At 47.7% G+C, this 144,179-nt stretch overlaps 1 protein-coding gene across 1 annotated transcript; it reads left to right on the plus strand.

Moving 5' to 3' along the window:
- Positions 1 to 8,077: 8,077 nt before the first annotated feature.
- Positions 8,078 to 115,787, plus strand: TNFRSF13C (TNF receptor superfamily member 13C). Its single transcript, XM_069654399.1, has 3 exons — positions 8,078 to 8,718; positions 97,074 to 97,469; positions 114,323 to 115,787. Exons 1-3 carry the CDS (start codon positions 8,640 to 8,642, stop codon positions 114,604 to 114,606), a joined length of 759 nt encoding a protein of 252 aa, XP_069510500.1. The 5' UTR covers positions 8,078 to 8,639; the 3' UTR covers positions 114,607 to 115,787.
- The last annotated feature ends 28,392 nt before the right edge of the window (positions 115,788 to 144,179 follow it).

Below are 144,179 nucleotides of genomic sequence, written 5' to 3' on the forward strand. Positions count from 1 at the left end.
GAATTTACCTGTGAACCTGGGAAAGGGGGTTCACTCAGGTTGCCAAGAGAGACTGTGAATATCATCATTAATGTTACTATAAATTGCCATATATTTCATTATGTATTTAATGTTTAAGTCTGAGGGCCAGATATGCTGTGTTAGTGTTTTCCTATAGTTTTGATAGGCAGGGAAATCCTTGTCAGAGTAGCGATAGTGAGGCGTTAAAGAGGTGTCCGCCTCACACTTCTGACATCTCACACCCTGCCCTGAAAGGTCAAGGTCTGGATGACCAGGAACCCAGATACAACCTCTGGCCACAATAAAGGTATTGCGCCAGAGACCCTGACCCTGCTCTGAAAGATTGAACTGTCCTCTGAACTTAAAATGTCCTGACACTGAAACAGCTCTGAAAAGTGACCTGTGCTGTGGTGACCCTGCACAGGTCCTGTCTGAAGTTGCTCTGAAAATTCTCTGAATTTGAAATTGTCCTGAATCCACAGTTGAACTTGCCCCGGATCTGCAGTCGCTTTGACCAAGTATACTTGCTCTGAAAGTGAACATTGTTCTGAGGAATTGAATGGTGCCCTGCACCCACATTTGTCATGAAAGGAATTGCTCTGAATCTGAAACCGCTCTGAAACTGGAGAATCCTTAACTTAATATTGGACTCTGAAAGCAACTGGTTCTGAATTTTGAATAGTAGGAAGAATTGGAAGAATAAAATAAAACAAAAAAATATATACTGTCAAGAGAGATTTGTGCCACCACACCTCTGAAAGAAGCTCTGCCGCAACAGTAATACTGCAGAACTGAGAGTGCCAGTGCACCACTGCAGGCAAAGAGGGAAGAATGTCTGCTCAACACACAGGCTTGCTCGCCCTGTGCCTGGCCATCACCCTAACGCTGAAGGTATCTGCCAGCTACCACAAGAACACATTTGTGCAAATTTCTCAAATTGCTGCACAAGAACTGAACCAGACTAACTGCTGGGCGTGCGTGAACATGCTGACCCACCATGGGGGGGAATTCCAGTTCCAGCTGGTGCCCACCAATGTGTCACTGCTCATACAATCTTCCATTGAACCTCTGCCTGCCAGCCAAGGCACTGCTGCCATGAACGTGTGGCACCTCGCCTCATTCCCATTATGTTTTGCCCAGCAAGGAGAGGAAGGTGCCGAGAACATTGGCACCACCAGGCAGTGCTACACCACTGGGCACTGGTCCTAGGACCACTCTCTATGATTCTGAGGGGGACTGCAGGAAAGGATTGCTGGGAATGGCAGTCCAAGGCCACACTGTCCGAGCAAGACTTTCCCGATGACAGCCCACTGTCACCAGCAACCCCCTGTACCCGCCTTGTGAGTTTGTCTACTCTGCATCAGCAACCGCCAACAGCACTAAGACTCTGGACGTCCTACTGCTGACCATGTACTGCAGTTTCTCGTGACTGCCTGGGCATGGATGCCAGACAGTCGGTACGTGGCTAGCCCAAGAAAGACTCTAATGGATATGTGGCAACACTGTCTCCAAACAATTACCCAAAATCTGGACTGGAGTCTGCGCCCTTGGCCATGCCATCTCTGCCATCAGGATGACAAAGGGGATACCGCTTGGCTGCATCAGGAACTCGAGAGATCTGGCCCAGTCCATGGACATTGTGAACACTTAGATGCCTTTGGCCAATGGTGAGCTGCACAGTAGTGCTGCTGTGTTCCCCCAGGGGCGAGTTGTCCAAGTAGGCTGGGCAGTCTACAGACTGCAAACCCTCATAGATCTACTGGCTAATGAGACTGCTGTCACCTTCAAGTCCCTGGCCACTGAGCAACGCTAGCTAAGAAAGTTGGCTCTGCATATCTGCCTCACATTGGACATGTTGCTCGCCTCAAACAGAGGTGCGTGTGCCCTGATAGGAAACTAATGCTGCACATTGGAACCAGACATTTACGATTCCACATTCACTCATGCCTCCTTTATTGCCTCCTTTGGCTCTGTCCCTCCAGACAAGTCCATGTCCTGGATCCTGACTGTCAGAGACTTCTTGTGATCTGTGGGATGGAATATAGTATCATATATAATGTGAGGTGTGTTAACTTGGGTGGTGGGCTTGGTAGCTTGTAGAATTAGCATGTGTATTATTATTAGATGCTGCCGGCCAAAGAATATATCTCTGATCATGAATCACCCCCCCCCCCCCCCCCACACCACCCCAACAGCCAGGAGCTGCACCTCTTCCACCGACAGCAGCCTGGATGTTGAATCTTAACTTCAGAGACTTAACCACATAGACCTCTAGTATGGTCCATCTTAGGACCAGAGGGGGGATTGTAGAAATGTCAGCTGTCATCCTGTGCCTGCACGTGTATTCGCCTGTAGCTCAGTATGCATAATGTTTGGGACTGGTAGTATGGAATATTCCTGTTTATTTGTCATTCTTATGGATTGTGTATATTGTTATGATAGTCTGTATAACGATATGATTTATGTACAGTATGGCATGCTCGTACCACCCCTGCCCCGCCCACCAGTCTGGTGGCTGGCCCCTGTGCACTTGGACAGCCACCCTTCCCCAGCAAAGCTCAGGCCTCTGTGCATACATCTTTTCATGTTTCAGCCATGTGTTCCCTTCCACATCTTCAGTAACGATCCCAGAGCCCCCTCCCTGTGAACCAGTGTTTCTGGAATGTCCACCACACCTGCTTCCTACCCAAACATCTGCACAGGTCCTGGTCGGAGATCCTGGGCGGGGGCTGCTCTTTGATTTTATGGCCTTGGCACCCCTTGTAAAAGGTTATATGGCTAATCAAGGGTCAATTTGACTGTAGCAATAAGAACCACTCCCAAGGCGACACCCCACCTGGAAAGGGACTGCCAGCAGTGGGTGCATGGTGGAAGGGGGATAAATAAGGCCCCTCAGCCCGTGGTCGGGGGAAGGTTGCTGGGTCATGCTGATGAGGAAAAGATGTGCTGGATCTTAGTCCCATTCTTCTCCTCCTGTCTGGTCTCTGTGTTTCACCCTTCCGGCTCTCCTGCTCGCTCAAGAACTCTGTCTCTCCTCCCTTTTTCTGTGTGTTCTGGTTCCCTGTCTCCACTCTCCTCCCAAGCGCTCTCATGCAATGACTCTCTTGGCCTCTCCCTGCACCCTCTCGCGCTGTCTCTCTCTTCTCTGGGTACTCTCAGACTCTGTGCCTTAGCCAGTCGCGCCCCCACCCCCTCTGAGCTCCGCTGTCCCGCTCCTCATTTTCTCCTGTGCTCGTTCTCTTCTCTTCCCCAAGCACTCTCAGGCGCGGACTCTCCTGGCCTCTCCCCGTGCCCTCTTGCGCTCTCTCTCCTTCTCTAAGCGCTCTCGAAATATGTGCCTTCATCAGTATGTCTCTCTCTCTCTCTCCCCCCCACTCTCTTTTTCACTTCCACAACTCCAGCGAACACCTCAGCCTTACCTCTCCGCTGGTACCCTGAGACCCCATTCCCCACCCCCATCTGAGCTCCCGAACTAGCCTGAGACCTTGAGTAATCCCTCAGACCCTGTACATCCGAGGAGCCCAGAGGCTCTCTGAGCATCCCAGCGCACCCTGAGAATACTGACGCTCCTTGAGACCTCAGAGGACTCTGAGGCCTTGCGCACCCTGTCCGTTCTGAGATCCGGCATACCCTGAGAAGCTGGTTACCCTGAAATCTCCTGTTTGTAACCTGTGAGCACCTGTAACGCTGAGATCACCTGAATAACCCTGAGACTGTAACTGAACCATAAACAAAGACTCATGCATGCTCGCTAGAGGGCGGGAGACTGTGGGACACCGCAAGAGAGTACGCTCTGTGGCTAGGCTACTGTGGCACGGCCGCCCTCTCCTGGCGTAATCCAAGCCCACACTACCCAAAACTGAATGATTGTACACGTGCATGTGATCTCCATGCTGTTGTACATATATTGGTTACCCATGGATTCTGCACGGTTTTGACAGATATGAAAAAGTGGTGGATTCCACAGGACTGCGTGGTAATTGGATACCACCATTATAACCTAGTGGGATGCAGTTGTGCTTCTTGCTGCTATGAACCTGATGCACTTGAACCTGTGTCTGCCTGGGTTAGAGTGGACTGTTGACATTTCAAAGTGGCAGCAAAGAGCAATGCACAGAGGGGAATGTAAGTGCATAGATTGCCAGTTGCCTCCATGAAATGTGTACATTGGGCCCAGAGGCTGCCAGCTGGTTCTTGCATGTGACTGCTCATCCACCAGGCACATGGCAATAACCGGGACTACTCTCTGCTGGTGGAGTCATACCACACAGTCAGTCACACTCTGGTTAGTTGTTGGCTCAATTTCCTTGGGGAATTGTATAATGGTGTTGGCCAGCGGGAAACATTGGCTAAAGTGATTGGCCCCTTACTTGCGTTGATTTGACACCATTTGTATTTCCGTTATGCACCAGGCAATCGGTTTGGAAATAAGTAGTTGCCAGGCTTGCCCATTCACCTGTTTGCCAGCATGTGCTCTTCATATGCCCATGTGCACAAACCAAGTGAGGAAGGGTGTTATCTTCTAAGCTTGGGGGGCATTTGTGGCAGGGACAAAAGGCCTGGTCTACGCACATAACTTGCCAATCACATGCTTACTGTTTCTCGGGCATTCACGCAGTGTACTCACCTTCAGCCAAAGTCTGCACTCATCCAATTTTGTGAGGTGGCAAACAATGATGGGCAGTACCTGTGTTTATAAATAAGACTTGTTGGGCTCAGATCATCCATACACAGACCAGCTGTTGGGCCATATAGTATTGTCCAGGTCAGCTTTATTGTACATATTTATAGTTGTACAGGAACCAGTTTCTTTTCATATGTACAGTACCATCACTGGTAGTCACGGTGGACATCACAGGTACATAGACAGGTAAGTACAAGGATATAGAGGACAGAGAGACCCACCGGCCACCCTTACACACCCAGCTCAGGCCCCCAACTGACATACTTAGAACACTCACTCTCAGACCCACTCAACATTCTCCTGAGCTGGCCATCATTCATGCATCAACATTCCAATGGCATGCACTCCTGGCCAGTGACAATACAAGACTTACATTATAACAACCTGCCTCTCCCACGACCACAGGCCCAGAGTTGACGGTGGTGGGGCATCGCCTGTGGCCAGGCGTTCCCTTCTGTGTCTTGTTCCCAGCTTCGGTACGCTGGTCAGAGTGGGTCACTGGTTGTGGCCTGGCCGCAGAAGCAGGTGATTTCAAGATGGACGAGGGGCTTCAGGGAGGAAGATGGGGATGAGGTAACTCTGGGGCAACTGAGGAAGGTTAGAGGCACCGTTTCTGAATGATGGTAGCAGGAGCAGTGGGGTGGGAAGCAGAAGGGTGTGCACGTGCAGAGCAGAGGGGGCACAGCAGTCATGGGAGGCACAGAGAGGGTGTAACCAATCCGCGAGGGCACTGAGGGGCCAGAGAGGCTCAGTCAGTGAGGCTGCAGGGGTGGTAAAGAGAGGGTGATACCATTTTGGGGCGCAATGGGCAGATGGGAGTATTACGACATGATGGGCAAAAAGGGGATCGAGTAGGTGCCACCAGTCAGGGGAACAAAGTGGCTGGAAGTGGGCGTCACCAGTTAGGGGGGAAGCCAGGGCAGGGATTGGGTGTCACCACTTGGGAGAAAAAGGAAAAGCAATGGTCAGGGTGGCAGAGAGGCTTTTGTGGGCAAAGGGTTTACTGAAAACAAGGTAAACACCTTTTTTCGGTATGGTGGTCATGTGGTGTTGGAGGCGGGCGGTTGTGGTTGCTGAGGCAGTGCGCATTTTTTTAAATCCTGGAATGGACAGCAAACGCTCCCTCCAGGTCTCGCTGCACTGGACTTGGCCTTGATTTTGCACTGGGCCGGAGTGGGAAATGACCTGAAGCGTTGTATTCCTGCGGCGTAGACGGGAGGCGTGTATGCATCTTGCGTTTCTGCTTTGGAATGCTGCGTCAGGCGTAAAAGATTGATCCGCGCCTACGCCTCACGTTTACACAGGCATACACATGAATTGCTATTGCTCAGGATTATGGCATCCTTGTGCAATACTCAGCTGTGGAGAGGCATTTAAGGAGCTAATTTTCTATGAGCTGTAAAGAAAACAACACACGTAAAAGTCCTGCATAATTATGCGTGCGATTTACTTCACAGCTCATTTTCAACCATTTGTATGGCGGAGAGGAGGGTCAGAACGCAATGCACATGGCCCAGCATGTGCGCTGGCATGCCCTTTCCAGTAGCCAGTAAGATAGCTCATCGGGTTGAGCATTTGCTGCTGCAATCTGTGTCTGATCTGCAGATTGCATCTTTGAATCTCAGCAAGGGCAACTCAGCCTTTCCTGCTTCCAGGTCGATACATGAGTACCAACTTTGGTTGGGTGTTATTGTATGTAAATATGTTCTATATAAACATGTGTATTGTATGTAAATATGTGCTTTGGCGAAAGTGCTATATAAAAAAACACATTCATGATCATGCAGGTGCAAATGCGGGGGATGCATGTGGAGCCTGTTTGCTTTATGCAACAGCATGAAGCAGGTGCACTCCCTAGGCATCCGTTCTCGACAAGGCCTCATTACACGGAAGGCACGGAAGGCGCTAACCTTGGCGCTAGTACCGACCCCATAGCGCTCAATGGGCATGGGGAAGGCGGCAATTACGGTACTGCAAATTGCTGTACCGTAATTGCCTCCAAGGTCCCTTTGCGGGTTCATCCTTAACGGCTGGTAAAACCAGCCGTTAAGGAAGGACCCACTAAGGGACCTCTAGTAGGGCGGTAAGGGATTACTGGCACCGGTGCCCTTACCGGTGCCAGTAATCCCTTACTGCCATCCGTGTAATGAGACGAACGCTGCTTGACTTTCACCCATGGCGGCAGCGTTGACTTCATTTGCACGGCGGCTGCATCGTACAAATGACCAAAATTCGGCGGCGAGGAACAGCCTACTTGTATGTCTAAAGATGAGCTCCTCACACTTGTTTCCAAGACGCAGTGCAAAAGAAAGTTATAGCGGCAATTTCGTTTGTTTAAAATTGCATGGGTGGGGAGGGGGGGTGTTGTGCACTGAATTGCAAATGCAAGGGGTCCTCTTGGTGCAATTTACTCATTAAACTAAAATGACCTCCCGCATCTCCTCGGGTGGGTGCAGAGTCTGGGTGAGGTGGGGAATTTGGTAGCGCGGGATGGTGAATGCAACACAGTGAAGTTTCACGTAACATAGTGCAGTGGTATACATTTTCCTCTCTGCTGGTAGGAGTTTTTCTTCGGGCCAGGAGTGCACTGACGCGCAGAGCCTGCCACTGTGACCTCATTTTTTCCTACACGTGCGCTGTAAAAATGAGTGAGTTTCACTTCTCTCTTCAGCCCACCTGACGGGTCTCTGATCAGCAAGATTCAGTCCCCCTCTTCTGCCCCCCACGTCTCATCATTATATTTACAGCTCTATCATCAAGGCACCTGGGATCTCTCATGCACCCCCCCCCCCACCCCTCTCATCTCAATTCTGACTTTTGCAGCACCCTCACAGACACTGCCAAAGCATTTTATTCGCAGCCTGCATCGCTCTGAAATGGAGCAGCCCCTCGCCCCCCCCCCCCGCCAATGCAACTCTGCCCTGACATGAACTAACTAACCTCTTTGATCCCCGGATGGCAACCCACAGGCACCCTGCCAGCCTACTTCTCGCTGCAACATATGCCAGTACTGAGGCCGGCACACAACCCGCTCTAATGAGCTCAGTTACGGGCAGGAGCATTTTGCATGTTTCCAGTACCAGGTCAACACACAGCTCTCGGGTAGTGCACAGCACCTCGCTCTTTGCCCACAGCACCCCTAGTTATGCCAGCAAGTGGCGCCACGCACAGCTCTCCCAGTACACCCACGCGTCACTGGCAGGCACACAACTTATAGAATGCACCTTACTCCCTGTCCCGCGGCACCCCGGCTGTTTCTGTAATGAGGGCAACGCAACTAACAGGACCTCACCCCTGAGAACCTTTCTCTCCCTGTCCCTGGGTCTGCGGGTGGGGGGAGGAGGAAGAGGGTGAAAAGGGGCGGCACTAGACCACTTTCCGCACCTCCACGTGTGAGATAAAGTTGACATCTGTGCCAAGGAGAGAAAGACCACCTAACAGTCTCGGCGAGACCGCATTGGGGAGAACAACGGCGGAGAGAGACCCCGCGTGCATGGGGGACAGACCGACGTCACTGAAAAATATAGCGTTGGTGAGACAGACTGACAACTTCAGCGAGACAGATGCTCTCCATTAGAAAGACAGTCTGATCTCCCTGGGGGGCCGAGAGACAGGAGACGGACAGACTGCATCGGAGAAAAAGAGTGACGGCCCCAGAGAGACGGCGGGAAAAGACACGCGAGAGAGAACAGGCTGTTACAGAGAGGCACACGGACACCCCGCATTTCATAGACTGGCGGCACGTGGAAAGGAGAGACTGGCGTGTACGGCGAGTGAGAGTGGCAGCACGCGGAAAGGTACTGAGAGAGTGGCCGCCCGAGACAGACTGAGAAGGGTGGGCATACAGAGGAACACCCTGACAGGACTCTGCATTTGAGAGACAGACTGACGGTCGGCAGTTCACCTCCCTCCACGAGACAGGCGAGAATAGTTCGCTGTCGGGATCCCAGCGTCCATGGCGCAGAGCTGCAAGGACTCCTCTCAGCACTACGACGAACTCATCAAGGCGTGCGTGCCTGACGACATAGACGCAGGTAGGTGATATGATATGGTCGGTTATTTATAAGGCGCTTAATACCCAGAGGTATCTAAGCGCGGACCCAGGGCGAGCACGTTGCCCCTGAGCTATCCTCCGAGCCTCGTAGGCACCAATGCCGTGCTGAACCTTACTATTTGGCGGTGGCTACATGTGCACACGATTCCTTTACAACCAACCACCATATTCATGCAAATACTGTAATATACAGAATGATCCACTATTTGCCCCACAGCGATCGATAGGTTTAATCAACTGCCCCTGTGTTGTTGGCATTCATTTAAGTACTGAATTGTGAACTGTATAGTGCGTGCAATAGCCCGAGAATAGAGACGTTCTCAAGCCCAGTTAGCTACTCTTTAATCCTGCTTTATCAGACAGTTACTGCCCCCTCTTGCCAGTCAGCATCCAAAGTTATTGTGCCAGTGATCACACCAACAGCACACAGATATTGCCAGTAATCACGCACAGTAGCCTGGCTGGTGTGCAGGGCCCTTATGCATCCTCGGGGCCTTGACCTCCCACATCTTTCCTCCCAGCTGCTGTCTATCCCCTGCACTTGCCTCGGCTCTCCCTCCACCACGGGAGGTTGCAGTTACACTTCCTCATATCACTTCTCCTGCTGCTCTCCATGAGCACCACAGCACCTATCCCGTACCCTCTGCTCCCTGCACTTGCACGTTCAGAACACTCACAAGGCATAGTAGGTCCTCTTCCCCTCCCCATAGTCTCTTCTTCTTGTTGTATTGAATTATTTAACATTGTTGCAATTACTTTGTCTATCATCCCCTGTCCTCTCCCTGTTGCCCTGTGGGTGCTTTGAAACAGTATTTGCTTCCTGTGGAGGCGCCTAACAAGTGCACAATAAATACATAAATAATTGGCTGCAGGGCTAGTCTCTGCACAGCAGTTGTGCCAGCAGCAATGACCGCTCAGATATGCATTGTGCCACGCTGACAATTTCAGGCCTTACAGCGACCGTGTCCCCATCAGAGGGTTGTGTGGTATCATTTAGCAGGACACCGCCCTTAGTTACTGGATCAGCCACACTGCTTTACCAGACGATCACTGAAGCAGTGACTCCTTGATCAGCATAAACCCATTGTGCAAACCCCCTCCCTCTTCCATCACCTGTTTCTGTACCAGCAATTATGACCCCCATTAAAGGGGCACTCTGCTGGTAATTGTGCCTCATCGGGCAATTGTTACTCCTCTAGCCAGGCCTCGCCAGACAACGGATGTGCCAGAAATCACGCTCCCACCAGACCCAGCTTGTGCTGCCAGTAACAGTGCCCCGTCAGTTATGCCATCATTTGGATCTCTCACCCAGTGATTGCGCCAGTAATACTGCTGCAGCCACACCCGCCATGCCCACGTCTCATTGCCCCAGCAAGGGTCCACCATTACATTAGACACTCAGTCAGTGTTGTGGGGCTCTTGACGCATTGTTCAGGCATTGTGCCGGAGCCATGGTCTATCTGGCAGTATTTGGTCAGCAGCCGTCATTCCTAATCCGCCACACACAAATCATGCAAGTAGCCGTGCCAGTGACCCTGACACATCACACAATTATTCTGCTAGTAAGAGCTCCCCCACCCCTGGCTCATCAGACTGATACTGTGTCTGTAATAGTGCCGATTCTCTCTCTATTGGCCAGTCTGCATGCTAGAAGCCGTATTCCATAAGAAAGCTATCGTGCCAGTAACCATTCCCCCATCAGACAATGATTGCACCAGCAATTCCAACCATGTGGGCACACATAGGGTTTGTGGTCTGTCAGAGAGGCAATAAAGAAGCCCCAGGTCATATAATGGACCAGCCCTGGCCATTCCAGGCACATTTTGTACCAGTAATGATGCAACCATCAGACGGTTAACACCCTTAGTATTCACACCCATTTGGGAAGGTACTCTGCAGTACTTAAGGTCCTTTCGACAGTTTTGTTGTGTTATCACTCTCAAATCTTGAGTTATTTTGCCGCTAATTTTGGCTGATCAGACATGTATTGTGTATGTAATTGGTCGTTTTTGGACCGTTATTGTGCCTGTAATCCCACACGCATTAGACAGTTATTGTGCCTATAAGCAAGCCTCATTGGGTGGGGATTGTGCCTGTAATGAAGGCCAATTAGACAGATAATGTGGCAGCGGCCATGCCCGCGTCCACTAGTATTGTGCCATTATTAATGTGCCATTAGATGCCACACAGGGGGCGCTGGCAAAGGCAAATGTGCTGGCCATCCCCCTGTCTTAAGGACCAGATCAAGAGGCAGCTGATGCTCTGGCCATACATCTCTACTCTAGCATTGCATAAGATCTGAGGGATTGCTAGGCACCTGGTGTGAGGCCCAATCATGATCTGAGGGATTGCTAGGCACCTGGTGTGAGGCCCAATCATGATCTGAGGGATTGCTAGGCACCTGGTGTGAGGCCCAATCATGATCTGAGGGATTACCGGATGCCTGGTGTGAGGCCCAATCATGATCTGAGGGATTGCTAGGCACCTGGTGTGAGGCCCAATCATGATCTGAGGGATTGCTAGGCACCTGGTGTGAGACCCAATCATGATCTGAGGGATTGCTAGGCACCTGGTGTGAGGCCCAATCATGATCCGAGGGATTGCTAGGCACCTGGTGTGAGGCCCAATCATGATCTGAGGGATTGCTAGGCACCTGGTGTGAGACCCAATCATGATCTGAGGGATTGCTAGGCACCTGGTGTGAGGCCCAATCATGATCCGAGGGATTGCTAGGCACCTGGTGTGAGGCCCAATCATGATCTGAGGGATTGCTAGGCACCTGGTGTGAGGCCCAATCATGATCTGAGGGATTACCGGATGCCTGGTGTGAGGCCCAATCATGATCTGAGGGATTACCAGATGCCTGATGTGAGGCCCAATCATGATCTGAGGGATTGCTAGGCACCTGGTGTGAGGCCCAATCATGATCCGAGGGATTGCTAGGCACCTGGTGTGAGGCCCAATCATGATCTGAGGGATTACTAGACACCTGGTGTGAGGCACAATCATGATCTGAGTGATTACTAGACGCCTGCTGTGAGGCCCAATCATGATCTGAGGGATTGCTAGGCACCTGGTGTGAGGCCCAATCATGATCTGAGGGATTGCTAGGCACCTGGTGGGAGGCCCAATCATGATCTGAGGGATTACCCGATGCCTGGTGTGAGGCCCAATCATGATCTGAGGGATTGCCAGGCACCTGGTGTGAGGTCCAATCATGATCTGAGGGATCACCAGATGCCTGGTGTGAGGCCCAATCATGATCTGAGGGATTGCCAGGCACCTGGTGTGAGGTCCAATCATGATCTGAGGGATTACTAGACGCCTGGTGTGAGGCCCAATCATGATCTGAGTGATTACTAGACGCCTGGGTGATGCCCAATCATGATCTGAGTGAGTACTAGACGCCTGGTGTGATGCCCAATCATGATCTGAGTGATTACTAGACGCCTAGTGTGAGGCCCCATCATGATCTGAGGGATTACTAGACACCTGGTGTGAGGCCCAATCATGATCTGAGTGATTACTAGACACCTGGTGTGAGGCCCAATCATGATCCGAGGGATTACTAGACACCTGGTGGGACATTCTAAATTGTATATATTCCAGATTGGAGACATGACTTAAATAAAGCGTGTATGTGTGTAAATGTGTGCGTTCATACACATGGAGTTGGAGCAGTGTATGTGCAAAAACAGAGGCAGATCACAACCGAAGCCCTGGTGAACGGTGAGATTGCATTGGCGTGGAGTTGCACAGAAGTAAACGTCAAGTGACCTAAGATGGAGTCCAGTTTTGTACATTGACTCTGGATATGTGTCAACCGGGAGGATTAGTGCACAGATCATCATCCGTGTACATGCCCAATGCTGAGTCACTGATCCGTAGCATTCTTCCTGTCTTTGCCTTACTTAATGAAATGGGCTTAGAACACTCATTGCCTTGCAAGGCAGGAATCCCACATTTTGCAGAGAAGAAGAATTCTTCACAGTGGACCCAGGGTGAGGGCAGGGTCTCATCAAGGTCGGGCAACCCCCCCTTTTTTTTTAGCACTTCTTAGCACCAGATGTCCAGTAGAGTCTTTCCATTTGCCTCCCTTTTATGCTAAAACCCTTGCAACCTTGTTCCCAACCCATGGGTTAATGGAACCCATGGGTTAGCGGACACCCAGAACGATTTGAGTGCCGTTTCCGTACAGATTCCATGGTGCATATCCAACATTGATGCAAGGATGATCCATAACTGAGTAAACCTCAATGGAAGCAAGAACATTGTTGCCAGTTTTGGCTCATCTCTGTGTGCAGCCACATTGCTCAAGTGAAGTCATTAAACGTTTAGGTTTTCATCTCGTTTAGATCTGCTACTTGTCCTCCAGGTTTCTTCTGTGGATGCTTCCTATTTATTCCAATTTTGGATCTTAATAAAAGATCTCTCCTTTCCTCCCAGCGTCCACATAAAAGTCAGTGGTAACTGCCGCATTTACGTAGTCACCATGTATGGTTCAGAAGGATGCTGCCAGTCTGTTCATTGTGGTGTGTAGGAGACCACACCACCCCACATTTAACATTGGCTGCCTGTTTAATAGAGTAACCTTTAACAAAAACATACAGATAAAAGCATAACATTATTATATTACATTGCATTACATTGATATCTTAATTTGTAACATTACACACAAAAAAGCATAAAAAAGATACCATAACTAAAAACTGAAAACTGGACTAAACAGCAGTGTAAACATTTCAGTGAAATGTCAGCAAATCAAATTACAGTTCACTGGGGTGCATCATTTCCGTTAAAAAGTGAATAGTGGCAACCATGCACTTTTTATGAGCATGAGAATGCAAGATCAACTGCCACACACTTCCAGTATGGGTCTGGGCGTAAGGCTGAATAAGGTTGCCAAAGTAAAACATACGCCTTTCCTCTAAGACTCTACAGTGGAGCAGTATATGACGCAAAGTTTCAACCTCTTCCGCCGTTGAACAGAAGCAACATAATCTCGAGGTTCTAGGAACTTTGTTCCTGGAACGCAAAATCTCTTTTGTGTGAAACAAATTTAACTGCAGCCTCATAACCCTGGACTGCCATGCCCTGCTGGGTGACTTAATCAGATATTCTGAGAAGATCCCAAGTGACCTGACATCCATCAGCAGGTCAGCATATAGACGATATGTTCTGACCTTACTGATTGTGTCAATCCAGTCCCATTCTCTGAGTCTCCTTTTTAGTAGAATTGGATTCTGGCATATTGTTTCTTTCGATATTCCATACCTTTCACAAATCAAGTAGAATTCCATTTCCCGCGTGTTTAAAGCAGACCAGGACTTCCTGTGCAGCAATTGCTTTAACAGCCACGATATAGATCCTTCTGTAGCACAGAGAACATTTCTCAATTGAGACAAATTCTTCCAAATGAAATGTAACTGTATCAAAGAAAGGGCTAACTCATAATGTATAACTGCCGCAGGAACAGCATTGGGCAGGCGTAATACCTTCCTTCACAACATACCCTCCACCGCATCACAATCCAATGAAGTTGGAAGACCCAAATTCTCACCCCCATATGTAATGAATGGTAACACCTTAGCTTTATAGAATTTCAATACTGGGCTCATGTAGAAATGGCCAAACTTCTGGTTGACTGCGCAAGCTTGAGTATCAAGACTCAGCATTTTGGATTGATGGTATTTTTGGAACTCAATTTTGTTCTGTAGCTCCTGTAGTCTACAACCCAGATAACAGAAGTTCAACACCTTTTCTAAGACTGTACTGCTGATACTCCAGCAAACGTTGTTCTATTTCTTCTTCATCCCTGGTCCGAATGTCAATATTTCTGTTTATATTTCTTTTTTATTTTCATACTTAGATGGTTCAAATAAGCATACTTAGCCAGGGCATCAAGCTTATTGCAACCCTGTTGGGGTATAATCAAACAGAACTAAATCGTTTGCATAAAGTAGATAGTCCAAACTAGTATCCACCAAGCTTGGCGAGAAGCTATGGATCCCTTGAAAAATCTCAGCAAGATCTGAAAATGAAGAGGCTAAAGAGTAAAGGGGCCAATGCACAGCCTTGCTTCAGTCCACACCTAGTCATAATCAGTACTGACAATTTACCCTGGAAATTAAGGCGTACTCTAATAGTAGTATTAGAGAGTAAAGCAATAAGAATCACCAATAAATGTGCAGGACAGCCCCATTTCCTGAGTGTTGACCATGAACATGATCCATTTATGGGATCCGTTAGTTGAGGCAAATTGCAGTCCAAGGTCAATCATATGGCAAGTCCAAACTATTCAATTGGTAGATAGTTGTCTGCTAAGTGAATGGCCCTATATTGTGGCCGGCCAATATGATATAAATAATGTTACTTGGTTAGGTCATCCAAAATGTGGCAACTATAGGTCTAATGAATAAAGCTCACGCAGACTTTTAGGGTGTTTGAAGACAATTTTATTTGGCTTGTCTTGGAAAATCAAAGAGTGGCTCAATAGTCAAAAGCTCCTTTGGTTTCCAAACATCATCTGTATTCTGTACAGTAATTGAGTTCAATTTGATATTTTCTGAAATTGTTCTTGAGTAGCCTCTCTCTCCTTAGAGTGGTTCTTAATGGTTAGGGATTCTTTTAGATTCTGATGTCACTTTAATGTAGTGATTTTGATTTGGTTGAGTTATTTCTTACTTTTAGCCCTTTCTAATTCCATAAATAATTCTCATGGACATTGTGTTCAAACTTCTTTTATCAAAAATTCCTCTATTTTTATCAACCTCGACACATGTTTCCCCACTTTGTCTAAAGCAGATCATCTGCAGGATTTGTTGAGGATTTCTAAAGTGAAAAGAAAAATGGTATAGTTTTAATAGTGATGGGCCAATTTGTAAGTTCCTTAATAGAGTTGAAAAAAAAATGATGTTGCTTGTTTCTAAATTACTGCATCCAATATGTATCTGTTGAAGATCAGGAACAGATACATAATAAATACAGCTATTACATTTAAAGATGGTCTTCATCAACGTCCCCAATCCAAAATGGCCAACTTGCGACAAAACATGATAACATCATCATGCACCGTAACGTGATGGCATCACTGCGCTGTTTATTTAAATACAATGGCCCTTTTGGAACGCTCAATCCAGAACGCGGATCACACGTTTTTACAACTTGGACAATTGAATACAAAACGCTATTTCTCCATAAAGGTAAGAAAAAAAAAACGTTTCCCTTCACTCTTTACCCATGCAATTTACCAGCAAGAAATATGCATCCCTTGCAGATTGAAAACCCCAATATTTAAGATACATTTTCTTGCTTACAGGACTAACCTCTTCAAAAGCCAGTAACTTGGAAACAAGCAACATCATTTTTTTTCAACTCTATAAGGAACTTACAAATGGGGTGAGTGTTCCTTTGCTTTGTTTTCCAAAATTTTGCTTAATGCTTTGCATAACAGTGAATACGTAGCAATATACCCTTGTTATTACTATTATTCCAGTAGTACCATCACTATTAAAATCAGACCATTTTTCTTTTCACTTTAGAAATCCCGAACAAATCTTCCTGATGATCCACTTTAGACGTACTGGGGAAACACGTGTCGAGGTTGATACAAATAGAGGAATTTGTGATACAAGAAGTTTGAACACAACATCCATGAGAATTAGTTATGGGATTACAAAGGACGAAAAGTGAGAAATAACTCAACCAAATCAAAATCACTGCATTAAAGTGACATCAGAGTCTAAAAGAATCCCTAACCACTGAGAACCACTCTAAGGAGAGAGAGGCTACTCAAGAACAATTTGAGAAAATATCAAATTGAACTCAATTACTGTACAGAATACAGATGATGTTTTGAAACTAAAGCAACTTTTGACTACTGAGCCACTCTGATTTTCCAAGACAAGCCAAATAAAATTGTCTTCAAACACCCTAAAAGTCTGCATGAGCTTTATTCATTAGACACATAGTTGGCACATTTTGGATGACCTAACCAAGTAACATTATCAGTTCATGCTATCGAAAGCCATGGCAAAGTTGATAAACGCCATATAGACGGGTTTCGACTTCGTCATTGCTTCTTTTTTAAGCATTCCCAGGATAAAGGTGTTGGCGTTCGTGCCTGTCCCCTTTCTAAAGCCTGTTTGAAACGGGTCTAATCTACCTGCACCAGACACCCAGACTGATAACTTGCTCAACACTATACTTGCATAGATCTTAGTTGGAATATCTGACAGCGGGCAAGTGCAATGGGCCTATAGTTAGCAGGGAGCCATCGTTGCCCCTTCTTAAAAATCGGGACAATAATGGATTGAGTCCATGTTTCGGGCATGGTCGCTGCCGAGGTAATGGTTTTAAAATTGACACCCAATATATGTGCCCAGAGGTTTGGCTCAAGTTACATGACTTAATTTGAGAGGCCATCAGGCCCAGGTGCACAAGAATTCTTACTGTGCTTGATTAAATCGACTATATGCTCCACTGAAAAAGACAGATGCCATGGGCCTGCTACTGGTTCAGGAAAGCAGCCTTCCTCCCCCTTGTCCCCTGTATATATTTTTATAAAATGGTCAATCCATCCTTTTTCCCCCAATAGGGTTAATCAGAGTTAGATCTTGGTGACACCAGATTATTAATTGATCGCCAAAAGAAGGACACATCTCTAGCACTAGCCAATTGCAGCATCTTTTGGGCATCATTTAGCAAAATTTCATATTTATGAAATCTGAGCCATTGCTTATAGTTGGACTTCAATCTTTTTCTTTGAGCCCCTTCAAGTGGCTGACAAAGACAAAGGGCCTGTCTCAAATGTTCACCTGTATGTTATTTATTTATTGATTTATTTATGGCATTTATTGTACCCCAAACCCTTAGGTATCACGGCATAGGTTACAGAAGACTTTACATTTCTGTTTACAGTGGAGGCAATGTTACAGTAGAGGCAAAGTTACAAGAGTACAGTGGAGGCAATGTTACAGTAGAGGCAAAGTTACAAGAGTACAGTGGAGGCAATGTTACAGTAGAGGCAAAGTTACAAGAGTACAGTGGAGGCAATGTTACAGTAGAGGCAAAGTTACAAGAGTACAGTGGAGGCAATGTTACAGTAGAGGCAAAGTTACAAGAGTACAGTGGAGGCAATGTTACAGGGTTAGAGGCAACTAGCATAAGTCTGAAATTACAAATCAAGTTACTGTCTGGGCAGAGTTACATGGATAATAGACAAAGCGTTGATCTCGGAGGACAGTTCTTATTGAAATCAAACAGCAAGAGTTGGTTACACAGGATTGTCTAAGTATTGGTTTCTGGTATGGGGAGCGGTTCTACCCTAGTCCCTGTTAAAGAGCCAAGTCTTTAATGATTTTTTGAAACTGGAGTGAGCAAGTTCTCCTCTGAAGGTCACCGGGAGGGAGTTCCATGTTTTAGGTGCTAGAACCTGGAAGCTAGTTCCTCCTGCTCTCGATAATTTGTAACGTGTGACTTGGAGTTGGGAACTGTAGTTAGATCTTAGTGTTCTTGTCGAAGTCTTGGTCGTTACTGTGTTCGTGAGGTAGATGGGGGCGGTCTTTATCAAGCATTTATGTGTGATGCACATCGTTTTGAATAGGATTCTTGATTATCCAGTAGCCAGTGAGCGTCCTTTCTGATCTTTGAGATGTGGTCATATTTTTTGATGCCAAGGGCTGCTCTTAGTGCTTTATTTTGTAGAAGTTGTAATTTGTCAAGATTGGCATTAGACACGCCTAGGAGTAGCACATTGCAATAATCTAGTTTGGACAGTATTAGTGCAAGGGCAAGGGTGATGCAGTTTTGCAGTGTCAGAAATTGCTGACTGAGTGAGATAAGCTTGGCTGTGTATGCAGTCGCCGAGGAGAGTGAGTTGATGTGCTTAGTCATGGTTAGGTTAGAGTCAAGGTGCACACCCAGAGTTTTGGTCTGGTTAAGAATGGGGATAGGAGTGCCATCAATGGTGATTGTGGAGCAGTCGGCGTGGAGCGCATTGATTTTAGAGGGAGCGCCAACAATGAGGATCTCCGTCTTTTCATCATTGAGGCATTGACTGTTGACTGCCATCCAGTTCTGTATTATGGCGTAGATTTTGTTTATTAGGACTGTGTATTGCTCGTGGTTCCCTGAGATAGGTATCAGGATCTACGTGTCATCAGCAAAGTTTGTGTAGATGACACCCAGAGCATCCAGGGCAGTGAAGAGGATCTTAGTGTACGCGTTGTATAAGGTAGGTGACAGGCAAGAACCTTGTGGTACTCTGATGGGTACTGGAATAGGATCTTCTGAGACATTGCCTAATGTAACTCCGGATGTTCTGTCTGCTAAGAAAGATTTCACCCATGACGTGGCAGCTTGGGAAAGATTAAAGTTTTCTGGCAGTGTAGTACATAGCTTATTGTGGTCCACCAAATAAAAGGCAGCCGATATATCTACTAGGAGTAGAATACAGAGGTTGCCCGAATCTCTAATGGAATCCATTTGGATTTTAAGATCCAGTAGCGCTGTTTCCGTACTGTGATTCGGCCGGAAACCAGATTGTCTGGTTCCAAGTAAGTTATTGGCTTCAAGATGTGCTTGGATTTGGGAGTTTGCGATTTTATCTATTATTTTTAAAAGGAAGGGCACTGTAGTAATGGGGCGGTAGTTGGTGGGTACAGAATGATCTAGCGCTGGATTTTTAGAAGTGGCGTGACCCATGCTTTCTTAATGCTGGTGGGGACCGTATTTGCTCTGAAGGAAGCATTAACAAAGTTAGTGATGATGGGGGAGATCGAGTGGGCACACTGTATGATTAGTTTAGCTGGAAAGCAGTCTCCTTTACAGTTTGAAGGTTTGAGCCCTGCTATAACATCCTGGACATGTTCTTGGTTGACTTGTGCGAAGTTGAATTGAAGTTCAGGTTTGCCTGTCTTAGAGTCCTGAGGTAGTTTTGTGGATCTATTGTTAGCTAGTATTTTTTGTTTGGCTAGAATTTTATCTTGTAACTTAGATATTTTGGCAGCAAGTGCCTTCTGAATGGTTTCACACCAATATTTGGTGGCTGGCATAGTATTAGTGGTGGGAATTTCCAATTTGCGTAGTATCAAGAAGAGTTCTTTCGAGTTGGAGGCTGCATTATTAATGCAAGAGTTCAGGTCATTGGCTTTGTGTTCAATGACAGATTGGGGTCAAAGGCTTGATTTCTTACAATTTACTCTTCAGTACTAGGGGAAGGCATCACTTTATAAACTTGTTCCAGGATATCTTTATATGGAATATCAGAGAGCACCCGCTCCAATTTAGCTGGAGGAAAAAGATGATGCAAGATGTCATGAAACTTAACCACATTCAACTTATTCCAACAGACCCTATTCTCACCCTGGGTAGCCACAAGTTCCTGATCGTAGGAGTGGCTAGGCAGTTCCCCTTTCACCACCTTCAACCCCAAAACCAGGTGGTGGTGGTCACTGAGGTCAGATTTTATTATTGTTATTGATTCCACATTCTGGAGTATTTCACCTGAGACAAAGAAGTAGTCCAAAATACTATTGGACGTACCTCGGTGCCAAGTTGGATTAGGGGGAATGTCCCCTGCCACCATACCATTCAACATATTCCAGTCCCAAGCACTAGCTAGCTCTAACCAGGAATTTCCCACTGCCTTGCCATAACACTACTACCAGACATACTTCGATCACTAGACTCCAAACATACAGCATTAAGATCACGACATAGTAAAATAGAGTTACCGTTTGTAGCTGCTTGCCATTCATACAATAAATCTTCAATTGCACCAAGAAAGCTTTCTTTGGTTATTGCATTGGGGTTCCAATATAAATTGATTATCAGGCTCAAAGACATTTCACTATACAGTGCATTTTCCCAAACCAGTTCCACTGCCTGAATAAACGTGTTTGGGACAGCATACGTAGTTGCAGTTATTCCAATATCACTCCAAATGCCGAACAACAATCTGGATGCTGGTCTTCCTTTAGCCCCTTTGTATGCCAGATTCAGCAAGCAGTGGTATCAATCCACACTAAGAGTTGCACAAGAGGCACTTAATAGTTGTAAAAGAAGCAGCCCTAAATAATTCAAGTAGCTAATGGGTACGCGTATTCAAGCAGGCCGCTATCCAATTCCATACACCACATTGCCCATTATATGTCTTGTTGTGTGTCTACCAGCCCGCTCATCCCCAGAACAGGTTATGGTTAGGATAGGCAGGGACTGGGGGGCTCTTCTAACCTCTGATTGAGTATTGGGCTCGAAGTTAAGTGTCAAGATATGGGGATTAGAGCTTTGGGCTGCACTTTCATAGGGACAGATAGAAAAGCCCCAAGCCTCCAGTTGGGCAGAAGCTGTCAAAACCGAGTCCACAACCAACTAGGAAGCAAAGTAGAGAATGACTTTTTCTAGTCTCAGATTGTTCCAAAACTCCACCTGCTTGATGTCCGCTGAACTCAAATGGGATAGTGTAGACACACTGGTGAGCAATTTCAGTACCGCCGCTCTATTCATGATCAGTTGGACACAGTCCTTCAACTCCAAAGCCAAGAGTAGCAGTACATTTGAGGAATCTCGTTTGGGTAGGACTGATAGCTCAATTGGGTCCTTAATAACAAGTTTGGAATGACGTTCCTCCAATGTTAGAAAGGAGGACGTTCTCCCATTGCCTGAATGCTCTGCTCATCAAGGGGCTCCTGAGGACTCAGTCGTCTTTCTTCTTTCTTCCTGGGCAATGAGAGGGTTTGAATTAATATCCGTAGCTAGCAGGCATTGAGGTGTCATTCAATTGAACTATTGGCTCATTGTTCTTGTTTCATTGAGGGCATTTTACAAAAAAAGTCTGTATAAAAGAAATGATTAACTTCACCCATTGTGTTTCTTTATATTATGAAAATAAAATATAACTACTACTGCTAAACAACAAAAAGTCTGATTAAGAGGGGGAGAGTCAACAATTACTAAATATACCCCCCAGAACATCCTAAATGATATGCTATCATATTTGATTTATATGACCTACAATTAACATCAACATATGACCTACAATTACCAAATATATTCCCAAGAACATCCTAAAAGATATATCATATTTCATTTCTAATGCACCTGTACACAAGTGTTTCTACACACAGCAAGATTCATTGATCAGTCACCCTTGCTGTGTGTACAAACACTTGTGTACAGGTGCATTATAAATTAAATATGATACCATATCATTTAGGATGACCTTGGGAATATATTTGGCAATTGTAGGTCATATGTTGATTCTCCCTCTCTTAATTAGATTTGCTCCATCACACTCACTGTTACTTGCACTGCAACTTCAGCACTCCACTTCAAGCCCGCTCTAATTCATGAACACTTCAGTCCTTCCCTTGTCACTCTGTATGTTTAAGTTACCAAGGAGACACAGTTTGATGCCGTTGTGTATCAGAATAGAATAGTGAAATGTGCCAGTAAACCTATTGTATATATCAGAGTAGCACAACCCTTGGCAGTGCACAGAGAACAAGTGACTTTAGAATTACAGTTACAGCCCATAAGCTTGTAATTAGTCAATATAGCCTGAAAAATTGACTAATCAATAAAGAGCCTGGTACCCAGTGAGAGTGTAAAAATAGCTAAACAACCAGTTGCTACAGCATAACGTTAAGTCAGTTACGTCAACAGGGGAAGGACAAAGAGAAAGCACAAGAGAAAAGGAATGTTTTGAGCTGCTTCTAAAATTTCAAGTGGTCCAGCTCAAGTTTAAGAGAGGCACAGTATACATTGCAGAAAGATACCCCATCTACAACTCAACTGTAATTGCTTAACTATTGTGTAATACAACTAAACAGCTCATGTACCATAGATAATTCACAAAAAGTAGAATATCATTAACTGACCATTAAGTTTGCCAAGTTGTAATATATCTTACCTTGGGACCATACATTGTTCAATAATAAACCTAAATAAAAACTGAGCAAATCTTTCAGAGCACACTACCCATTTCTTACATAACATAACAATTCATAATGTACTATCAAACCATACAACCTTACACAATTGTAACACAGTACAAAATTGCCAATACAGATAACTTGTTCTTACTACTTATGTGCTTTTTCATAAATGTGTGCTACGAAAATAACCTTCAAAATAACTTTTTACAATGTATAAAATCATTACCTGAAAATGTTTGGCTGCCTTAGCCTTTGATAGTGTGCAGGAGACGGGAGTTCACTAGTAGGGAACTTATCTTTTTTCAACATCATCATTTGTACCAACAATCCACATGAATGAAAAAAACACCAGTTGGTGCTTCTTCAAAGTCAAGAAACACTGTGCAAAAAGGAGGCAGAGGAGGTACTCTTCACCTTCTACAAGAAAACTGGGAACCGTGCACCTTCTAAGGGCACAGTTTAGTTTCCATGTGCGCTGGCATTCCTCAGTAGGGGGAAATATCTTCCTCACAGTACACTGAGGAGTGACCAGAAAGCATTGTATTGCTGATTGTAGCCCCACCTACTTAGGTAATTAGTCATCTACCATAATATGGCCAAATTACTGCAGTGTGGCCCATTCAAATGCATATAAAAAGTATTTTCCATGTCAATTTGTTGAACTGATCTAATCATCAAGGAGAACAGCTTGATCAAAAGCTGGAACCATTTCTTTGGAGGCATTGAATGTGAGATAGAAAATATCCTGTCCGGCTGATATTACTGCTTGTAACTGCTAGCAATTTAGGGAGGAACTCTCTAAAGTTGGCATTTTGGCCTTCATTGGGGACATATACTTTAGCTATAGCTACCTCAGAGACAGCCACCCACCTTTCAGGGAGACATGGCAGCCTTCCCTGTCACTGAGTTCTTCTACAAAGTCAGACCACAAATTACCTCTCAGCATTATCCCATCTCATCTCTTCCTGCCCTCACCCCTCGAAATGTGGTGAAATATTGATATGGAAAATATTTGGAGTGCACTATTTCAGTTTCGGATTTCAGGACATATATCTCTTGAATGAACTAAAAATCAAGCTTATGGTACCTCATCATATGTAGAAAGCAAACTCTCTTTTTGGGAACGTCCCTGTAAATTAAAGGATGCTACCTTAGATCCATCCTGGTAAAGGAAAACCTCAAATGTGACATGCCCCAATGCTTATCCAGAGAGTCCTCAGTGATTCTGTGCAACAAATAGCTAGTGTGCTACCACTACCCGCTCCTCTATCCCCTCTTGTACAGACTAGACTGAGTGCTACTTCACCTTACTTCCCCTGATTTAAGTAAGAAACTCATGCCAAATGTAGAGGTGCAACTCTGGTTGCTAGCGTTAGGGGGGATCTCATCCACTCAAAGCACTGCAACGTTGCCTTCCTAAATACTGTCCCTCAGGAGCCCTTTGCTCATCTACCTCCAACCTTCTGCGAGTGAGCTGGTTCTCGAAGCAGAGATTTGGAGGGAGATACTTGTCCTCAGCAGGTGCCTCCCTGCCGCCCTGCGTCTTGAGCCTGATCTTCTTAGGTTCTGGAAACTCCTCAAGACCTTCCTCCTCTCCTCTTCCTTCTCTCTCCCTCTACCATGCTAACCTAGTTCTCTGCTCTTTTCCTCCTCTTCCTTACAGCTTGCTGACTGGCCGCCTGGTGTACCCCAGAGTCTCACAGGTCCCTGGCACCCTCGCCAGTCCTCTCTCGCACTTGCCTCTGGGCCCTACATCTCATCCACACTCACTGCTCTTGAGAAATAACCCTAGAGAGTGGGTCTCTCTGCACTTCCCCCATTCTCCACCAACCGGGTGCACTTGGACCTCCCCCTCCCTGTGACTATCTGTGCACTTGTACGATCTGTACACACTGCACCTGAATATCACCTGTCTGTTCTCCCTTGTCTTCACCCCTCCATTGCACTGGTAAAACTGCAGAATTGCCGTCAGGCCTATTTGCTGTATCTCAAACTGTTAAATGTATTTTACGGACTTACTCTGCCTGTGCAGGCATTACTGTCTTAGAATTTCATGGGCTCTGAGCGACTGTTGTTTTCACCCATTTTTTCCCACCCTCCTTTAGCAATTTGAAACACTGCCTGTCTATAGGCGCTTTATAAATAAACAATACAATACAATACTCATGTTGCACACCTATGGATAGGGCCTCCAACGCACCCAGCTACCAACATGATTCTCAAGAAATAATTGTACATAACTAGATTATCTTGACATTATGAAATGCCTCCATGCATGAAGTAGGAATAACAAACAGCTCTTTTCAACAGCTAATACCAATGCAGACATGGAGGAAAGATATTACATAGTCAACAAATAACTTTGCTTTTGACTGTTTGGTTTAATACATTGCTGGGTTTATGCTCTGCTAGATGGCTCAAGTTCCCTTCCCATGTATGTCAATAGAGGACTGTAAAGACTGGGGGGGTGTCTGTACTCCTGCTCTCTATATGGCAGAGGAGAGGCACAGAGGACCCCAGCCAAGATTCTCTATAGGGTAGCGCTGGTCGAACATTCAAGGCCTAGCTTCTCAGGAGGTGATGCAGGCTGGTTCTTAAGTAGAGTGTAGTCCCCAAGCCCCCACAAAGGAATGTCCGCACACTGTGTGAGTTAAAACACAGTCTTTATTTAATTAATATTCAAGGATATGTACACTATCACAATAACTCACTTTGTGTTCAGAAAATGTACAATGGCAAATATATACAGTTCTAAAGTCGTACCACAATTATTATCAGCTCTCATTAAAGTGCATCAACTATACTCTGGTCAAATGTCACAAAGATCAAGCAATAAAAGTAACCAACAACAGATATAGGAGGAAAGCAGTTGGTTAGAACAATTGGCAGAATATTGACCCCTATCAACTAGGCACAATTCTTTGTGGAGATCCCCCCACCTTGGCAACCTGTAAATAAAGATATATCGTACAAGCCCAGTCCATATATTGTTCAAAAGTGTCTTATTTCCTTCTAAAATAGTTCTACAACCCCAATGTACCTGGAATAGCAGAGTTCGTCGTCGGGTTGTCAACGGATCCTTCTTGAGCGACTCCCTTTAGGGCAGGAGCCAAGGATCATCAAGATCCCACAAGGAAAAAGGGGTGAATGATGACGTCGAGGCGGCAGCTTCGTTCCTAGTGGTGCTTGGCAACGACGGAGCGTTGGCGTCCTGCAAGGAAGAGGCGTGCGGGGTACCTCGATGATGATAGTTCAGGTCCGCAAAGAGATTGTGAAGAACTGTGGCCCAGCAAGGGCGTCGAGTCGTCCGGCGTCTCTACGGTCGTCAGGTGGCGGGAAACCCACCGGCAGATGCTCCTCGGCGCGTCAGCAGCCTCGACTTTCTCCGGCCGGACAAAGCGTTCGACGGTACAGGCGAGAGCGTCCTTGGATCAAATGTTACTTAGGCCAAGGGAGCACAGCGGTGTCACGACCCTCGCCCAAAACCCCCTCTGGCAAACCCATTGGCCAGGTGGAGTCAGGACCCGGGCCTCTAGAGCCTGGCATCCTCTTCAAAAGCCCTCAGGCCAGGTGGAGTCAGGACCCGGGCCTCTAGAGCCTGGCATCCTCTTCAAAAGCCCTCATGGGGCCAGGCTCATACACCATGAAAAAATAATGTGCTTGGGAACTACTTTATTGTATTGTCAGCCAACATGGAGGCATCCACATAGCTTGGTTCCTAAGAACCAAGCTATGCGGTCTAGTGTTTCGGGTGTGGTAGCCTAGGGACTACCTTACCTGGACTATTTTGTTGGGGCTATTTAAACCACACCCGAGCAAGACAACATGCTTCGCGTTACTTTACAGCTTGCAACGTGATGCTCACCGTGTCCAGCTATTCCCTCGAACCTCGGAGAAGCAGAACCTGAAAGGAGACAAACGGAACATCATTAGCAGCAGCATCTTAACTGCAGTCTTCATCTTTAAACACTTGCAGCTACTGAGAACAGCTTCCTCGAATCTGCACGCCTCCCGGACAGAACGACCTGAAAGAGGAAGATAGAGGCAACATTAAAGAAAGCAGTAGAGACACTTACAAATTACGAACTGCTCAAAAGGCTTACCTGACTGGTCGCCTCTCGGCTGGCACCACTCCGGACAAGCCACTCGCGCTGAAGATCACCGCCACCTACAAGGAAGGAAAACACAGGTTAGCAAAGGCAAGACTTCGCAGCGCTGCGCATAGCGCTTACTTACCGCATCATAGTGCTCTTAATGTGCCATCATTTACCAGCGGGGCTCAACCAAGCCAGTTCGCCGCGCTGAAGCTCCGTATACCTAAGGGAGAAAAAAGAGACATTTTAAACAAAGAAAGGCATGCAGTATAGCAACAAAACTAAAGAACAGCAATAAGACCTACCTGAACAATATCAAACGGGCCGGCGTCAGTGAAGTAACTGGACCGCACTCGCCCATGAAAGACAACGCGCCCCTGCAAAGGAGGCAGGACGGAGAGCATGCCTAATTCAACCACAAGGTGAGGAGAGGGCGCCAGAGGGACTGAATCATACGGGGGTGGAGGGAGGATACTTCCCCCAGTCGGTCAGTCTTGAACACAGTCCTCCTGTATTTTCAGGCAGAACCTTCCCCGCAGACCACATCAGGGCAAAGCTGAGAAGCATACCAGCGAGTAACCCGGCTGGGCGGCGTCCCTGTAGATACCAGTTGAGCATAACAGGCGGCTCCGGTCGGCGACAGCGGTCATCGACGGCGGTTGTTGACGATGATGAACAACAGTGTCCAGGCGCTTCTCCTTGTGATTTCGCAGCAGTCACACTCAGCAGCCAATCACACAGAAGGGCATTCATGCAGTCAGTCCGCCAATTAGGCATACAGTGCATTCAGGCCATACTCCTCCCTCTCAGACACTCACAACAAGGAATGTGTATTGGGACAAGTACCCAGCCATTCAACACTACACACTGCATTCATACCAGTTTCGGGCAGGGCTGTCTCAGTAATTGTGTCAAACACCAGAAACCAGACATCCACAACAAGAAGTGCATATTGGTTACACACTCCATTCACCCAGGTCCCACCCACAGGGTGTACCCACAACATACAGTCACTGAAAAGGCTCCAGCCAGTCTGACCTGGACTTCACAACAACACCATATATGGAACTTCCACCCAGTCAGGGGGAAGGGACAGAGTCAGGGCTTCCCAGGACTTTGGGAAAACAAGGTAACAGGCAATACAAAGCAAGAGGCCACAGGGGCCATCTTGTTTCCTATCAGAAATCAACTGATTCCAATGGCAGGGCCTGGGTATCCCAAAATGGAGGATACCCAGAGCACCTGTCAAATTCAGCATGGAGCTGCCACCAACCCATACCCTGCTCTGAGGGCCACACACAGGTGCCCGAAAACATACACTAGGGGCATAGGGTTGTACCCCCACCCATGGGTCTGTACACCAAAAAAAAAACAGGAAGAGCTGCACTGCCAGGAGTCCCACATGGACTCCTGGGCAGAAAACAATACAAAACACAAATGAAAAAGGACTACAGGACAAGGTCAGGGAGGCTCTGTCCCTCCAATGCTTTTCCAGCATCACAAGGACACCCAGGATTTCACTCTCAAGTGCACCAACGAGTTACGTCACCCAGCTCGTTCATCCAACTCATTATTCCCTGGTCTTCTCTTTCGGTTTCGATGCCTGTGGGGATTCGCACTGCTCCACCTGGAAGAAGTCCAAGATTTAACCACTATGTCCTCTGGGTGAAGTTCCAAGTTACAGACTGCTTCATGCACCTTTATCGCTCCAAAGGTTTTGTCCTTCTATGTAAACACAAGCCTCAAAGGGAAAGTCCCCCCATATTTTAAATGGTCATGTCTAAGCTTCTCCTCAACCTGCCCATATGTGGGACTCTTTGTTAAGGTAACTGAAGCCAGATCATGGAACAAAGCAAGAAATTGACCCTCGAAGCAAATTAAGCCAATTGACCTAGTTAAGAGGGAGTAAATGTTCTCCACAGTGTCTCTAGGTCCAGGACCCTCTTTCTTCACAGAGGTCCCACTCTATATATCCTGTCAATAATAATTCCAATTGTATGTATATCTGGTAAAATGTACTGAAATATCCCTCCTGGTCAGATTCCTCTATTCCTCCTGTTAGAAAGGAAATTTAAGAAATGGCTATCTAACCATAAATTGTTATGTGGAGCCCGATTATGGCAACAGATAGCTGAGAAGGCAAGGTCGAATGACTCTGTTGGCATATGGCAACTCCTCCATCATGCAAAACAACGTCCATTATCTATTAATTGTATATCGGAAGAACAATGGCAATGTCATATAGCCAAAACCCTAGGTAGGGTGATCCCTCATGTTACGGTTTTGGCTATCCCTGGCGAACCTTGGGTATGTAATGCAAGTATATTGGATATAATGTTGATTATATCTAAGCTTAAAAATTCCAGAGCTGCAGGGCCCGATGGGGTATGCAATATATTGTTAAAACAACAGCCTGAGCTTTGGGCCATGGCATTACACCGCCTATTTACCCAAATAGGTGTGTCAGGTGTAGTGCCTCAGTCATGGCAGACAAGTCATATATTGACTATCCATAGGAAAGGGGCATGGGACTGCCCAAGCAATTTTAGGATGCTCGCAATGCTTGATACGTCTTCAAAAATATTTGCAAAGGTTATTCTGCAAGAATTGACTGTGTGGATTGCGGAATGTAATATCCTTCCACCCAATCAAATTGGATTTCGAGCTAAGTCGGGCACCTTGCACGGGCAGTTGTTGCTAACTACCGCAGTTGAACATTCATGGAGTCGTCGCAACCTTGACGTATATTGTGTATTTATTGATTTTTCTGCTGCGTTCGATACGGTGCTGAGAAATAGACTGTGGAAAAAGCTGTCTGATTGGGGCATTCCACCTGGCCTCTTGAGGATGCTAATGTTGTTGCATTCTGACACTTCAGTGCGTATTCGTTTGAATGCAGCAGGGAAATTGTCAGCTTCTATGATGACTTTTAGCGGTGTCAAACAAGGGTGTATGGTCGCAGCGACACTGTTTAATTTGTATCTTGCAGACATGGGAAAAGCTTTCTGTATAGCAGCAGCTAACCCAGTGAAGATCACTGAGGTGATTCTTGGATGGTTGGCATATGCCGACGACCTAATTCTGCTTGATTATACACCGGCTGGTCTTCAGTTGATGCTAGATGCTCTAAGCAGCTATTGTATCGACAACGGCTTACAGATCAATCTAGACAAAAGTAAAGTGATGGTCTTCACAAAAAAAAGATGTCCTAAAAAATATGTGTGGTCACTGAATGGTGAAATCTTAGAACAAGTAAATACCTATAAATATCTTGGCATCACTGTAGATGACCGCTTAACTTGGAAGGCACATTGGTCTATGCTTCAAGCTCGGTGCATGGTATCTACCAATGCGCTGAGCATTTTCATCGGAAGTAATAGTGGTTATTCAGTATCTGCAGTACTGACAATTTATATTGCAAAGATAAGAGCAGTCCTATTGTATGCTATTGTTATATGGGGCCATAATTTAATCAAACTTGTTGAAAAATTCGAAGTTTGTTTGCTTAGGAAGCTGCTTCGATTACCCAAATGTGTAAGTGCGGAACACATATACCTTGAACTTGATCTGGTGGCAATCTCCTATGTATTTGTTAACCATTGCGTTATTAACTTTGAGAAGCTGAAACGTCTCCAGATAGACACAATCATTGGTGCATATATGGTTGCCTACTTGCGCCTAGTGCAGAACTCTAAATTTGGAATAATGGGCAAACTACAAAAACTTCATAGCAAATGGGATTGCCAGAATTCCCCATATAGATTGATGAGTATGCCCCTCATGAAGTTAAAATTAAAGCATGTACTGAAGGAAGTCTGCTATGAACAGCAGATGATAAACCTATCCACAAAAACATTTAGTGGAATCTATTATAATGAGCGCTTATCACGTTGCAAACTCCCTAGTTATATTAATGCATACCCGAGCCCTCAAACGGTGCGGCAATATTTGTTACTAAAATTTAATATTTCTGAGGCATTGGAAACACATGGAACACAAATGGGTATTCCTCGTGACATGCGTTTCTGTCGACTGTGCGGCCATAATGTCACAGAGACACTACACCATTTGCTAATTGTATGTGATAGTCTGTATGCACTGCGATACAAACATATGAAGTCATATAATAATACCATTAATCCTGACGAAATTGAGACACTGTGGCCATTGTTTATGAGTGGTAATGACATTAATCTAATTTATTTTATGGTGACATTTTATAAGAAAATTGTACTGATATTACATTGTATTGTATAATTATGTAGGGTACCTCAAGACTGTCGTATGAAATCAAATGTGTTTTTAATGTGAGTTATTAGTAAATTGGTATATAATCTTGTATTTTAATACTGTAATAATGTGTAATCTCGGTATATAAAACATTTGTTTTGTTATATGTATACCTAATAAACTAAACTAAACTCTATTCCTCCTGTTAGGCCTTTTATGTAGCCTCTAACCAGAGGCAATTTTCACTGCCTCAATCGATGTCTGTGACCATAGCCAACGTTTGTTTTGAAAGCAGAACACGTCTGATCTAGGACTTGCTGCAAGGCTTATTTTGCTCCTTCATTGTCATCTATCCTCTTATACATAGACATCATTTTGTGCTTAGTATCACTAAGGGTCCTGTATAGTTATGTGGTTGCAGACTGAATGCAACCTTTATATTCTAGTTCATATCATCTTTCAGGGGTGCACTCAAGCAAGACTGTTGTAACTTAAAGATGATTGATGTGCTCCAGACATAAACCAGTTGTGACTGGTCTAGGAGGTTCACCGTCACATAAACGAGGAACAAGCCGGGGCACAGCAATTAGCAAAGACAACTTTTTTTGCCAATGAATTCAGACAGTTAAATTAAACTATTTGTGTTAATTAAAGTCAAGAAATACAATTCATTTCATTGTAATTCTTAAGTGTATTTTCTGTGGTCGTACACCTATATTAATCATAAATAATTTTTCTGAAACAATCAAACTATATACCTTAAGCACAAGCTTACACACTTACAATGTTCAATTTTAGGTAAGCAAAGAGTTCTGCCAACATATTAACCGTTTAAGTGCCATGGGTATTTCCCCCCAGTGCCAAGGACTTTTTTGGTGATTTCGGTATGTGGCCATTGAATGCTTTGTAACTTTTTTGTTACATGAGATATTGCGGCCAAATTTGGCTCCTTTTTTTCCCACATGTAGGTGGTCGTCCTAGGTTGCTGTAGGGGGGTGAGAGAAAATAACCAAAAAGGGCAACCATTTTGTGTTTTTTCAAACAATGCGACTAAAATTATGAACAAAGAAGCCTGTGGTTTTTTTCCTTGTAAGAACTAGGAACAAATGGTTTGCTGTGCTGAATTCCCCAATTTCCTGGCTTTCAAGAACAGGTTGAGTGGAAACGAAAAAACATAATTTTAATGTGGTTATCAACCGTTTTGTGAGAGGTAGGTGATTTTGGCCATTTTGGCTAATTGGACATGCATGGACGGAATGGAAGAAAAGGGTAGGAAAGCCGAATTGGAGGACAGAAAGGCATATATCTCTTAAAAGTATACACAATTCTAAGTTTAGGAAGGGGTGATTTGCATAGGTTGGGCAACAACTAGGTAGGGGAAAATGCCATAGATTGGGGGAAAAGCGGGAAAATGACCAAAAAAAAAGGTATGTGTTGGACATGGTTGGCTTGGTACGGCAATGGCTTCTATGAATTTTGAGAAAAGCAATGCTCTGCTACATTCCCCGACTCTTGCAGTTAGGAAAGCACACATTTATTGTAGTGTTTTACAAAACAAGCAATACCACAAGCCAAACACTGAGCCATGGTACACAGGAGTTTTATGCTCATGGCCTGAACAGACGCACTTAGCATGTGTAAATCGGGGTAAATCGGGAAAACCAATGTGGTGAGGAATGGCAAGCATACATTTTCTGAAAGAGCACACGCAGACCTTTTCAAGGGTAGGTGACTTGTGCAGGTTACAAAAGTGTATGGTGCCTAAAGCAGAGACTAAATGTAGGTCACATTTGGGAAATTAAAGGGTTGTGTGACAAGGGGCACCAGCAAATGGGTCAAAGCGTTATGAAAACCACACAAACACAATAAATGTTATACCTTCCTGAGCTCCCACATGTGTACCGATAAAAACGGTACCTCACATGTGTGTGTGCACCTACCTGGGTGCCAAGGGGAAAGCTGAACACACCCCTAACCCCAAGTCTTTTCAGACATCTGAATTTCACGATTTTTCCAGACCGGCACACCATACAGATATGGGACTAGGATGTCCAAGCCACCAAGGAAAACAGGGAACCCCATGCATTTCCGAAAAGAGGACACCTGTGGGAATCCGCAGAGGTATGATTTGCGCACATCGGGCCAGAATTTATTACCCAGACACCCCCGCAAAGTCCGAAATGTGGAAAAAAAAACATTTTCCACACATGTCAATCGGCTCACCCATTGAAACACGCCCCCAACAACACATGGCCTACCATCCCACATTCCCACAGGTGTCCTGATGAAAATGGTACCCCGCATGTGTGGGTGCACCTACCTGGGCACCAAGGGCAAAGCCTAAAAGACAGGTAACCCCAAGTCTGTTTTGACACCTGAATTTCACACCTTCTCCAGACGGGCACACCATACAGATATGGGCCTCGGGTGTCCAAGCCACCAAGGAAAACAGGGAACCCCATGCATTTCCGAAAACAGGACACCCGTGGGAATCTGCAGAGGTATGATATGCGCAAATCGGCCCAGAATGGTTACACAGACACCCCCGCAAAGTCCGAAATGTGGGAAAAAAACGCATTTTACGCACATTTCACTCTGCTCACCCATCGAAACACGTCCCCAACAACACGTGGCCTACCGTCCCGCGTTTCCACAGGTGTCCTGATGAAAACGGTACCTCGCATGTGTGGGTGCACCTACCTGGGCACCAAGGGGAAAGCCTAAAACACAGGTAACCCCAAGTCTGTTTTGACACCTGAATTTCACACTTTCTCCAGACGGGCACACCATACAGATATGGGCCTCGGGTGTCTAAGCCACCAAGGAAAACAGGGAACCCCATGCATTTCCAAAAAGAGGACAACTGTGGGAATGCACAGAGGTATGATTTGCGCACATCGGGACAGAATTTATTATCCAGACACCCCCCGCAAAGTCCGAAATGTGGGAAAAAAACACATTTTCCGCACATTTCACTCAGCTCACCCATCAAAACACACCCCCAACAACACACGGCCTACCGTCCCACGTTCAGACTGGTGTCCCGATGAAAACGGTACCTCAGATGTGTGGATGCACCTACCTGGGTGCCAAGGGGAAAGCCTAAAACACAGATAACTCCAAGTCTGTTTTGACACCTGAATTTCACACTTTCTCCAGACGGGCACACCATACAGATATGGGCCTCGGGTGTCTAAGCCACCAAGGAAAACAGGGAACCCCATGCATTTACGAAAAGAGGACACCCGTGGGAATGCACAGAGGTATAATTTGCACAAATCATCCCAGAATTTATTACCCAGACACCCCTGCAAAATCCGAAATGTGGGGAAAAAAACGCATTTTCTGCACATTATGCTCGGCTCACCCATCGAAACACGCCCCCAACAACACATGGCCTACCATCCCGTGTTCCCACAGGTGTCCCGATGAAAACAGTACCTCACATGTGTGGGTGCACCTACCGGGGCGCCAAGGGGAAAGCCTAAAACACAGGTAACCCCGTCTTTTTTGACATCTGAATTTCACACTTTCACCAGACGGGTACACCATACAGATATGGGCCTCGGGTGTCCAAGCCACCAAGGAAAACAGGGAACCCCATGCATTTCCGAAAACAGGACACCCGTGGGAATCTGCAGAGGTATGATATGCACAAATCAGCCCAGAATGGTTACACAGACACCCCCGCAAAGTCCGAAATGTGGGAAAAAAACACATTTTACGCACATTTCACTCTGCTCACCCATCGAAACACGTCCCCAACAACACATGGCCTACCGTCCCGCATTCCCACAGATGCCCCAATGAAAATGGTACCTCACCTCACATGTGTGGGTGCAGCTACCTGGGCGCCAAGGGGAAACCCTAAAACACAGGTAACCCCAAGTCGTTTGTGACACCTGAATTTCACACTTTCTCCAGACGGGCACACCATACAGATATGGGCGTCGGGTGTCCAAGCCACCAAGGAAAACAGGGAACCCCATGCATTTCCGGAATGAGGACACGCGTGGGCATCTGCAGAGGTATGATTTGTGCAAATCGGCCCAGAATTTATTACCCAGACACCCCCGCAAAGTCCGAAATGTGGGGGAAAAAAACACATTTTCCGCACATTTCACTCGGCTCACCCATCGAAACACACCCCCAACAACACATGGCCTACTGTCCCGCATTCCCACAGGTGTCCCGATGAAAATGGTACCTCACATGTGTGGGTGCAACTACCTGGGCGCCAATGTGAAAGCCTAAAGCACAGGTAACCCCAAGTCTGTTTTGACACCTGAATTTCACACTTTCTCCAGACGGGCACACCATACAGATATGGGTCTCGGGTGTCCAAGCCACCAAGGAAAACAGAGAACCCCATACATTTCCGAAAAGAGGACACCCGTGGGATCTGCAGAGGTATGATTTGTGCAAATCGGCCCAGAATATTTTACCCAGACACCACCGCAAAGTCCGAAATGTGGGAAAAAAAATGCATTTTCCGCACATTTCACTCGGCTCACCCATCGAAACACGCCCGACAACACATGGCCTACCGTCCCGCGTTCTCACAGGTGTCCTGATGAAAACTGTACCTCACATGTGGGTGCAGCTACCTGGGCGCCAAGGGGAAAGCCTAAAACACAGGTAACCCCAAGTCTGAATTTCACACTTTCTCCAGACGGGCACACCATACAGATATGGGTCTCGGGTGTCCAAGCCACCAAGGAAAACAGAGAACCCCATACATTTCCGAAAAGAGGACACCCGTGGGAATCCGCAGAGGTATGATTTGCGTAAATCGGCCCAGAATGTATTACCCAGACACCCCCGCAAAGTCCGAAATGTGGGAAAATAAACGCATTTTCCGCACATTTTACTCTGCTCGCCCATGGAAACACACCGCCAACAACATATGGCCTACCGGCCCGCGTTCCCACAGGTGTCCCAATGAAAATGGTACCTCACATGTGTGGGTGCACCTACCTGGGGGCAAAGGGGAAAGCCAAAAACGCTGCTAATCCCAAGTCATTTCAGACAGCAGAAAATGTTGAATTTCGCTCAAGCCCATACCATACACATTTGGGCCTAGGGTTTCCAAGCCACCAAGGAAAACTGGGAACCCCATGCATTTCCGAAAAGAGGATACACGTGGGAATCCGCAGAGGGCTGACTTGCGCAAATCGGCCCAGAATGTATTAACCAGAAGCCCCGGCAAAGTCTGAAATGTGCTGAAAAAACCCACATTTTTCACTTTGTCGGGGGTTCTGGTTAAAACATTCTTGTCCGCTTCGCGCAAGTTGGACCTCTGTGGATTCCCACTGGTGCCCTCTTTTCAGAAATGCATGGGGTTCTCAGTTTTCCTTGGTGGCTTGGACACCATAGGCCCAAATCTGTAGGTTATCTCCCCAAACCCTTTTGTGGTTACCAGTGGGTTAGCCTTTTCGCTTTGCGGGTCGATTGTTGGACCCACACATGTGAGGTACCGTTTTCGTTGGGATACCTGTGTGAATGCGGGAAGGTATGACATCTGTTGTTGGCGCCGTGTTTCGGTGGGTGAGCAGAGCGAAATGTCTGGAAATTGTGTTTTTTTACCCCCAAATTTGGACTTTGCCGGGGGTTCTGGGTAGTAGATTCTGGGCCGATTTGCGCAAGTCAGACCTCTGTGGTTCCCACTGGTGTCCTATTTTCAGAAATGCATGGGGTTCCCTGTTTTCCTTGCTGGCTTTGACACCCTAGACTCAAATCTGTAGGTTGCCCACATGAACAAAATGTGCTGTGGCGAAAGGCTTGGGGTTACCAGCGGGTAACCCTTTTCCTTTTGCGCCCCCGGTAGGTGCACCCACACATGTGAGGTACTGTTTTCATCGGGACACCTTTTGGAACGTGAGAAGGTATGACATCTGTTGTTGGCGACGTGTTTTGGTGAGTGGACACAGGGAAATGTCTCTGAAATTGGCTGGAAATGAAGACAATTCTCAGACATTTCGCTCTGGCCACCCACCGAAACACACCCCCAACAACACATGGCCTATCTTCCCGCGTCCCCACACGTGTTCCAATGAAAATGGTACCTCACATGTGTGGGTGCACCTACCGGGTGCGCAAATGGAAAAGGGTAGCCCACTGGTAATCCCAAGTCTTTCGGCACAGCCCATTTTGTTCATGTGGGTAACCTACAGATTTGGGCCTAGGGTGTCGAAGACAGCAAGGAAAACAGGGAATCCCATGCATTTCCCAAAAGAGGACACCCGTGGGAATCCACAGAGGTCTGCCTTGCGCAAATTGCCCCAGTTTTTATTAGCCACTATCCCCGACAAAGGTGATATATGGTGGGGAAAAAACACAATGTTCACTTTGTCTGGGGTTCTGGGTAATAAATTCTGGGCCGCTTTGCGCAAGTCAGACCTCTGTGGATTCCCACGGGTGGCCACTTTTGGGAAATGCATGGGGTTCCATGTTTTCCTTGCTGGCTTTGACACTCTAGGCCCAAATCTGTAGGTTGCCCACATGAAAAAAATATGCTGTGGCAAAAGGCTTGGGGTTACCAGTGGGTTACCCTTTTCCTTTTACACCTCCGGTAGGTGCACCCACACATGTGAGGTACCGTTTTTGTCGGGACATCTGTGGGAACACGAGAAGGTATGACATCTGTTGTTGGCGAAATGTTTCGGTGAGTGGACACAGGGAAATGTCTCTGAAATTGGCTGGAAATGAAGACAATTCTCAGACATTTTGCTCTGGCCACCCACCGAAACACACCGCCAACAACTCATGGCCTACCTCCCCGCATCCCCACACGTGTCCCGATGAAAACAGTAACTCACATGTGTGGGTGAACCTACCGGGGACGCAAAAGGAAAAGTGTAACCCACTGGTAACCCCAAGCTTTTCAGCACAGCCCATTTTGTTCATGTGGGCAATCTACAGATTTGGGCCTAGGGTGTTGAAGCTAGCAAGGAAAACAGGGAACCCCATGCATTTCCCAAAAGAGGACACCCGTGGGAATCCACAGATGTCTGACTTACGCAAATCGGCCCAGAATCTATTACCCAGACCTCCTGGCAAAGACCCACATGGGAGAAGGGTGCCCAAGGCCAGGGATATTACCGCCGACTTTGCTGGAGCCCTGACTGCCCTGCGTTACAGCTTGTCCCCACCAAGGAGTCTCGCAGTGTGCCAATACCTCCCCGAAGGGAAAAGCTATAATGCAACCCAGCCGCAACTCCAGGACGGTTGGAGGTGATGTCTCTGGCCTAGGACATCCATGTACCATGTGGGTGTACCGTCCCCTAAGCACAGCAGCAGCTCCAGGGAGCCCCAGCAGGATCCCCATTCCTCCCCGGAGGTGACATCTGTAACGTAGCACAGCCAGAGGTGGAGCCTGGGCTTGCAGACGGACAACCCACATGGGAGGGATCGACTCCCAGGGAAACACCAATGTTCTGCTGGCAAGGGGGGCAATTTGTGGCCTGCCCCTGCAATTGTGTCCCAGCCCACCAACATATCTGCCCAGACGGCCCATTGCCACCCACATCACCAACAGTCCAGCCCCAGTTCCACCCACCCCACTGACAGTGGGGCCTAACCATAGAATAATAAAAAACAGTACTCACATAACGTTGCAGCTGCTCGCGTAGAAAAAGCTGTAAACAAAACAAAAAACATGTGTTACCTACGGTCACACCAGCAAAATGGAGCCCTCCCTGGGGGCAGATAAGGGGGAGGGGCTGTCCTGCACTCCTCCCTGGGCTGAGGCGTCACTTCCTAGGCGCAAATATCTGGTTGGAGGGAGGGCTCCATGACCTGGCACCCACTCCATTGCGGGTGGGGGGTCACCGCCCCATCCCATTAGAAAATTCCCTGTCCCTTTAGGGTGCCCCACAGCCCCCCCTAAAATACATTCCACCATTTTCACTTTTTTTCTTTGTTTACTAAACTTGCCTTGGCGCAGAGGGGCACATTGGTGAGTTGAGTCTGGCCCTGGGGTGCCCAAACCTTACTGCCCCACCTACTGGGGGCCTGTCCCACAATTTTTGGGGGCCCTCTCTCCCCTCACCCCAAATGGGTGGCGGAGGCACCTCATGCAGGCCTCCCTGGACCTCCTAAAAACGGCTGCGTGAGGTACAACCCCCCTCCATTTGGGTGGCGGGGGGAGAGGGCCCCCAAAAATTGTTGGACAGGCCCCCCAGTGGGTGGGTCAGTAAGGTTTGGGCACCCCGGGGCCAGACTGGCACACCAATGTGCCCCTCTGCGCCAAGGCAAGTTTAGTAAACAAAGAAAATAATTCAAAATGGCAGGCTGCCCTTTAGCCGGGACTGAGGGCCCCCCTACACTGATGGGGAATTTTCTAATGGGAAGTGGGGTGCACCTCTCCACCCCCACCCCAATTGGAGGGGCAGCGCATCTCATTTAGCCCTCCCTGGGGCAGATAAGGGGGGCTGTCAGGCACTCCTCCCTGGGCTCAGGCGTCCCTTCCTAGGAGCAGATATCTGGTCCCAGGGAGGGCTGCATGACCTGGCATCCACTCCATTGCGGGTGGGGGTGTCACCGCCCCATCCCATTAGAAAATTCCCTGTCCCTTTGGGTTGCCCCACAGCCCCCCCTAAAATGCATTCCACCATTTTCACTTTTTTCCTTTGGTAACCCAACTCCCCTTGGCGCAGAGGGGCACATTGGTGTGCCAATCTGGTCCCGGGGTGCCCAAACCTTACTGCCCCACCTACTGGGGGGCCTGACTCACAGTTTTTGGGGGCCCTCACCCCAAATGGGTGGCGGGGGCACCTCATGCAGGCCTCCCTGTGCCTCCTACAAACGGCTGCGTGAGGTACACCCCTCTCCATTTGGGCTGGGGGGGAGCGGGTCCCCAGAAATTGTGGGACAGGCCCCCCAGTGGGTGGGGCAGTAAGGTTTGGGCACCCCGGGGCCAGATTGGCACACCAATGTGCCCCTCTGCGCCAAGGCACGTTTGGTAAACAAAGAAAATAATTAAAAATGGCAAAATTGGAGGGGCAGCGCATCTCATTTAGCCCTCCCTGGGGGCAGATAAGGGGGGGCTGTCCTGCACTCCTCCCTGGGCTCAGACGCCCCTTCCTAGGAGCAGATATCTGGTGCCAGGGAGGGCTGCATGACCTGGCATCCACTTCATTGCGGGTGGGGTGTGGGGGGATCAACGTCCCATCCCATTAGAAAATTCCCTGTCCCTCTGGGGTGCCCCACAGCACCCCATAAAATGTGTTCCACCATTTTCCCTTTTTTCATTTGGTAACCCAACTCCCCTTGGCCCAGAGGGGCAAATTGGTGTGCCAATATGGCCGCTGGGTACCCAAACCGTACTGCCCCACCCACTGGGGGGCCTGTCCCACAATTTTCGGGGGCCCTCACCCCAAATGGGTGGCGGGGGCACCTCATGCAGGCCTCCCTACGCCTCCTGCAAACGGCTGCGTGAGGTACACCCCCCCTCCATTTGGGGTGGGGGGGGAGGGCCCCCAAAAATTGTTGGACTGGCCCCCCAGTGGGTGGGGCAGTAAGGTCTGGGCACCCCGGGGCCAGATTGGCACACCAATGTGCCCCTCTGTGCCAAGGCAAGTTTGGTAAACAAAGAAAATAATTCAACATGGCAGCTTGCCCTTTAGCGGGTGCTGAGGGGCCCCCTACACCGCTGTGGAATTTTCTAATGTGAAGGGGATGCACCTCTCCACCCCCACCCCAATTGGAGGGGCAGCGCATCTCATGTAGCCCTCCCCGGGGCAGATAATGGGGGGTTGTTCTGCACTCCTCCCTGGGTCAGACGTCCCTTCCTAGGAGCAGATATCTGGTCCCAGGGAGGGCTGCATGACATGGCACCCATTCCATTGCAGGTGGGGGGTTTTGTGGGTCAATGCCCCATCCAATTAGAAAATTCCCCGTCCCTTTGGGGTGCCCCACAGCCCCCCTTAAAATGCGTTCCACCATTTTCACTTTTTTCCTTTGGTAACCCAACTCCCCTTGGCGCAGAGGGGCAGATTTGTGTGCCAATCTGGCCCCGGGGTGCCCACACCTTACTGCCCCACCCACTGGGGGGCCTGTCCCACAATTTTTGGGGGCCCTCTCCCCCCTCACCCCAAATGAGTGGCGGGGACAACTCATGCAGGCCTCCCTGTGCCTCCTACAAACGGCTGCGTGAGGTACACCCCTCTCCATTTGGGCTGGGGGGGAGAGGGCCCCCAAAAATTGTGAGACAGGCCCCCCAGTGGGTGGGGCAGTAAGGTTTGGACACCCCAGGGCCAGATTGGCACACCAATGTGCCCCTCTGCGCCAAGGCACGTTTGGTAAACAAAGAAAATAATTCAAAATGGCAGCCTGCCCTTTAGCGGGTGCTGAGGGGCCCCCTACACCGCTGTGGAAATTTCTAATGTGAAGGGGGTGCACCTCTCCACCCCCACCCCAATTGGAGGGGCGGCGCATCTCATGTAGCCCTCCCCGGAGGCAGATAATGTGGGGGCTGTTCTGCACTCCTCCCTTGCTCAGGCGTCCCTTCCTAGGAGAAGATATCTGGTCCCAGGGAGGGCTGCATGACATGGCACCCATTCCATTGCAGGTGGGGGGTTTTGTGGGTCAACGCCCCATCCCATTAGAAAATGCCCCGTCCCTTTGGGGTGCCCTACAGCCCCCCCTTAAAATGTGTTCCACCATTTTCACTTTTTTCGTTTGGTAACCCAACTCCCCTTGGCGCAGAGGGGCACATTGGTGTGCCAATCTGGCCCCGGGGTGCCCAAACTTTACTGCCCCACCCACTGGGGGGCCTGTCCCACAGTTTTTGGGGGCCTTCTCCCCCTTCACCCCAAATGGGTTTCGGGGGCACCTCATGCAGGCCTCCCTGGGCCTCCTACAAACGGCTGCGTGAAGTACACCCCCCCTCCATTTGGGGTGGGGAGAGAGGGCCCCCAAAAATTGTGGGACAGGCCCCCCAGTGGGTGGGGCAGTAAGGTTTAGGCACCCTGTGGCCAGATTGGCACACCAATGTGCCCCTCTGTGCCAAAACAAGTTCAGTAAACAAAGAAAATAATTAAAAACGGCAGGCTGCTCTTTAGTGGGGTTTAGGGGCTCCCTACACCGCTGGGGAATTTTCTAATGTGAAGAGGCATGCACCTCTCCACCCCCACCCTAATTGGAGGGGCGGTGCATCTCATGTAGCCCTCCCCAGGGAGAGATAAGGGGAGGGCTGTCCTGTACTCCTCCCTTGGCTCAGACGTCCCTTCCTAGGAGCAGATATCTGGTCCCAGGGAAGGCTGCATGACCTGGCACCCACTCCATTGCGGGTAGGGGATGGGGGGGTTACCGCCCCATCCCATTAGAAAATTCCCCGTCCCTCTGGGGTGCCCCACAGCCCCCCTTAAAATGCGTTACACCATTTTCACTTTTTTCCTTTGGCAACCCAACTCCCCTTGGCGCTGAGGGGCACATTGGTGTGCCAGTCTGGCCCCGTGGTGCCCAAACCTTACTGCCCCACCCACTGGGGGGCCTGTCCCACAATTTATGGGGGCCCTCTCCCCCCTCACTGCAAATGGGTGGCAGGGGCACCTAATGCAGGCCTCCTTGGGCCTCCAAAAACCGCTGCGTGAGGTACACCCTCCCTCCATTTGGGGTGGGGGAGAGAGGGCCCCCAAAAAGTGTGGGACAGGCCCCCCAGTGGGTGGGGCAGTAAGGTTTGGGCACTCCAGGGCCAGATTGGCACACCAATGCGCCCCTCTGCGCCAAGGCAAGTTTAGTAAACAAAGAAAATAATTAAAAATGGCAGGCTGCCCTTTAGCGGGGGCTGAGGGCCACCCTACACCGCTGGGGAATTTTCTAATGTGAAGGGGGTGCACCTCTCCACCCCCACCCCAATTGGAGGGGCGGCGCATCTGATGTAGCCCTTCCTGGGGGCAGATAAGGGGGGGCTGTCCTGCACTCCTCCCTGGGCTCAGGCGTCCCTTCCTAGGAGCAGATATCTGGCCCCAGGAAGGGCTGCATGACATGGCACCCATTCCATTGCAGGTGGGGTGTTTTGTGGGTCAACGCCCCATCCCATTAGAAAATTCTCCGTCCCTTTGGGGTGCCCCACAGCCCCCCCTAAAATGCGTTCCAACATTTTCACTTTTTTCCTTTGGTAACCCAACTCCCCTTGGCGCAGAGGGGCACATTGGTGTGCCAATCTGGCCCCGGGGTGCCCAAACCTTACTGCCCCACCCACTGGGGGGCCTGTCCCACAATTTTTGGGGGCCCTCTCCCCCCTCACCCCAAATAGGTGTCAAGGGCACCTCATGCAGGCCTCCCTGGGCCTCCTACAAACGGCTGTGTGAGGTACACCCCCCTCCATTTGGGGTGGTGGGAGAGGGCCCCCAAAAATTGTGGGACAGTTCCCCCAGTGGGTGGGGCAGTAAGGTTTAGGCACCCTGGGGCCATATTGGCACACCAATGTGCCCCTCTGCGCCAAGGCAAGTTCAGTAAACAAAGAAAATAATTCAAAAGGGCAGGCTGCCCTTTAGCGGGGGATGGGGGCTCCCTACACAGCTGGGGAATTTTCTAATGTGAAGAGGGGTGCACCGCTCCACCCCCACCCCAATTGGAGGGGCGGCGCATCTCATGTAGCCCTCCCCGGAGGCAGATAATGTGGGGGCTGTTCTGCACTCCTCCCTTGCTCAGGCGTCCCTTCCTAGGAGCAGATATCTGGTCCCAGGGAGGGCTGCATGACATGGCACCCATTCCATTGCAGGTGGGGGGTTTTGTGGGTCAACGCCCCATCCCATTAGAAAATGCCCCGTCCCTTTGGGGTGCCCTACAGCCCCCCCTTAAAATGTGTTCCACCATTTTCACTTTTTTCGTTTGGTAACCCAACTCCCCTTGGCGCAGAGGGGCACATTGGTGTGCCAATCTGGCCCCGGGGTGCCCAAACTTTACTGCCCCACCCACTGGGGGGCCTGTCCCACAGTTTTTGGGGGCCTTCTCCCCCTTCACCCCAAATGGGTTTCGGGGGCACCTCATGCAGGCCTCCCTGGACCTCCTACAAACGGCTGCGTGAAGTACACCCCCCTCCATTTGGGGTGGGGAGAGAGGGCCCCCAAAAATTGTGGGACAGGCCCCCCAGTGGGTGGGGCAGTAAGGTTTAGGCACCCTGTGGCCAGATTGGCACACCAATGTGCCCCTCTGTGCCAAAACAAGTTCAGTAAACAAAGAAAATAATTAAAAACGGCAGGCTGCTCTTTAGTGGGGTTTAGGGGCTCCCTACACCGCTGGGGAATTTTCTAATGTGAAGAGGCATGCACCTCTCCACCCCCACCCTAATTGGAGGGGCGGTGCATCTCATGTAGCCCTCCCCAGGGAGAGATAAGGGGAGGGCTGTCCTGTACTCCTCCCTTGGCTCAGACGTCCCTTCCTAGGAGCAGATATCTGGTCCCAGGGAAGGCTGCATGACCTGGCACCCACTCCATTGCGGGTAGGGGATGGGGGGGTTACCGCCCCATCCCATTAGAAAATTCCCCGTCCCTCTGGGGTGCCCCACAGCCCCCCTTAAAATGCGTTACACCATTTTCACTTTTTTCCTTTGGCAACCCAACTCCCCTTGGCGCTGAGGGGCACATTGGTGTGCCAGTCTGGCCCCGTGGTGCCCAAACCTTACTGCCCCACCCACTGGGGGGCCTGTCCCACAATTTATGGGGGCCCTCTCCCCCCTCACTGCAAATGGGTGGCAGGGGCACCTAATGCAGGCCTCCTTGGGCCTCCAAAAACCGCTGCGTGAGGTACACCCTCCCTCCATTTGGGGTGGGGGAGAGAGGGCCCCCAAAAAGTGTGGGACAGGCCCCCCAGTGGGTGGGGCAGTAAGGTTTGGGCACTCCAGGGCCAGATTGGCACACCAATGCGCCCCTCTGCGCCAAGGCAAGTTTAGTAAACAAAGAAAATAATTAAAAATGGCAGGCTGCCCTTTAGCGGGGGCTGAGGGCCACCCTACACCGCTGGGGAATTTTCTAATGTGAAGGGGGTGCACCTCTCCACCCCCACCCCAATTGGAGGGGCGGCGCATCTGATGTAGCCCTTCCTGGGGGCAGATAAGGGGGGGCTGTCCTGCACTCCTCCCTGGGCTCAGGCGTCCCTTCCTAGGAGCAGATATCTGGCCCCAGGAAGGGCTGCATGACATGGCACCCATTCCATTGCAGGTGGGGTGTTTTGTGGGTCAACGCCCCATCCCATTAGAAAATTCTCCGTCCCTTTGGGGTGCCCCACAGCCCCCCCTAAAATGCGTTCCAACATTTTCACTTTTTTCCTTTGGTAACCCAACTCCCCTTGGCGCAGAGGGGCACATTGGTGTGCCAATCTGGCCCCGGGGTGCCCAAACCTTACTGCCCCACCCACTGGGGGGCCTGTCCCACAATTTGTGGGGGCCCTCTCCCCCCTCACCCCAAATAGGTGTCAAGGGCACCTCATGCAGGCCTCCCTGGGCCTCCTACAAACGGCTGTGTGAGGTACACCCCCCTCCATTTGGGGTGGTGGGAGAGGGCCCCCAAAAATTGTGGGACAGGCCCCCCAGTGGGTGGGGCAGTAAGGTTTAGGCACCCTGGGGCCATATTGGCACACCAATGTGCCCCTCTGCGCCAAGGCAAGTTCAGTAAACAAAGAAAATAATTCAAAAGGGCAGGCTGCCCTTTAGCGGGGGATAGGGGCTCCCTACACCGCTGGGGAATTTTCTAATGTGAAGAGGGGTGCACCTCTCCACCCCCACCCTAATTGGAGGGGCGGCGCATCTCATATAGCCCTCTCCGGGGAGAGATAAGGGGAGGGCTGTCCTGTACTCCTCCCTTGGCTCAGGCGTCCCTTCCTAGGAGCAGATATCTGGTCCCAGGGAGGGCTGCATGACCTTGCACCCACTCCATTGCGGGTAGGGGATGGGGGGGTTACCGCCCCATCCCATTAGAAAATTCCCCGTCCCTTTGGGGTGCCCCACAGCCCCCCCTAAAATGCGTTCCACCATTTTCACTTTTTTCCTTTGGTAACCCAACTCCCCTTGGCGCAGAGGGGCACATTGGTGTGCCAATCTGGCCCCGGGGTGCCCATACCTTACTGTCCCACCCACTGGGGGGCCTGTCCCACAATTTTTGGGGGCCCTCTCTCCCCTCACCCAAATGGGTTGCGGGGGCACCTTATGCAGGCCTCCTTGGGCCTCCTACAAATGGCTGCCTGAGGTACACCCCCCTTCCATGTGGGGTGGGGGGGGAGAAGGCCCCCAAAAACTGTGGGTGGGGCAGTAAGGTTTGGGCACCCCGGGGCCAGATTGGCACACCAATGTGCCCCTCTGCGCCAAGGCAAGTTTAGTAAAATAAGAAAATAATTAGAAATGGCAGGCTGCCCTTTAGCGGGGGCTGAGGGGCACCCTACACCACTGGGGAATTTTCTAATGTGAAGGGGGGTGCACCTCTCCACCCCCACCCCAATTGGAGGGGCGGCGCATCTCATGTAGGTCTCCCTGGTGGCATATAAGGGGGGGCTGTCCTGCACTCCTCCCTGGGCTCAGGCGTCCCTTCCTAGGAGCAGATATCTGGTCCCAGGGAGTGCTGCATGACATGGCACCCACTCCATTGCGGGCGGGGGAGACAGGGTCACCACCCCGTCTCATTAGAAAATTCCCCGTCCCTTTGGGGTGGCCCACAGCCCCCCCTAAAATGCGTTCCACCATTTTCCATCTTTTTCTTTGTTTACGAAACTTGTCTTGGCGCAGATGGGCACATTGGTGTGCCAATCTGGCCCCAGGGTACCCAACCCTTACTGCCCCACCCACTGGGGGGCTTGTCCCACAATTTTTGATGGCCCTCTCCCCCCTCGCCCCAAATGGGTGGCGGGGGCACCTCATGCAGGCCTCCCTGGGCCTCCTACAAACGGCTGTGTGAGGTACTACCCCCTCCATTTGGGGTGGAGGGGAGATGGCCACCATCTATGAATGCTGATAAAATGCTGGTGCAAGTCTATGAGTGATGTGGCAACAAGGAATAAAGAGACAGACCAACTGGTGACATGATTATTGCTATTAACATAAACCTATCTGTCCTTAACTCTAATGGGATTTCCCTACCTGAACTAAAAAAGCTTGGGTGCTCATCAGGGAGTCTGTGAAAGTACAAATCAAAAGGCACCTTCCCAGAAAAAGGGCACAAATCCTATCTCTGTCACTACAATAAACAATAACAAAGTTTGGGTCCTGATCATGACCCAGGAGAATGACTACCTTATCCTGGATGTAAAGTATCACAAAGACGCCAAGTGTCCCCAAAATAAAAGTTGCATCAAAGTTCCAGGCTTTTCGTAATACACACAAAAAACAGTTCTACTGGATCCTCGTGGGGCTAGGAGAATGACTTCCTTCTCCTAGCTAATGCTCCTTATAGTTTTCAGCAAAACTTGTAATTCCTTTAAGGAAGTTTCCACACAATCAGCTTATTTTATACTCTTTATAATGCCCCCCACTGGGATGATGAAGATGTTCCCTGACTTCCTCTCGACTCTCCAGCACCACACTCTTGTGGAACTGTCCAGAGAATTGTACTACAAAGTGATTCACTAGTTTGTCTGCTTCTTCATGGCTCACAGTCTCAAAGCTTCCCAGCACCGCCCGAGACTTATACTTGTTCCCGTTACCTTCTCCTGGGAAACTCTTCACCAGCTTCGGCAGGGGTCGCAGATCCACTCTCTCTACTTCAGCTTCTTCTTTCACGCTACTTCTGCAGCCTGCTTCTCCCCGAGGCCAATTACTGCTGGCAGTCTCGGCACAGTTGTAAGAACCCCTCGATCCACCCACGGCAGGTCACACCACCACCACCACAGACTCTTGAACTCTCTGCATATTTGCCTACGTGGCTCTGCTGCATACTACTGTAAGCGGTCTCTGCACCGCTGTCAGACCTGAAGGTCCACTCACTACAGGTAACTTCACCACCTTTCCTTCCCTCCAGGTTTACTGTGCCAGTTGCCAAACGACTCGTAAGAGCTCTTTAACTTTAGAGATGTGCCCCGCTGCAGTCTTCCAAAGCCTAAGTTCAGCTTTACGGCTTTGATGCGGCCACTTCGCTCGCCGGGTTCTCTTTCTGGACATACAAAAGCTCTCAGTATACCAGAACCACACGTGTCACTGCCGGACGAGCTCGAAGATGATTAAGAGCACAGTCCTTCTTTGCTGTTCAGTTTAAATAGCAGGGACGGCCCCAGCGTACAATCAGACCAATTGACAGCAGCTGATCGAGCGTTACTCCCACTCAATTGTACTGTTCTCAAGCTCTTCTTCGTCCCTTTACCTATGACATCAAGATGGCATTATATTTTACAATAACACATAGTTTTGGGCAGAAGCTTAGGGGCAGAGTATTCAGGCATGAACATCAGCCTGCAGGGTTGGGTCTTAAAGGGGCGGTGCCTCCCAATCGCATCATTATCCCCAGGCAAGGCGTCCCTCTCCATGAGATCCTCCCGAATGTTGCCAGCCCTAGGGTGACCAGTGGTTACCGGCCTCACCTGACTAGCCTCATGGAAAGGGGCTCCCCGCTGGGGAGAAGTGATGCCGTCTGATGGATCGTCACAGTGACTGCTTAGGACATTTTTGAGGTACACTTGGAGTGTGAATGTTCTGAATGTCTCAGTCAGGGGCCTGAGCTACAGTGTAGGAGGATAGCTACCTCAAATGTTTCACTAAGAGGAGGCTCACAACTGGTTTATCAGAAAGAGCTGGGTGTGGCGGTGCACTCAGATTTAGGTTAATCAATTCAGGCAATATAATACTTTGGTCCTCACACAATGTTAAATAGAGTTCAAGGTGCTCCCAGTTAGTGAAGTGCTACCTTTACTGAAACAGATACTGGTCTAGGGGTTCACCGTCACATAAACGAGGAACAAGCCGGGGCACAGCAATTAGCAAAAACAACTTTTTTTGCAAATGAATTCAGACAGTTAAATTAAATTATTTGTGTTCATTCAAGTCAAGAAATGCAATTCATTTCATTGTAATTTTTAAGTGTATTTTCTGTGGTCATACACATATATTAATCATAAAGAATTTCTCAGAAACAATCAAACTATATACCTTAAGCACAAGCTTACACACTTAAAATGTTCAATTTTAGGTAAGCAAAGAATTCTGTCAACATATTAACTTCAATTTCTCATAAAAATGGTGTCCTAATATTTTGATAGGAGTCAGTCAATCTTTTTATGTGGCTGATTAGGGGTGTGGCATCCTATCTCTAACTAAGCATTTCGGGCGCTTTACGCCTTGCATCAGCTTTGAATATTGGGCTTGTACTTTCTGATTTCTGTAAAAAATAATATATATACTAAAATATAATTCAGTGTCACTCGTAGTCATCACAGAGAATCTTTTAATTAATTAACTTGTGCGTTGTAAATCTAACCTGGTAATGGTCTTGGGTCGCTGAAGTGAAGCCTCAGTGGGTAAGATGTAAATTGGCAAGTGGAAAACATATTCGGAAATGGCTTTAGTCTTTCATGCAACATGGTGGCAGCGTCCAGAGGGAGAATTCGCTATAAACAGCGTTGGGTCCCCCTGTAGGTCGTCTAAATTCTTGGAGGTTGTGGCAAGGTGGGTAGTTAAATGCTTGATCCTTACCTCAGTGGCAGGACAAGCCAACATTCAGACAATCACAATATCTCCCTTCACTACAGACATCAACACAACTGCAACATCTTCCTACCCTACAAAGTTTAACACTGTCATACCAACCAATGCATACACCTGGAACTGAGGGGACTCGGTTCAGAGGCTGGGCATGCCGACCTAGACAGCTTTGTGTTTCCTAACCTCAGAGCGGTGTTGCACCTATCTCCAAGTGCGACACAAGGCGTGCCATTGTAGATAGCCTTCCACTATCAAACAACCAACCAAACCAGTGATACCACACCCACTGGTAGATAACCATGTACCGAAAATACAGGCAGACCTGACCTGGTAGACTGACATTCCAAATGGGATTCCTACCACACATCCCTACAACACACAATGACCAAACATACAGCAAAAGCTCAACGCAACCATGCACACACACCTGTGTCAAAGGACATGCAGTGTTATGTGGCACTTAGGTACACTGCATGCATTCAGATATGCATTTGTGCCACCAGGCACTTTGTCACTCACATGGTACCACCTGGAGTGGTACCTAACCTAAAATGTCCAAATGTGTAACCAAAACAATAAATGGATCCATTAGTACTTAACAGCTGTATTTTAAAGCCATGACTTCCCAACATATACCTGAAAGTTATAGAATAGCTGACATTTTTCCTGTGAACTTTACTTAAGACCTATATCTGTAAACAAGCCCATGGTATCCCTACCCCAAACATTACAGGATGGAACTAACTTATTTTGTAAAGGCCACAACATTTAACATGAAAACCGTTGACGTGATACATAGTTTAGTGATTATTGACATTAAATGAATTCAAATTGCTTTCTCAGGCTGGCGCTCCATTGACCACTTCGGGAATATCCCGAGGGCCTACACAATGTCTGAGGTGCCTTTGGCAGCTATTCTTAGCAGGTGGACATCATTCGATCTGCAACCACTTGGCATTTGCTGCAGCCTGGACCCCAGGTGGTATTTGTCTGGCATGGCCTTAAGCAACGTGGTCGAATCTTCAGACAAATAACTCAATCTCTTCTTCTGTATCTTGAGTGAGCGGTTCTTCTTTTTTGCCTGCGGGGGTTGGGCCAGGGCCTGGTTCTTCTACCCTGTGGCTTGCTTGGGTGCAATAGTTAGGTGTGCTTCGGGCACCACAATGGCTGAGTGCAATATAGTCAGTGCATAGGTGCCTCCCCAGCATGGTGGGAGGTGCAGGTATGCTTGCTGACTGCACACACAATAGATATCCATAAGAGCCACTGTTCCTTTAGCAAGATCTGGGAAGAACAGTGTTTTATTGCATTTGATGTTATTCCCAATGGGAAACTGTCCCATGACCTCAAAAGCAAAATCCAATTTCTTCAGTTGCTTGCACTCTCACTGGAACTTCTCGTGTCTCAATCCATGTTAGGTTCGAGACACGTGTGGCCCATATTGTAAAACAATTTCTGTTGATATTCCATAGCCCTTCTTCTCCAAACCCTGTCAACCGCCCTGCTGCGCCACTCACCACCGCCTTTTCTTATGGGTCATGGTTTACATTGAGGAACACTATCTTCTTTAGCACATTTTTCTTCATCTTTGTCCAGTAGTACAACTTGTACCTTGTTACCTTGTGCTCCTGGAACAAACTGCAAACCTGACACAGTGCCAGATGAACCAAACACTGAATTTCTAAGGGTGGCATCTCCTGGGGTATCAACATTTTGTGTGCCCCAGTCTCGTGGGGGATGAGGGAGCAGACACAACTGGTATACCTCTGTTTCTCCACTGAGCGCATGTGGCTATACCACACATTACTAAATTCAGGATGGTGCACATTAGACATTGTATCAAAAACAACTACTTTGTACTGCGCATATGCCTTTTCTTCATCTATTCCCCTTTTAAGCTGCAACTTCAATTGCCATAATATTGTGTCCTGTGTACACGTTCTCTTGAAATTGACTACGGTAGTCAATAAATCATCAGTAGGTGTTGTGGCATCAAACAATTCTCTATTTCCACACACGCCTATACTACACCCCACTTTCTATGTCCGAACCATATAAACTCACTTGATACATACAAAATTAAACCAAATAAAAACCCACCGCAAATATAAAAAATAAACCCAGTACAACGATGCTTGTAGAGCACCTTAAGTGTATTGGAAAAAGAAGGGTTAAACCATGTAATATCAATGGATGAATTCATTATTGTAAGGATGCAAATGATAAAACAAAAAAAGCAGCGTATCGATATCACAACAAACAAGTACACGCGTATGTTGAAACAGTAGCTCGATGACACAGGTGTGTGAAACCCACTGTAAAAATCAGCATTTAACTAGGAATGTTCCTGCTTCATATAGTAATTTAGAAAAACCTCTCAGACAATATACTTATAGAAAGAGGTGATGTATGGGGTGCCTTCCTGAAATCGTAGGGGTGCACCCAATACTGCAGTTCCTTCACAGTGACCACAAATGGAGTGGCATACACTACCGTGCAAGGTCCGTTATAGCGCGGCTCACTCCACCTGTGGACAGAATTTCAGATAAAAACATGATCCCTGTGTTGTAGCTGAAGTTGTGGCGAGGTCGCAGAATCTGGTGCAGCGCTGTTTTCTTCTTCCGCTCATTGTGGCGCTATCTGTTGAGAAAGGCATTTTATTGATTTTGTTAATTCAGTCTCCTAAAATTGCACAGCCCTGTGAGCATCAGAAGCACTCCACACAGGTGACAACGGCGTATGCATTCGCCTCCCCAGCACTATCTTGTGAGGGGAGAGGTGATGGTCCTTGCAGGGCTGAGTCCTTAAAATGAAAAGGGTCAAAGGCAAGCAACGGATCCAATTATTTTTAACACATAATTTTGATAACAGCCTTCAAAAGGCCATTCATCCTCTCACCAATGCAGTTGGCCTTGGGGTGGTTCCCAAAAGAGCTGCAATCTCCTTGAACAGCTCATTAAAGAAGTGGGTGCCGTTATCACTTTTAAGAATCTTTCACACACCTCATCGGGGAAACACTTCTCTTACCAAAAATGTTGCTGCCGATTTGGCATCAGGATGTGCACAAGGACCAGTCTCAATCCAATGGGAGAAGGGGCACACAACAACAATGAGATAGCGAAAGGTGTTGCATCATTCTCCCAGGGTCCTCAGTGTATGCCCAATGTTATATGTCTGACAGGTTGTATAATTTGATGTGAACACGTTCAAGAGCTCCTGTATATTTGGCATGTACCAGTCCTCCTGTATATCTGCAGTTGTATGCTGCTTAGACACATGCAAGGTGTAGTGCAACTGGTTGAATGCTACTAAAACAAACTTCTGAGGCATCACTACTTCCCCCCTGCTAACCTGTCTCCAAACTAGGTCTGTCTGAGATTGCACACACCTCCTCCTTTGCCACAGTAACTTCTTACTCTGCGGTGCTTGACCTTGCAATTCTATCAGCTCGGGAGGAAAGCTAAGGGGCAACGGGCTTGCCTTGGAAGCAGGACGACACGGAGCAACACAGGTTCGATCCCCGGTTCCATGCTTAGAAACCGCTGGGTATTAAGCGTGTTATAAATAACCAATCATATCATAGCTTCAGTAATGGGTAGTGCAGTATAGGGGACCTGCATTTGCAACTGCATATTGACTAACACTGGGTGTTCAGGGATATCTGGCACTGGTAAATATGATGGCAATTTTGTGGCCGTGTCTGCTGCTTGTTCCCGATGAAACAAAGTCTCTGCCATTGTTATGGGCGGTATACGTGACGACTGCTGCAAGTGTTAGCTGCGAAAGGGCATGAATCAGTCTGTCTAAGATGGCTGCATGCTGTACTGGAGACCCATCTGCTCTATGAAACCCTCTTCTCATCCACCTCGACAACCACAAATGCACACTTGTTGTCACAAATACTGAGTCCAAATAAATTGTTACTCGGTATCCCTGCACTACCTCTAGTACCTCAATGAGAGTAATGAGTTGTGCCACCTAGGCAGAATAATGCCCCTGTAGTCTCAGTTAAATGAATTCCATGTACTCTCCACCAAACAATTGGACCACTGCTGCCCCAGTATGTTGCTGGCCTGTGTCCTGGTCAATGGTTGAAGACCCGTCAACAAAGAATATCTTTCCATCATCTAAGGTGTAATCTCGTATTTTGGGTATGTCATCATCCGAACCTTCGTACGTGGCACAGTCATGAACATCATCGGACACAGTGATGGGTTCTGTCAAGACGGTGGTAGGATTTACTGTCTTGCAACAAACAATGTGAATGGAGGGGCTGGAAAGAATAACTTCATATCCTGAGGCCCGCTGTGTTGTTAATGTGGACTTCGATCTCTCAAGTATTGAAAACACAGCATGTTCTACATACAGAATTACTGAGCACCCCATGTTAATCATAGCAGACTTCTCAATGGCTAAAGCAGCTGCAGATAATGCCTGTTCACAGGGGAATTGTCCTTGCATAACTAAGTCTAACATACCGCTATAATACGCTAAAGGTTTGTTATCCATGGAACTGTGTTGTGTCAATACTGCTGTCATCATCTGACTATTAGAATGTGAGAAACGATAGAACTCTTTAGTGTAATCAGGGGTTGTTAGAAGGGGGGCAAAGGAGATGACATTTTTCAACTCTTGAAAACTAGTGAGCATTTCATCAGTCCAGATTATGGTATTTCTCGTCCATTGGGCTTCTTTGAGGGCCTGCAACAGTGGTCAAGTGTATGATGAATAGTCAAAGATCCATGCCCTACAATAATTGCTCAACCCTAGGAACATTTGCATGTTCTTAACAGTTACTGGCTGGGGTGTGCTGCACACCGCTGCTACGCGTTCCAGAGTCACTTTCTTACCATTAACTGAAATCAGGTGGCCTAAATACTGCACCTCCTGTTAAAAATACTGCAACTTTTCTCTATCCACCTTGTACCTTTTGTCGGCCAACAACTGTAGTAATGTGATGGAATCTCCCCTGCACTGTTTCTTTGTGGTACTACACACCAAAAAGTCCTCCAAATACTGAATGATGGTACTTGAAACTCAAATGTTACCTAAATCTTCATGCAAAACCCTGTTTAAAATACTGGGGAACTCACCGTACCCCTGTGTGAGCCTAGTATGTTGGAGCCACCTCCCGGCAAACATAAACGTTGTGAGGTATTGAGAATCTGGATGGAATGGGATAAAGCAAAAGGTATTTCTGAGATCTACTACAGTGAAATGTGTGGCCGCAGTGAGTATGTCACACCATATCGTGGAAGGATTAGGAACCACAGGAAACCCTGCCTATGACACACTGTTAAGGAGGCGTAAATCCCGAATCATTCTCCAACGTGCCCCCTTCAATTTCTTCACAGGTTAGATAGTCGTATTTCATGGATAAGTGGATGGAACTATAATGCCCTGATGTAAAAGGGCCATAATTGTCTCATAGATTCCCTCTTCAGCTGCTTTGGATAGGAGATACTGTTTATCTCTGGGTAACACTACACCTGGCTTCAATGTGATTCGTAATGGCACAGCACTCTATAGGGGCCCTACATCATGAGGCTTTCTTGTCCACAATTTGTCAGGTACAGATGATAAGTATTCTTGGGCAAATGAAGGAGTCACTGCCTACCAATAGCATGGGACATGGGACGTGTCGATACTGTATCATTATCTCACAAGGGACTCACACTTCCAATATCTCCCTGTCACTATCCTTGTTCTCAAAGAGGCCCTCATCCGTTATGTCTCTCAGGGGCTGGGTCGGGTGAATACATAAAATCATGCACCACTCTCCCCTATCAATGTCTGTTGTTATTAACACAATCCATTCCTTCGACACCAACACTCCTTCTATGTCAAGCATGATAGTAGTCCATGCAACAAGATCTTGGGGCTGGGTGGGTCTGAAAAGAAATTCAGAGGGCACCCACCAGTACTGGTTGGCCACATGCGGCACTGCCCTAAAATGAAAGTGTGATCACATACACAAACTAATCAGGGGCCACTGGTATTCCTCTTGCCACTGCTTCATTTCCCAAAGCATGTTTGATCAACATAACCCTCAAGTGGAAAATATCGGGGGTCAAACGCACCACTCCCCTCTCAGTGAACAAAATGGTCATGTTGAGTTTACTTAAGATGTCCTTTACCCAATAGATTGATGGGGTTGTGGTAGAAAACAACAATGGGGCACATACTACTCTTCCCACTACTTTTATGGGTAATTCTTTTGTAAACTGAACCAATATTCCCTGTCGTACTAAAGCGGAAATGGTTTTGAATATACCTTCATCTGCTTCTCTGGACATAGGATACTGTTTTGTTTGTGGTAAAATTGCTTCAGGCTTTAGCTTAATTTTAACTGCTCCTACCTCCTTCAATAATCCCACGTCATATGAACTGCTGGTCCATAAGATGCTTGGCACCTTTTCTAAATCTTCTTGGAAAAATAGTTTCTTTTTTACTGATGCCATTCTCTGTGGTATTACTCTATTCGCTACTTTAATCCAATAAGTGAGAATTATGAAAAATACTAATTTCCCATCTGAATCATCATCTGTAAACAGTTCTTCATCTGTCAAATCTGTTAATCGATAACCTTCACCGAGAGCTGCTCGGCATCCTCTACCCGCATCATCTGTACCATGGATACACACTCTTTTGTCTCTTTTTTTAAAAAAAAACTTGTATTTATTGAGCTTGGCAGTACAGGAACAGGTGAGCAACATACAAGGCAGATACAATACAGAGACAGTGTAATCAGTTTAGGTACACAGATTCAACTTTACTTCTTGATTATGCACATGGGGGGCATATACTGAGTGGGTACGGAACTGGAAAGACAGCATTTCAGGGGGGAATGGGGAGGTTGCGGGGAGGGAGCTGGAGATGCAGTGTCTGACTCAGAGTCCATAGGAGACATGTAGGATCGAAACTTGAGCTAAATATCTCTGGGTTTTGAATGAGTTGGTTGTAGCAGAGCCCAGGATTCCTCGGTGTCTGAGGCCCAGGTAACAGCCCTAAGCCACTGCGCATGGGTAGGTTGTGTAGGCCGAAGCCAGCAGAGTAAAATGGATCGAACTGCGAGTAGCATACAGAGGCCAGCCAATTTCCTGGAGTCTCGGTGGAGCTCGGGGAAGTCATGGAAAAGGCATCTCATTGGCGAAGGAGTGATAGGATGTATAAGGATAGTTGACATGGTAGAACATACCAAATTCCAGAACTGGGCGAGGCGAGGACAGGACCAGATCATATGAAAATAGTCAGCGTTATCATAGCCACATCTGGGGCATCTTGGGGAGTGGTCATTGAACATGTGATGAAGTCTGTTCAGGGTATAGTGCTATCTGTGGAGTACCTTAAACTGAATTAGTTTGAAGCGGGAGTTGAAGGATTCCCCGTGTATGCGTGCGCACATACGGGCCCAATATTCATCGGTCATCTCCACCCCCAAATCATCTTCCCAGGCGTGTTTCAGTTTAGCATATTGGGGGGTAGATCTGGATTGTACCATGGTATAAAGTCTGGATACTTTGCCCCTCGTGGGCGTGGGGGAGGTCAGTTCTGCAATTGCAGGATCATCTGGTGGTATTGCTGGGAAAGTGGGGTATTTGCATTTCAGGGTTTTCAGGAGAGACGAGTACTGGAGCCAAATAGACGGTTTCCGTCTCAGGGACAGTGGGAGGTCTGGCCATTCGATGAAGGTGCCCTGTTCAAAGATGTCCCGGAGCAGCTCATATCCTGCCTCGGCCCATCGGCGCACCATAAGCGGTGGTACATGTGGGACTCCAGGGAGGAAGTTCCAAAGTGGGAGGTTACCATGGCAGGGGTGAGCAGTGTCTAGTAATGTCCATGTCTTAGTTAGGGCCAGAGATGTGCAAGCTACTGGGTCGAGTGAATCAAGGGTTGCCGGAATAGGGTGAATAACTAGGGACCGGATGTCCCGGTCACTAACCGTCAATTTTTTGAGCCTAACATGTGGGGGAGGGTCCAACGTGTTGAGCCAATGTGAGGGGAATTGGACTTGTGCTACCAGCCAGTATTTGAGAAAATCAGGAGCACCGAAGCCACCACCCTCCATTGGGGTACACTAAGGTCCTAAGTTTGAGACGGACCGCACCTGAGTGCCATAAGAAGGTGTTAATAGTATGGGTTAATGTACAGAAGAACCCTTCACCCGGCCACTGGGTGATAATGGTGAACCTGTACAGGAGCTGGGGCAGTACTATCATCTTTAGTATCCCTATTCTGCCTGCGAGAGAAATCGGTAGTCTACTTCACAGCCTAATACCTTTGTTGCAAGGCCCGTAAGGTAATTTTGATAGTTCTCTTCAAAGATCAATTCAGAGTAGCAAGCTACTTCTATTCCGAGATAGGTGAACTTTGACTGTGCCCATGCAAATCCCAGGGTGTCAGGGGGTGGGGGGACGCGTGCATTATGTGAGCGGAAAGAGGGTGGATTTAGAGCAATTCACCTTGAGACCTGAGATGTGTCCAAAATGAATAACGTCTTCAAGTATCGGAGCTAAATTGGCAGAGGGAGAGCGAATGAAAAGAAGTGCATCATCGGCATACAGGGACACAATGTCCGACTGGCCCGAGGTACGCAAGCCTCTATGTGCATGGGATTGGCGTAGCATGTCCGCGAATGGTTCTGTCGCTATTGCAAAGATCAGAGGAGAGAATGGGCAGCCCTGCCTCATCCCTCTAGCAACCCGGAAAAGGGGAGAGCATCGGTCCTCAGTGCGGACCCTGGCAACCAGGTCGGAGTACAGCAGTCTAACCCAGGAGAGAAAACAGGGGCCAAATTTGCACTTAACGAGGACCCGCCATAGATACCTCCATGACATGGAGTCGAACGCTTTTTGCATATCGAGTGTGGCGGCTATTGCATGAACATTCAGGTTTATCCTGCTGATTATGTTGAAGAGCCGCCTCAGGTTCAAGGAGGTGGAGCATCCTGGAATCAAGCCGGCTTGGTCAGGGTGGATAATGTGCGGCATGTAGGGGGGTAGGCGCAAAGCTAATAGTTTGGCATAGATTTTAGCATCACACTTGATGAGTGAAAGCGGGCAGAATGAGCCGCAGCATGTAGTGGGTTTGCCAGGTTTAAGTAGGACAGTTATTGTGGCTTCACGGAGAGAAGGGGGAAATTTGCTGTCTCAACTGATTCCTCCCAGAGGGGGAGTAGAAGTGATTTGTATTATTTGTAAAATTCTATCGGGATGCCATCCGAGCCTGGGGATTTCCCTGAAGTGAGTGAATCTATGGCATCTGAGAATTCCTCAGGAGTAAATGGGGACTCGAGAGAGCCGATGGTTTCGGGGGAGAGAATCAAGAGAGGGAGGCTATCTAGGTAGGAATTAATCTCCGGTATCGGGGCATTGTCTGCGTTGGCATACAGGGATTCGTAGAAAGAGAGGAATTCAATCTTGCGGTGAGGTGGCTAGGGAGCCATCGGGTCTTTCCACACCAGGGATATGTGGGGCACCCAGCTCGCGACGGAGGAGCCTGGCCAGGAAGTGGCCTGGACGCTCACCCTCCCCGTATTTCCTAGCAAGGCCAGGGCTGTCCAGGAATTTCAGTTCGCAGTCCGCCAGAGAGCGGAACTTGTCGAGTTCCGAGCCTATGGCTGCTAGAGTTTCGGGGGATTGGCGTGGCTTCCAGGGTCGACAGTGATACCCTGGATTGGCGGCCTCACTCTCTGCGATGTCCCTTAAAATTGTTTTGAGGATGCCATTTTCCTTGGAGAGTGCTATGCCCCTAATGTAGGCTTTAAAGGATTCCCAAAGGGTGGGCTGCGAAGATACAGAGTCAGTATTTATCTCAAAGAACTCTTCAATGGCCGTCTCCAATTCGGAGCTAAAGACAGGGTGAAGGAGAGAGTGTAGTTTCATTCTCCAGTGTCTGGTCCGATCTCGGTCAGGGCCCCAGCAGAGGGTAATAGTCACTGGTGAATGGTCAGAAAGGGTTCTGGCGAGGATCATTAGGCGAGTCACGTACCTTATAAGTATGTCAGATACAAGCCATCTATCGATTCAGGAGTAGGAATCATGTACCGACGAGTAGAAGCGGCAGTCGGGATAGAGGAGTCTCCATGCGTCTACAAGTGCAAGACGGGGAAGGGATGACAGCGTAACATAAGCTGCTTTGGAGATTTGGGGTCTGGAGCCCGATCTATCTAGGTCCACATCGAATATTGTGTTAAAGTCACCCCCACAGAGGATTGGTTTTAGAGGGAAGATGTCAAGGAGGGAGGTGAGGTGTATATCAAATTCTGGGTCATCAATGTTGGGGCCATAGACATTTAGTAGAACCACCACCTTGTTCTGCAGGATACCATGGAGCAATACATATCTGCCCTGTGAGTTGATCTGTGAGGAAATGGGATCAAACTTAAGGCTCTTGTGGATTAGGGTCATAACCCCACGGCTTTGGGTAGAGTAGTTAGTAAAGTATCTTTGGGGGCCCCACGTCTTGGCGAACCTTTCACAGTGCTCAGTGCATGCATGTGTCTCCTGTAGAAACAAGATTTTGACCCCGTGACGTTCAGCCTGGAGCTGTAGTTGTCTCATTTTCTTATAATTACCCAGCCCTCATACATTCCAACTCATGAAAGTCAAGTTATCCTCGGTTAACCGTGTATAGGTATTTGTTGAGGATCAGTGTTTATCGGAGTGGTGACCCCGGTGGCCGATGGAACAGTCGAGTAGTCCTGTGGTACCGTCGGTTCAATGCTGCCTCACACTCGACCCTTCCTATGAACACCAAGCCTTTTTTAACATAACTCCCAACATAACACCCCTCTCCCACCCACATCCCTCCCCCAAACAGAGGAATGATAACCCCATACCCTTCCAACCAAATCCAAATCAATGGCATCAATGCCGGAGGGCCTGCGAACTGGCCTGGCGGTGATGCTCCGAGCTTGAGGCACTTTGCGGATAAACATGCTGTCTGACAATGCCATCATATGTAACTTAAATAGGATCTTATGTAACTAGGGCCACATGGCCATATAATAGATAAACAATGCACTCTAGGGCGGGAGGATCAGCCTCCTAACCAACTAGAAGATGAGGGTATCTTGAGCTGGTGACTCCCAGCAAGCAGCATGGCTGAGATGAATTGGTGCTGCAGGAGAGGATTAGCCGGGGAAATGTTTGTCAATTAACCTGGAGGCCTCCTCTGGGATCGTGAAGAAATACACCTGGTTGGAGTGTTCAATCCGTAGCTTGGCAGGGTAGAGCATGGAGTATTTGACTCCCAGGTCTCTCAGACTCTTTTTCACCGCCAGAAAGGTCTTGCGCTCCCTTTGATCAGCCACTGAGAAGTCAGGGTTTAGGTGAATTCTGGCGTTTCCCAGTAGCAGTTCGCCTTTGGCTCTGGCTGCCCTGAGGAGGGCATCTCTGGCTATGATAGGACGTGGAGGTGCGCCTGGCCTGGGTTTGGCTGATAGGGCACGGTGGGCTCTCTCTATCGCAAACTGGGGGGATAGCTTTGGAGAGTCTAGTAGCGTCAATAGTATACGTTCAACATAGTCCTCCATAGGTTCCTTGACGCTGTCCTCAGGAACTCCAATAATGCGAAGGTTATTTCGCCTCGAGCGGGATTCAAGGTCCTCATTCTTCTTCTGATCCTCAAGTTCACGGTTGGAGAGTGAAGAGACCTCCGCGCGAAGGGATCCCAGGCCAACCTCAGCGGCGCCCACTCTCGTCTCGATCCCCACCACCCGGCCATCGGTCTTCTCGATGTGGGCTTTGATGGAGGATGCAGTGCCATTCATATCATCGAGTTTCGAATGAAGTGTGGTGAAGCACTCACGGATGTATGCCATCATTCTATGGGAGTCAGTAGGCTCAGAGGGTGCTGAGTTGGTCGGCGCCTGCTCCGTTGTCTCCTCGGTCGATCTCGACAGTGTTTTCGCAAACATATTGATGGAGCACTGCTTTTTTCCTGCTCCTATTGTCATGGTGCCGACAGATGGTGAGCCCACGGATCCGGGCCCACAGGAGGGGGATGTAAAAGGGCCTGTGTGAATGGCACAACACTGGAGCGAAGCCCAAGGTATCTGTCAGCCCCCACCTGTGTTGTAGTAGGAGTTCGGTACACCGGGGGTTGAAGGCGTGAGGGAGTTCCAGTGCACCGTCGCCTACCAGAGCTGGGTAAGCGGGCAGAGCCTGTAATTAAGTGTATCAATTAGGTGCTCTTCGAGTGGGCGCTCCATGGTGGGCTGACTTCAATGTTCCTGTTCAGTGGTCGAGAGGGGCGGGCAATGGATGGTCAGGGGAGCATGTGATCAGTGATGAAATTTGCCCAACAGTGGTTGACGGAGAGCGGAGGAAGCTTATGGTGTTCGAGCGCAGGGCGCATATATTCCAGTGGAGTGAGGAGGGTACGCGGGAGGCGCCCCGTGCAAAGATGGAGAGGCGATCACTAGAGATGGCACTGCGCCCCGGCAGACGCAGTGATGGAAGATGTTGGTCACCACCTGTCTCACAAGGACCTGGAGGCTGTAATATATGATGTGCAGCAGGCACGTGAGGGTCTAGGAGGTCCAGTCACAGGGCGCCGGGCCCCGCGCATCCACCACAGCGCGGGTCCGCGTGGCGAGTTGTCCTGAGGTGATCTGCCCAGATATGTATGGTAGGCACACTGTAGATGCAGGGGTAGGCAGTCCAGGGCCCCTGTGTCCCCCCCGGCGCGCTCAAGGATTGAGCCTAAGGATTAGACCCCCACCGGGGCCGGAACCCAGGGGTCCGGAGGGGGAGAGGCTGTAATATATGGTGTGCAGCAGGTACGTGAGGATCCAGGAGGTCCCTTCACAGGGCGCCGGGCCCCGCGCATCCACCACAGCGCGGGCCCGTGTGGCCAGCTGTCCCGAGGCGATCCGCCCAGCTCTGTATGGTGAGCCCACTCTAGTTGCAGGTATAGGCAGTCCAGGGCCCCTGCGCCCCCCCACCCCCGGTGCGCTCAAGTATTGAGCTAAAGGATTGGACCCACACCGGTCCTCGGAACCCAGGGGCTGGTGGGGAGTACTGGTGGATGTGTCATAGAGTATGGGGGGGAGCCCCCGGACCTACCGCCGTCCGCAGAGAGGTTGTGTTGTGCCTGTAGGCGGATGTCACGCCAGGAGAGCCGGGGTCCAGGTGTTGATGAGGTCCCCACTCGCGGGGCGCCTCCCCGGGGGGACGGTGGAGCAGAAGCTCTGGATCCAGTTGCGCCCCAGTCGGCAGGAGTGGGGGCCCGCAGAGGCACAGGCGCGGGAGCAGCGTCTCTCCGCAGATCCCGGCCGGCGTCAGCGGGACGACAGAGGAGTCTCAGTGGAGCGAGCGCGGTGCCCCTCCCCCACACCAGGTCCCAGATCTCCGGCTTCTCCAGATGGCGCCGCCGGAAGAGGAGAGCAGGTTGGGAGCGCGAGGGCTCGTGGTCAAAGCTTCAGTGGCCGTATCTCTGTCCAGGGGCCAACCTGCACCCGGCACTCGGCCAGAATCCAGAGTGGTGCCTCATCCAGCAGGTGCCAGCAAGCGGGGCCATAGGAGTCAGGAAAACAAGGGCATAAAACAAGGATAAGTGTGCCTGTCATGATCACTGCTTCCAAGGAGCTAGGACCAGCCCAACGTCCTTGGAAGCAGGCCCCTAACCTTCATCCTAGGCACCAGCCGGTCCCCACTGGGACCTTTTGGACCTTGTCCTGGCGCCGGTGGCACCAGGCTCATCAAAGTCACTGGTCCCGGTACTAGAAGCGCCGGGCTCATAATTTGTATGAAGATGCTTGGGTGGACTTACCTGCAGCAGACCATGCTGCTTACTTACCAGCCACATAGGAATCCTCTGTGAGCCGGGACTACTTTCTTACCTGGGTGGGGCAAGCTCCACTCCCTGGATACAACACTGGAACTCTTCTGGAACAGGAACTCTTTTCTTACCTAGGCGAGGCCGTGGAGGAAGACGCCTCATCACTCCAAGGCTATTTAAACCACACCCGATTGATGAAAAGTGCTTCGCGTTATTCTGCATCTGCAGCAGAACGCTCACCGTGTCTGTTCCAGTTTTCTTCTTTCCGATCCTGAACCTGCAAGAACAATCGTTTACCATTCCTGTATCCAGCCTTCAGTAGCACCTGCAAAGACAAGAAACAACAGGTTAGCACGGCAACCTTCACGCGCAGCGCTTTCCTCACCTGATCCATCGGCAGCTACCATCTCTTCACGCTGCTCCTCCGCCTGTGAAGACAAAAGCATAGTTATTCCTGTGTGGAATTACTTACCGGCACTCCGGGAATTCCAGTTTTCTTCAACGCTGCAATCCTGCACCTGAAAGACAAAAGAAGAGACATTAGACAGGTATTTTACTTACGCGCCATCGCGCCCGCCACAATAGGGCACCTGCAAATACTCCGGCGTTTCCAGCGTCTCTTCAACACCCGAACTCACAACTGCAAGGGAAAAGAGACAGTTAGAGAGCTTTTGAAAAGCAGGCAACCGGCATTTACTTACGCATTTCCAAGCGCGTCATTCCAAGACTCTGGCTCGAACTTCGGCTTTCTTCACACCATCTTCTACCTCAAGAGCCCTGCAAGACAAATAGAAAAAGCATTATACAGAGCCCTGTTCCACATTAACGTGCCCACGCACCTAAAGACTATAAGGACTTAAAAGGTGTCCGGAAACTCACCGTTCGTGCAGTTAACGACGGTAGCAATCCTCTGATGTCAAGAGGCCTACGTTTCACCCAGTGAAGGAACTGGCAATGGCACCCTGCACCAGACGCAGATGGAGAGTCCAGCATTCACCTATGTAAGGTGAGCACGTTGACCTTGGGGCTCCAGGGAAAAGCGAGAAAGGGAAAGGGAGAGAGATACCCGACAACCCCAGATCATTAACCCCATATTCTTTCACCTGCAGATATCTCACTCTTCGAGTTAGACACACAGTGCGAAGAGGCTCAGCCCCGGAAGCCAATCGAGTCCTGCACTTCACTTTTCGAGTCACAGACACCATCCTGCCAAGACCGGTGCCTCCGTGGGAATCAGGTGAGCGTTACAGAACGCGAAGCCCACCGCAAAACTCCTACCCAGGTGCAATGGAAACCTCGGATACTGATCAATTGGCCCAGTTGCTTGGGGAACTAAGAGCAGAAGTACATGCAGCTCGTCAGGAAACAAACACTCTAAGAAGAGAGCTGATAATATCCAAGGAGCGAACAGAGGACCTCGCTAGGCAATTGCTACAAACGCAGGTAGGACAAACACCTTTGCCCGCTCCAGGAGGAAATTATCCTTCAGCATCTTCCTCAAATCCAGTGCAAATCAAACTACCCGGTAATGTGCCCTTGGCTCCGCCCGAACGCTTTTCTGGTGACCCAAAGAGATTTGCAGTGTTCATTAACCAGTGCCGCCTACACTTCTTATGTAGACCAGCTGCCTTCCCAACAGATCAGGCCAAGGTGGTTTTTGTGCTTTCTTATCTCAGTGGCAGTGCCGCAGATTGGTCAATCCCTTTAGTCACTCAGGATGATCCGGTTCTTCATGATTTCCAGGCCTTCCAGTCCAGCATGGAGAAACTGTTCGCAAGACATGCACAAGGACTGGCCTTGGACAATGAACTCCTTTCGTTACGACAGGGTAATCAAGACCTCTTGACTTACATTGCCTCATTCAACAGACTTATAGTGGAAACTCAATGGCCTGAGGATAAAAGAATAACACTTTTCTACAGAGGCCTGCGTGGAGAGCTCAAGGATATGTTAGCTCAAGTTGTGAATCCTCCACAAGAATGCTCAGACTATATTGACTTAGTTGTTCAATTGGACCACAGATTACAGAACAGAAAGGCTGATCGTTCCAAATTTGATACCCAAGTGTTTTCTAAACCGCAGACCTCCACTAGGGGAGCTGACACCGTGGAACCCATGCAAATAGGGGGCATGAAAGGACCTTTAACCCAAAAAGAGCGAGAAAGGAGAAGACAGCTGCAATTATGCCTCTATTGCGGAAACTCGGGGCACTTTCTTCGAGACTGTCCAGTGAAACCAGCTAAGAAGGCTGTAGGAGCCGCAGATACCTGTACCACAAATTCTGAGCAGGGAAACGACCTAGCCCGACAAGTGTAGAGGTCCTCTTGCCGAGCGTTAAAATCTGTTCCATGACCTCGCATTTCGTGGTGCCTATGGTCCTCATTAGCCCTGAACGTCCGGATCGTTTGCATGCAATTGAAGCTTACATCGACAGCAGAGCAATCGGTAATTATGTGGACCGTGAAATGGTATCAAGGATGAATCTACCTCTTGTCCCTAAGGCAGTAAAAGACGTCATTACTACAGTGGATGGCACGGAGATAGCCTCTGGACCAGTAACTCACGCCACCCAATAAGTGACGTTAGTGAGCCAAGAGGGACACCGGGAGAAAATCGTGTTCGATGTGATCAAGGCCCCTCAGTTCCAGATCATTCTGGGAATTCCTTGGTTAGAGAAGCACAATCCTCAGATCGATTGGCGAGCAAAGACGGTTCAGTTTCCAGAATGTATCTCCACTTGTTATCCTCGGCCTGATGTTTCACTGGTGGCAATCTCTTCTGAGGTTCCCAAACTACCTCCCGAATACCAGAAATTCCAAGACGTCTTTCGGAAGGACCAAGCTAACACCCTGCCTCCTCATAGGTCTTACGACTGTCAAATAGATCTGATACCCGGAACAACTCCTCCTTACAGTAGGATTTATGCCCTCACGAGCCAGAGAATCTTCACCTCAGACAATATCTGGACCAATACCTAGCTAACGGATTTATCCGTCCTTCAAAATCTCCAGCTTCCTCGGCTTTGTTCTTCGTTCCGAAAAAGGAAGGAGACCTTAGGACTTGTATAGATTACCGCGCCCTGAATCAAATCACTGTTAAAAACAGATACCCGTTACCTTTGATCCCTGAACTCCTGGACCAAGTCAAAGACGCATGTATATATACAAAGTTGGATCTCAGAGGAGCCTACCACTTGGTACGAATAAAAGAGGGCGATGAATGGAAGACGGCCTTCTGCACCAAGTATGGGCTGTTTGAATATCAAGTTATGCCCTTTGGACTATGCAACGCTCCTGCCGCCTTCCAGTATTTTTTGAATGATGTCCTTAGAGAACTCATAGATGTGTGTGTTGTTGTCTACATTGATGACATCCTCGTCTATTCATCATCTGAAGAGGAACATCAGAAACACGTTAAACAGGTCCTCGAGAGATTACGTCAACATAACCTTTTTGCTAAGCTTGAAAAATGCGTTTTTAACGTAACTGAAGTTGAGTTCCTGGGATTCATATTGTCACCAAACGGAGTCCATATGGATTCAAAGAAAGTCGATGCAATCATCAAGTGGCCTTCACCAACCTCTGTAAAAGGAGTTCAAAGCATGTTAGGCTTCGCTAACTTTTACTGCAGGTTCATTCCTGAATTCTCTCGAATAGTCCAGCCCATCACCGCTCTATTAAAGAAAAACAAACGTTTTGAGTGGTCTACCGAGGCGGAACAAGCTTTTCAGGATTTAAAAGCTAAATTCATCTCTGCACCTGTTCTAAAACACCCTCGCCCAGAACTCCCCTACATCGTAGAAACAGATGCTTCTAGTCTTGCTATGGGGGCAGTTTTATCACAAAGAGATCCGGTCACACACCAATTACATCCTGTAGCCTTTTGGTCCCGCAAATTCTCGGCTCCCGAGATCAACTATTCAATTACAGACAAGGAACTTTTAGCTATTAGATCAGCCTTTAAAGCCTGGCGGCATTATCTTTTGGGAGCCAGACACACAGTCACCGTAATGACAGATCACCGCAACTTACAATATCTGAAGACGGCCAAAGCTCAGTCTTCCAGGCAGCTCCGCTGGGCTCTGTTTTTGGCTGAGTTTGACTTTATAATTACTTATCGACCGGCAGTAAAAACGGAAAAGCAGATGCCCTCTCCCGGATGGGAATAGATGAACACTTGACCAATCCTGAACCAATACCCATAATCCCAGAACAAAGGATTTTGGGCTTGGTCAGCGCTCAATCCTTTGAAGACATCGAGACTACAGTCAAATCACTACTAACTCCGGCAGAATTACAGGACTGGCAATTCAAGGGGAAGGATTTCTCAGTGGACCAAGACCTACCATATTTCCGAGGACGATTGTACTTGCCCTGTGAGAAAATACAAAAACAGGTAATCTCCTGTTATCACGACTCATTAATGGAGGGTCACCCTGGCATTACCAAAACCATGGAAAAGGCCAAAAGACATTTCTGGTGGCCATAATGGAAGAAGGATATTAGAGACTTTGTAATCTCCTGCGGTGTGTGTGCTCAGAATAAAAGTCAGAAGGAGAAACCAGTCGGCCTCTTACACCCACTGGACATCCCTCCCTGTCCATGGCATACCCTGTCCATGGATTTCATCACAGACTTACCTCCATGCTCAGGGTATAATACCATTTTAGTAGTCGTGGATCTATTCTCCAAGATGGCTCACTTCATTCCCCTGAAGGGCCTACCTTCAGCTTCAGTATTAGCCCGAGAATTCTTAGAAAACATCGTTCGGTTACACGGTTTTCCCTCGGTTTTGGTCTCCGATAGGGGAAGTCAATTCATCTCCCACTTTTGGCGAAGTTGCTGTCGCTTAGCCCAAATTGATGTGAGACTTTCAACCAGTCACCATCCCCAAACTGACGGACAAACCGAGAGGACAAATCAAACTCTGGAGCAATATTTACGTTGCATGCTCCAACAAACTGAAAACCCTTGGAAGGATATCCTTTGGATCGCTGAATACGCTTATAACAATTCGACCCATTCTGGAACCGGGAAGACTCCCTTCTTCCTATTATACGGAAACCATCCTAGGACCTCTAACCTGGATCCTCCCCAAGAATTCGAAACACCTGCTGTGGATCACTTGCACTCGGTGATCACTCGTACTTTTAAAGAAGCCACTGCCCATCTGCAAAGAGCTAAAGCGCTATACAAGAAAGGAGCGGATCAACACCGTAAAGAGGCCCCTCATTACGCAGTGGGAGATCAGGTCTGGTTATCCACGAAGCACCTGCCTCTAAAAGGACCCCGCACCTTCATCCCGAGATACTTAGGACCCTTTCTCATCTCTGCCATAATTAATCCGGTGGCTGTCAAATTGGAATTGCCTTCGCATATGAAAATACATCCAGTATTCCATGTCTCCTTACTAAAACCAGTACAACCAGAAACCCGATTGACCGAACTCCCAGAACCTGTTCTAGTGGATGGAGAACTTGAGTTCGAAGTAAAGAACATCCTAGACTCCAAAATCTCCAAATCTAAATTATATTACCTGGTTGATTGGAAAGGATACGGCCCCCAGGAAAGGTCTTGGGAACCCTCAGAACATGTCCACGCACCTTGTCTGGTCAAGAAATTCCATCTGAATCACCCCAACAAGCCAAAACCCCCGGAGAAGACACGCTTAGGAGGGGCCTTGACGGGGGGTGCTGTCATGATCACTGCTCCCAAGGAGCTAGGACCAGCCCAACGTCCTTGGAAGCAGGCCCCTAACCTTCATCCTAGGCACCAGCCGGTCCCCACTGGGACCTTTTGGACCTTGTCCTGGCGCCAGTGGCACCAGGCTCATCAAAGTCACTGGTCCCGGCACTGGAAGCGCCGGGCTCATAATTTGTATGAAGATGCTTGGGTGGACTTACCTGCAGCAGACCATGCTGCTTACTTACCAGCCACATAGGAATCCTCTGTGAGCCGGGACTACTTTCTTACCTGGGTGGGGCAAGCTCCACTCCCTGGATACAACACTGGAACTCTTCTGGAACAGGAACTCTTTTCTTACCTAGGCGAGGCCGTGGAGGAAGACGCCTCATCACTCCAAGGCTATTTAAACCACACCCGATTGATGAAAAGTGCTTCGCGTTATTCTGCATCTGCAGCAGAACGCTCACCGTGTCTGTTCCAGTTTTCTTCTTTCCGATCCTGAACCTGCAAGAACAATCGTTTACCATTCCTGTATCCAGCCTTCAGTAGCACCTGCAAAGACAAGAAACAACAGGTTAGCACGGCAACCTTCACGCGCAGCGCTTTCCTCACCTGATCCATCGGCAGCTACCATCTCTTCACGCTGCTCCTCCGCCTGTGAAGACAAAAGCATAGTTATTCCTGTGTGGAATTACTTACCGGCACTCCGGGAATTCCAGTTTTCTTCAACGCTGCAATCCTGCACCTGAAAGACAAAAGAAGAGACATTAGACAGGTATTTTACTTACGCGCCATCGCGCCCGCCACAATAGGGCACCTGCAAATACTCCGGCGTTTCCAGCGTCTCTTCAACACCCGAACTCACAACTGCAAGGGAAAAGAGACAGTTAGAGAGCTTTTGAAAAGCAGGCAACCGGCATTTACTTACGCATTTCCAAGCGCGTCATTCCAAGACTCTGGCTCGAACTTCGGCTTTCTTCACACCATCTTCTACCTCAAGAGCCCTGCAAGACAAATAGAAAAAGCATTATACAGAGCCCTGTTCCACATTAACGTGCCCACGCACCTAAAGACTATAAGGACTTAAAAGGTGTCCGGAAACTCACCGTTCGTGCAGTTAACGACGGTAGCAATCCTCTGATGTCAAGAGGCCTACGTTTCACCCAGTGAAGGAACTGGCAATGGCACCCTGCACCAGACGCAGATGGAGAGTCCAGCATTCACCTATGTAAGGTGAGCACGTTGACCTTGGGGCTCCAGGGAAAAGCGAGAAAGGGAAAGGGAGAGAGATACCCGACAACCCCAGATCATTAACCCCATATTCTTTCACCTGCAGATATCTCACTCTTCGAGTTAGACACACAGTGCGAAGAGGCTCAGCCCCGGAAGCCAATCGAGTCCTGCACTTCACTTTTCGAGTCACAGACACCATCCTGCCAAGACCGGCGCCTCCGTGGGAATCAGGTGAGCGTTACAGAACGCGAAGCCCACCGCAAAACTCCTACCCAGGTGCAATGGAAACCTCGGATACTGATCAATTGGCCCAGTTGCTTGGGGAACTAAGAGCAGAAGTACATGCAGCTCGTCAGGAAACAAACACTCTAAGAAGAGAGCTGATAATATCCAAGGAGCGAACAGAGGACCACGCTAGGCAATTGCTACAAACGCAGGTAGGACAAACACCTTTGCCCGCTCCAGGAGGAAATTATCCTTCAGCATCTTCCTCAAATCCAGTGCAAATCAATCTACCCGGTAATGTGCCCTTGGCTCCGCCCGAACGCTTTTCTGGTGACCCAAAGAGATTTGCAGTGTTCATTAACCAGTGCCGCCTACACTTCTTATGTAGACCAGCTGCCTTCCCAACAGATCAGGCCAAGGTGGTTTTTGTGCTTTCTTATCTCAGTGGCAGTGCCGCAGATTGGTCAATCCCTTTAGTCACTCAGGATGATCCGGTTCTTCATGATTTCCAGGCCTTCCAGTCCAGCATGGAGAAACTGTTCGCAAGACATGCACAAGGACTGGCCTTGGACAATGAACTCCTTTCGTTACGACAGGGTAATCAAGACCTCTTGACTTACATTGCCTCATTCAACAGACTTATAGTGGAAACTCAATGGCCTGAGGATAAAAGAATAACACTTTTCTACAGAGGCCTGCGTGGAGAGCTCAAGGATATGTTAGCTCAAGTTGTGAATCCTCCACAAGAATGCTCAGACTATATTGACTTAGTTGTTCAATTGGACCACAGATTACAGAACAGAAAGGCTGATCGTTCCAAATTTGATACCCAAGTGTTTTCTAAACCGCAGACCTCCACTAGGGGAGCTGACACCGTGGAACCCATGCAAATAGGGGGCATGAAAGGACCTTTAACCCAAAAAGAGCGAGAAAGGAGAAGACAGCTGCAATTATGCCTCTATTGCGGAAACTCGGGGCACTTTCTTCGAGACTGTCCAGTGAAACCAGCTAAGAAGGCTGTAGGAGCCGCAGATACCTGTACCACAAATTCTGAGCAGGGAAACAACCTAGCCCGACAAGTGTAGAGGTCCTCTTGCCGAGCGTTAAAATCTGTTCCATGACCTCGCATTTCGTGGTGCCTATGGTCCTCATTAGCCCTGAACGTCCGGATCGTTTGCATGCAATTGAAGCTTACATCGACAGCAGAGCAATCGGTAATTATGTGGACCGTGAAATGGTATCAAGGATGAATCTACCTCTTGTCCCTAAGGCAGTAAAAGACGTCATTACTACAGTGGATGGCACGGAGATAGCCTCTGGACCAGTAACTCACGCCACCCAATAAGTGACGTTAGTGAGCCAAGAGGGACACCGGGAGAAAATCGTGTTCGATGTGATCAAGGCCCCTCAGTTCCAGATCATTCTGGGAATTCCTTGGTTAGAGAAGCACAATCCTCAGATCGATTGGCGAGCAAAGACGGTTCAGTTTCCAGAATGTATCTCCACTTGTTATCCTCGGCCTGATGTTTCACTGGTGGCAATCTCTTCTGAGGTTCCCAAACTACCTCCCGAATACCAGAAATTCCAAGACGTCTTTCAGAAGGACCAAGCTAACACCCTGCCTCCTCATAGGTCTTACGACTGTCAAATAGATCTGATACCCGGAACAACTCCTCCTTACAGTAGGATTTATGCCCTCACGAGCCAGAGAATCTTCACCTCAGACAATATCTGGACCAATACCTAGCTAACGGATTTATCCGTCCTTCAAAATCTCCAGCTTCCTCGGCTTTGTTCTTCGTTCCGAAAAAGGAAGGAGACCTTAGGACTTGTATAGATTACCGCGCCCTGAATCAAATCACTGTTAAAAACAGATACCCGTTACCTTTGATCCCTGAACTCCTGGACCAAGTCAAAGACGCATGTATATATACAAAGTTGGATCTCAGAGGAGCCTACCACTTGGTACGAATAAAAGAGGGCGATGAATGGAAGACGGCCTTCTGCACCAAGTATGGGCTGTTTGAATATCAAGTTATGCCCTTTGGACTATGCAACGCTCCTGCCGCCTTCCAGTATTTTTTGAATGATGTCCTTAGAGAACTCATAGATGTGTGTGTTGTTGTCTACATTGATGACATCCTCGTCTATTCATCATCTGAAGAGGAACATCAGAAACACGTTAAACAGGTCCTCGAGAGATTACGTCAACATAACCTTTTTGCTAAGCTTGAAAAATGCGTTTTTAACGTAACTGAAGTTGAGTTCCTGGGATTCATATTGTCACCAAACGGAGTCCATATGGATTCAAAGAAAGTCGATGCAATCATCAAGTGGCCTTCACCAACCTCTGTAAAAGGAGTTCAAAGCATGTTAGGCTTCGCTAACTTTTACCGCAGGTTCATTCCTGAATTCTCTCGAATAGTCCAGCCCATCACCGCTCTATTAAAGAAAAACAAACGTTTTGAGTGGTCTACCGAGGCGGAACAAGCTTTTCAGGATTTAAAAGCTAAATTCATCTCTGCACCTGTTCTAAAACACCCTCGCCCAGAACTCCCCTACATCGTAGAAACAGATGCTTCTAGTCTTGCTATGGGGGCAGTTTTATCACAAAGAGATCCGGTCACACACCAATTACATCCTGTAGCCTTTTGGTCCCGCAAATTCTCGGCTCCCGAGATCAACTATTCAATTACAGACAAGGAACTTTTAGCTATTAGATCAGCCTTTAAAGCCTGGCGGCATTATCTTTTGGGAGCCAGACACACAGTCACCGTAATGACAGATCACCGCAACTTACAATATCTGAAGACGGCCAAAGCTCAGTCTTCCAGGCAGCTCCGCTGGGCTCTGTTTTTGGCTGAGTTTGACTTTATAATTACTTATCGACCAGGCAGTAAAAACGGAAAAGCAGATGCCCTCTCCCGGATGGGAATAGATGAACACTTGACCAATCCTGAACCAATACCCATAATCCCAGAACAAAGGATTTTGGGCTTGGTCAGCGCTCAATCCTTTGAAGACATCGAGACTACAGTCAAATCACTACTAACTCCGGCAGAATTACAGGACTGGCAATTCAAGGGGAAGGATTTCTCAGTGGACCAAGACCTACCATATTTCCGAGGACGATTGTACTTGCCCTGTGAGAAAATACAAAAACAGGTAATCTCCTGTTATCACGACTCATTAATGGAGGGTCACCCTGGCATTACCAAAACCATGGAAAAGGCCAAAAGACATTTCTGGTGGCCATAATGGAAGAAGGATATTAGAGACTTTGTAATCTCCTGCGGTGTGTGTGCTCAGAATAAAAGTCAGAAGGAGAAACCAGCCGGCCTCTTACACCCACTGGACATCCCTCCCTGTCCATGGCATACCCTGTCCATGGATTTCATCACAGACTTACCTCCATGCTCAGGGTATAATACCATTTTAGTAGTCGTGGATCTATTCTCCAAGATGGCTCACTTCATTCCCCTGAAGGGCCTACCTTCAGCTTCAGTATTAGCCCGAGAATTCTTAGAAAACATCGTTCGGTTACACGGTTTTCCCTCGGTTTTGGTCTCCGATAGGGGAAGTCAATTCATCTCCCACTTTTGGCGAAGTTGCTGTCGCTTAGCCCAAATTGATGTGAGACTTTCAACCAGTCACCATCCCCAAACTGACGGACAAACCGAGAGGACAAATCAAACTCTGGAGCAATATTTACGTTGCATGCTCCAACAAACTGAAAACCCTTGGAAGGATATCCTTTGGATCGCTGAATACGCTTATAACAATTCGACCCATTCTGGAACCGGGAAGACTCCCTTCTTCCTATTATACGGAAACCATCCTAGGACCTCTAACCTGGATCCTCCCCAAGAATTCGAAACACCTGCTGTGGATCACTTGCACTCGGTGATCACTCGTACTTTTAAAGAAGCCACTGCCCATCTGCAAAGAGCTAAAGCGCTATACAAGAAAGGAGCGGATCAACACCGTAAAGAGGCCCCTCATTACGCAGTGGGAGATCAGGTCTGGTTATCCACGAAGCACCTGCCTCTAAAAGGACCCCGCACCTTCATCCCAAGATACTTAGGACCCTTTCTCATCTCTGCCATAATTAATCCGGTGGCTGTCAAATTGGAATTGCCTTCGCATATGAAAATACATCCAGTATTCCATGTCTCCTTACTAAAACCAGTACAACCAGAAACCCGATTGACCGAACTCCCAGAACCTGTTCTAGTGGATGGAGAACTTGAGTTCGAAGTAAAGAACATCCTAGACTCCAAAATCTCCAAATCTAAATTATATTACCTGGTTGATTGGAAAGGATACGGCCCCCAGGAAAGGTCTTGGGAACCCTCAGAACATGTCCACGCACCTTGTCTGGTCAAGAAATTCCATCTGAATCACCCCAACAAGCCAAAACCCCCGGAGAAGACACGCTTAGGAGGGGCCTTGACGGGGGGTGCTGTCATGATCACTGCTCCCAAGGAGCTAGGACCAGCCCAACGTCCTTGGAAGCAGGCCCCTAACCTTCATCCTAGGCACCAGCCGGTCCCCACTGGGATCTTTTGGACCTTGTCCTGGCGCCAGTGGCACCAGGCTCATCAAAGTCACTGGTCCCGGCACTGGAAGCGCCGGGCTCATAATTTGTATGAAGATGCTTGGGTGGACTTACCTGCAGCAGACCATGCTGCTTACTTACCAGCCACATAGGAATCCTCTGTGAGCCGGGACTACTTTCTTACCTGGGTGGGGTAAGCTCCACTCCCTGGATACAACACTGGAACTCTTCTGGAACAGGAACTCTTTTCTTACCTAGGCGAGGCCGTGGAGGAAGACGCCTCATCACTCCAAGGCTATTTAAACCACACCCGATTGATGAAACGTGCTTCGCGTTATTCTGCATCTGCAGCAGAACGCTCACCGTGTCTGTTCCAGTTTTCTTTTTTCCGATCCTGAACCTGCAAGAACAAACGCTTACCATTCCTGTATCCAGCCTTCAGTAGCACCTGCAAAGACAAGAAACAACAGGTTAGCACGGCAACCTTCACGCGCAGCGCTTTCCTCACATGATCCATCGGCAGCTACCATCTCTTCACGCTACTCCTCCGCCTGTAAAGACAAAAGCATAGTTATTCCTGTGTGGAATTACTTACCGGCACTCCGGGAATTCCGGTTTTCTTCAACGCTGCAATCCTGCACCTGAAAGACAAAAGAAGAGACATTAGACAGGTATTTTACTTACGCGCCATCGCGCCCGCCACAATAGGGCGCCTGCAAATACTCCGGCGTTTCCAGCGTCTCTTCAACACCCGAACTCACAACTGCAAGGGAAAAGAGACAGTTAGAGAGCTTTTGAAAAGCAGGCAACCGGCATTTACTTACGCATTTCCAAGCGCGTCATTCCAAGACTCTGGCTCGAACTTCGGCTTTCTTCACACCATCTTCTACCTCAAGAGCCCTGCAAGACAAATAGAAAAAGCATTATACAGAGCCCTGTTCCACATTAACGTGCCCACGCACCTAAAGACTGTAAGGACTTAAAAGGTGTCCGGAAACTCACCGTTCGTGCAGTTAACGACGGTAGCAATCCTCTGATGTCAAGAGGCCTACGTTTCAGCCAGTGAAGGAACTGGCAACGGCACCCTGCACCAGACGCAGATGGAGAGTCCAGCATTCACCTATCTAAGGTGAGCACGTTGACCTTGGGGCTCCACGGAAAAGCGAGGAAGGGAAAGGGAGAGAGATACCCGACAACCCCAGATCATTAACCCCATATTCTTTCACCTGCAGATATCTCACTCTTCGAGTTAGACACACAGTGCGAAGAGGCTCAGCCCCGGAAGCCAATCGAGTCCTGCACTTCACTTTTCGAGTCACAGACACCATCCTGCCAAGACCGGCGCCTCCGTGGGAATCAGGTGAGCGTTACAGTGCCTTTGGCACAGAGCTTCCAATTAGGCGGCCATTTCTAGCCAGCGGAACAGCGCCCCCCTGCACTCTTTCTTCTCTGACCATTGCTGCTTCTAGTTCTAGTGGAGTAACCGGTCCGTCATAATCAATAAGTATTTTTGACCTGAATAAAGGTTCTTCAGGTATCCTGAGAATTTGACCTACCAATCTGGGTAACCATGCTAACAAAACAACTACTCCATATAAAAATACTTCTGGATCTAATGGAACTCCTCGTAATGCCTTTTGGCCTGAAAATGCTAATATAAACTCCCCTACATTCATATAATGTATTCCTGGAGTGGAACACACTATTCCTCAGTAAATTATATTGTCATGTTTAATTTTGCAAGATTGAGCCTATCCTATTGTACGGCCTAGATATTGTATCTGTAAACCTAGGACCCACCTTAGATTCCATACAGGACATGATATGGAAAATGTGCTGGGGCTTTTGAACGCTATGCCAGGGGTGATTTTGAGACACAAGCTAAATCTAATCTCCTGAATGCCCGATTTCAATGGAAACAGCTGTTGATCCTTCACAAATTTCTTTCTTCACCCCATAACTCAAGTTTTGAGGATTTAAAAAATAATCCTTACTTTATCCTTTGTTAAATCTGTTAATCTTTTCAGCGGCTCTATGGATGCACTGTTGAACCGCATTGGATCCTCTGAGAGGGAATTCATGGTAAATCCTGAGGCTGTTAAGAAAAAAACTTTCAGGGACGATTGGCATTTGACTTTGGTGGCTATGGGCACCTATTCAATTTACCAGGAATATGCAAGATGTCTGCAAAGGCTGGGCAATCTTTGCGTATACCTCAAATGTTTTCCATGTTTTAAGGTCCGTACGATATACATGTGATTTAGGTTAAACCAATTCAAAACCAAAGAACTGACCAAACACTGGAGCGAGGATCACCAATCATTGGGCCTCATTATGAGTCTGGCGGTAGATACTGGCACGGCTGTCGCCAGAGTCATGAATTTACCGCCACCCGGCAATGGGAACTTACCGGGGCATTCCAGCCACGGCGGACCTGGTAAATCCCCATTGCTGGGTGCCGGTAATTATTACTCCCCATTCCCATTTGAGTCCCATTGGACTCAATGGGAATGGGGAGGCCAGATGCACCGGCACCATTCATGAATGGTGCCGGTGCATCCGTTGAGGTCTGCTCGCGGGTACTGGTCCGCCCGCTAGGTCAGAACTGGCGGACGGAAAAGGCACTCGCGAGAAGAACTCGTAGTTTGCCAGTCCGGCTACAAAAGTGCCAGCAAGCTTACTGGTACCGTTGTTACTGGAGCGGCAATCTTGTAATGAGGCCCATTGTCTTGTCATTTCTGTTAAATGAGTGGGGGTCCGTGTTGTCTGGTTTAGCTTGGCAGAGGGAATGCAGAAGGAATGTTGTGATGTCATGTGGAGTGTTTGTGTCCGAGTGTCGGAATGCTTCAGTGAATGTTCCATGTTGGTCAGTTAATCAGCCAGAGGCCTGGGTGATGGGCTGCCAGTGTTATTATGTCCTATAACTATCTTTTATGTAACTTAAGTAACAGCTTGTGAAAGTACCTAAGAAGCATGTAATAAACCTGTCAAGCTGACTTAAGAATCTTGAGAGTCACCTCACTACAATGGCGACGAGCTGGTCTTCCAAAAAAGGATCTGCGCAAGAGATGCTGGATAGCTGGTGAACCTGCTGTGGGGGGGTGCAGAAGGATGGAGAAGGACAACACTGCCCCCACATCAAATAAGGCCCATCACCCAGGGCGGGAGAAAGGGAGAGGTGAAGAGCTGGGAAGATAGATAGTCATCACCTGGTGTGAAAACGCAGTCCAGCTGCTCCCTGGGAAGGGCCCATAACAGGAGTAATGGGCTGCCCATGAACTGTAAAAAACCATGGGAAGGAGTAAAGGAAGTTATTCCACCAGCAGGATAGTACAGATTTCAGGTGGGAAGCGTCCATCATTGAACGCTTTGGATCCCCAAGTAAATCAGCAGGGGAAAGCAGGAAGCACGATCCCATAAGCGGGTGATAGTGCAATGGTTTGCTCTCATTGGGAGCAACATACTGGACTTGGGGAGGCTTATGCTCTGGAGAGAGGATAACCCGGAGTGACCTCTGCTAATGTTAATCTATAGGCATCTATAGCTGTGCGGAGCAGAATTCCCTGTTAGTGCTTCAGTAACGTTTTATATGACTAATATGTGCCTTTATAAGGGTCTGGCATGTGAGGGGGCCTCACTCCTGGCTGGCTGTTGGAAATAGCACAGTCCGCATGGTCCGCTCTAGCCAGAGGTTCCCCTCATTATAGTGACATCATGGCCATACGGTGGGAGTTGGTGGAACCTTGGAACACCTGCAGCACACCAGGTTCCTTTGCCCGTTCATATGTCGGAGCAGTGAGCGGTTTGAGGATGGTTGAATGAGCACTGCAATGACATGCAAAGGAACAGCACTTTTAGAAAAAGGGGCCGCGCAACGTCCACGACGTAACCAGGAAGTTGGTGATGGTGAAGCTGAACTGCGTCAGATATTCATCACAGCCAATACAGAGTCTTGTCTGATGAACCAGGAGGGGGTACGCAAGAAGTGGTTGTGTGGAGATTCCCCCGAAATGTGTCGTAGTGAGGATCATTAGGCAGCTGTGCCTTTGGATGTATTGGAACTGCGGGGATATTGGAGCTGGGGAGGATATGGAATACTGTGAGGCTGACGAGCGCTTTCTTTCAGGTAATGGGATGACATTTAACATGGTACGCCGTGGGATAGATCCATTTGGTTAGGAACTGGGCGAGATGGTGTCAGGTGATTTCTCTTCAGGTTCTAGGGGAATGGACTCATGTATCCGTTTGTGTTTTATTCGTGTCTATATCTACTCATTGTACGTGGGTGGTGTTCAGTGTTATCTGGTGTTTCAAGTGAGGATGGTGTTAGGTATGGTTCGGATGGGGTGTGAGGTTTCTAACTTTAACCGTTTTGAGGATTTTCAGCTTATGGTCACGTGAGTGACATGGACTTCTAGCATTTGTGTTTTGGGATTTTTAATATGATTACCAACAGAGTGTTGCTTGAATGCATGGGTTCTGCAGGATGGCTGAAGTTATAGGATTAACATTCTTTGAGGAATTGCAGCTTTCAAGTCGCTTGGATTTGATACAGAGTTTTAGGTGAATATGTAATGCATCTAAATTGTTAGGGTGGTGACCAGAAATAATTTCTTTGAGGATTTTCAGCTGATAGGTCACCTTAATGTGATTTGGACCTTTAGGTCTGGTTTTGATTTTGATCTCATGCTACCGGTTGTGAACAGTTCCAGCATCAATGTAGGGGAGAAGTTGCATTGGGGGTAGCGCCTTTAATACTGGTATGGATGGGTTGTTATGCAGTGCTTTCAATTCTGGTATGGTCTGTATGGATGGGTGTGGTTATGAGTGCCTTCAATCCTGGTTATTGGTGGTGCTTACGGATGTTATAAGTATTGTTTGGCTGATGGTGAGTGTGCCTGGTCGGCATGTTTGACCTACTAAATGCGGTTGCTGGGTGGTACCTTCAGCAATGTATTCAGTACGGTATGGGTGCGTCTGTGGTAGGGGCGTGCATGGTTCAACAGTGTACGTGTGTTAATGGTGGTAGTGCCACCAGTTTTGTCGGGGCATAACTATAAATAGGTTATGCATAGTTACTCCACATATGGCTGTATGAGGTGGTAGCGCCACCTATTTTCGGAGTCTGACTGAGGTTAGTCAGGATAAGTGAATGGTTTGGTGGCTTGGTGGTAGCGCCCCCAGTAGGTGTACGTGACCATGGGTGGTAGCGCCCCCAGTAGGTGTACGTGAGTCCCGCATTGCTAGGGGTATGTGGAGGCAGGTGGTAGCGCCCCCGGGATGGATATGGGCATGTCTGTGGCTCAGGCACTGCATGGTTGTGTTACCCCGACTTTGAGTGTGGTTTACTTATGACAAATAATGTTTTGCTACTGTACATCCGGCTACTTTGGCTGCACCATGTGTGCTTTTATGACTCTTTCCAACCTCATCAGGGTCCGGAGCGTGATAATGAGATTGGTTGCTCGTCTCGGTGTGCCTGACCAGTGCATCGGGTATGAAGCGAGTGATTGAGTGTCAGAGCACATGTTGTGTGCTTGCCCTGATGATGTCAGTCAGTGTGAATATTTATATGTATGGAGATGTGTCGTGTAACGTCTGTGTTGTTGTCGGAAGAGGGGAGGTGTGTTGTGTATGCGTTATGTAATGTTGCTCTGTGAAATATGCCAATGTAAGGGGAGGAGATGTGTTGTATCTGGTTTAGCTTGGCAGAGGGAATTCAGAAGGAATGTTGTGATGTCATGTGGAGTGTTTGTGTCCGAGTGTCGGAATGCTTGAGTGAATGTTCCATGTTGGTCAGTTAGTCAGCCAGAGGCCTGGGTGATGGGCTGCCAGTGTTATTATGTCCTATAACTATCTGTTATGTAACCTAAGTAAGAGATTGTGAAAGTACCTAAGAAGCATGTAATAAACCTATCAAGCTGACTTAAGAATCTTGAGAGTCACCTCACTACAGTGCGGAAATGCTTAAGCATTGGATTTTGGATTGCCAAAATCTATCCTTGCTTAGAATGTTATCATTCCCAAAAGAAAGCTACAGTTTCTCCACGGACAGTTGAAAGGAGATCATGTGGTCAAGGCTCATGTGGGGAGAGAATCTGTCTCTAATTCTGGCACTTGCTTGATTTTTAACTGCCATTAATTGTAGATGAATTGAAGAGAAATGTTTAGGATTTAAAATTGTATTATATTGTATGTTGTATATTATTAGATATGTTTTCCTTTTATATTTTATACTAATTTTGGTTGGGCATATTGTAACTTTTATTCTTTTTTTGGTTTATGTGAAAAAATATTGTGTAAAGTTTTATTTAAACTAAATCACAACAAAAAATGGTCATGTTTAATTTTGTTATCAAATCCCGTCCTAATATGTTGACTAATGTCTGTCGAGAATACAACAGTGGCATAGGCACATCATGTTTACCTATAGAAATTGGTAACTCATCATTAAAAGGACCTAAGCTCATGGCCCCAGAGAATCCCTACGCATTCATGGCAATGCCAGACATTGGGTATTTTCCCTCGAGCGTGTTGCTCCAGTGTCTAAAAGAAATGAAAATGTCTTGCCATCATTACCCAGAGCCTTGGTTCCTCTTGGGGGTCTGGAGTCACTGATAGTACTGAAAACATCAGGTCGCTCTGTGGGCTTTCCTATTGTGGATATTAATTCATCCCTGTCACTGGGAAAGGATTTCCTCTTACCCTGGTCACACTCCCTATTCTAGGTGTGGGCGCTTGTGGGACTCCTGTGTTTGTATTCCATTGTGGCACCATTGCTTGTTGTGTCTGTACTTGCTGAATTTGCACATGTTGTGTTTGCATAGGCTCTTGCTGTGGTTGCCCTTGTGGTGGCTGCCCTTGCATTGGAGCTTGTTGCGCTTGCTGTATTTGCAGCGTACATGTCTGATTCTGTGTGTGATCTTGGACATAATATTATTGCAGTTCTGTGTTATGCTGTGGAGAATAGCCCATCCCCCCTATTGGAACTTGCCACTTCTGCTGCATGCCCGCTCTGCTTCTACATGTTCAGGCCATGTGTCCTATCCTTCCATACTTCCAACATTGCTATGGCTGTCCTCCATTAAATCCTCTGCATCCCTGAGGGTTTTGAAATCCACCTCTTCCTCCTCTAGGTCCACTCCCTCTACCTTGTGGCCAAACTCTTTACCCACTTTGATCTGTAGGATAGCCTACATTGCTTAACTGTGCTAGCTGAACATCTTGTGTCACCACACCTTCACCACTTGTCAATACTGCTCCTTCTATAGCAAATTGTGGCAATTTTTTCTGAACTAACTTTCTAACTTTGCTTCCCTCTGCTTTCTAATTTCAGCTTTCTTTTTATTCTTCTCTTGCAACACTCGACAATGGTGTACAAAAGTAAACTGTATATTTGCTATGGCTTCGCTTCCATCCTACCTATTTCCTCATCTGCCACTGCACTGGCTTAGGCAGTCCCTGACCTAAAATATTATACAATAATGCCACTGTTTTATCCCACGGTTATCTCGTCTCGAGACGCCAAAATTCTTGAATCTCTTGAATAAAAGCAACAGAATCTTCGTCCTCTCCTATTTTCCTTGTCATAATTGCACCCATGTCTGATGTGTCAGAATATTGTACTCTGAGCGCCCTCCGTATGTCTGCCCTATAATTATTAAATGGTACTCCATCATGTGTTGTGTTTTGTGTTGTTACACTCGCATACCCCGCTCATCTTCAAATGCCGTCAGCTCCCTCCCCTAGAATGGCAGCTGGCAGTCCTTTTATGCCGCCCACTGCTAATGTCATTCTTTCAGGCTCATATATCCACTTTCCCGCACCTGCAGTCAAACTAAGCAATTTACATTTTAAATGATCTTTATCCATTTGTGGCCACGGAATATATTGTGGTCGTCCTCCCCATTCTCTAATAATGGAAATTGTGTAAATCCTGGTCCACAATCATGCCCACCTAAACCTTTTGTCTTCCAGGCTGGGGTAGTTTCGCCCGTTTGCCTTCGTCTTTGAAGAGACCTTAATCTGCTTACATAAGGCGGAAACACATCCCCTGCACTGTGCGATCGTACTTGTGGTCATTCAGTACATGGCGTTGGTTCTGGTATTTTTTCTTTGTGGTCTTCGAAATCTGACCATATTGCACCTTTTTCTATGCTCGGATCTATTGAAAAACCACATGCGCCTACCCTTCGTGCTCTTTTATTTTCCTTCCTTCCTTTGTCTGACATCATTATAACCCAACTTGTATGCTTTCATCTCTTTCTTCGTCATCAAGATCTAGTCTATTTAAGGACAATGTTCTGTGCTCATCCTTTATTACGTCATCTGATCTGCCTCCTGCTTACTTCGATGGAGATCCTTTGATACTCCCTTTGGTTCTGTATCCATATTTATCCCTCATTTGTCTATATAAATCCCCAATCCTTTTCCCTATGCTTCTGCCTCATGCTCACCAGCCCATGTCTCTATTCTTGGTCTCCCAGCAGGGCTCTTGTGACACTGTCTCTTGTTCGCATTGTTCTTGTGCTTCATTCGGCATTATGCATCTATGAAATAAATGATATTTTTCATCATCCTTTTGTCCTCTACTCCTTCTCATTCCTTCTTCCCTTCTTCTCATCTCCCTTTTCTCTTCTTCCTCTCGCCTTCTTTGCAACCTTGATTCATTCAATCTTTGTGTTTCTATCTCATCTCGTTTCTTCTCCTCTAGTCTTTCTCTCTCTTTCTTTTGTTCCTTGTACTTTCTTTGTTCTTTCTTTTGTTTCCTTTCTTTTTCTTTCTCCTCTTTGTATACCCTCTCTAATTCCTTTTCTTCTTTTCCAGTTCCTCTCTTTCTTCCCTTTCTCCATCAATGCCCTTTTCATCTAATTTGAGTAATATCTGTACTCCCATCCATTCATTCTGCACTATTGTCATTTTCTTAGTTTTGTCCTTCCCTTCTTTTTGTCTCTTAGCTTCTTCCTCTATCTCTATCTGTCTATCCCTTCTTTCATCACACTCCCTATATTCATTGTGTGTTGACATATATTAGCGTTCCCTGATCTTGCCTTCTTCTATGTTGTCCTCACTGTTATAAGCGCAGGCTTGTATGTTGGGTTAATGTACCCCGCTGCTGCCTTTAGTTCCTTTTAAGGATAGAATCCCTGTTTCTCAGTGTCTGTGCTCTTGTCTTCAGAAGGAGAAAGAGGAACCAAGGGCGTTACATCCTCCCCTTTATGCTGATTAAGCAGCCACTCTTTTTCGAGCGAGTCTTCCTTCTCGCTCTGATACATTTTCCATAGCTCTAAAAAGGCTAACCTTTTTTGTAACCTTCTTCCCTGTATATGCAGCATGTAAATACGTTGTCATGTGTTGCAATACTGTTCTCGATAATTAACCTTCTTAGGGCCACGGCATATACATTTTATCAGCCATGCCTTTAACCCACTCAGAATGGTACTTCCTAATTTTTGGTGTATATCTCGGTAATATAATAATAATAATAATAATAATAATAATAATATCACATTTATAAAGCGCTATGAACCCTCGGGTATCTGAGCGCTGCTTATTATTACCCACGGTGTGTGGTGCTCATTTATCGACCTCGGAAGGATGAAAGGCTGAGTTTGGCCCTGCTGGGATGTCAAAGCGAGCGCTCAACTCGCTTTGCCACTTGACCAGTGCATCTTACATAGATGCAGCACTGGGTTGTCGCCATGATGACAATTAATTCTCGGCTGTCAATACTTACCTGTTTGTTTTATTCTCATATTTTTTCAATTCAAATATACCACAATAATAAATTTAGGCAAGCACCATCAATCGCCGCCTATTACCAAAAAAAAGTTAAGCCAATTTAAAAATATATATATATATACAATGATATCCTCTTTATTCGTTCATTTATGTTTTTATCAATTCTTATTGTCTTGCTGTTTTATTATTGACACCCTAAGAATCTCCCTTTATTTATTATTTATATATGTTTCCAAATGTTATCCTCCTTTGATTGACGTCAATCTTTTGATATTAGAATCTGATAACCAGCTGGATTATTCCTATCATTTTATGTCTGCTAATTTAAGCAAAATGAAAGTTTCATACTGACATGTTTATAACCCCATACAAATGTGCACTTTCAATTATCTGTGATTACCTTCCTTTACTGTCTTTAGTAAATGTATCTCATCTCAAGTTTACCTCATTTTGGAGTTTGGCACGCATTTTTCATCTTGGCCTTGCCTCAGGAATCCCTATAAACTACCCCACTTGGAGCTTAATGCATGCCGTCTGTCCCCTTGGAACCAGGAATCGAGGTATCTTTCTCTCTGTTCTTACCCAGAAAATCCTGTTACTACATATTTTTACACTTACATTAAAATCCCTCCCCTTTATTTGCCACTTTCGATGCTCTACTGAAATCCGTTGTTCAGCTCAAGTCCCTCGGTATCGACTCTTACCCAATTGACCACTTTGCTGTCTTTCTGCGTGGCGCTTGCAGGGCCGGACAGGAATTTCGTCAAAGGGGTACCTGTCGACCATCTTATCATCACACGTGGGTCTTTTTCTCCGTTCTCCACAGGAAACTCTGCAATCTTCTGGCTAATGGTGGACAATATCAAGAATCTGAGAGTCTTGATCTGGGGCGAGGAGATTGGATCAGAACCATCCGACCTGCTACGAAAATGTGCAGTAGCACCTGGAGCATTCCAAGTGCGAGATGGAATTACCAATAAACGATCTCAGACCCAAAGAACCAGACAGATTCAAAGGATATGGCAGAATACTACTTTATTATCAGCTCAAAGGAAGTAGGGAAACCTGGTGAAAAGACAAATTGCAGCCCACACACTCTCAGTGATATTTCGATTATACAAAGGCTTTATACTTTTATGTACGTCAGCTATGACATCATCCTATGTGGAACATAGTAAAAATCCTTTCAGGTGGAGGGATTGGTTAAGTGAACATATATATATACCGATATATCGTTTTTGTGTTAATAGCATAATTGGCTGCTCTTTATCTGATAAACACGCCTCAAACTACCTTTAAATACGTATAATACAGATGAATAGCAGAATAACAGCAGCGGATTGGCTTCTGCAACATTGTATAGTACACTGCAACATAGGACCTCATGATTGGTTGCATTCTCTCCCAACCGTGAACCTTTGGCTCGCTAGCAGCATGTGAGCAAAACGAAACCCAGGTGTGGAGAACAACGTCAGACTACTACCCACTTGGCCAGTTAGCCTATCATCTTGCATCAGTTAAGCCCTGAGCCAAGACTTCTTCTTTGTAGTTGACCTTCCTGACTGTTCTCTTCTCTGGGATGTTTAAGGGAGTGTACGTACATCACTATCTTTAGTTAGAGCCTAATGAATAGGCCTTGTTTTCGAATCTTGAATCACGTGTGAGAGGACCACGATTTTGTCCATTTCGACCTTTTATTTGATGCTATTTAATTAAATGATATTGGGTGTTATTACTCCTCTTGGCCTCCGAGGACTTGGTAGTTCGCTCTCACATATGTTTTCTGCATCTTTAATTGTTTAAAGCTTAGCACTTACAAATGTTTTCTTCTTTACTTAATCTAAGAGAAATATGTTATGCGTGCATAGCCTATCCTCTTTGACTCCGCTTGTGCATTGCAATTATTCCTTGATGTGGCATCTTTGATCCCAGGCCAATAGACATTAAGGCTCTTTTCCAGCACCTTTCAGCTTTGCAACCTTGGTCCGTCTCTGAGGTAGTTTGGTCATTCTTTTTTTTTTTTTTTTAACTTGTTTATTTTTCGGATGGCATACAGGAGAATGCATTAAAATATCAGTTCAACACTTTATCTCGGCATTATTATATGCTTATTTATATCCCAACACCCAACCCCACCTCTTAGTCTCGGGCGTCTACCGTGGACTGTCTTTTTTTTTTTTCCCCCTATAAGGTCCGATTCCTGACTCATTCGCTCCTGTCTCTTCCTACCTCGGTTCGCCTTCCTCCTTCCTCTCCCGGTTTACGCCCTCAAATCCTGGGTTTGGCTATCCTCCAGGGCCTTTGGCTCGCTAGCAGCATGTGAGCAAAACGAAACCCAGGTGTGGAGAACAACGGCCTGCTCCTCCATCAGCTGGGACCGTTCCCTGTCCGCCGCCTGCTGGGCCAGTTGCACCAGGCGCGGTTTGTATGTCAGGGCCGGGAAGCGTAAGTCATAGTCTATCACAGGCGACCAAATGTTTGTGAAACGATGGAGGCGGCCTCTGTTTGCTGCCATCACTTTCTCAGCGATGAAGATGTCCCAGATTTTCAGCCACCATAGCACCGTTAGGGGGCCCTCCGGAGTCTTCCATGTCCGGGCTATTGTGATTTTAGCGGCTAGGAGTAATTGCGTAATGAGGGCCGCGGATGCGCCCGTTTTCGGGTAGGTGTCTGGGATCGGGGTCCCCAGCAGTAGCGGCTCCGGTTCCAGTGGCAGCGGAATTTGAGTTATGTCTGTGATGGTCGCTATACATTGGGACCAGAAGACCTTCACCACCGGGCATGACCACCACAGGTGTAGGTGGGAGCCTGGCGAGCCGCACCGACGCCAGCACTGTGGGTCCAGCGACTGGTTGAAGTGGTGTAGTTGTAGCGGTGGGAAATACCATCTCATGAGCAGTTTATATGCACATTCCCGGTTGGTGATGCAGAAGGACGATGAGTGTGTGCGGGCCCAGATATCGGTCCAGTCTTGATCCTGGATTGAGTGCCCTAGGTCCTTTTCCCACTGCGCCATATATGTCGCTCTATTGGACAGGAGGTTCTCCTGGAATAGTCGATGCAGCGTCGAGATCCGCCCTCGGGGGGGGGTCCGCTACTGTTAATTCCAAGGCATCCAGGGTCCGGGTGGCCGCCTCTCGCGTCTGGCGGTGTGTGCACCAGTGTCTGATTTGGCAGTATGTGAACCTGTCTGACTCTGCTAGGTTAAACGTACTTTTGCATTGGGCGAATGCCAGCGGCTGAGTTCCCTCAAATAGTTGGCTTAGGGAGGAGAGGCCTCCGGCGATCCAGTTCTTGGGGTGAGCTCCCGGAGAGAACGCCGGATTGTGGAAGACTGGGGCTGAGGGGCCCAGAGCCCTCGGGATACCTCTGGATTTGCGGGCCCAATCCCACGCCTTCAACGTTTGCTTGGTTGAGGATAGTATAGCTGGCCATGTCCGGCGCAGCGCGGTTGGCAAGTGTAGAAGAAAGCGCAATGGGAGGGGTAATCTGGACTGCTCTATGTCCATCCATTTGGGACGCCCTGACGTTATAGTCCAAGCCCTGGTATGCGCTATCTGCGCCGCCATTTGGTATTTTTGGAGGTCAGGGACCCCTAGGACTCCCTGGTCCGGAGCACATAGCATTGTTTTCCGAGGAATGCGGGCCTTCTTCCTCCTCCATATGAATCCAAATATCTTCCTTTGGAGTCTCTGTAGTTGGGGGCGAGGGACTATGATGGGGAGAGCCGAGCAGGCGTATAGGAATCGTGGCAACAGATTCATTTTACAGGCTGTGATACGACCTATTAGGGATATTTCCTGCTTGTGCCAGGAGTCTAGGTCTTTTTCCAAAGTTTTCATCAGGGGCGGGAAGTTTATCCGATAGGTATCTCCCGAGTTAGCGGGGATCTGCACCCCGAGGTAGGGGATGGATGTGTCATTTAACGGGGCCGTGCACTGGGCACTGAAGGATGCCTTCTCTCTCTGATTCACCCCTATCCCCAGAGCTGTCGATTTCATCAAGTAAATGGCAAATCCGGACACCTTCCCGAATCTGTGGATTTCCGCTAGGGCGGCTTTTAAGGATTGCGAGGTGTCTGTGATGGTTAGCATCACGTCGTCAGCGTAGAGCGCTATCTTGTGCTGGGTAGAGCCCACTTGGAGGCCTTTGATTCTAGGGTTAAGGCGAATCCGCTGGGCCAACGATTCCATTACCATAGCGAACAGTAAGGGGGAGAGGGGGCAGCCCTGTCTGGTGCCGCATGTTAGGGAGATCGGGTTATTCAGGAGGCCGTTCACTCGGAGCAGGGTGGTCGGGGATTGGTAGTTCGCTAGGGTGAGCTTTAGGAAGGAGGGCCCAACGCCGAACGACTCCAGAGTGAGGCGGAGGAACGACCAGTCCACTTTGTCGAAAGCCTTGGTCGCGTCTAAAGCTAGCAGGGCGAGTTTCTTCGAGTCTTGTCTGGCTCTCTCGATCAGGTTGAGGACTCTGCGCGTATTATCTGTGGTGGCTCTGTTTAAGATAAATCTCGTCTGGTCTGGGTCTATGATGTCCGGAAGAAGCCTCGCTAATCAGTTTGCCAAGACCTTCGAGTAGATATTCGCATCCAGGTTTAGTAGGGAGATGGGTCGATAAGCTGCTATATCGCTGGGGTCTTTTCCTGGTTTCAGCGCTAATATTGTTATTGACTCTTTCATTGACGGGGTTGTTGATCCAGAAGTGGCGAAGGAGTTGAAGAGGGTCGTCATTGGGGCTAGTAGCTGAGGCCGGAAGAGTTTGTAGAATCGGGACGAGAAACCATCTGGGCCCGGGGCTCTCGTTCTTAAGCTTTTAACGGCTTCGTCGATCTCCTCGCTGGTGATCGGGGCCTCCAACTTTTCCCTACTCGTAGTTGAGAGCTTAGGCAAGGCGGCTTCCCGCAGGTAGGACTGCTGCTCTTCCTGGGGCTTTTGGGTAGCTGACATAGTTTCGGTTACGTGAGCTTCTGCAATTCTCAGCTTATCCTGATCCGCGAATTGGGCTGCACCCTGAGGGCCCCGGAGGCTTAGTATAGTGTTCCTTTTCTTGATTCTTGCGAGTTTTTCCACCAGGAATTTATTTGCTTTGTTTCCCCTGGCGTAGTAGTTCTGCTTCGTCTTGGTTAGTAGCGGGGCTGTGTCCTCCGCGTAATGAGCCTCTAGTTTCCTCCGTGCCGTCTGCAAGATTCGGTAGGTTCTCGGGGACCAGTTTTTGGCTTTACATGCCGTTTCCGAATCCAGAACCTTTTCTTCTTGGATTCGGCGGGTCTGTTGCTTTTGCCTATGGTAGGCCGCTCCTCGAGAGATCAGCACCCCTCGCACTACGGCCTTCATTGCATCCCATGTCGTCGCTGGGGAGGTATCTTCGTTTTTATTGTCTTCGAAGTACTGTTTGATGGTTTTAGCTACTACGTCTCTCGTCGCCATGTTATTTAGGATCGGGTCATAAAGAGACCATCTGCGACTTGGGGGCGGGTCCGGGTTATAGGCTCTTAGCGTTAGCATTACGGGTGCATGATCTGAATGGATTCTGGGGCCTATGAGGACATCGTCCGTGTACGACAGGATCTGCGGGGATGCCAGCAAGAGGTCGATACGTGAATAAGTCCTATGCACATAAGAGTAGTATGAGTAGTCTTGTTCCTCTGGATGGAGGATCCTCCAGGTATCCACCACTTCGAAGGTTCGGAACAATTTAAGCAGGGCGATCGCCAAGCCAAAGTTTCCGCGGGCAGGGGGGTGTGATCTATCTACTAGTGGGTTGGGGACTCCGTTGAAATCTCCCCCGATGATGGTCTGACCCTCAACAAACGGAAGCAGGGTGTTTTCCAGGGTCGAGTAGAATGCCTCTTGTTCTTGATTTGGTGCATATACTGAGATCAACGTGTATAGTTGGCCGAGAATTCGGCATTTCACCGCCACGAAGCGGCCTTTTGGGTCCCGTTTAGAGTCCAGGATTTGAGGCTTCAAATCTTTGGCGATTAAAATAGCTGTGCCACCCTTCTTCGCTCCATTCGAAGCTAGGAACTGCGTTGGGAATTGCCGATCTCTGAGCCTTGCGAAGTCCGCTGGGATCAAGTGTGTCTCCTGCAGGAAGACAAGAGAGGCTTTATCATTCTGGATGCGTTGTAGGATTGTTTTTCTCTTCTGTGGGGCGTTGAGGCCTCTAACGTTCAGCGTTAGGAACCTTAGTTTCTGGATCGGCGGGGGGGCCTCTTGGGTGCCTTCTGGGGTGGAATACTGTTCCTCGTGGGTGGGCTGGGGGTATTCAGTCTTCATTTCGAGATTCCGAGTTAGCTAGGTCCTTCTGCAGCCGGGTTTTCTGCATCCTCCAACGGGAGGGCAACATTTTATCTGAATGGGTCCACCAACGGGTGGGCAAACTTAAACGGGTGGGAGAACTCCAAACTGTACGGGGGGCCGGAATTTTCTGCGCAGCCACCCTTACGGCCAACGTGGCCCAAACAGTTTTCCTCGCCAACGGGGCGAGGGTCGAACCATTGAGAACAGCTCGGCTCCAAGGGAGGGTAGGTGACATACTCCTTGGAGAGGGGGGACTGGGCCGTTCGGGGCCCGCGGCATTGCCATGCTTCGTTTTGGCTTCAGCGTCGATCTTAGTATCATGGCCGCAAACCTCTAAATCATTTCATCTTTCGGCGTCTTTGCGCTTTAGACCAGGGTTGTTGCTGTCTTTGAGGTGATTGATCTGGTTCCTCTGGCGGGAGGAGTGGACTAGGGGTGGTTGAGGTCTCCGGAGAGTTTGGGTGCAGGATCGATTTCGCGTCCTCTAGGTGGCTAATTTTGCGTAGAGTTCCCTGGTACGAGAATTGTAATGTAGCGGGGAAGAGCCAACGGTAGCGGATCTGCTGGCTCTGGAGGAACAGGGTCAAGGGCTTGAGAGCTCTCCTTTTCTGTATGGTGATCGGGGAGAGATCTTGGTATATCTGCAGGGGGGTGCTCATGAACGACAGTTCATCTTTGGAGCGGCTTATTGCCGAGATGGCTTCTTTGGTAGCGTAGAAGTGTACTCTCGTGATCACATCCGGAGGGCCGTCTGAATCTACTCCTCGTCTCGGGCGTAGTCTGTGGGTTCGGTCCAGGACGAGTTGGGCTTTGTCCGTTAGCGGAAGGAGAGCCTGGAAGAAGTTGCCTATATACTCCGGGAGCTCTTTATCTTGGATCGTTGCTGGGACCCCACGGATGTGCAGGTTATTCCGTCGGGCCCTGTTTTCTAAGTCCTCTTGCTTGAATGCGAGAATCTCATTACTGGACTGAAGCGCTCGGTTCTCACGCCGCATTTCTATTATTGCTGCATCGTGGTTCTGGGTCAAGTCTTCGACCTCTCCTATTCTCTGTTCCGCTTCCGTGAGTCGTTGGTCCGTCTGTTCTAGTCGTGTGGTGAGCTCGGTCATGCAGGACCGAATTTCGGCTTTGATGTCCCTCATGAAGGCCATTAAGTCATCTCTGGTGGCGAGGTTACCTTGTTCTTCTGGGGGCTTTTGCGGGGTAAGCTTAAGTGAGGGGTCCGGTTTTCTTGTCTTGTCTGTTACTAGGAGCATGGTGGAAATGTCCGCGGTTTTGGCTGGTTTGGTGAGTCTCGACATTTTGCCGGGGCTGGGACTCTGGGGATCCTCTTCTGGCTGGAAGCCCCTGGGGGGGGGGCGCTTTGGGGAGGATGATTGGTTTCGGACGAATCTGCTGTGTAGGGCGAGTGATCCGCCCGCCGTATTGGTTGTCAGAGTTGCAGTGGTTATGTCTGGGTCTTGCCACTCTTGGATGTAGTGGAGGGGGTCGGCTCCGCTTGAGGTAGATGTCCACCCTGCCAGGGGGCTGCAGCTATCCAGGCTGATAGTGGGCAGGAGCGCCCCAGGATATTTTGGCAGTCGGAGACGTGGTGGTGCCTTCAGAAGGAGGTCGGGGAAAGCTGAGTGGTCAGGGGGGGGGACAACCTGACCACTCTCCCCAGCCAGCAAGGTACCTGGTGGGCAGGGGCGCCCCAGGAAGCTGGAAGGGGGGCTCCGGATTCAGCGCCGGGGGGATTGTGGGGGACGGCGGACACTCACCCAGTCAGGCCTCCGATACCGCCTCCGGGGTGCTGGGCTGCAGGGAGGAGCCGCAGCCTCCTCCGCTCTCCGGGTCGATCGTTGTCAGTGTAGAAGGTGGGGGGGGCGGTAGAAGGGCCCCTCCCCCCATAGCTGGTCCCGAAGCTAGAGGGCCCCGAGGGCTTGGTCGCCCCCCCTGCGAGCTGGTCCGCCGCACGGGCGAGGGTCGGGGAGCCCTGGGGGCCCTCCTCCAGGAGGGCCTCCCTCCGAGGTCTGGCCGTCAGGTCCGGAGGGCCGGAGAGTCAACCGGACTGGGGGGTTGAGATGATGGTGGGGGCTGACGTCAACCCCGTACTCCGCTCCAATGGAGGGGGGAGGCGGGTGGAAGGAGCACCCGAGCCCGCGCCGAGGCCTCAGGTGGAAGGGCCCCGGGGACCGGAGCGGCCGCCCCTCCAGCGAGGCTCAGGATCGGAGCAGAGGGCGAGAGCAGGAGGTCCTATGGGCGTCTCGTCACTGGGCGCCGGCGGAGGAAAGGGGCCCGGGTTGCGGCCGCAATCTTGGCTCGGCACGGAGAGGCACCCGCGTCGAGTTCTTTCGCCGTGTTTTCAGGGTTCCCACCGCATTCGCCCCACAAGACTGGAGCGGTGGATGCGCAGGAGGTTCCGCCAGCTTCTCCCGCCAGAGGGACAGCAGCGGCGGCGCTGGCGCCGGCTAAATTTCAGCTGAGGCCGCGGGTCCCTACGGAGGCCATTAACGGAGCAGCCTCATCAGTGGCGCTCCAGGCCACGCCCCAGTTTGGTTATTCTTAACACAAGTCCGACGTCCATCTTTTTCTTCATGTCCACTCTAATTGCGTTGTGCTTTCGTTTGCAGCAAGCTTCTATATGTCTCAGCCACCTTGCATTTCTGCGTATATACATTCATTGATCCTCTTCTCACTTATATTCTTAATGAATATGATTTCTTCGTCTCTGCATACATGTTTCTCTTATTACTTCAGTTACATCTTTATTCGCCAGGTATTTCCATATTGTTTCAGTGAGTCCTCGTGTCTTCTCTTTATGACGTCAATTTGCTCTGGTCTGCTTTCTCTTATAGCTCTTCTATGTCCAGTGGTGTATGTAGGCATTCTTCCACCACGTCAGTGCGAGGGTACATTTGATATGGTTGTCTAAGTGCATAACGTCTCTTGTATCTTTGATGTGGTATAGGGACTATACCTGGTGTCACACACAGGGTTCACTTACTGCTAATCAGTATGATGGAGGTGAGGGGGCGATCACTAAAGATGACGTGTCCATCTGCCTCTCTACATGTGTGTCCTTCCTCCGCTCCGTGGAGGGTCGGGCAGCCTCAAATGTGCAAGCTTCTCTGATGGTGAGAAGCACTCGTCGCCAATGTGATGTCAATGTGATGTTTAATGAGGGGGGGCTTTGGCGCTAGCAGGCCATGAATAAATGAGGCATTCACTTGGTTAATGTCTGGGAAGGCACTGTCCCGTTTTGCAGGCTTTCGCCCCTCTTTATTCCCTTCCGTTACACACACATCATGACGCTACTCATCATGTCATCAGTACAGTCATATGATTATATCACAGTGGGCTCTGTCTGGGCCCAGGTTTCAATGAACCACATCCCTGTGAGCAGAGGAGGAGGCAGCTAATAGGTGAAGAGCCTAGTGCTGGGAGAGGAGGCGAGTACCGGCTCTGCCAGATACACATCAGAGCAGGGGCATGGGCATGGAATCCGGCTGCTGGCTTTTATGCGGAACAAGGCAGTTAGGAACCCAGCGCTGGTGTTGACTGGGGCCCTTCGGGGGTGCGGTTGGAATAGTCACTGAGGCAGTGTTGGTAGGCCCGGATTGGCCCTGGATTCCCCACTCCTCTGGGGGTCTCGGTTGGAGGAAATAGCTGGCGAAACAGGGGCTGGATTGGGCCCGGAGGCAGACTAGAGGCAGCAATGACAGGCAGTGGACCCACTGCATGGATAAGAGGATGTTAAGCAGGGTGAGGACACACAGGAACCCGCTGAGGGCCCACTGGAAGCGGCACCCCCCAGGAAATCTTAGGCACTTGCCCTTCCTGGACGGGAGCTGAAAGTGTGGGGCTCAGGGGCTGGTGGCGCCCCCACCGGCGTAAAGATGGTGAATCAGAATAAACAGAGGAAGTTATCAGATATCCTCGAAATAATGAGGGCTACAGGGGAAAAACACAAAGTTAGCGTAGCAGCCCAAATACATATGGCCACATCTCAGGGCCCGTCCTCGACAGCGATGGTTACGAAGGCGGACATCCAGCTCCTTCCTCAAGAAATTAAGCACCAGATAAAAGGCCAGCATGGTGGATCTTAGCCAGAAGATATCGTGCCCCCGCCAGCATCACATTTTGTATATTTATCAATTCACATGGACAACCAAGAGCCAGAATTCTAACTCTAGTAAGGTACAAAAAAAGACAACTATTAGGCTCAAACGACATAAGCTGCCTTTTCCTGCAAAACATTTAAAAACTCGGATCAAAATCGGAAGACAATGAACGCGACAGAGACCATAAATGATCATCATTGAGAAGTAACTTTGGCGCAAAGGGAATCGACACCTCAGTGCGAGAAATGAGCATAAGCCCACCAGAAAATGGAATACTTTGGATGTGATCTGAAGGTAGTGGGCTCTTTCTTCTCTCTCACCCACCCAATCCCCCCTTGAATTTGAAGTGCCCTCCCTCTCCAGATTACATTTTCTGCTAAATTTTTAGGGATTGGCAGTGTAGGAGATGCTTTTATGCAACAAACGTCTTCTCTCTCTTTCTCTCTCTCCCCTGCTCGCTCTCTCTCTCTCTCTCTCTCTCTCTCCTTCCTCCCTCCTCTCTCCCCCCTCTCTCTCTCCCCCTCTCTCTCTATTTCTCTCTCTTCCAGTGTGAGAGATCAAGTGGCTCCAGCTCCCTGTGTATGAGGGTGACACACTCATGAACTATGAAGGGTGGGGTTCTCGTACTTTCTGTGGGGGAGGCTAAGCTGCCCTGTCTTCTATCTGCCCGTGGGTGGGGTCCCCGAGCTTCCTCGGCATAAGGGCGAGACTCATACGCTCCTTATAGGTCTGAGGGCAGAAGGATCTGAGCAGCAGGAGAGTTCACTTTCTAGCTAAGGCCAGGGCCCCTCTTCTAGACGCGCTGCCCTCGTGCTATAGGCGCTTCTGCAGGCTGGCAAGTTAAGGCGAAGGCTTTTTCCCCACCCGAAATGTGTTCAATCTCTGAATTTAAAATAGGCTAGATATCTGTGTATGGACTGTTGCAGAACTCTTTTCTCTTGGCAGCTCAGGAGGAGAGGCTATTTATGAAGTGTTAAGCCTCTGTTAGTGCCATTGTAGACGGCTTCACATACAGTTTGTGAATAACATGGGGGAAATAAAAGATAAGTTACATGTTACAAAACAAGACAAGTGCATTTCATGTGTGCGCGACACATTTTGGGAATCGTGTTTTTTTTCTGAGGTTTTGAAGGTCTTTACTTTCCTGCTTTTTTAATGTAGACATCTGCAACGCGGACCTTTCTCATTTAGTGGACTGATGGACTGGTGTCTTGCCTAAACACGTTTTTCTGATCCAACTATACACAGGAAGAAAGTGAATTATTGTCCTATTCATCTTTGTACTATTTGGAAGAGAATGGAGTGATGAGTGCGCAGACATGGTGCATGTGATTTGCGAGACGATGGCGAGAGTGCATTGCAGCTGAATTGACTTTCAAAATATTTCATCACGCGGCAGATAATTATGGGCAGAGTGCCTGTGTCCCAAGGATAGCTCCTAAGTAAGTGTCTTGGAAGTGTTCGCACTTGCACGTACAATTTCTCACCCGTTGTATTAGTCTGTATTAGTCTCTTGCGCTCCTCCCCGTTCCCTCTTTTGATAAGAGGATACTCCAAAGTTCAAGCTTTGTGTGTACCATACTTCCCTGCTGTGTCAAGTGTCTGGAGCAAAGAACTGGTTTCTAACATCTCTCAGTCTGGTAAGATGCGTGGTCTCCCTGTGTGGTGCTGTTCATTCTAGGGACACCCACTTGTGCCTGCGGTGGTGGTGATATTGTGGCATACTGCATGGCAAGGGATGTGGATGTTGATCGAAAGAGAATCGAAGTTCTGACCTTACAAGTTGGTCTCTGACAACCCTAACTTTTCTTTTATCCGCAGACGATGCCTCCGAGGAGCGGGACATGATACCCTTGGCAGGCCCTACAGCGCTGGTACCCCCATTTGTGATCCTGCCCACAACGGATCCGCCTGCCATTGGGCCTCCTTTGGTAATATCATCCAGTGTGCATCCTCGCAAGGTTCCTCACAGGGTTCCTCCTTGTGGGTTCCCCCATGCAACAACGTCTTCTCCAGTGGTTCCTCCTGAAACGCTTTCTTCTCCAGTGGTCCCTCATGCAGCGATCTCCCCTGCAATGCTTCCCCATGCAACGTTCGCTCCAGCTTCTGTAGAGTTTCCTGTGATGGCGGTAGTGGTCACCTTCTTGGTGGCCACTTTGGTGTGGCTAGGGGTCCTATCTGCCCTTTTATGGAGGAGACGAGGGGCCAGGCAGAATGGTAAGAGAATTATTCTACTGGCTTCGTTGGCGTTGAGGCGGAAAGCCATCCGTTTATTCTTGCACCACCCCCTTCAGCAAACCCAGTCACACTCTCTGGCACATTCCATTCCACCTAGTGAATCGTGGTACCTATGCCAGGGCAGTCCCCTCAAGGTGAGTGTGTGGCGGGGGAGGGCGTCAGGAGCAAAGGGGGGAGATAATGAGTGTGTAGAAAGGGCGCTTGCCATTTGGGATACCCAGGTGAGGTCAACCTCTTCAGAGGTGTGGGCCTTTAGAGTCTTCCTTAACTCCTCCAATAGTGCAAACATCCATTCAACACCGGATGTGAACTGTCAGCTCTGCTCTATGCACAGGGCGACCTACTTGCGCCCATCTTCAGCAAAACCTTTTCATGGAACTGATGTGATATCAGGTCCTCCACTAGGAGGCTACCTACATGCCCAGAAATAGAGATGACTTGATGAAAGATAAGCTGCAAATACCCATCCCCCCCAGTGTCCCGCCAGCCTCTCACTGACACACCCTTAATGGCATCCCGCCACCGAGCCCTGACCCAGTACTTTCATAGATCCAGGTTCTCCATTGAGGTCAGTCTATAGGATCTCAGGTCTCAGTGTCGAGGATTACAATATGCAAGCCCTAAAAAAGGTCAGGGAACTACACCAGTCCACGTTCCTGTAATATCACTAATGTCATGTCTTTAGACACGGGGAAAAATCCCTTTTGCAAGTATTTATTTTTTAGTTCCACCAACTAGAAAAATGCTACTTATGTAGCAAGGAAAAGGGCATCCCTTGCACTGGAAATATGTGGTTTTGTCAATATCTATAAACGACAATTGTCCGTGTCTTGATCACCCTTGATCACCTCTGCAGTTAAAAGCAGAGTTATTTTTGGGACAAGCATTTGTGTTAAGTTATAATATGTGATGTTACCTGGCAGCAGTTCTCACCTCCCTTCACACACATCCAGTGGATGTTTGTGAATACTGTAGGGGTCTGTGAAGGGAACTCAAGAGCCCCTCCCTGGAGCTCCATTCCAGCTCCATGCTATATAACCCAATGCAATACATTACAGTTTGCTCAGCACTGACCTGCCATTGTAACAGCCTTGAGATGCTGTTGACTTTGTGGAAGTGCACTGCTGCTGTGACTCTGACTATGGGATTTTGGAAGACCCTGGGCTGGCATTGCATTACAAAATAGGCAAGGCATTGCACATTGTATTACTGTTGCAATGGCAGAGGTGACTAAAACATGAATGTTGACTTTACAGCAATTTAATGTGTGTGGCATTGGGGTGTTCAGTGTGCTTGACTATGTCAGTTGGCAATGCTGAGCGTGCGAGGGGTTGCAATGGTCCAGGACACATTCAGTAGTTATATGGCACCGCGCTTAAGGAAGGTGCTTGGGCAATCAGTTGATAGTGTCTCTCGGCACCCCAGTACATTTCAGGAAAGATACATTCACTACCATTCCCGCCGGAGTCCTTATAGTCATGCTGCCATCGCTGAACCAAGCCTTAATACAGTATGAAATAGTGATGTGGTGACGCCAGTTGGGCAAAGCAGACAGTGAAATTAGCAGGAGCTGCACAGAATTCTATTCTCTTGCCAGGCACATTCCTTGCCCCCATTTCAAGGACATTTGCACAAAAAGGACTTACGGCCTCATGATTAGTATGGTGGTAACGGTAAAAACATGCAGTGCGTTCAATACATCATATAAAATACCACCGAATTGTGAGTTGGGATTGCATGGGAATGTTACGGAATGGAATACATAGAAAATGCTGCATGGGGTAAATAAGAATTATTCATCCCACCCACTACTTTATATGGAACTGTGACAGGCTACAAAATAAAGACATGTCTGTCAGGTTTGTTGGTAGGGTTGGCACCGGATTCCCAGTGTTGAGGAGGACAAACTTATCTCTCACAGAATAAGCACAACATGGGCCACAGCAGGGTAAGCTTTCCTCACACAGAGAAATTACAGCATGGGCCACAGCAGGGTAAACTTTCCTCACAGAGAAATTACAGCATGGGCCACAGCAGGGTAAACTTTCCTCACACAGAGCAATTACAGCATGGGCCACAGCAGGGCAGGCTTTCCTCACACAGAGCAATTACAGCATGGGCCACAGCAGGGCAAGCTTTCCTCACACATAGCAATTACAGCATGGGCCACAGCAGGGCAAGCTTTCCCCACACAGAGCTAATACAGCATGGGCCACAGCAGGGCAAGCTTTCCTCACACAGAGCAATTACAGCATGGGCCACAGCAGGGCAAGCTTTCCTCACACATAGCAATTACATCATGGGCCACAGCAGGGCAAGCTTTCCTCACACATAGCAATTACAGCAGGGCAAGCTTTCCTCACACAGAGCAATTACAGCATGGGCCACAGCAGGGCAAGCTTTCCTCACACAGCTCAATTACAGCATGGGCCACAGCAGGGCAAGCTTTCCTCACACAGATCAATTACAGCATGGGCCACAGCAGGGCAAGCTTTCCTCACACATAGCAATTTCAGCATAGGCCACAGCCAGGCAAGCTTCACTCACACAGAGCGATTTCAGCATGGAGCACAGCACGGCAAGCTTTCCTCACACAGAGCAATTGCAGCATGGGCCACAGCATGGCAGGCTTCACTCACATAGAGCGATTTCAGCATGGGCCACAGCAGGGCAAGCTTTCCTAAAACAGAGCGATTTACGCATGGACCACAACAGGGCAAGCTTTCCTCACACAGAGCAATTACAGAATGGGCCACAGCAGGGAAAGCTTTCCTCAGACAGCGCAATTACAGCATGGGCCACAGCATGGCAGGCTTCACTCACATAGAGCGATTTCAGCATGGGCCACAGTAGGGCGAGCTTTCCTCACACAGAGCAATTTCAGTATGGGTCACAGCAGGGCAAGCTTCCCTCACACAGAACTATTACAGCATGGGCCACATCAGGGCAAGCACTCCTCACACTGAGCAATTACAGCATGGGCCACAGCAGGGCAAACTTTCCTCACACTGAGCAATTACAGCATGGGCCACAGCAGGGCAAGCTTTCCTCACACAGCGCAATTACAGCATGGGCCACAGTAGGGCAAGCTTTCCTCACACAGCGCAATTACAGCATGGGCCAAAGCAGGGCAGGCTTTCCTCACACAGAGCAATTACATCATGGGCCACAGCAGGGCAGGCTTTCCTCACACAGCGCAATTACAGCATGGGCCACAGCAGGGCAAGCTTTCCTCACACAGCGCAATTACATCATGGGCCACAGCAGAGCAAGATTTCCTCACACAGAGCAATTACATCATGGGCTACAGCAGGGCAAGTTTTCCTCATACAGAGCAATTACGTCATGGGCCACAGCAGGGCAAGCTTTCCTCACATAGAGCAATTACATCACGGGCCACAGCAGGGCAGGCTTTCCTCACACAATGCAATTACAGCATGGGCCACAGCAGGGCAAGCTTTCCTCACGTGGAACAGGTACATCATGAGCCACAGGAGTGCAAGCTTCCCTCACACAGGGTCAGGCTTCAGACAGCAGAGCTATCTTCCCGAATCGCACAAACCAGAGACACTGAAGGGTTCTAGTGTCAAAAAAGGCACAATAGGCACAGAAGCAATGGGGCAATGGTACAGTCGAGGCATGGCTAAAGATGGAGACTATGAAGAGCATGCACATTACTAGAAAGCAGAGCACAAGCAGACAAAAAGGGGAACTTGTACTGAAGAGGAGAGTATAAAGCTGGTGACCATGTCGAATCAGTGTGTTAAGTGAAATCAGAATCAGGAAATATAAAGAGCGAATGGGCCTGCAATAGGCAGGCAATGGCAAGGAAGGGGCCAGCGTTGGCCCTTGTGCACTGTGTGAGAGGAGATGAGGCTCGTGGCAGACGTTGAGTTAGACTTCTGGGAGAAAGGAGCAGGGATCCAAACCTCTGTCCTGATCGCTGTTAACTGCAACCCGGTTAGTTGATTAGGAGGGTGGGGGGGAGCACCGGTTTTATTAGATCTGTCAGCTGCTTTCGACACGGTCGACCACCCCTTCCTGCTGCACCACCTGGCCCTACTAGGTCTGCCCGACTCAGTACTATCCTGGTTTGATTCTTTTCTAACCTATGGGTCTCAGTCTCTTTCTCTCCCACCCTTTCTTTCATCATCTCGTTCTCTCTCTTGTGGGGTTCCTCAGGGCTCTGACTCATCTCCTATGTTATTTAATGTTTATATGCAGCCGTTTGTTTGTTCATCTCATCCACTCCTGAATATTTACGGAAGAAGTTTGTTCTTTAAGCCCAGAGGTGCTATCTCTGCTCTCAGGGTGCTCGGTCGATCACTGTCCCCCGTTTTCAGTTGTCCAGGGTTGGTGGATGAGCTTTTTCAATCGCTGCAGCAGTATGGTGGAACAGCCTGCCACTATCTCTTAAGGGCAGTGATAATTACTATCAGTTTCAGCGTCAATTCAAAACTTTCCTGTTCTAGCTTTGGATATTGGCGTTGTAGTACTACCTGTTCTGGTTTTTAGCTTCACGATGCCCTTGAGCGAATGTGCGCTATAAAATAACATTGCCCTGATGGGCGTGCCTCAATGGGTAAAAGTCCTAGCTGGCCACTGAGCACAGCATCTAAACCTATTGAAATGTAAATGCTTGCAGTTGTTTCTTTGAACAAAACAGCCTTGTCTCTCAAATCCCTTAGCACTTAGCATATAGTAAGAGAAGGAGTCTCCAGACTGCCCTCTTTCCTCCTCTGTCAATTCCCATATCCTTGTGGTATTCTTCCCCGCAGCAATGCACACATATTGTATGTGTGACCACACAATAGCCATACTAACTAAGCCACCAACAGATGTCAATTGAACACCCCTCCCAACAGACATGAAACATCAGAACTCTACACCTCGACAACCAACTTACATTGCACACCCTGTGCCAATTACCACGTGCACACAAGCCTCCCGTTCAGCCCCATATAACTTTATGATCTGGACAGAGAGCACCTAGAAACTGACCCACACGCATAGTTCAGGGTATTTCTGGTCTGCATGCATCCAAACAACAGCAAAGCTATCTTGCTTTTTCCCCTCTCTCCACACTAACCTCACTCCAATCTTTCAGACCCGCCAGAGCGCCTGGAGTCTATGCATATGGTGACGGAGCACTGTATGAATCCCAAGAACATAGCATACAATAACATACTTCTTCACCTTACTGTGACACTTTAAACGTGTTCACTCCAAAGTGCAGCTAGTACGTTACTCTTGCAGAGTCTATTTCTCAAGATGCTTCCGGCGGCCTGACTACTGTATCCAGCATGTATTGTGATCCTTCAGCTTCTATATTTCAAGATAGTTTAAGAGTCGAGACTACTGTATCCAGGGCATGAATTTGAGGCTTTCAGTGGCTCTTACCCATGATGCTTTAGGAGTACTCACTCCTGTATCCAACATACAATAGGCTTGCGAAATCTGGCTTTCTGAACACATTGTAGTCACTTTACTTTAGGTTCTAGCATGCAGCTCTGCTGGCAATTCGGCTTTCCCAATGTGCTCTAGAAACTACTAGTTCCAGCATGCAGCTATGTCTGGCAATTTGGCTTTCTCAAGGTGCTCTAGAAGTTCAGACTCTAAGTTCTAGCATGCAGTGGGTCTTGGCCAGTGTGCTCTAGGAACTTGCACTTTAAGTTTCAGCATGCAGCATTTCAAGTCACAACAGCTTGTTGCATCAGGGAGCAGGCTTGGTTTCTTCTCCTCACTGTCTGCGTCTTCACTTCACCTCATCCTGGCGGTTGGCATATATGCATGGGTATCCATGTCGGATCCATTTCTGGACTTTCTTTTCTCCTCATGCCTCTCTTATCTCTTATCACACAGTATTTGGTCATCATGTCAGAAATCGCCACAGCAGCTTTGCTTGGCTCAAGTAGTTCATGACTCTTCAGTGCTTCCAGCTCGCAGCTTCTTTTCTGTGTTGCCCCAGTCTTCCCTTTACCAGCAGGGACTCTAGTCTTGTCCTGGCTGCTACTAATGAGTGGTCCCGTGCCAGGCATCCATCGACCCCACACAGCAAGGCCTTCATCAAACCTTCTCCAGACCTTGCACATCAGCGTTTCTTTGACTTCCACGCCATTCACCAAAGATGCAAAGGGGATGTTGGCTTAGTGCAGTTTGGAGTGTATTGCAGCATCTACCACCAGTTTGTAGAACTGCGTGGGTAACAGTGAAAAATTCCACTGAGGCATATCAACAGGAGGAAGGTTTGCCTGGTCACACAGCGACCATTTGGGAGGGCATGCTAACCTCCCAATCTGGGTACTGCATACTGAAATATTTCACCATTGTTATGTTTGTTATGTTGTGTAATTTAGATTTATACTGTGCACCGATGCCATTTGCATGGTCTCTAGGCGCTCGGGGTGGGACGAAGACGGATATCACACTTACTGGGCTGTTGGTAGCTTCAGTTTAGAAAAACTAGTCACTGTGTTAGCTTTCCTTCTAGATTGTATGAGTTTGGTGTTCATCTCGTGTGTGGGTTTGCATTTACATTTTGGTGTGTCTCTGTGACATAGTGCTGGAGATTTTAGTGTGTTGGGATGAGTGATATTTGGCAGTGGGCATGCAGTTTGCTTTGTGATTTCAGGTTTGTGCTGCGGTGGGGGTATGTGTGTGTTGTATTTGCTGGTTGAGCAGCGAGTTTGTAGGAAAGTGGAACATTTTAGTAGGGCTAGTGGTGAGGGAGGTCTCTGCATTTGTGTAGGTTACATTGCTTAATTAGACTAAATTCCTTATAAGACTAACACCCAGGACATCAAAGATGACAGCACAAATGTAGTTGATGACATCACTGATGACATCACACATGAAATTAATTTTGATGAAAAGTCCCTACAAGGGGTTGTGTTTATAATGTTGGTAACAAGATGTCAGGGGTGATTGTGTAATGTTAAACATGTAATAACTAGCTAACAATTCAAGACTTACTGCACACTTGTGCTAGTACAAACCATACATATGAAGACCCACAATGCATACAAATCATAGGCACATACAGGGAAACTAAAGTAAGGAAGAAATAAACCGCATCATCAGAAAATGTAAATAGAATTAAAGTTTATCTTCATGTATACAAATTAATTGGGTGTTTGAAGCCTGCTATTGCCCCATGTACGTGCACCATGAGCTGAGACCAATCCCTAAGGAAAGTACTTTAAGAACATATGACAAGGTTAATGTCTTGATATACAGCACCTTTTGAATTTTAATATTCTGAATGTCAGTGAGCAAAACCACCTGGCCTAGATATTTCAGTGAACATAAATAAGTAAGCCAGATATGTGATGTCATCAGTGATGTCATCAATGTCATCTGTGATGTCCTGGGTGTTAGCCTTAGCAGTGCACGGTGGTGGCGCGAGTTATGGTTGCTTAGTTTACCATAACTGGGGAATTTCTGAGGTTTTTCGGTTTTACCTGTAACCGTAACGTCCCTGTAAAAATGTTTTTCCATTGAACTTGATAGGTTTTTATTAGTCCAACTTATCCATAACGTCGCCTTAACTAAGTTTTTTCATTGAATTGCATTAGTTTTTATTGGTGCAACTTAACCTTAATGTTACTTTAACAAAGTTATTTTCAGAGAATTCTCTGGGTTTTTACCAGTGCATGCTATTTTCCTACAAGTTACTAATATCATATTAACCCAATATAGCAACGTTTGTGTCCAATTTACAACATTTCACCTTAAAACTCTGCCGTTTCCCACCTTCTAGCATCACTTTTAACACTTCTATACTTTTTCCACTGTTTTTGCTTCCGTCGACGTCGCGAACGTCTGACGTCACTGTGGACCTTACGGACAGTGGCACGTGACCATACATAGGGCCTCATTAGGAGTCCGGAAATTCCAGCAGGTTACCGCTGGACTCGTATTACCATTCCGCCTCCGTGATTGCCGGAATGACCGGGGAATTACAACCCCGGTGACCCAGTAATTCCAGAGGCAGAAATCGGTAAATCCCCATTCCAATGGAGTCCCATAGGACTCCATGGAGATGGGGACCATGGAAACACCGGCTCCATCTATGACAGAACCTGTGTTTCCATGTCCGCCTGCAGGCGGGTGGTGTTAAACCCGCCAGGTCAGACCTGGCGGGAGTGACACCTCCCGCCTGCAGGACTCTTAATCAGCTGGTCCGGAAAGAACAGTGGTGGCGGATTTACCACCACCTTTCTTTCTGGATAGGCAGGGTCGTAATGAGGCCAATAGACTCAATACGTTTTTCCAACCTTTCCATAGCATTTTGTGTTATGCTAATGGGAATAATGTGGTGTTCATCCCCCGTTCCAAGGACTGGAACGGGGGATAATGGCCCGGCAGCCCAAGTTATCGGCCCAAGCTAAGTGTGTCTGTGTGCGCCCTGATGCCTGCGGGCTTCGGTGCATTATAAATAAATAAATAAATAATGAGGGCTTCGAACCATTATCTTCCATTGCAGCCCTTGCCATGGCAGATAAAGGCCATTAGCACCTCTGGTTCCCAAAGTGAGAACCCGGGGGGGGGGGCAAAAAATAGATTTTTCTTCTTAAAGCGGGACGCCGCGGGTCTCAGTACAGAGCCCCTCTTCCCTTTGCATGGCAGCCTGCAAAAGGCGAAGTCAGAACCCTATGACCATATTACCACAAGCACATTTTTTTCCCTTTCAATCCTATTCTACTGTAGAATAACTTTATCACATAACCGGTCCAAGGTGGACATGGCCACTTTAACACCATTTTTCATCCCTCGCGGTCAAGGCCAGTAGCCAGATTGTCCAGGTCATGACCTTATGCCATGATCCGGACAATCTGGCCACTGCCCATGGCCACAGGCTATACCTCAGTCACCCAAGGTATATCACTTTTTTTGTACCTACATTATGACACTTATCAAAAAATAAAACACAGGCACGTTTGCAAAACCATGCTTTCAGGTCCTTGCCCATGCTCCTTACACGAGTTTGCTTGAAATCCGCCCATGTTTTTTTTCTCCAAAAGTGTGAAAATGTATGTTCATACAACAGTCACATAATTTAGCCCCCAACTTGACAAAATCCATTCAGACTTTACACAAACATTCAAGGTTGGGTCTATAATCTTTCTGAAAACATTTGTCCACATTCGTCAAACGGCAACAAAATTATAAGCCATCTAAAAATGTTGAGACCCCATCTAATTTAGCCCCCTCTTGAGAAAATCCCACCACACTTTACAAAATCATTTATATCTAGATTTAAAATCATTTTGCAAACTTTTGTGCAGATTCGTCAAATGGCACCACATTTATAAGCCTTTATAATATTTTGGGACCCCCCTCTAATTTTGCCCCCTCTTGACAGAATACCACCAAACCTTGCAAGCACATGTATATCTGGACTTATAATCGTCTTGCAAACGTTTGTGCAGATTTGTCAAATGGCACCACTTTTATAAGCCTTTACATTATTTTGGGACCCCCCTCTAATTTCGCTCCCACTTTAAGGAATCCCACCAAACATTGCAAAGCCATTCAGTACCAGGTCTAGAATAGAATCCCAAAAATTACATGCAGTTTCATTGAGTGGGGGCAACGTTATAAGCCATCCAAGAACTGCTGCCAAACATCTGAAGGGTCCCCGAACTTCACAGGACTGTTCGCGGACTTTTACAGTGAACAACACCCTTTTTTTGGCTTCTTATTGCCATATCCCATCCCATCCACATCACCCCTCACCTCCCCAGAGATTGTTTGATAAGTTTGACAAGTGTAATGTTGGGTTTTTTAATATGATTTTACCGCAATGTCCGCGGACACCGGCGAATGTCCGAAAATCCAATGTGGTGGGCGTTTCCAAAAATCTGACGCACTGCACGTTTTTCACCATCCAATCAAGTGGCGCATCCCATGTTCGCTGACATCACGTAGCCCTCTGAGCCAAACGGACTCCTGTCCATGGACCGAACAGGGAAATGGGTCCGCAGAGCAGAGCCAGCTATCACACATTTATTTGGACCTACATTTTGCCTGTTTTAAAAAAAGCTACTGGACGGGTTTCCACCAAATTTACAAAACGCTTTCAGGAACAAGCCAGCGCTCCTGCCGTGAAAATCCATCCAGCGGTTTGGGCTGTAGGTGTGAGCAAGGTTTTTCTCCATACAGTCTATGGAGAAAAAAAAATTGGGACCCCCACTATAACTTTTCCCCCCTTGACGAAACCTCACCAAACTTAGCAAAAGAATTCAGAGCAGGCCATATACCTTTTTTGCAAAGATTGGTGAGGATTTGTCCAGTGAGAGCGAAGTTATAATCCATTCAAAAAGTGCTCTTCCTATGAGATGAGCAACTTAACTGTAACTACACGCCTGCTACCGCAGGCCGTGTAATGACAGCGAGTGATCTGTATGGGAAGGTGAGGAACGGTAGTATCCGTTTGATTGTGCGTAGATGGCAGACACATTTCTTTACAACTGCATTGATTTGTGGTTCTAGTGTTAGATTGGTGTCCATTCATTTTCCAAGATTTATTACTACTTTTAAAGGTTCCGGTTGGTTCCCCATTTTGAGCTCTGTGTGCTGGTCTGTTTCGGAGTGCCATGTGACAAGAGAACAGAGGCATGTGTGTCCAGTGGGGAGTTCCTTTGTTTGATGTCTGATTAAAGGGTCATCCTAGCGCCTAGAAGTGACTGCGATTAGCGGCTGGTGCCTTATAAATGTACTATAAACAAATACATATTATTCTGTTTCTGTTGCAGTAGCATAGTTGGTATGCGCATAGGGTTTGAGAATGTTAGCGCAGGAAGGTTAGTGGAAGGCCTGTGGATAACTAGAGGCATCCATTCAGTGTGTCCATGGTGACGTCTCGGTAGGTGTGCCCCTTTAGTGACATCGGTAGTGGAGCCCTTCGGGTAAGGTATATGTGAGGATATGTCCCGAGGCTCCCTTGAGTTGGCTGGTGCTTGTGGCAGTGGACAGCAGAGGATCCTGGATGTGAGTGGGGGAACACAAGGAGTAGCATAAGCCATAGGGAGCATACATCGGGGAATCAAGAAGACAGGCGGGAGTAGAAGCCATGGGGTGAATGCAGCAGTGAGTACCAGCAAGGCAGTGGGTGGGAATAGTGCTTGAGTGACGTTCAGAGTAGGTATTCCAGAGAGGGTATAGTCCTGAAGGGGTCCCTAGGAACAGTTTAGCAAGCTATGAGGGCAAGGTGTGATGTCTAGAAGCCAACCTTGTGAGTCGCAGAGCAAAAACTCAGTAAAGCATTAATTGCATTGGACACCAGGAGGGTAAATCACAATGGGACACCAGGAATCAAAACATCAGAGGGGTTGGGGGGGGGGCAATGCCAGTGGGACACACAGGAGGAAAATTACAGTTGAACACATGGAGTCAAATCACTGAGGACAGAATCACAGTGGGGCACCAGGGAGCAAAGGCTTAGCCAGGATTTTCTAAAAAGGGGGGCCTGAAGCTAATGTAGTTGGGCTCACCGCAGCGACATTGACATCTGTAAATGCCCACACAGTGTTGTTGAGTTGGCATTTACAGATTTTGGGTGGGCCTTGTACGCTCAGGCCCTACCCTGCCTACGCCTCTGCCAGGGAGCAGAATAATATAAGGTAGAAAGCAAAACGTTGAGCAGGTTGGCGAGGGACACAAACAAGCCACACATATAAAATGGCCTACCAAGGCATGATAAGGTCATGCCTAGGCAACAGAAAGCATTGCAAGTCATAGCAAAGCATGCAAACTGCTAACATGGTGCAGTAGCCTGTTCACCACCCCTCACACCTACCACTAGTCTTTGCAGACAGCGGCCATTTCACTTTCTGACTTTGCCACTTTCAATCTCTCTTGCTCTCTTTCTCACTCTGTCTCTCAAATAGATACATTGGGCCTCATTAGATACATTGGGCCTCATTAAAAACGGCACGGCTGCTGCCAGAGTTGCATTTTTTCCGGCACCAGTGAATGGGCAAGAACCGGGTCATGCCGAGTTAGGCAGACCCAGTACTTGCCTATTTTCAAGGGCCTACTCATCCCCATTCTGCCCCAGAGGACTGAATGGGGATGGGGACGTCGGATGCACCGGCACAACTCTGCATGTGCCGGTGCATCCAACGTGCTCTGCTCGCGCGTGCCGTTAATCCCGCCAGGAAAAATCTGGCGGGTGAAATGGTTCCCGCAAGCAGAGCCCGTAGTATGGCGGTCCGGGAAGTACGGTACCAGCATGCTTACCAGTACCATACTTCCCAGACCGCCATGCTCGTAATGAGGGCCATTGTGTATTTGACAGATCAGGGCAGGATGCAGTTTGGCAACTTCACTCATCACCATTAGCAGAGTGCTAAGGGTTATGGGACGCACAATCATTGGGCCCAGAGAACTGTCTGCCTGAGATATGGAAACCACTGCCCTCACGTACCTTCCTTAGTATTTTGGTGGGCAAGCTGAGTGTCATCTCAAACCTCATTCTAACTCGGGTGTTGCGCTCAGTGGGACCTGTCGGGTCAGGGAGTGCACAGCTGCAATTGTCAGGAGATTGGGGCAGGAGCCAGAATCTCTGGTTGTTGGTTCAGAAGTCCCATCTCCCACCGCTGAAGCAGCCGCAGGCCAAAAAGAAATCCCTGCACCCACCCATCTGCCCTTCCCCTCACTTGGTTTTCAGGCAGCACCAACACGTTAGTTTCAGAATGGTGCTTAAAACCTGCTGGGCAGTCTCTAGGGTGAGTTCGATGAGAAGAGGAGTTGGCAAGCTAAAAGGTAGAGTGTGGAATCCTCAAAGTGCCCCCCGAAAGCTGGGTGCACCTCCCCTTCGCCCATAGGGGTCGCAGAGGCTACAGGAAATGGATGAAGAGCATGCTGACAGCAAAGTAATGTGGGTTGTGGGGCAGAGGGGTGGGGATAGGATGGCAATGTTATATTAATAGTATCTGTGGCCTTTCATTAGGTACTGATGTCTAGAGCATTGGACCACGATGCTGAAGGCCACATTGACAATGAAGACTAGAGTATCGGTTGCAGCACTTCTGTTTATAGGGATGAAGCATCATTTATAGAGCTGTATAAAGGGGGATTGGGTGGGGAGGTCAGGGGAGAGTAGTGATGCTGGATCACTGCAGGAGACAGCGCATCTTCCAGGCTGGCGAGATGCCAATTTAAGGCTGATTTAAAACCCTAGACAGTAGCATTATTCTTGATTTGCAGGGATATAGTTCTAATATAAAGGTGCCAGGAGAGTGAAGGGGTACAATAGGGGAGGCTGTGTAACCAGGGATATTGACAGATTGGTTTAGAAGCACTTGAGCGTAAAGAGTTTTGGGAGAAGTAGTGGGCGATGGAGTTGGCCAGATTGGGGAAAGGGGGGAATTCCATAGATGGGTTTAAAGAAGAAGGGTAGGGATTTAGAGGGGTTGATGGTACATAGACAGCCTGTATGCATGGAGGAGGTGGGAATGGATTGAGGACAATTGTAAAAGGTGTGATTAGCAGAATTCAGTACGTTATTGGGAGGGGCAAAGGAGTAGAAATTAATCCCAGTAGTGGGCAGGAGCAGTAGTAGTTATGACTAAGAACAAGTGACGAGACCGGCCTTCTGCTGTCCCGTCGCACCCAGGTAAGACTCTGCATGGTGTGAAGATCTCAGCAGTGCACACAAACTGATAGACCCAGACACAGGTCCAAAGAGAGAGCTGCCGGACTCAGCAGCCCCCACTTATGCATTCAGTCTCCTCAACCACTCATAGCCAGCAGGCAGAATGCAGTGCAGCCAGTTGCGTCCTACCTCTGCAAACTCTATCTCATGATACACATAATCTTACGTTCGCAACAGATCAGCCTTGACTCCTGTAGATGGAGAGCAGATAGAAGGTACACAGAGGCACCATAATGCCAGGCTGGGCTGAAGATGCTTCTGAAGGTCAGATCCCTAAGGAATGCGGCCTTGACTCCTGCAGATGGAGAGCAGATAGAAGGTACACAGAGGCACCATAATGCCAGGCTGGGCTGAAGATGCTTCTGAAGATCAGATCCCTAAGGAATGCGGCCTTGACTCGTGCAGATGGAGAGCAGATAGAAGGTACACAGAGGCACCATAATGCCAGGCTGGGCTGAAGATGCTTCTGAAGATCAGATCCCTAAGGTATGCGGCCTTGACTCGTGCAGATGGAGAGCAGATAGAAGGTACACAGAGGCACCATAATGCCAGGCTGGGCTGAAGATGCTTCGGAAGATCAGATCCCTAAGGAATGCGGCCTTGAGTCGTGCAGATGGAGAGCAGATAGAAGGTACACAGAGGCACCATAATGCCAGGCTGGGCTGAAGATGCTTCGGAAGATCAGATCCCTAAGGAATGCGGCCTTGACTTGTGCAGTTGGAGAGCAGATAGAAGGTACACAGAGGCACCATAATGCCAGGCTGGGCTGAAGATGCTTCTGAAGATCAGATCCCTAAGGAATGTGGCCTTGACTTGTGCAGATGGAGAGCAGATAGAAGGTACACAGAGGCACCATAATGCCAGGCTGGGCTGAAGATGCTTCTGAAGATCAGATCCCTAAGGAATGCGGCCTTGACTCGTGCAGATGGAGAGCAGATAGAAGGTACACAGAGGCACCATAATGCCAGGCTGGGCTGAAGATGCTTCTGAAGATCAGATCCCTAAGGAATGCGGCCTTGACTCGTGCAGATGGAGAGCAGATAGAAGGTACACAGAGGCACCATAATGCCAGGCTGGGCTGAAGATGCTGCTGAAGATCAGATCCCTAAGGAATGTGGCCTTGACTCCTGCAGATGGAGAGCAGAAAGAAGGTACACAGAGGCACCATAATGCCAGGCTGGGCTGAAGATGCTTCTGAAGATCAGATCCCTAAGGAATGCGACCTTGACTCCTGCAGATGGAGAGCAGATAGAAGGTACACAGAGGCACCATCGTGTGCTTCTGCTCTTTAGCAATTGGTCATAAATCCCAGCATCGTGGGAAGAGAGCTGATAAGGGCAGGGCCATCTTAAGCACTTTTGGGGCCCTGGGCACGGACATCTTTGGGGCCTCCCTCCACCAAATCAAGGAAATAAATTGATCAAGTACATCTGCCCCCGCGCGATCACAACCCATAGGTTGATATGCTGCCTCACAGCATTCAAAATGAGAATGTTTACTGCCTTTAAGTCCCCTACCCTGTTCCTTCTGGCTCTAATCAGAATGATGAACAAGTACCATTTGAAGGCCAACATTATCAGTCTACGAAGAGGTTACTTCTGTTCTAGCATAGATACAGGAGACTCATCAATGTCATCCAGTAAGGTATGCAGCCTGTAGTATTAATGCAGGACTGTATGTAAAATGTACATGTGACCCAGAGTAGACAAGAGAATTCACATGTGCTGCCTCATAGAACGCAAACATGCTCAAGCATGGATAGAGGAGACCAATTGGGAGGAAGGAGAAAGCTACACATACCATAGCATGGATAGTGGATGCTGATTAGAAGCTACCAGGAAGGTGTCTGTATCCGGGCAGACTGAGATTATAAGTGGGACATGGTTTTTAAATAGTGTTGCCATTAGAGATCAAAAGAATAAGTGCCTGTGATGTGCAATATATCAATGTTCACTACTATAGTGGAAACAACACTATAGCCAGTGACACCATGAGTGAGGCTGTTTTCACAATCATACCCTGGGAAGGAAACCATTCTGAAGGGCTGTCAATTTTGTAATGTTTAGGGACTGGCAATTTTGAGAGGCTAGGCAATACAAGATTACATTAGATGCCCAGTATTACACACACACTGATTTAGGGGTGAATCTGGGATTTGTGCCAACTCTGCAATTTCTGCATTTGAACTCTTTCATTACCGGTTCTTACCATTAACTAAAATAATCTAATTTTTATAAAACTGGCTTAGAAAGTACACCGATAACATTACCAAACATGACCATTTTTAAAAACAGAATATTATAGAAGGGTGTAACACAGAATGATTCTAGCTTCATTCTTTCCATCATCAAGAGAAGTATTATTTTATTATTATTATTATTATTATTATTATTATTATTATTATTGTTATTATTATTATTATTATTATTATTATTATTATTATTATTATTATTATTATTAAGTATATAAGTACCAGCATACTAATCGATGTGATTTAACAGATTTAATCTGGGTTGGCCGCTTGTATTTTAATTTAAAGCTTTACATGCTTCCAAAACACTGACTTGTGAAATTGTAATTTATAAACGTGCAGAAAAACCTTTGACTTTTACAAAAATGCAAAGTGTGTTTTGCGCCAAACGAGCATTGCGTTGTCCTTCCTCTCTATTCCTCTCCACAAACATGCCCCTATCACGGGTTCTTCAATCTTCTTACCTCCTCCTTCCGAATGTCCCCTTACCACAAGGGTGGTAAGGCATTGTGGGCCCTTTCATGTTTGCTCCCTGAAACACTACTCCCGGCTCAGAAAACACGCTTATACCCACTTGTCTTCCCCCCTTCACTTAAAAAACTCCCCTCTTTTTTTATCCTCATCCGTGGTTCCAAGAGATCTTTGCAGTGGTGCACCCTTGCTCTACAAAACCCATTAACCTAAAATAACAAAAAAAACTCCATCACACGGAAAATTGAATGGTAGTTTAAAAAAGAGAGGACAAGTACAGAAGGGTGGTCGGAGAGGCAGGTCGAATAGGAGAGAGGGCTGGGGGAATGCCACCATGAAGCGCAGGAGGAAGGGCGATTTGGTTGAAAACATTAGAAAGAAAATAGCCAATGTGTAGGGGAAGAAAACACACTGAGCCCTGTTTTCACTTGTTTTTTCCTTCTTTCCTAGAGAGTAATGGATCCGGCCAAGCTCTGGTGGATCAGCTGGAAAAGGGAAACATGGCCGCCTTGATCGAGGAAATGATCGACCAATCAGGGTGCGAAGGAGCAAACGACAGGCATTCGGCTGCACCACCTTCGATTCCAATGGCCATCGAATGCAGCGCAAATGGCCAGGAGGAAGTCGATCATGCCTTCCCCCTACCAGCCACAGAGTTAGGGGCTACTCTCCTTGTGACCACAAAAACAATCAAGGGTATTGAGGACACTTCCTTGGAAGGCTGTATACAATAACTGCGACAAGATGGCGGCAGAAGAGCCTTTGTGTAAAAGACTTGGAAAATCGGCTCTGAAACACCAAATTCCAAACCATGGAAATTGCTGAAGAATCCGAAGTCTATTCATGAGCCGTTTTGAGCAACTGTCTAGCTCTTTTGTCCCAGATTTTACAACTTGCTAGTATAGCGTTCCATCTAATCACTGTGTGATCTTGGGCAAGGAGAAACAGTCTTCTTTTGGATTGATACATTAATTTTGCAATAATTGAGAACTGTCAGCAACTTTTTCACTTGAAGTGCTCTGTCAAAATTGTTGAAAATGGCACAGCTTTTAGGTGAAACTAAGCACATGGAGGAAAACATATTAAACTGAGAAATAGAAATGTTAATGGCGAGTGACCATTCCGTTCATCTAAGCAGCCCTGCTCTTCATTTACACGGGCGTTGAAAGGACACATTTAATCTCTAGAAGAACTGTGTTTTAACTTGCCTCCTTCAAAAGGTTAAGCATCTGCTTGTCTCGGGAGTGGGCGTCTTTCTTGCTGCATGATAGAAGGGCTGTCATCAATTCTGCCAAATGATATAGGCACATTTGGGCAGCCAGAATGTCATACTTAGACAATGAGCCCCGAGGGGCGAACTTTTCATCGTACGGGGGATGGTCTGAACCTTATTACATAACCTTTGGCCCAGGTGATGTCATGAAAAGTGGCACCACAAGAAGCGGCGTCACAGCCACATGTCTACAGGTGATGCACTGGATTGGCCCTGTTTTTATAATGATATTTGTTTTCCAACCAAAACTAAAAAGGGGCGGGTAGAAGGTGTTAAATGAACCATAATCACCAGCCGACCGCTGGGCAAGCTTACATTCCAGACCTTGGTGGCCGGAGCAAGAATGGTGTGCAACTGGCTAGTCCCCTTTTGTGATGGGGCAGACAGACCATCAATGAAGGCCGCCCAGAGTAATGATGGCGGTCAGGATTATTTGCTTGCCCCACTTTTGCAAGCCCAAAGACCTGCGCTATAGAACCCCCGTTACTTTGCATTGCATGACTCTGATGCTACTCTGCTTGCCCCTCTGGAATTGCATTTCTCATGCAGGAACTCTTGTCATCTCTCCTCAAGAAGCTAAACCCTCAGAATAGAACATTGTAATTATGGGGCTGATTCATGGAATTTGTGTGCCGAAAAAAGGGGATTTGTGCGCCATTCTTGACCGCAAATCCCCATTTGTTAAACAGGGATTTGCGGGTGTAATGGCGCACAAATCCCCGTTTTTCGGCGCACAAATTCCATGAATCAGCCCCATAGTGTGTCAGGTACCTCAGTAGGCGGATGCCACTGCTACAGCAAGCTATGCGCAAGCTACGGGTTCAGACGTTCAAGTGTTTAGTTTAGTTTCTTTATTTGTAGAGCGCGCCAAGCTCTAGGGCATCTGGGCGCTATGCTTGCACGTTACAACAAAATGACATTATAATACATCAGGTCAGTTGCAAGAATACATTGAATATTACATGTATACATAGCATGATGTGATGAATTTGCTAGGGCACACGTAGCAGTTATAGCAAGAACTAAAGAGTGCAGCATAATATGCAAGCAGAAGCGCAGAATCAACCAAGGGCAAAGCGCAGGCCATTAGTATAGTGGTTACGCAGCCTAGGGATACCTTCTGCAGGCGGTGCGGTTATACGATGGGGTTGAGGTCTTGCTCAAATAGCCATGCCTTAACGTATTTCCTGAAGAGGTGATAGGAAGGATCAGCTCTAATGGAGATAGCGAGGGCATTCCATTTTATTGCTGCCAGGACAGGGAAGGAAGTGTGTATCCTGGATGCACTGGCAAATTATGTCACCCTTCTGAGGCCAATGCAAAGAGAAACATTGAGCAGTCTGATGCTTCTCCCCCGACCCCCCGTCCTGGAAGCAACAGGCAAAGCAGCACATGGGGCGGCTGCCTGTGAGCAAAGGTGCCCAGCAGGCAACGGTGGGAGCAGCGGGTGGGGAGAAAACGCAGGCAACGGTGGGAGCAGCGGGTAGGGAGAAAATGCAGGCAAAGGTGGGAGCAGCGGGTAGGGAGAAAACGCAGGCAAAGGTGGGAGCAGCGGGTAGGGAGAAAACGCAGGCAAAGGTGGGAGCAGCGGGTGGGGAGAAAACGCAGGCAACGGAGGGAGCAGCGGGTAGGGAGAAAACGCAGGCAAAGGTGGGAGCAGCGGGTGGGGAGAAAACGTAGGCAACGGTGGGAGCAGCGGGTAGGGAGAAAACGCAGGCAAAGGTGGGAGCAGCGGGTGGGGAGAAAACGCAGGCAACGGTGGGAGCAGCGGGTAGGGAGAAAACGCAGGCAAAGGTGGGAGCAGCGGGTAGGGAGAAAACGCAGGCAAAGGTGGGAGCAGCTGGTAGGGAGAAAACGCAGGCAAAGGTGGGAGCAGCGGGTGGGGAGAAAACTCAAAGCAATGTGTGGAAGGTGGCAAGCCTCGGGATTAGGCAAGGAGCCTCGTGCTAAAATGAGTCTATTCTCCTCCACCAGCACACTCACACCTGGAAACCCCCTGGCCAATGCCCTAAGGATGATTGGGGGGGTCACGAGGGATGGGAGGGGTGCCAAGATTTCTGGCAGACTCCCTGCACAGTCATTGCCCATGAAAGCATCCCTGCCATCCGAAATTGATATGATTTTTTATTTGCATCGCGCTCGTACTCAAGTGTTTCAGAGCGTGACAAGGCCAGGGAGGGGAAACGGGAGAACAACAACAACGATCTTACTAGACGCAGTGACGTTGAGAAGGTGCAAGGGAAAGGGGGAGGGTGAAAAGTGCGCAGCAGAGGAGAACAGAGTAAATAATAATAAATAACAGAAACATGCATCCATGTTTCTGTTAGGAGGTCACCATGGCGCACAAGTGATGGTATCCTGAGAAATGATCATCCAGCCTGTGCCGTGCACCATATACATGATAAATAGGATTATTATATGGACCCAACACCATTGTCTAATAGAGCAAGTAGGAGTGAGGCGTTTTGAGTAGCTCACATGCCACAGAAACCCTTCTATGTGAGTCCAATTCTGGCAGGCAAAGACAATAAGATCCATTTAGATAGAATGATTTTCCCAAGATCACAGAGATTGATAACATGAGGAAGCCCGGCCGTGAACCCAGGTTGTGTACCACACACTGCACATGTTCGAGTTGCATCGATAGCTGTCCTGGGCAAAGGATGGATGTTTGGCAAGGTCTGGCTTTTAAACCCATTCCATTATGTATTCTTGTACACATTCTGTAGTTGTATTTTACCTGTACAAAACACAGACCTACATGTACCAGAATGCAATCTAATGGGGGGCCTAAAATCCAGGACTGGCAGAGCATCTCAAATGGGCCCACCTGAGAGATGTCTTTCATATGCATGCGTGATAAAGCCATCTCTTCTTTTCTTAGTCACTATTTCAAAAAGTCATGCCTCTTATTGATATGGAAGAAGTGACTACAAGTTGCATTCCCACAGGAAAACGAAACAGCAAGTTACATCTCGTGATTTTCAGTTATAGAAAATAGTTTTACTGTATATCTTAGCAGGGGTGCTGCTAGATCTGGAAAAGACCCTGGGCTACGCTTATGTCAGGATTGTCGGGACTCCAGGCCAGTCCGCATTTTGGCTGTATCCCTTGACCTTCTATCCGGGGCTACAACCAGAAGGCCCGGGCTGTCGCCCCCCTAACCGCGTCCTAGCAACGCCTCCGTATCTTAATCTATGCCTTTGGAGAAGTTGAAATAGTTTGCTTTTGTGTTCTGCACATATCTGACCCACTGAACAAATAATGTCTGCTGTTGTAATTGCACCTTAAACCTGTTTCCAAAATAGGTCCTCTAATCCCTGAAAACATCAAATCCGTTCAGCGAATTTGCTCTGCCAAATATGTATGACTTCTGGACACAAGCTGAATTTGGATCTATGGAACGGTGCAATTCTTCAAATTCTCTCTAAATGCCACGTTTCACGCTGAATGTACCCTGCATGTTGCCATGCTACCCCTGCTAGTGCCTGGTGGAGCAGTTAAGGAGGATGGAAAGCTGCGCCCTCAGGACATTGAGGGTTTAGGGTGCTAGAGCCCTGAGTCGGGGGAAGTGGTGAGCTGCCAGCACCCACACCCCCCTCTTTCCTGCTTTGCGGGAGTCATGCCTCTGTGCACACACAAGGTCCCCCACACATGCTGTGAGGGGAGAGGGGAAGTGGGGAAGGTGTTGTCCCTATCCTCATTGCAGCTCCACCTCACACCTTGCTACCCTGCCATTTACAGTCTCCTCCATCCCTCAAGGACGTGTGTTTCTCAGGAATCCTCACAGAGCCATGCGAGCCTGGCAAGAGGAAGGGCTGTGAGGGCCACTTTCCATCTAGGTTCTAATAAGTTGCGCAGTGACCTTCAAGCCCCAATGAGCAAAACAAACAAGCAGCCAGGAGAAGAGCGTGAAAATAGTCTTTCTTATTCCGGGGTCATAGGAAGGAAAACTACGTGTGTGAAGTTGAGCAGGGCCCTAGAAAGAAGAGTAGCAAGGCAATGTCGCAAAGACAGCCCCCCCCAAACTTCCACTAGTTGAGTGTGGTGGCACTTGCATAAGGACTCCTCTGCCCCTGGACATGGGTATCTTCCCTGAGAGTGTCCCTAAGGCACTGCACACCTTGTAAATTGGATGCAGCTGTCAAGGACATATAGAAGTGGGGTGCAGTGGCCGGGGGAAGGCCTGCACTACAGTGTCTTTGACAGTCAGGGTGTGGCAGTCATATGGCTGTACCTCTGATCCGTGTCTGCCAGTAAGCGACAACGGTAGTAGGGAGGGCAAGGGCAGCAGAGCCTCTGGGCTGGGATGTAGGGGGGGGTCATGACTCCTGTTTGGGGCTCGATCTCTCCCTCCCCCTCCGTCCGTACTGCCCCGGGTCAATCATCATCCTGACAGTCTGTTGGCCTCTATATGGCGTCGTCACATCCCCTTGCACCAGCATTCGACCCATATTTTGGTGTTCAATTCTGACATGTACTGCCTTGTTCTTGTTCTGAAATGCCATTCACATGGGTCTCCAAAAGTTGTCATATTACACCATTGTTAAACATAGCTTCCATTCTGGAATGCTTTCCTATTCTGAAATTCTGTTCTAACGTGAACCGAGTATCATCCCATTCTGCCAAGTGTTTTCCCTTCTGAAACGTGTTGCCCCATTTCCCATTCTGAAACGTGTTGCCCCATTCTGCCAAGTGTTTTCCCTTCTGAAACGTGTTGCCCCATTTCCCATTCTGAAACGTGTTGCCCCATTCTGCCAAGTGTTTTCCCTTCTGAAACGTGTTGCCCCATTTCCCATTCTGAAATGTGTTGCCCCATTCAGCCAAGTGGTTTCCCATGCTGAAACGTGTTGCCCCATTCTGCCAAGTGTTTTCCCTTCTGAAACGTGTTGCCCCATTGTGCCAAGTATTTTCCCATGCTGAAACGTGTTGCCTGATTCTGCCAAGCGTTTTCCCTTTCTGAAACATGTTGCCCCATTTCCCATTCTGAAACGTGTTGCCCCATTCTGCCAAGTGTTTTCCCATGCTGAAACGTGTTTCCCCATTCTGCCAAGTGTTTTCCCATTTTGAAATGGGTTGCCCCATCGCCAAGTGTTTTCCCATTCTGAAACATGTTGCCCCATTCTGAAACGTGTTGCCCCATTTCCCATTCTGAAAAGTGTTTTCCCATTATGCCAAGTGTTTTCCCGTTCTGAAACATGTGCTCCATTCTGAAACGTGTTGCCCCATTTCCCATTCTGAAACGTGTTGCCCCATTTCCCATTCTGAAACGTGTTGCCCCATTTCCCATTCTGAAATGTGTTGCCCCATTTCCCATTCTCAAATGTGTTTCCCATTCTGCCAAGTGTTTTCCCATTCGGAGTCCGGTTGGGAAACGTGTTACCCCATTCTCAAATGTATTCAACCACTCAGAAAAGTGTTGTATTATTCTAAAAAATGATACAACATTTTAAAAAGTGTATCTTCTAGCCGAAGTGTGCTGTCCCATTCTAAAACATGTTGTTCGATCCTGCGACGTTGCCCCAGCCTGAATTGCTGCTAGTCTGTATTGTTGTCTGTCCTGATCTGGCCCACCCATAACCGGTGGACCCAAGAATTAGGCAGCCGGGACCAAGCATCCCCCCATGTACCACACAAAACGTTGTTTGAGTCTTTGCCAATAAAAAGGCTGTGGGCTGTTATTGCACCTCATTATGTGATAATAAACAAGACAATCGTAAGCATAATAAGCATAAACATAATGTGTACTTTTGGGCACGAGGTCCTGAGGTTCCGCCCTCATGCCCGTGCCGCCTCCTTGACGGTGTGGGCCCCGTCGGGGGTCCTGATTTCTCTTCTCCTTCTTCTCTCTCTTTTTCTCGGGTGGGCGGGTTTTGGGAAAAGAAAAAGTGCACTGCGTAAGCAAGGTACTTGCTTCGTGCTCCGCGCAGACTCCCAAACAGATGTGTGCTTTCTGGCTGCCTTGCAGCTCCTTACATTGTCCCAGGGGCTGGCCCTGGGCTTTGGCCGCCTATGTGGGGGCTGTGCCCAGCCACAGGCCGGCTGGCGCCAAGGGCATTTTGCACCCTGAGGTGCTTCTTTTGTTGTCACCTGATGTTTCCTGCCTGCCCTGGGGTGCTTATCACTTCCTTACTGGCCTGGCCAAGGTGTTATTCCCACCTTGCCCTCATCCTCCTTGGCTCCAGGAGTCTGAGGGGATGGATGGGGGAGGAAAAGCAGAGGAGGGGGTACGCATTTGCTTCCCCTCACCTAGGCTGTGCTGATGCCAGCCACTGTCCCGCCCCCTCGCCTTCGCTTGCCCTCCTTGGGCACAGCTGGCTACAACTCCTGCCCACATAAAACCATCGCTAACGAAGAATCGCTGTTCACCCGGAAACTAACTTCATCCTGAATGATTTCTCTTCAATCCAGCTTGATTTTTAGTGTCTCACTCCTGAGGTGTTGCTGTTGTATTCTCTAAACACATGCCCCATCCCAACTGTAATGTACACTCCTCATTGAAATGTTCTTTCTTTACGTCATAAAAATGATGGGAGCTTTGATGAAGCACATGGTGTTTATTTAACAAGAAAATAAAAGGAACATGATATATATGGAGACCACCCAATACGTAGGTCTTGATAGCGAAAGAGAGGGTCACCTGCGTCTGTCACATAAAGAACACTCAGCCAACAGGGTTCTAAATGACATTCCGCTTTCCATTGATAAGCTCTGATGTCATGCAGTTGGCAGATAAAGACAGGGGGCATCGCAAAACATAGGAGACTACTGGGCAAAAGGAGGGCGTCGGGGGGAACGCGAAGCTGGCCTGCATGCAGAGCGCCCCAGGTTATATATAGTGGGCAGGGAAGGTTCGGGAGCAGGCGACATTTGGAACAAGTGTGTATCACCACCCTCCAACCCCTTTAATTATTTAATTTTGGGTGCTAAATTAGGGGGGGGGTTTGGATCTTAATTGGAATTTTGTTTTACCCCATTTTCGGGAACAGGGTGTTCTGGAAAGGTTTGAATAGGACAGCGGGTCTGGTAGTTTTCGTGTGACAGGCTGGGGCATTATGAAGGGCGAGGTAATGCAAGGTTCATTGTTGCTGATGTGGCAGGTCAGCCTGGCTGCAGGTCAAGGAAGGAGGAGATTGGTGTAGAGGGGAGTTCATGGTGGTAAGGAGCGGCTGGATGCCGGGGACATGGCCCTTTGGAGGAGGGGTGGGGGAAGCACAATGGGGTCCTAGCGCGGTAAAGGAAGGGGGGGTGCTGTTTACATGAACGGGCTACCCCGGGGGTTCAAAGAGGGAGAACAGGTATTGAAGAAGGAGGGGCTTGTCCTCAATGAGAAAGCGGGAATGAAGATTGAGAGGATTTTAAGGAGACGGAAGGGAGCAAGGGATAGGAAGGGAGGAATTTGAAATGCTTTAATTATTTAATTGTGGGGGACTGGAAATTGTTTATTTAATTGTTTGGCAATTTTTAAAACGGTTATTTAGTCTGTAAGGCCAGAGAGCCAAGGTAGCGTTTCTTTGTGAGCTGTGGCATGTCACATTAAAGCGACCTTTTCCACTTTAAAGCGAGTCTGGGTATTTTTGTGCAGTAAGCCCAAAAATGTACAGTATAGAAACAGTTGTTGCACAAAGAATAAGGATGTCTTATGACCTTCCCAATTCTTTTCACAAAAGCACATTGGCTGAAAGGGTTCATGTAAAACTTTAAACTTGCTGCAGAAGTGATAACCAGTGTCCTTTTTAGGAATGTCTTTGTCCGTGGCTATGGTGGGAAGCATTGGACAGTGATGCAGAAGTGACACCCAGGAGCTCATTTTCTATGAGCTCGTAATTTGATGGCGGGCAGCCGTTACGTTAGCACTGCAATGCAATCAGATGTTCGTCATTTGCATGGCGGATTGCAAAAGTGGCGTACAAGTATGTGTGCCGCCTTTTGCCGTACCCATATCTGTCGTGCATGACAGCATGCCAGGCGGCATTTACTTTTAATAGTGAGCGCAGCTTGCCATGCTCGTATGGCAAGCAGCGCTCACAATTACAATTAAACGCTGTTCGACATGCAAGCCTGTTGGGCAGCGTTTAATTTTCATTGTGAACACGGCTTACCATGCGTGCATGGTGAGCCATGTTCACAAATATAAATAAACACGGTCTGACATGCGAGCATGCCGGGCAGTGTTTAATTGAAATTGTACATGCTGCCTGCCATGGGAGCATGGCAGGCAGCACAATGCATTCCTATGGGGTTCACCTGCTTTATGCTACTGCATAAAGCTAGTGGACACCATAGGGATCGCCAGCATTTGTATGGCAGAGAGGAAGGTTGGTGGTGGAAAACACAAATTGCGTACTGCCCCTCGTCTCCGCCATACAAATGATTGAAAATGAGCAGTCGTGTAAAAGTTTTACGCAAGGCTTTTATGCTTTTCATTCACATTACGGCTCATTTGAACATGATCTCCCCGGTGTCCAGTCAGGCTATGGAACTGGCTGAAGTCTATGATGGAGAACACACATACTGGTGCGACATTGACGATCAGCGTCCACTCACAGTATGACATTGGGCCTCATTCCGAGTATGGCGGTAAGGGATAGCGGCCACCGGTAACGAGACCGGTGGCGGTATTCCCTTACCGCCATACTCCGAGTTCCCTCTGCGCCCTCGCCCTTAACGCCTGCTTTGAGCAGGTGTTAAAGCCGAGGGCGCAAAGGGGCCTCCAAGCCAATAACGGTGACCGTAATGAACGGTCACCGTTATTTGCATCTTCCCCATTCCCATTGAGCCCTATGGGGGCTCATTTGGGAATGGGGAAGAGCCTTGGTGAATGGGGAATTACCGCCCCGCCAACCTTGGAATGGGGTGGTAATTCCGCCATCCACCAAGGCGCTGCCGGTCCGGGTACGGCGTCAACCAAGGCGTTAATAGCGCCATTGTTTAGCGCCGTACTCGGAATGAGGCCCATTGGCTTCGTTTTGGAGAGCATAGACCGCATCCAGTCCAGTAGTAGTAGCCTGTGGCCGAGAAGACAGACGTAGGTGCTGCGGGTACACTCATTATGCTGTCAGTTGGCTATCCCGCGGAGTCTTAGCCATCGGTTCAGCACTGACACCCAGTATTCATTCACAGTATGACAGTGGCTAGGTAGTTGGTGGGAACAGGGGTGCAGCTGCGAGACCCAGTTTCCAGTCATGGCTAAGCGTTGGATGATGAGGAATTAACACTGTTACAGCAGTGAGAACCCATGGGCAGTATTGGTGGGGAATTGTGTCAGGTTCTGGCTGGAGCAGGCACCGAGACTGCAATGATTGCTCGAGACTTGACTAGGCAGATCTGAAAACTGGAAGTCAAGTTCATTTCCCTGCGAATGCTGCTAGACTTCCTGGGAGTGTTCTGTTCTGCGACTTGAGGGATGACTGGTGCCCATAAAAGACAGCTTAAGTAGATGAAGGCTATGGGGCAGAATGCCAGCAGAGCCTAGGCCCACCATGGCACTGTAGGGGCAGCATTCTGCCAGGCAGAATTATGGAGAAGAACCGGGTGTGGGCATGAAACTGGAAATTGATCACGTTGTAGTTAAAAGATTAAGTGATGTATACAATTCGATTTCAATTTCTGAAAATCAATTGTATTCATAGTTCTGCTGTAAATATGTATAAAAGGTTTCTATAAAATTATACATACTGAAAATAAAAAGAATGTAAACAGAATTAGACCCAGACTCATTTTGGGAGCACGGGTTAAATTATATACGTGTGGCAAGTGTGGAAAAGTAAAATAAATACAAAAAGCCAACAACTGGCAAACAGTCATCATAGTCCTTAAAGCCGGGGTTAGTAAACATGAAGATAAGGAGGGAAATGGGACGTCTACGGGCGTGGTGGCCTTTTTCTGCCATCTCCCTCTGTTAATGTTTGTAAATGGGAACACTTCTGAGCAGCTCAGGGTGCAGACCCCACCCAACCACCCAGCTAACATCCTTAAACGCACAGTCTTGACTTAGTGTATTGCCGCTGTCTTTATTGTACAGGTTTGTGTCCCTGTTTTGTGTCCCGCGTTGTTACCTGGTTCACCATTTGTTCTCATCTTTGTGCTATTTATTGTACAGGCTCCCTTCCCGGGAATGCCTCGTCAATGTGTTATTGTAAGTCAATGCAGAACAAAGTTGGCTTCTCTGTTCTTCAAATAAATACAAATATGTCCAACTATTTATTTTTGCCGATTTCTGTATGTTTGCGCTGTCAGTGCCACCTAAAGCAGCGGTCAGGCAGCACCTTAGTGGCATATTATATGATATGATTTGGTATTTATAACGCGCCTGTACGCAAGTGTTTCTAGGCGCCACAAGACAAGGGAGGGGGAGACAGTGGTAAGACAAGACTAACGATCCCACCAGGCCTTGTGTCATTCGGATCGTGCAAGTGCGACAACGGGTACTGCAGGAGGGAAGGGAGTGGGGGAAGAGCGGTCAGGGCAACATGGCTCTGAGTAAGTGCAGCCAGGCCAGTGCAGCTCTGGGTAAGTGCAAGGAGGCAGGGGGACGCCACACATGACAGAGCAGAGCCATAAAACATCTCAACATACACAAACATGCAAATAGGCACTGCATGGCATTGACTGGGGTCCTGAAGAGTGTACATAGCAACACTAGGCACACCCTGCGGCCAGTCAGAGCGTGCTATTTCTTGAAATTAAGGAGGGAGCAGAATAAAGTGCTTGAGTGACATCCGGCGACAAGTCACAGCCTGGCAACTACTGATTTCTTTCTGGAGGGAACAATCTCCAATGAAGTAGTGACACAGTACATTCATTAGAAAGAAATGTGTAGGGTGGGCACCACGTAAATTGATAAAGTTGTAGACTTACTAGATATCACAATTCATCAAAATCTTAAATGTGTCAAACAGTTTCTCAATGTACACATCATCGATACAAAAAACCTGAAGCAAAAAAGTTGTCTGGTGAAGATTTCACCAGACCTGTTGACGTCAAGTGGGGGTAGAAAACACTACTATTGGTCATTTGTAACATTTCTCTTTGATATACATTTACAATGGAACCATAATCTTCAAGAATGCAAATGATAAATGAACATCTTCCTTTTAATCCTCTTTTGCTTTAGTTATAGTGCAGAGGCCAACGTCACCGATGCATTTTGGACCTCAGGCCTTCATCAGGGCGAACTCTACAAAATAAATACGATACATCAATTTTACCACGTGTGAGTCTGCTTATTTCAAATTCTTGGACATAATGTTAATCTTGACTAAAAATAGGCAAAATGACGTCTTGATACCTGTTGGCTATTGGAAGTTTCTAAGAAGGGCTTGTGGTGTGCAACCTACAGGGGAGAAGTATGTGTGTAAATCCAGTGCACTATATGGTATTGTGCAAAGCAGATCTTTACAAATTAAGCAAAGATAGACCAGAACAACTAAAAGATTCAAAATGCAGCATTGTTTTCAAAATGCATTTAAAAGAAGGATGATCGATAAAAGGAGGGTGAAAGGAAGGGTAGCGAGAAGCTTACCACAATGACACCGCTAGTGGCAAGTAGTTCAATGCACAGTGCTGTTAATTCTCAAAGTTCCTTATGTCGCATACTGGTCATCAACTCTGAAAAACAAACGGTGGTGGCTTGTGATAGGGGTATTGAAAATTGTGCGAACGGCTGCACGGTAAGACATCACAGAGGAGCCGTGAGAATAGAATGAAAAGACTCTTACCTGTTGAGTCAGAGTTTGAATCCAAATTATGTTAACAGCCAGTAACTAAGGACCGAGAACTCTGGTGCTTGAATGTTCCTAGATCATTAGGAAAGTGGTGGAGAAAAGTGGTGCAAACCCGTCCCTCCCCCGACCCACTTCCTGTGTTGGTTTGTTTTTTTCTTTTTCCCTTTGTGTATTGACACTTTTGGTCCCTCCAATCCCCTCTCCCTGACCCCCACCTCCACCCGCCTCCTATCCCGCTTGCACCTTCCCATTGGCCCGTAGGCCCTGCAACAACACCTGCAAGGGTCTGATACCCCCATTGCTGGCCATCTTCACTTTGGCATGGTCCCTGCGCACAGGGTAAGAGCTGTGCTATTTTTCCGACCCCTAAGGGGGCCTATCTCCACATTTCTCGGCACCCAGTGGCCGTGTGCAAGCCCGTCCAGCCCCTGACCCGCTTCCGTGTTGGTTTGTTTTTTTCTTTTTCCCTTTGTGTATTGAAACCTTTGGTCCCTCCAATCCACTCTCCCTGACCCCCCTCCACCCGCCTCCCATCCAGCCCAGCACCTTCCCATTGGCCTGTAGACCCCTCTTAAGAATCCCATCCAAGGCAGCCCTGTGGCTCAGGGCCCCAAGGTAAAGGGCAGCTCCTACAGTAGCGGCTCCAGACAGTGTCAGCAGGGGAGTCCAGGGCCAGCCGTTAACCAGCAGCGACCACATGGGTGTAGGTCATGGGGGAACAGGGGGGGACAAATCTCCCCCACAATTTTAAGTGGGGGGATATAATGGCATTTATCCCCCCCAGAATTTGTGTCTCTGCAGCCTGTAAAATACGACTGCAGCCTGCACTGCAGGCTGCAGTCATGTCAGCTTGCAAAGGTTTAAGTACAAGTTAACTTCAGACTGTCACTGTCTGCAGCAGCAGGCTAAAACAAGAACTTCTGCTGCTCGCTGCCACGTGCGTGCACATTTGGAACGTGACCAGGCCAGGGAACAAACTGCATGTGCCCCTGCGCAGTGCACTGCTGCGCAGCCTCAACCTTCGTTTTTTCCAGAAGGAGAAGCCAGGCACAGACGGGTGCTCCCGTGACAGACTGACAGCATGTGTTTATATCGAGGGAGACAGAGTGGGACTCCAAGTACGACTGCGACTCTCGACCTCCACCTGAGACCTCAGCTACCATAAGGTAAATCAAGTGGCCCCGATCTCCCAGGTGCAGGGCGGCATGGGGAGGATTTATTAGAGGGAATCTAACGTCCGATATGCATTTTCTAAACACGCGCAACGTGTTGCAGACTAATCAAGGAATCCTGGCCTCTTAATGTTTCATGATGAAACATTAAGAGGCCAGGATTCCCTAATCACTTTGCAACGCAGCCCACATGTTTAGAAACTGTATATCTGATGTTGGCACACTTTCATGAATTGAAAAACCTGAGGCCCTAGGTTTTTCAATTCATGAAAGTGTGCCAATGCCAACGTCAGATATACAGTTTACTGAGAGCTGTTTAATGAGAGCTGGGTAAAGTGTGGGCTGCCTCTGTCTGTAATTAACCAGCGTCATTGAGAGTCTTGCTTCTTTAAAGCTGTGGTCCTGAGGCCCTCCTGGTTCTCTTTGAGCTGAAGCACAGATGGGGAGTGGAGGGTAACTGTTATATAGTCTAAGAGCTCTCTCACATGTGGGCAATGGCAATGAGAGCTGGGTAAAGTGTGGGCTGCCTCTGTCTGCCTTGCTGAATTTGCCACTCTGGCAAAGGCTGGGGCGAGGTGGTGGCTCACAGATCACAAAAAACACTGTTATTAGGTAACCACAGCCTGGTGGTATCAGTGACGGTAGAGACCATGGATTTGGCTTTCATGGGCGTGTTATATTCCCATTTAGTCTTTCCGCTTCTAGGCATAGGGGCCTACTCTTTCCTCCTCCCCACCCCTGAATATGAGCAAGCAACCGAGCTGGACATCTTCCCAGATAGCAACGGTGCATTTTAGAGGACATTTTAGAGGATTTATAGGTTGATTTCAGATATCTCAGTAACAGTCACCTAACGTGCTGTGCTACCTTGCGGCTTATTGCTTTGGGGACTGTCACTCAACGTTCAAATATGTCTACATTACAGCTACGTTTTTCTTCCTTCTGTGGCAAAAATGGAGACATTTGGGATGCATTTTTCCACTGCTGTGGTTGTCGACATTTCTTGCATTAGCCAAGAAAGCTGATTGTAAACACGTTTTCATCAAAACAGTGTTAGACAAATAAAAACATCTACTCGCCAATAAGCACAGAGGGGTTTATCCATTTCTTTTAGGGCCATAAACCTATAGTAAATGTCAGTGTGTGTTATATGTGTGAGTGGCTTCCCAGAAAGATGTGGGTTCTATGTCTCTGCATGTAGGGCCATTCCTAGGATTTGTGTGGCCAAGTGCAGCAATTCAAATGTGTATATGATGACACCACAGGAAATGACATCATGGGAAATTACATCACTAGGACAATAAGTTACTTACCTCTGTAAACACAGTTTGTGACAACATGTTTTGAATATTGCTATTCCTCAATCTGGAAACATGTAGAAACTTGAAATAAACATGCACAGAAGTGAAACAGCAATGTAAACATAACTAAAGTGTCTCGAAGCAATTTAATTTGTAGTGTGAGCTATACAAGAACATGTATGTGCTAAACAAAGTAATGTGGTAGCTAATGGAAAATCCTTTCACTGGCACAGAAGGTGAAGCAGCAAAAAACCTCAATGGGAGGTATCGGAAGACATTAAAGGCACTTATGGAGTTTTAGTGCGTAAAAGGGGAGGGAGCACATACCCACAGAAAAAGTAACAACAATAGACAGAAAGGAAGCAAAGAAAGCACAGGCATGAGAAGTTAGGGGGGAGACGTTAGGAACTGTGGAGATACAATGGAAAAACAAAGAGAAGGAGATAAGGAATGTAAAATGGAGAAACAGAGGAGAAAAAGGAGAATGCAAGAGACTAGCGGGGCAAAATATACTGAAAGGATGTCATGTGGCCATTTGGGAAGGAATGTGGAAGTGATGGGTAGCAGGATCCGTGACAGAGAGAAAGAGCATGCAAGTGGTAGAGAAGGAGCAATGAGTTCAAGCTAGAACTGGAAAGGGCATGGTGAATGAAAGTAGAGTCTGGTTGGGGCAGAATCGGATTCTATACAGTCTCAGGGAATAAATACTGCCTTTAGATCAGATAAATAGGAGATTTTATCGAGAATAAAGGTTTGGGTTCTTGCTCATTGATAACTCCAGCACACTACTGAGTTCCAGGCAGAGTAAAATGTCTGTGGATGCTGAATATATTTTACATGCTTGTCCTTGGCTGGCAAAATAATGTTTAAACCAGGTGTCTGCAACCTTTCTCTCTCGTGTTGTTTTGGTTCACAACTCTCATCAGCCCTAGCCAGAATAGTCAATGGCGAGGAATCGTGGGAGTTATAGTCCAAAACATCTGTGGATTTACAGGTTGCAGACCCCGACACTGTCTTAATACAGAGAATTGGATGCTGAACTTTACAAATTGTAAAAAAAGTGTTTGTGCCACATTGAGAATTATATTATCATTTTATCTGTGTAAAGTCAAGACTATTGGCATAGCAGGAAGATTAATCAGTGGCACTCACTCTGGGTTCCCACAATGAGTCAGATGTAATCGGCTGTGTATGGCTGCAGTGGCTCTCTGTGGTCACAGTGCATTGTTCAGGGAGCTGTGCATGTCTGACATTACCCTCTGCTAATGCTATATCCAGTAACGCGTGCACAAAAGTAAAAGTATGTCTGCTGGTGTTGATTGTGCATTCAAAGAATAATAGTCCTTTACCTGATGGGCAGGCATCTAACTGGAAGTGGGTGAACACTAAACTGGTGAGCAACACAACCCCTAGGAAGGATGCCCTATTTTCAGATAATGAGCCTGTATCACTGCCTCATTGCCTCCTCAACCTCCCAATTAATGGCTAAAGGCAGCTAAGTCCCTCATCATAGTTCCCAACATGATCCCTTGCAACCTGTGGGTGCTTATCCAGTCTGGATTTTTTCTTTGCATTCTGGGACTTGTAGTTCTGCTTTTCCCATTATAAAACTCAGACTGCAAGTCCCAGAATTCAAAGAAAAATCCGGGACTGGATAAGCTCCTACAGATTGGATTGGATCATGTTGGCAACTATGCCTCATGGCCATCATTAGAGTTACCAGATGACTCCATGTCACCAATGGTACAATGCATTAGGCGGAGTTCGGGCGCAGAGGTCAGTCTGCAGCAGTCTTGGTGGAGTGAGGAGCTGCAGCTACTGGCTACTGGAGTCCGAATTTGCTCACTTTTGTGCCTTTGATCGAGTATCCCTTTAAGGAAAACAACATCTATTGCCTTTAAAAACTCCAGGCGAACGCGGAGCGCGCACAGAGTTCAGGCACAGAGTTCAGTCTGCAGCAGTCAGCAGCCGTAAGCAGAGGTAAGACTTAATATATGGCCGAATTCGGCCCACAGACACGCTCTAAGTTAAAACAATCCTTGCATGTGCGAGACTGTGCCGTAAACCAAAACATGCTGCGACATCAAGGAGATGGGGATGGGATAGAGCTAACTGAGTCATTGGATGGCTATGACTGGTCAAGGAGGGGGGTGGAAGAGCACGAGGACGTGCTTTGTAGACTTAAAAATCTTCAAAATACTCGACACCCACAAAGCACTGATCCACGTACCTCTCCTTCACGTATCTCCACACATACGCCCCTGAGTTCTCACCCCCCTCCCCTAGTGCAAATTGCAATGGAGCGCCTACACACCGCAAATCAGCACGTGATGGCAGCACACGTGGCCACAATTGCGGCAAAGGAAACCAACGCGTCACCCGACTTCGGCATTGATGCCCATGGTGACGACGGTCTCGTCAACGCTGTCAATGCTGCCCCTAGCGCCCCGCGGCCTGGGGCGGAGGTCTCACCCAGCAAGGCTGCGTAGGCAGCTGAGGCTGACGGCAAACTCAACATGAATGGCGACGGAAATGCGAAGTTGCCTGCCGATAAAAACATGGAAGCAAACTCAAATGTGATCGAAGTTAATATTACTGCCTTTCAGTCTCCATTCGATGTAACTGACATCGAGTTGCTGGAGATGGAAGTGCCAACTATCAACACTGATACAAGACTCTTAAAATTCACCTTTCCAGAAAAAACAAAGGCGGCCAGTATAAATCTCGCAAACATCACAAATAGTGCTGTCCAAGAGCCACCTGTCATCGAGAAACATTCCAACATGGCGCCGCAAACAAACTTTAACAAAACAAATGCCGTGCTCACAGAGAATGGCACGAAAGGAATATTGGAGAAACTTATCACCAATGCAAAAAGCGATTTTCAAAAAATTACTCCACATTCACACATAAAAATGGCAATAGTGCAGACTAGAGAACCAACCTTAAACCCCATCGGGCTCGACCTGGCTGGGCGGGAAGCTCGGCTCACAGAGCGTCTCAGAGCTGACTTCCAAATAATGAAGGAGCGTCTGTCTGAGACCTTGGCAAACACCAAAAAAAAAACCACAAGGTTCGGCATCCGAAAAGTCGCAGACGGTGGAAGGACGGAGTCTGCTGCAAAACTCACAGCCAACCAATGCAGACCAAATGCAATACGCGGAGTCGCCACAGTGCAATGATTTGGCGTCCGGCCGACATCCCGCACAAGGCTCAAATGTCAAATCAGCGATTTATCGAGTCAACGGGCCCCTTCATAACACCAAAGATAAATGCTTACCGCAAGGGCCCCTGTCTCACTGTTCTACCCCGAAGACACAGTCTGACTTGAACGGTTCCAACCAGCGGTTGCAGGGAACTGAAGGACTTGGAGTTCTAAATGACCATGAACCGTATAACACGAGCAATGAAAATGATTGCACGCATGTTCTAAAAGAGGCATCTTCTGCAGTCAAATCCAACCTGTTGGCAGCTGCCGCCATACAGATCCACAACAATGTATTAGCAGCGACATCGCTGGCGCTAATCCCATTTACCAAGCTTTATGAAAATGTACACGAAGCGGTACAAAATAATGGGGCAATGTTAGGTCAACTAAACGAAAAGTTAACAAAAATGGAAAGTCTGAACACAATGCTACAAGGTCGTCTGGATAATGAAGCAGCAACTTCAACATTGTGGCATAATAGACTGAAAGAAATAGCTGTGAAAGACACTCTGGAAAAAAAGTACTGATGGACACTATGATCGAGTGCATGAACCAATTGACTAAAATCATGAGACACAATTCTACAATGGTCTCTGAGTTGAGCCGCAGCGTCCCAAACGCGACTACACAGGCAATCACGCCAATTGAGGCTTCCATGATGAACACGCAGAAAAATGTTGTCCTTAATCCTAATACTTTGCGAGATTCAAGGAACTTAATTCCTGAAGAAACTGAGACCCCATCAACAATGTTAACAAATAAGACACCGGTAATTCAGAGTGTGATTCCACATGTGACAGAAGATACCCAGGTCGGATTCATTGAAATTGAAATTAGACCGTCCGTGATTTCTGATAAGGCCGAGAAAAAGACAATTAACGAGCTGACAGAAAAAGCCCCTTTACAACAATCTCCTGTCATTGCACACTGCCCCACATCGAAAATGTCTTTTGGCATATTTAGTGGAGCTGCAAAAACTTTGAAGATTGCAAACCCAAAGCAGAAAGTGCAAGAGTCATGTGCTGGACAAACTAAAAAAAAAAGGGAGAAAAAGAAAAATTGTGCACCAAATAAAATGACCAGTAACTCAAGAAAGTTCATAAGAAATCTAACAACACCAGCCAAACCAAGCCTATTTGATCAGGAAAAAAGGGGGAGCCAGCTAAACCACGCCCCTTGGATGCGCTGAAAATTGTAGAGGTAACCACGGCGCCACCGCTCACATTAAATCCCCAAAAAAGATTAAGATTGGACTCGGAAGCAGAGTCAATCCATTCAGTGACGTCATCCGAAGATTTATGTAACCTCTCCACTTACTCCGAAGACTATGAGGAAGATAATAGCCTCGACGGACATGAGGAGAGCTCATCCCGCCATGATGATGTGGACAAGCAGGCTAATAGGGCTGAGACGAAAACTCGAAATCCTTGGATTACAAAAACTAATACTGGCTCAAATTCCGATTACGAAGGTGCACGGAAGGATCGACAAAGACAAAGCGGAATCAGGAAAGAAAAGGTCACTCGGGCACCCTTCCAAAGAGGTGTCAAAGAAAGCCAACAAACTGTCGACCAAAAAGCAAAACCGAAAATGACAGTGAAATTGAATCCCAAATTAACCACAGCTCAGCGACAGAAGGAGCAAAGTCAAGTTGAACAAAAAATTAGGGCAGACCTCAAACCACTGACTTCAAAAATTCTGGTTGTTAATGTATTTGAAGACGACAACGATGTTAATCTAAATAGAGGAAACATAATCCGACTTCTGCATTCAGTACCGGCTCTAAGAACTGTGCCCTCTTGTGATATTTCAATTGTTGAATACATTTCTGAAGATCAAGCTGACCATCATGATCATATTGTCTGCAAAAGATGAACTGATGCTGTTAGGTTTTGAGGTGTCGGAAGTGTTGCATGAAATACATCCAAATCAACCTAAAAACAGCGACAAGTGCCAGAACGGGTTTACTAGTGAGCAGCGCAGAGATGAGTTAAGACAACATATGACCACAGCGCCAAACCAGCAGCAAACATCTGGAAAAGGGAAGACTGGTGGGAGAATCCATTAGCTAATACAGAACCTTGGAGAAACATCCTCTACACTGCTATCATGGAACACACGAGGATTTCGTCACCTATATGAAGACTTTCCTGTAGACCTGAGCAACAACTTTGCAATATGTCTCCAGGAAACATGGCTCAGGAGTACTACGGTGAAAGATGGCTATGTCACCTTGCTAAATCAAGCAGGGAAAAACTCCCAAGGCCGTCCATTCTCAGGACTAATAACGATGGTAAAGATTGGAACAAATTGGGAAGTGCTTGAACTTGTAAATCCAAACATATTTGTGCAAAGCACACTGATGCAATACGTTGCTACAAAAACATCCAAAATGCAGCAGCTACTGCTACTCAATGTGTACTGGAACCCGGTCCAGATAACATCAGAAAAATGTGTATCATCAGTAACAGCGATTATAGATACATATCAACAAATCTATCGTGACCTGCTCATAATTATATGCGGCGACATTAACACTACTTGGTTCAATACAATTGGAGATCGAATCAAAGAAACCTGGAAGGAAGGGCAAATTCATCATTCAAGAAGCGCCAAATGGGAAATCGAAATGGAGGCACGTCGTTGTGATATGGCAAATGGGCAGGTAGAGGGCGATATACCGCCCCACACCACCTGGCATAACATGGGCTATGAGAAGATCTTGGATTATATCTGGTTGTCAAAACATTTTTGCCACAAAATTGTGAGACTGAGAACAATCCAGACAACAAATAGCGATCATGATGTTCTGGTTTTGGACATGATCTTGCCCCTAAAAACAGACATTTCGAGAATGGACCAAAACTTGGAGGTAACGAACGGGCAAAATAGGCTAAGAATAACTAATAAACAAATAACCTTGCTGACCAGCAATTTTCAAAAGCTGGCCAAGTCTCACGGAGATGCATTAAATTACCTTGCATTGCTTCCTCGCCAAAAAGAAAGATCCTTATTGAAAAAACAAACAAATAAAACACACACTCATGAATGGAGCATGAAAGTAAAAGAGGAAAAGAAGAAGGCTTACAAAGAAATCCGCAAACTGAAATTGCAAGGTGGGCTGGATGTCCTGGCTTTGATCAAACAACGGAAGGAAAAATATCACAATTGGGTTAAAGCCTTTGCCTTTTTGCGTGATCAAGAACGAGGTGAAGTCATGCTGGGCCTAATAAAATCGAACAATTGTAGAGAAATTTGGCGCACCATGAATAATTGTACTAGAAATCAAACCGATACGATGGCCAGTGGGGTGACCGAAAGTGATTGGAAAAAACATCACAACAAAGTGTTTTCAAAAGATAATGTAACATCTTCCCCTGCACAAGAAGAAGTGGTGGCTCGATGGGACTGCAATGAGATGGCCGAAGATATTGTGCCGTAATTGTAAAGTTGAAAAACTCACGTGCAGCTGGACCGGACGGCATTACCAACGTCATGCTGAAAGCAAACAAACATGAATGGTCGACTTTCATCGCAAACCTATTCGCAAGAATTGCAGAGCACAAGAAAATATCACACTCTTGGACAACGGCCATAATAGTTCCAATCTTTAAGAAAGGCAATCGAGCTGATCCAGCCAATTATCGCCCGATTGCCCTACTTGACACAATCGGCAAGACTTTTGCCAACTTCCTACAGCAGAAACTAACAGCATGGGCAACCAAGAAGAAAATTACTGACTGTCGTCAAACTGGTTTCACCAAGGGCGTAGGGACTGAAATCAATCTGACACTGGTAAACATATTAAAATTAGACGCCCTAGAAAAAAGAACAAAGCTTTTCATCGCTTATATTGATATGCACCAAGCATTCGATACAATTAACCGTGAAATGCTGTTGCAGAAATAAAAAAATTGGGACTGCCCGGGAAGTCTCTTACAACCTATAAAAGCTTTACATACAATGACAACAATTCAAATAAGAATAAATGAAAAAGGCCAATTATCAGAAGCAATGACGATGCAAAAGGGCGTAAAACAGGGCTGCCCAATTGCTGCATGTCTGTTTAAATTGTTTATTGCCGACGTGCCGGCTGCACTGAGTGATGTGAAATGTTTTCCGCCAAAGATAAATGGTCAACATATCAACTGTATAACCTACGCTGACGACTTAGTCTTGATGGACACCACACAGATAGGACTCCAACGATTGCTGACAAATCTCCAGCATTATATGAACCACAATGAGCTAAAAATAAATGTCAGCAAAACAAAAATCATGCAGATTGGATCAGTAAAAGGCGACAAAAATAAAAACTTCCGATGGAGGATTGAAAACATACCTATCGCAGAAATAGCGGAAATCAGATAGTTGGGTGTCATGGTCAGCAAATCAATATGTGAATGGAGTTGGGTACAAGACATTGTGCGACAAACCAAAACCTTAGCAATACAAGGTGCACAAATCCACAGTCTATATGGAAAATTCACCTTAACAACAGTACGGACGTTCTACCTGCAAAAGGTAATACTGGCCATCACCTTCGGTTCCGAAGCAGGGTGGAACGTAGACCACAGAATTTGGGCAAAACTGAAAGGGATATTTTGGAAGCGAGTATTAAAACTGCCAAAATATATATCGATCACAGTCATCAGACACGAGTTGGCATTAGACGAACTTTACGTAAATGTGATTTGGAAGTCACTAGCCCTTCTAAGAAAGATGATAATCCCAAATCCAGAACCGGCATACGAAATACTCGCCCCCAACCACAGTCAACCATATGCGGTAATACTCTCGAAATGGGTAAAAGACCTAAAGGCAATCATGCAAGCCGCCAAAATAAACTGTGAGATGCTGACGGCTCAACCACAAATTGCAAAAAGAAAACCTCAAGAATGGGCATGGATACAAAATCTGGCAAAGTTGGAAGGCTTACCAACTGCCCCAAAACTTGGCCCCACCAAGAGTAAATTGAACTTAATGCTGAGGTATCTGTTGCAATTTCCATCACGACATCATCGTGATGGATTTCTTCGTTTGCGCCTGAATGCAATAAAAACTAAAGAAATGTTACTAATGCGACATGATCAGACTACGAAGGACAATGTATGCAGATACTGTGGGATTGAAACAGAATCGATAAGGCATCTAATTACTGTCTGTCATATGCTCAAAGACTCGAGAACTATGCATCTGGGAAAGTTTGCTCCCATAAACATGAATATGGATGATTGGTGATTCCGAATATTAAGTGGGAGTTCGATGCACCTGTCATGCTCAGTCATAAATTCTATTGATACTATCATATGCTGAAATAGTAGAAAATCTGATGTAAAAGAGAATAAAAAATAATGCGATAAATGGAACATAGGAAAAATTGGAAATTAAATTAGAGGATTTTTTTCTACTTTGTAATAAAAGTTTGTAATGCATTAGTCTTAAGAGAGATGCACACACTTTCCATCCCCATGCTTGGCCTTTGCTGTATTCATCTCAGCCCCGTTGGTCGCCCGCCCAGGGCCCCAAAGGTTTGAATGTCCTGGCTAATGCAAGACATGTTGACAACCACAGCAGTGGAAAAATGCATCCCAAATGTCTCGATTTTGCCACAGAAGGAAGAAAAACGTAGCTGCAATGTAGACATTTGTGAACGTTGAGTGACAGTCCCCAAAGCAATAAGCCGCTAGGTAGCAATTACGTTAGGTGACTGTTAATGAGATATCTGAAATCAACCTATAAATCCTGTAAAATGTCCTCTAAAATGCACCATTGCTACCTGGGAAGATGTCCAGCTCGGTTGCTTGCTCATATTCAGGGGTGGGAGGAGGAAAGAGTAGGCCCCTATGCCTAGAAGCGGAAAGACTAAATGGGAATATAACACGCCCACGAAAGCCAAATCCATGGTCTCTACCGTCACTGATACCACCAGACTCTGGTTACCTAATAACAGTGTTTTTTGTGATCCGTGAGCCACCACCTCGCCCCAGCCTTTGCCAGAGTGGCAAATTCAGCAAGGCAGACAGAGGCAGCCCACACTTTACCCAGCTCTCATTAAACAGCTCTCAGTAAACTGTATATCTGACATTAAGAGGCCAGGATTCCTTGATCAGTCTGCAACACTCCGCGCGTGTTTAGAAAATGTATATCTGGCGTTGGCACATTCGGATTCCCTCTAATAAATCCTCTGCATGCCCCTGTACCTGGGAGGTCGGGGCCACTTGACTTACCTTACGGTAGCTGAGGCCTCAGGTGGAGGTGGAGAGTCGCCGTTGTACTCAGAGTCTCACTCTGTCTCCCTCGATATAAACACATGCAGTCAGTCAGTCACTGGAGCACACGTCTGTGCCTGGCTTTCTCCTTCTTCTGGAAAAAACGAAGGTTGAGGCTGCACAGCCGTGCACTGTGCAGGTGCACGTGCAGTTTGTTCCCTGGCCTGGTCACGTTCCAAATGTGCAGGCATGGGGCAGCGAGCAGCAGAAGTTCTTGTTTTAGCCTGCTGCTGCAGACAGTGACAGTCTGAAGTTAACTTGTACTTAAACCTTTGCAAGCTGACATGACTGCAGCCTGCAGTGCAGGCTGCAGTCGTATTGTACACGCTGCAGAGACACAAATTCTGGGGGGGATAAATGCCATTATATCCCCCCCACTTAAAATTGTGGGGGGATTTATCTCCCCTGTCTCCCCCATGTCCTACGCCCATGTGGGCAGTGCTTGGATTCCAGGCCTTGTACCAAGGCCCATTGAAAGGCGACGTTCTAGTGAGTCTTGTGGCTGAGGTTTACTTTCTTGGTCGAAATAGGAGGGGGCTTCCTGGCAGATCTGCTCAGTCTCAAAGTTTGGTGCGAAGCAAGAGCCTTTCCGTGAACTGTTCCTGTGTATCTCCTCTGTCATGTGGTTTGGGGCAACTGTGGCTCATTCGGCTACATTGTCACAGGGGACTGGTCCATTTCTAACTGTATAGGTACATGCTATAACATATTATAAACATTCTCTTTGCTATATTTCCCCCTCTGGCTAGAGCCATTCACTGGGGCAGCATTCAAGTTCCCTTTGTTCTCTTTTAGCGTATTCTTTATTTTCTCATGTGCAGTTGTACAAGGTGGGCAGAAGGTATCCCCCACTAGAGCACTGTGTATCGTGAGATTGCCTCCTCCCGCTTCAAGAATATCCTAATATCTGAGAAAACTACAAGTTGGTAAAATGTTTCTTTCTCTTGTGCAATTTACCCAGGATCTAGCGGTGGTGCTATGGGCCAGGTACCTATGGTGAACCAGTGGGAATGGCAGAGGATGCAGGGACTAGACTTTGACAAAATGGAATTTGGATGCCTGACTTAATGACACTTCACACTGAACTACACGGGTGTCGTAGCTACGCCTTTGCACTGGACGATCTCCCCGCCAGATCTGCAGAGCAGGGCAGGCGATACTGGCTGGGTACAGTCAGTCTCTTGAGTGTCAGATGCTGCACACAATGTTGTTCGCTGGTGTGCATCATGGGGGTAGGGTCTCTGTTATCAATGGAGGCTCTTTGTCTCCCTAATTCAGATGTTTGGGCTCTGGTCCATTGAACCAGTTGTGCAATTCTGCATTCCCTTCTGTGTCTCAATCTGAGCTAGATTCCTCAGCTTTAGGTGAGTTGTCTTTGGTTGTCTGGTTGGTGTGCCTTTGGGCATTTCAGCCAGTGGACATTGTAAATCCTCTGCTAAAGATAACAGGGGATTTTGATGTTGAGTCTTGCAGATGCAGTCTTCCAGACCTTGTACTGGAAGACTTGGTAGCTGGTGATCTACTAAGTAGGGTATGATCTACCGCTTGGCCCTAAGCGTATTGCTTCCTCTTCTTCCCAAGCTGTGGATCAGTACTCAGTGTCGTGAGGAGGGAGGACAGAGCACACACAGAGCCTGATAAAGAGTCCTCAAGACAGTTTATTCTTAAAGTTAATGATGTAGAGAAAAACAAAAGATAAAACTGCGTAAAAATAGCTTGTTGGCCATGTGCTTCCCAAGCCATTTTGTAACCCCTGAATGAGTATTCTGAACCCCAACAGCACTCCCCCTACTAGGTGCAGGAGGATATTTCATGGGTTAGAGGTCTGACATCTTGGGGAAAGCCTGATTCATATTCTTGACGATGGGTTGGATGATGGCCTTTAGGATGGGGGAATGCGGCACAAGACAAGCAGAGAAATTGTTACAAAGCAGTGCAAAGCATCAGGGGAAACACAAGGCCTATGAGGTGGTACCTATTCTAAACTAACAGCGGTCCAAGGTACATATCTAGACTACTACAGAGGTCCAAAGTCCTTCTCTATTCTAGCCACAAAGGCAAAACCCTCAGGAATCTGCCCAGGCTATGTTCAGCCAATCACTCACAGTCTCAAGGTTTGTAGTACCCCATGACACTTCTTTAAGACGGCTTGGCTTCCCACCATGGGCGGGGTCTTAATCCAGACTGTAATCTGTGTCTTGTCTGTGTCCTGATGCTTGGCAATATATAGTGGATGTCTTGGTGATAGAGGGGTGAGGCGGCAAACTAAGTGCAGTTACCTAGGCAGTAACCTAGGGAGGACCTTGTGGATACCCCTCTTTCCTTGGGGATTTTGGTAAGATGCACGTGTAGGTATTCTCCCTCTACTTGGGTGCCTGGCGTTAGGACCAAAAGCCCCCTACCTGGATCCTAAATTCTAGTCTTCACTTATTTTGGTTGCCACACTGCCACCCACCAGGTTCCTATAATTATCAGAACGTTTTCTTTAGTTGGGCTGGTGGTGCGGCTATTCCCACCATGGTCTGGACTATAGCTCCCATCTAGCTGTAGGTTCACTATTTTAGGATTTTAGCAGTGGCTTCCTCACCAGTTTCTATGCCCAGGCCTCTCCATCTTTGATGTATTCTAACCCTAGTATCTTTCAGGCTTAGGCTTGTAACGATTGATAGGTTCTCGTCACTTTTCCCTGGGGGGAGCCCATTCCTATGAGGTTAGAGAGGTGAGGCTGCTACCAATATTCCCCCAAGGGGTGGTAATAAGCGGGAGGACCTCATAGGGAGAGACTCCTCCAGTGTTGATAGTGAAATGAATACAAGAGCGCCTCGAGAATACTCTGCCTCGTAACAGTGATTACATTAAAAGCAGTATAGAGAAGGACAGACAACCAGAGCTGTTTAGAGAGACTTTTCAGTGTGGGAAAATGTCAAGAAGGATCGTTGGAAAGGCCGAAAGTTCTTTAAAACCCAGTTGGAGGAACTCAAAAGATTTTTGAAGACTACAGGGTGGGTCAGGAGAAGGGAGTCCTTCTCCTGCCCATAACCCTTTATTGAATCATAAACTAAAGCAAAAGACTGGAAAAGACTGAGCCGGTTTACCAGGAGAAGGGAGACATTCTACTGGCAGCATATCTTCTTCTTAGATGCTGAACTATTTTGTTATTTACTGGTAGGGTTAGAGTTGGTTTTGGACAGGGGACGAATAAACGTCCTTTTTACCCTCATTCTGACGACGAACACCCAAATATATTAAGACTTGGTAGGGATACCCAAGAGAAGTAGGAGGGTTAGGTTCCTTTTTTTCTTATTGTTTAAAAAATAAAGTGCTGGAACACAATATTGTTGTGTCCGATTCCTTGTTCCACATCGCCACAGGCACCACTGGCACAATCTACTCACAATCTTTCTCTCTCTGGCTGTCTGGCCCACTTGGTTTCCCCACAACATTGTTCTTTCCCCTCTTTTCCTTACCTTAACTATCTTGTCTCCACACTCTCTGAGCTATGGCATCCCATCTCTCACTGAATCAGCCGGATTCTGCCTCTTTTCATATTCTAGTTGATTACATGATTGAGAAAGTATGTTTACTGATTCAAGGGCCTTCTTCGCTATTCGCTTCAGGCTCTGTGATTGATCCTTACACAATAGTGCAACATCCCCCCCATTATCAAGGCCAGTAAATGTAATTCTCTGCTGGTCTGGTGCACCCTGAGTTAATGCGCATTGGCTTGTACCTCAGACTTTGGAACCCAAATTGATAAATATATCCGGTCTGCCATATTAGAATCAGGTAGCAGAGTAATAACAGCTCATCAGCAAAGCCAGTGAGCCGATATGTCTCTCTGCAAGTAAGTTCACTGTTCATTGGCATCACCTCTCCCAGCACAAGTGTTTGCTGTACTAACTTTCTCTGATTGGCAATGTATTTTGGTGGAACCCTGATGCAGAAAGGAAGGTGGGGAGGTCTGAGGGATTCTCCATTTACCACCTCTAGGCTTTGCATCACAAAGTGTGTGGCTCACGTTGGCCTTCAGAGCTTCTCAGCTTTCACTTAGAGGCAATGAATAGGTGATTGTGTCACTTATTTCTATTGGGATTCCTATCTAAAGCAACTCGGATGAGCTGACAAGTTTGATGTAGTTTCTGGCTTAGGTGTTGCACACACTTCTATTATTTGGCCATTCTGATTCTATAAGGGATGACCCTGAAGAACACGTCTACTGACAACTTGGCATCTCACCAAGAAATTAGGAAATATGGCGAGTAGCCTGTTGCATACGTTTTTGTACAATTGAAGGGGTGAATTAGTGTAGTGATATGGTGGGTCTTCCCTTTGACTCCCAGGGTGTCCATCATCTCCACAAGGATGTGATTGAATCCTTCAGCCGATGCGTCCCCTTGAGGATGATACAGTGAGATTCTGGTCTTGCAGATTTCCACTAGCTTCAGCATTTATCCGATAAGCTATGATTCAAAGTCCAGACCCTGGCCTGAATGAAATTAAGCAGGCCAGACATAGTGCAGTAGAGTAATTTTGCAGTAGCGTAGATCTTCTTATTTTCAGTGGAAAAGGCCAGAGGGCTTCCACTGTCCAAGACAGAATGTTTATGCAGACTAGATCCATTGATCCAGCCCTTTAGAGGTGATGCAGGCATTCATCTGGCCATACTGATGTCTTGTGAGCAGATGCAATGGCAGCAGTAGTGCTCAACAGTATGGCCTAAGTGAGGCCAGAAGAACAATTTTCAGAAGCATTCATAGGCTCTGTCAGTCCCTAGGTGCCCATGCTGGTCGTGCTAGACGTAGAGGATTGAGTGGCGAAACGTCCTTGGAAGGAAAAGGTGATATTGCAGACAATCCTTGAGATTGTATTCTTAGTAAAAGACTCCCTTGTTTATTATCGGGGTCTTCCACTCTTTCAGGGCAAACTGATCAGTGCACTCTGAAATGTAGGGTGGTGTTTCTTCTGTATTCTCCTTATCTCTTACTAAGCAGTTGTTATCCGAATATTCCTGACACATCTTATCTCGAATATTCTTGGAATCTCAGTAGTATTCTCTAGCCTTTCTAAGACACAGTCCCCAGCCTTATAAATATTTCCTCTCTCTGTCCCATGACCTTAGTTCCTTATAAGGTATGGAATTGCACAAACCTCCGAAGGGTCTAGAGGATTTGAAAAAGGTCATTGGCACTGAAAGTGTCAGGGTGGAGAACAAAACAAGTGTAAGAGCCTATTATAAAGGGCCTAGCATCATTGTCCGGTATCCCTAATCTACTACAGAACATCCATGGATATATCACCCAACTAGCCTCTTCGATGCAATCAGTATTGGGGATATAGCACCAGGCACGATCTCTG

Source organism: Ambystoma mexicanum, chromosome 3q (assembly GCF_040938575.1).
Source record: "Ambystoma mexicanum isolate Mex_15411 chromosome 3q, UKY_AmexF1_1, whole genome shotgun sequence".
Taxonomy (NCBI): Eukaryota; Metazoa; Chordata; class Amphibia; order Caudata; family Ambystomatidae; genus Ambystoma; species Ambystoma mexicanum.

Coding starts and splice junctions, on each gene's coding strand:
- TNFRSF13C (XM_069654399.1), top strand. CDS start 8,640: ATGGCGCAGAGCTGCAAGGACTCCTCTCAGCACTACGACGAACTCATC. Junction 8,719..97,073: donor GCCTGACGACATAGACGCAG/GTAGGTGATATG, acceptor TTTTATCCGCAG/ACGATGCCTCCGAGGAGCGG. Junction 97,470..114,322: donor ACGAGGGGCCAGGCAGAATG/GTAAGAGAATTA, acceptor CTTCTTTCCTAG/AGAGTAATGGATCCGGCCAA.